The sequence below is a fragment of the Colius striatus genome, chromosome 9 (genome assembly GCF_028858725.1).
Source record: "Colius striatus isolate bColStr4 chromosome 9, bColStr4.1.hap1, whole genome shotgun sequence".
Classification (NCBI taxonomy): domain Eukaryota; kingdom Metazoa; phylum Chordata; class Aves; order Coliiformes; family Coliidae; genus Colius; species Colius striatus.
The window spans coordinates 20,684,379-20,806,274 of record NC_084767.1 but is presented as its reverse complement, the minus strand read 5'-3'; the positions used below and the strand labels follow the sequence as shown (position 1 = coordinate 20,806,274).

At 42.8% G+C, this 121,896-nt stretch overlaps 3 protein-coding genes across 8 annotated transcripts; 1 reads left to right on the top strand and 2 right to left on the bottom strand.

The window, feature by feature from the left end:
• Nucleotides 1-208: 208 nt before the first annotated feature.
• Nucleotides 209-70,433, bottom strand: KDM3B (lysine demethylase 3B). 3 transcript variants are annotated; one of them, XM_062002074.1, is made up of 24 exons: nt 70,159-70,433; nt 41,461-41,628; nt 40,932-41,045; nt 40,383-40,488; nt 38,815-38,939; nt 37,365-37,433; nt 35,930-36,508; nt 32,239-33,484; nt 31,672-31,873; nt 30,161-30,375; nt 29,198-29,350; nt 27,061-27,168; nt 24,034-24,161; nt 23,147-23,426; nt 21,925-22,181; nt 18,915-19,181; nt 10,804-10,975; nt 7,774-7,864; nt 7,556-7,686; nt 5,016-5,135; nt 4,401-4,540; nt 3,887-4,063; nt 3,242-3,376; nt 209-1,552 (listed from the first exon to the last, which is right to left on the bottom strand). In XM_062002074.1, exons 1-24 carry the CDS (start codon nt 70,327-70,329, stop codon nt 1,472-1,474), a joined length of 5,235 nt encoding a protein of 1,744 aa, XP_061858058.1. In that variant the 5' UTR covers nt 70,330-70,433; the 3' UTR covers nt 209-1,471. The 3 variants fall into 3 exon arrangements, 2 of the variants coding, with proteins under 2 accessions (XP_061858058.1, XP_061858059.1); XM_062002075.1 differs by lacking the exon at nt 70,159-70,433 and adding an exon at nt 69,838-70,131; XR_009819237.1 differs by lacking the exons at nt 209-1,552; nt 3,242-3,376; nt 3,887-4,063; ... (1 more) ...; nt 5,016-5,135; nt 10,804-10,975 and having other exon boundaries at nt 7,598-7,686.
• Nucleotides 70,434-72,733: 2,300 nt separating this feature from the next.
• LOC104550783 (C-terminal-binding protein 2) lies at nt 72,734-88,903 on the bottom strand. 3 transcript variants are annotated; one of them, XM_062003061.1, is made up of 10 exons: nt 88,400-88,470; nt 83,412-84,314; nt 82,554-82,708; nt 82,317-82,461; nt 79,729-79,935; nt 78,935-79,149; nt 78,024-78,154; nt 77,735-77,862; nt 77,075-77,195; nt 72,734-76,079 (listed from the first exon to the last, which is right to left on the bottom strand). In XM_062003061.1, the coding sequence occupies exons 2-10, from the start codon at nt 83,458-83,460 to the stop codon at nt 75,908-75,910; spliced, it is 1,323 nt and encodes a 440-aa protein (XP_061859045.1). In that variant the 5' UTR covers nt 83,461-84,314; nt 88,400-88,470; the 3' UTR covers nt 72,734-75,907. The 3 variants fall into 3 exon arrangements, with proteins under 3 accessions (XP_061859045.1, XP_061859043.1, XP_061859044.1); XM_062003059.1 differs by lacking the exon at nt 83,412-84,314 and having other exon boundaries at nt 88,400-88,903; XM_062003060.1 differs by lacking the exon at nt 88,400-88,470 and having other exon boundaries at nt 83,412-85,380.
• Nucleotides 88,904-100,055: 11,152 nt separating this feature from the next.
• Nucleotides 100,056-112,481, top strand: GFRA3 (GDNF family receptor alpha 3). Of its 2 annotated transcripts, XR_009819310.1 has the most exons (9): nt 100,056-100,179; nt 104,330-104,605; nt 105,305-105,397; nt 105,979-106,324; nt 106,403-106,512; nt 107,328-107,462; nt 108,443-108,573; nt 108,872-111,005; nt 111,180-112,481. XR_009819310.1 is itself a non-coding variant. In XM_062002930.1 (8 exons), the coding sequence occupies exons 1-8, from the start codon at nt 100,137-100,139 to the stop codon at nt 109,004-109,006; spliced, it is 1,269 nt and encodes a 422-aa protein (XP_061858914.1). In that variant the 5' UTR covers nt 100,056-100,136; the 3' UTR covers nt 109,007-112,481. The 2 variants fall into 2 exon arrangements, 1 of the variants encoding a protein (XP_061858914.1); XM_062002930.1 differs by having other exon boundaries at nt 108,872-112,481.
• The last annotated feature ends 9,415 nt before the right edge of the window (nt 112,482-121,896 follow it).

Here is a 121,896-nt window from a genome sequence, read left to right as displayed (position 1 = left end):
AACCACCTCTGAGCATCAAGAGCCTGCAGGTAGCTTGGTATACTCCCAGCATGTACTTGGGAAGCCAGGCTGTATAACAAACGTCCAAGCCAACTGGTCAGATACAGGGTAAGAAATCAACAGGTAGCCTATGCTACCACAGGCAGAAGCTGAGACATTTCAAAGTGGGAAAGCCAGTGCACAAGTCTGAAAAAAAATGCCCAGGCTGTTACAGTAAATGACTTTTATTTTTAAAAAAATGAAATAACCGTGAACATATTAACAGGCCTGCAGGTGGCACTACAGTACAGCTGGATATAAGGTAGATACATTTCCCCATGTACCCAGACAATGAAATCCATTGCATCAATGCTGACATTAGTAAATTCTGAATACAGTTCTATCAAGCAGGAATATTTTACTTAAAATAGTTCTGGACAAAGTTGACACTGAAAGTTAACTTTTCCTTCACTTTGGAAAGGATAGATGTTTTCAGCTAGCACTGGTATTGGGTGAACTATTGCCTGCAGTCACCAGTGCAGGGAGAGATGTACAACATCTCCACATGAGAACAGAGTTCTCTTTTCACTTCTCATTCTGAGGAAGCTGGGTGGTGTAGGGAGAAGGAGGAAGATGGGTGAGGAATATGGGCAAGGGAGGTGGGGTGTCAATTTCTATTCACTCTCCTTTGGCTGTTTTTGTGCTATTTTGGACTGCTTTCTAAAAATCTCTTCTTGATTTAATAGAAAGGAAGACTAAACGTAATGTGCCCTTCCTTGAAAATCCAGGAACAGTTGTGGTACTTCAAAAATACTAAAAATATCTACTTTCATGAAATATTAAACTGTTTCACTACAAACCTAGTTTTTCACTAAATACACAAATCTCCTATTTCTTGACTCTCCTGGAGGAAAAAAAGTGGGTTCTCCCTTTATTTCTGCAACTCTACAGTGTATAGAGAAACGGCTACGAGAAGGGGAGTGCAGAGAATAGTTTTATTCTTTTCCTTGGCCTGTATCTCACATGGGAAGTTTGCTCAAATTTCTGCAGTTGGGCTACTGTTGGTCACTCTCCTTCAGCACCTTTAACTAAGTCTGCAGTAGGACAACCCACCTCCACCACATTCCTTCTAACTTCGTGGAGACTAACTAGGCATGAGGAAAAAAAACCATCCACACTCTTGATACCATTTCTAATCATAATATGCAGGAACGCCAAGTGGTTTCCACGTTCTTCCAATTTGCAAAAGGCCACAGGAAAGGGACACGGCACCTTTCGTTAGGATCTGGAATTCTGCATGTAACAGTGCGACCTTCCATTAGACCTTCGGTGTTGAGGCAGCGTAGAAAACAGTGGCTGAAGAGTGTGTGTAATACTGACCACACCAGCTCTTAGTGAGAAGCCTCTGCTCCTGCAGAGGCAGTCATGTGCAGTCCCTGTGTATACTGTGAGCAAAAGGCTTACTTCACAGGGCATTTGGAATTAGCAATTCCTACGACCTAGCTAGTTTGGATTCATGAGCTTTCAGTGTGCCAACAGCGTCTTTCACTGCATGGTATATAATGTTCTTCACCTGTAACAGGAAAAAAAATAAATCAACTTCTACAGACTAAGAAGGAGAACTTTACATACTCATGCAATCAACTCTGACAAATGAATCAATTATTATTGGCAAGCATATACGAAGTATATACTATCACTGCTTCAGGATATCGACAGCACAAACTTTAACTGTCACAATTAGATGACAGATGTTTTACAGACCTGCACTGATTTATTAACTAATTTTCTGGTCACCCAGCAACATATGTTTACTCATTTTAAGATGGAAGAGGTACACCATTAAGTCATGTTTATACTTTATTTTGAAAAAGTCCTCGTGACCCGAAGCCACCCACGGATTCACATGAATCAAATCCAGAAGGAATAAGAAAATCATATGGTTTAACCCTATTTAAATGAAAACAATGCAACAAATCATCCTGTTGTCTTTGTATGAAGGCCAGAAATTCTTCTAATTTGTGCATTTTCCAGAAAGGCAAGCAAGACTGGAGAGGAAAAATCCACTAGTGTTTACAGCAATCTGTTCCACACTTAACTATTTAACAATTAAAGCTCCATCGTGTTTCTGACCTGTTTATGTGAATTTGGTATCTAGGTATTGAATGGAACAGTTCTACTTCTAAGTGAGCAGCTTAACTGCACTTGCTCAACTGTCAAGCATCATCATGCTTTCTTGATGTACATACGATGTCAGTCTTTTGTGTCATTCATGCAACAGTTACTGTCTCTGTGTATTTTTTAATGTATATAAAAATGCAGAGATGGATGTTTATATAAAAATACTACAAAAACATATTAAAAATGTCTGTAAGGCACAAATATGACCAGTATTTCTTTTCACAGGAGTATTAAGTTCCACTTTGCCAGCAGTTACTTTTTTCCTTTTTTAAAACAATAAGCATTATTCATTTGCAATCTGTTCATTTACAGAAACATTTCTGTGTATGTACCACTAAAGCTGAAGAGGTACAGTGTTAGAAGCTGGATCCCCACAGCGACAGTTGACCCTACTTCAGCTTTCTTTGAAGATCCCGTGCAAATCCAGATTGAATTTTACACTCATTTTTTCACTGAGTTCTTTGAGAGAATTAACGTGGTAAGTTCAGACATTCTTGAGTGACACACTGAAGAATTGCAATATATATTGAGTAACTTTTGTAAGAATACTCATTCTGCAGATTTCCACCCTCCTTCATTTTACATGCATGAGATTACTACTACACAAAAAACGCTGACAACAAAAGTTGGAAACTAAACAGATACTAACTCTTCAGAAGCATACATAGATGAAATTAAAAGAAGTCCCCTACATTCTTCTCTCTGTGGAACTTACTGTCTTATATACAATGTACGACTTTCGTGCATAATTATTAAATAGTCACACTTCTTCAAACCAAAACACCTTTAATTTCCCTATTCGGGACTAATTTAGAATAACAAAATTGTTGAGGTTGGAAAAGACCTTTAAGATCATTAAGCCCAACCATAAACCTAATGCTGCCATGTCCACTACTAAACTATGTCCTCAATTTAGATGAGCAAGCCTTCACTTTATTGCCTCAAGGAATAGATACTTACCACATGACAACCTCAAACAAATTGTTACTTTTTCTTAAATTACTAGCCACACATTTCTAGTACTGAACAAAGCTGGCAAAATATACAATATAGTTAGTTACTACTGTCATAAAATGGTTACCTGCAGTTTATCCTCATGATTTGTATGAGTATTAGACAGATGCCTGAACTCCTGCGTCAGACGGAAGCAGTGCTTCACATGTTCTGGAGATACAAAATCTTCTGCCACCTTAATGCAGCTGTACAAATTATGGACCTAAAAAAACACCCATATCAAATGGAATTCCATATCAAGATGGAATGAACCATACAAAACTGAAAAAACCCCACCATGACGTATGTTATGTTCTTTCACCTTTATTTGTCAGAAACCGGAACTGGAACCTACTTGATCTCACACAGAATTATGCTTAATAGTAAAACCAGAACAAATGTTCCCTATTCTCACATGTAACTAGTGTTCTCTAAAGCAAGTTCTCTACACTTTCTTAGAATTCTGTTCCCATGACTGAAGTTTCACTACACAGATGTTTTCCCACCATCCACCCTAATATTTTTCCTTTAATTAATTCACAGTACTCTACACATTACTTTTACTAACGTAATGACTAAGAGCCAGTTCAAACAGTTCCTGTAAGACCTGCATACTCAGAAAAAAAGGAACCTATGTTGGCAATATTAATTAACAGTTATTTTGAAATCTCAGGTCTGTTGTGTCTCAAATTCAATCCTATTTGTCTGTAAGGCCTAGAGTTGGCATACTTACCTGATGGGGAGCACCTGCAGGAATGAACACAGCATCTCCAAGGAACTGCACTATTGCCCAGCCTTGTACACCATACTCATCATAGAGCCGCTTACGTAAGGTCTGGTCCAAGTACCAGCTTTGGTCATGAATAGGGTCATGATCTGGGGGATTTTCTTGGCCTTGTTCTTCTCCAACCTAGGGCCAAGAAAAGGGATGGAGTGGAGGGGGGAAACCATGACACATCGGACACATCACCTTGATACTGCTGGCTCAAAAAACCCCTCTGTACCAAAAACCAAACTATTTCAATTTAGGACTTTCACTAAACTCATTTAGGTCTTGTGACATATGCATTAGTATGAAGACTCTAGACCAGGCTGAAAACCTGTTAAGACAGTAACTATTGATATTGTCAAAGACTGCATTAGAAGACTTATACACTTGATGTTGATGGCAATTTGTATCCTTCAGTTGCTCTAAGTATACAGTCAAGGAATCTTGTAGGCTCAAGTCTCCTTTGTAACCAACGTACCTTCCGGAGAAGTTCCCGTATCTTCTCAGCATCTTTGGCAGCATAGATGTGCCATAATGCTCCAGGTTTTTCTCTTCCTTCATGGATTCGCTGCTTTGTTACATCATCAGCATCTCCCTCATCAATTGTTTTCAGAACCTCTGAAAGGGTAATTCAGATAGAAACAATATGATTACAAAGCTTCTGATTTTTGACATAGAGATGAGGCAGGAGCATTTTGAGCTCCGAAATCCAGTGACACTGCTGCTGCAACTGCTGCATCATACAGCACCCTTTCTAAGCATATCAAGCTTCATCTTAACAAAATTCAGGAAAGGTGTCAATTGACAGCTAATCACAAAGCTCAATCATGAATTTAAACTAAACTAATTATGATTATTCAGATACAAAGGCAAAAGAGTAACATCATTCTTTCTCCAGGGAGATACCTAAGTTCTAGCAAAACTCTACTGCTTCCACAGGTGGGAAGTAACGAGGCACTACTGCACTTTTAAGTATGTGCTACAGACATAACAAACTGCCTTGTATATCTCTGATACGTATCACAGATATGATTAGCTTAACCACACACAAAAGGTTTTTAATGGACAGAAAACAGCTTTCTTCAAACATTACCATCATCATGGGTCCCTTCCCCAACGGGAATCCCAACATACACCATGACATTAACAGCATCAGACACATCCAAGTGCAGGTTTGTGGTACCAACTCGTCTGTCTTCTGCAGTAATTAAGCCTGTAACAGCATAAAATAAAAACAAATTCTATTTAAGCTCTTACAGAAATAACCTGCCTGAAAGATCTTTCTAGAATGCTAACTTTACACAGCGATGAGAGCAGAAACCAATATCATGTGTGGCCTAAGTAAAAAGTTTACTGAGAACTAGAATTTTTATTTTACAGGAAAAATAAGTAGCAAATAAAGTTCATTCCAGTAATGAGAAAACAAGCATTTTAAAAATAAAGCCTGAACTTGTACAAAACAATTTTGTCTCCCAGGATCATTTATACAGTCTGTCGTAGGGAACTTAGCTTTCATAATACAAAGTTGGTACGCCTTCTTTGGCACCGTTTTCCTTTGCTTGGAGGTAAAAGAGAAACCCCAACTGCTGCATGTGGCATTAGCATCATCTTTTTTGCAGCAAGTCATTGGACTGTACAACTACAAGCCTCCAAAGGTTCGATATTTTCTTACGCTCAACTGTGAAATACATATGACCAGTTGAATTCACAGCAGTTAGTGTCCAACTCATCAATAACAATTCTGATAACAACCGAGTAAGGAAAACCACTTGCAGACTCTCATTTATACATTGGATATTAGATGATCTTACACCTCTCATGTGACTATGAGAACTGAGAAAGAGATTTCAAATGTTTGCGGCTTTATTCTTTCATCTTCTCATGTAACACATTCTTCTCTCTTCCCCTGACCCTTCAATAGCACTCTCTCATCTCCTCTAGCAAGCAATATGGGGGAAAATAGAATGTTTTTTAAAAAAATATTTGTACCAGCAAACACTAACCTAAGTATGACCACAAAACTACTTGTTATATTTTAGGGTCATCATTATCTTTAGCTTTTCTAACTAAAATATAAGCTTCTGGGGACAGGAACTCACCTCACTGTATAGTAGCTATCGTTACAGACCAGAAACAGGAGCTAATTTAGACAGTTTGCAACATGAATTTTTAAAAAAAACCCTGAAATACAAACCTGAGGAACCAAGCTTCACTCACAATTTTTCTGTCTTAATGCTTTAAAGCGCTTAGCACATGAAAGACTTTATCACACTACTGACAACTTTTTTCTGCCACATATTCAGAAAACAAAACCATATATTTACAACCAGAATACATTTACTGCAATAGAAGAGTTACTCTTATTCACCATAATGCTCCACCTTTTAATTTACCTGTAAAGCAGCAACCAGCATAAAGATACAGAACTGTTTCTGAAAACAGATCTAGCTATTTTTTTTTTCTTTTAAATTGAAATTAACTCTGACATTTTCCAGGAAGTGTAATACTTTCTTTATTGGGACCAAGACCTATCCAGGTTAACCTGCTTTAGCAGCAGGGATGGACTAGATCTGGAGAGGTCTCTTCCAGTCTCTACTATTCTGCATGATTCTGTGATCTAAGGAGGACTAAATAGTTGAGGGTTACATTCCATGCTCAAAAAAATACCATCAACCCTTCCCCCACAAACTCTGAGACAAAGAAAAAGAAAGATAAATTCAACAATGTGAATCCATTCTTTCCATTGTCAGCATAGCAATACAAAAGGACAAGTTAGCTGTCACTAATTACCTTGCTTCCTGCTGCACTCCTGAAAAAATATATGTATCTACAGCTTGATTATAAGATCTTTGGTGTACAGCCTTCTTCACTCAACGTGTCAAATAATATGTAAACCAAACACTGAACACTGATGAACACTGAATAAACTCAATTTACTGAAGTTCACAAACTGTTATTTTTTTTAACTTGCATTTGTGATGTCATACTGCTAAAAAACCCTCAGAATAACTCCACAAACACTTTCTCAGAACCACAGTACATTGGTTTACTCCACATTTGGTTACTGAGCTGAAACATTTTTTTAAAAAAGACAAAACAAAAAAACTTTCATGTTAACTGGTCAGTTGTTGCTGCAAGTGTATGATGATTGGAATGCAAAACCATAAAAAACCCTGCATCCCATTGTGTCAGCATTCAAAGAGAACTACAAAAGTTAAGTTAGTGAGTATATTCAGGAAATTAAATAATTCAAGCTGATATGACACACATTAATTGTTTATATATCTTCCACACGCTGCTATAATGACAGTCCTTTGAAAGTTTAATGCTGTACAGCCCCATTCAGGGTCTGAGTTCAGACAAAAGTTTCCTCCATTTGTGTGCTACTTACATGTTATATAACTACAGTATTAAGAGGACAAAACTACGCATTTCAGGTACATGTGCCCGAAATGCCTGTTTGCCTGTGGTGTTAGACATGGATGAAGAAAATGACAACTCTGGTCAGAAAAATGGAAAAAGACAGTGCTCTCAGATAAGCACCGAGTTTTGATTAATGTCACAACCTTGCATATGTCCTAAGTATAATCAACAGTCACAAAAATCAACATCTGTACAACTCTTCTCACATACCATAGGCATTGTACATTTTTGGACCCAAGTCAGGACGGACAAAGTAGCTTGGCAGCCTAGAAGCCAAATTCAGTCTGCCATCCCTCTTGGTATATTCAGGAAGAGGAAGATTTTCCATCAAGTCCTCAAACCTAGAGAGCAAAAACAGAACAAAGGCTTGTCTTCCTCCTGTAGTGCCTACATCAGTCCTGTAGGCATTGATAGTAAGGCTTCCTCACCTTGTAGGCATCATATCTCTGAAGTCCTCCCCTGGAGGCCAGTCTTTTAACTTCAATACCATTGGCTGACCATCTTCTGACCTGAGCCGTTCTGCAAGAAACAAATTAAGATTTCTCCATGTAATATCTCTTTACCACATCCTATCACCTTGTTTAAACTGCAAGTCTTCTGTAACAAGACCTCTTAATATTTTGTAACAAGACCTCTTCACCTGGCACAGCAAAATTAATCCTGATTTTCCTTTGGGCTTCCAAATACTATCATGATATGATCAAACAACAGTTGAACAATTAGAGACAGAGAGACCTCATTACCTACAGCAGAAGTTTGACAGATGTTGCACACTTGCTAAGTTTTAGAATAGCTTTTATTCAACTCTGAAAACAAGCCCTTCCAAAGCATTTTACCTTACCACTTTTATCTTTCAAGAGGAGTGGTGATTCTATAAAATTAAACACTAACCTGCATATAAAGCAAGGTACCATGGTACACCACACTCAAAAAAAGCTAAATGGCAGGATGCTACTGAAGACAACAGCCTTTAGTTCTTTTAATTCTTCTTTGCTAAAAGCACTCAAATTAGCAGGGTACCAAATTCAAACATTTGTTCTTCAAGAGTAGTATGTGAGTTGTAACTGGAGAGGGCTAGAAAGATGACATTACATACACAACAGTGGATGTACGATATGACAGCACTAACCACATCAACTGCCGTTTTACCTCGTTTCAATGGCTGAGAGTGTATATCTAGAAGTGGTTATGTGGGACAGCTTACAATATTCAGCATAACCTAGCATAATTTAGAGAGAAACAAAGTTCACCCTTCTAGCAGATTCCTCACAACTATACATGAAGCCATCAGTTGGAAACCAGGGTGTACTGCAAATCTGCCACCTTCACATCCCCTTTTCCCCAGAAAGTAACACCCTTCATGACTTTCTACCTTACCAAGGACTGTCAGCCAAACAAAAAGCAACTGGTCTTACACAAACCTAGCAGAGTTGCTGACAGCACCAAGAGAGAAAACATATCTAAGAAACTAGGGCTTGGAGATCTGTGGATCACATATGTGTTATGTATCAACAGGCTACAGAAGACAGCCTTAGTTTACAACACAAAAAAATGTTACTGAAATTAAGAGTGATTTAAAGAAAACAAATTTTGATGAGCTACAGACTTTAGAGAGTCAAGTGGACTGAAAAGCTCAAGAACTTGAATTTAAAAAGATGTTTCAGAACTTCCCATATTCAAGACTTTGAACTCATCATGGATCTTTGTTCCAAACAAGGAGAAGAAACTTGCAGGAAGGCTATTCAGAAAGGACAGAGTGAAGAGCTACCTGGAGGAAAACATACAGATCTGACAACACAAAACTAACAAAATCCAGAAAACATCTATCAGCAAAGTCAGTCTAAGAGTGAACAAAATGAAAAAACTGAAACCTGTCTAAAGTCCACTTAGAACTCAAGCTATTGAGTAAGCAGCAAAAGACTAAAATTAACTACAGTATCACACAGATTATCTCAATACTACCTCCAAATTCCGTGGCTGATACTCATCTATTCAATAACTTAATGCAAGGGGAGAGGGGGAGCCAGTCACATATTTGATAAATCTAAAACTCATGTAATGCAAGGTCAGAGTCATTATATAATTTGCAAATAATTTTTATATGAGTTAATGTGTGAAATCACCTACACTGGGGACTGCACATGGCCACAAAACATTAAATAAAACGTATTTAAAACAAGCTACCAAAAGTGACCAGCTCTTACAACCCAGATCATTAACATTTCTCATATGAAGTGTGGTAAAGGCATTGCCTAAAAAAAAAGGCAGCAGTTGATTTTGCTCAAAGAAGCACATCTGTCTGGAGAGAAACTGCAAATAATATTTCTCAAAGATAAAACTTGTTCCATAGAAATTTATTATTGTCATGAATGACCCTAGCATAAAAGTGAACAGTTTTTGTGGCGTTTCCGAATTATCATTAATATACAGAAAGACCACACCATTTTATCCTCCAGGCCATTTATTTCTAAGTAATAACAGAACTAGTATGAAATTTAACAGTATAAAATACAAGACTCTGTACTTGGAACCATATAAAATTAAGGCAAAAGTTGTGAGCTTTTTGACTGGAAAATGACTAGGGAATCTATAATTTTGTCAGCTGTTGAGCAAACATTCCATTCAGTCAACCAGTAGTGCACCATTTCTGCTCTGTGCATACAGCAATAAAATAACAGAAAACATTTTTCACGCAATACTAAAATCAGCAACATTGCAATGAACCATTACAACTCTAACAACTCTAAGTATAAGACCACTCTGATCTAGGTATATACAAGCTGAAACAGAGAACTTTGCTTTTCAGAAGGTCTTTAATCTGACCAGGTACATCCCCAGGATTTTTAACTGGTTAGCTTCTATATCCCCTCTTGATAGAAGGTTCTCAAAGAACTCAAGCATTAACGTGTTATCACATGGGCTGTGCATACAGCACTGCTATTCATAATACATAAACTTGAATTTGTACTCACAGATGACCTGCCATAATAATAATTTGCAATGTCAAGTTTACTTTGCTGATGTATTCCACCAAGTCTGAGTTTTACCACCAAAAGTCTCAGTTTCTTTCAGCTCTGTAGGTTCCCTTCAGTTTTACAACAAAAGTTGAGGTTGGAAGGAGAGTAAGGGTAGTCAGATTACTTACTGTCTTAATAAGGGTAACTGGTTATTAATTTAACTGAGGAAATTTCAAAGAAAAGTAGTTTCTTTTGACACATGAAAGTAACACACACCAACATGCTGTAGTACAGATGAAGTGTTATTGGGCAGTCCTGCCCTAATCTTCACCCATGAAGTATTTTCTAAGGTGTGCTACATCTAAGGAGTAACAGTTTCCTTGGATGGGACTGAGAGCTAATTGGATTTTTTTTTTTTTGAGGAAATAGTTGGAAAAAGAGGAGTTGAAGGTAGCAAGACAGACTGCTCAGTTAAACTAGTCAGCCATACATATTACTTACTAGATATTATCTCAAAGCCATCCCAGAAGTCACGCACTTTCACGTCTGAAATTATGGCACAGTTCCTGCAGTTCACCAAATCTACATCTTGATCTCCAAATTCCAGGCTGAAAGCTTCTGGTTTCCAAAGCTCTGACTTCAACTTCTTATGGACACCAGATACCAGCACGGGCTGAGAATACAAAGATGAATGCTTACTCCACCATAACCAAATTTCTTACACATGCAGCCAAACCTTAAGAGCTGAGACTCCTGGCTATCATCACACAAAAAGATACCACAAATCTATTTGCATCCATGTCTGGTTTTTGTGCACCAAACAAATAACCAGAGCCAAAGCAAGCTTCAGTTCCAGGCCACGTGCAGTTACCTTAGAAGTGGTATTGTATTAGACTTACTAAGGCAAGTGTGTTAGGGCTATGTGGCAAGGTGTTGGCAGCAGAGGTTGGCTGGGATGAGGCTGGGAGCTGCCCCATGCTGGACATAGTTGGTTCCTCTTGGCTCCAAGAGACCCATCACTGAAAGCAGAGCCCATAACTGATGCTGGTGGCACCTCTGGGATAATAAGATAGGGTAAAAAAGAGCTCCAACAACTGCTGGGGTATTGGGGGACATGGGTGTATGAGGATGGGTGTATGGATGAGGGTTGGGATGGAAAGGAAGCAGGGAAGGAAGTGAGAGAAGCAACACTGCAGAAGCAACTGCAGATACCAAGGTCAGTGAAGGGGAAGGAGGAGGAGCTCCAGAGATTCCCTTGCAGCTTGTGGAAGAGACCAAGGTGAAAGCCAGTTGCCCCCTGCAGTCTGTGGAGAGCCCCACACTGCAGCAAAGGGAGATGCCCTGAAGGAGGCAGCAGCCCATGGAGCCTGTGCTGCCGCAGGCTCCGAGCAGGAACTGCAGCCCTTGGAGAGAAGCCCATGCAGGAGAGTTTTATGGAAGAAACTGCGGCCCACTGGGGACTCATGCTGGAGCAGCATGTTCCTGAGGTACTACAGTCCATGGAGAGGGCCCACACTGGAGCAGTTTGTGACAGATGGTATCCTGTGAGAGGATTCCACACTGAGGCAGTAGAAAAGCATGAGGAGAAAGGAGCAGCAGAGATGAACTGTTATCAACTGACCACTACTCTCATTATTTTCCATCTCCTCAGTGCTGCTCCAGGGGGCAAGGAGTTGGAAGAGTCAGGAACGAAGGAGTGAAGTTGAACCTTTAGGAAGGAGAAGTGGGTGGGAATGAGGCCTTTTTAGCTTTGCTCTCCACCATCCTGCTTTAATTTATTGTCAGTTAAAAATAAATTGCTTTTTCATAAGCTGAATCTGTTTTACCCATGACAGCAATTTCTAGCGATCTTTCTGTTTTTACCTTGACCCTCTTCCACCTTATTTTCTCCCCTGTCCTGGTAAGAAGGGGGAATGAGAGAGTGGTTGTGTAGAGATCTGGTCAATCTGCTTGTGGAAGCAGAGAGGGTATCGAGTCTCACTACGTCTCTTTTTTTAAGTCCAAATACAACTAACCACTAGAAACAGCATTTGCAGTAAAACCTTCTCATATGAAATTTTCATATTCTAATATGATTTTTTTAACTATTTCACACATTCTTTATGCATAATTGTGGATAATCATAAATTCCCTATTACAAACTAAGCAGCAGAAAGGTCACTGTTTTTTAAGATGTTCAGGCTCACCGTGTCTACATTCCACACTGAGATCTGAGCAGCCTCTCCTCATAAATGCTCAAGACATTTGCTCAGCTAACAATACTAAGAAAAGGTATACCTGACCATCTTTCCAACACTGGTCAGGACCCTGTCAGTTCAGCTCACCCTGCAATCTCTAGAGAGAGTTACAAGACTTGAAAGAAAAGTAAAACAGGGTATGAAATGAACTTGCACATGGACCATTCCAACCAAAGAACTCAGTTTAGTAACTTCTACCTATGTTCTCATGACAGTTCACATATCTGCAAGTTTGAATCATTTCCAAGCTGTGCCCTATACATTAATGATCTGAAGGTGGATCTTGGGTTTATTTACATTAAGAGCTCAGTACTACCCTGAGAAGCACAGATGCCCCTAGATGTTCTATCAGTACCAGCACGTTAGGCAAAGATACCTACAGAGCTATAGACAAGGAACTCTAAAGCTACATTGCTTAAAAACACTTCAGTAACTAATCACTGCTTCACCTGGATTGCCCAATAACCTCTATCAGGTCTAGTGTCCATTTTAGTTCCTGAGGAAAACCATTCAGAAAAGAATGGAAGAAAAAAATGACAATTTTGGGGATAACCAAAACAGCCTTGGTTTTCAAATATAAAGGAACATAACCTTTAAGTTCTATAAGGCAGCAATGAAACTTCAACTCCAGAAGAATGAGGTTTAAAAAACCAAAAAGGAGTTGTTTCTTTACTCCTGTCAACTCACAGGGAAAAAAAAAAACAGGGCAAAACCCCCCTCCAAACAGACAGAAACATTTAGATTAAAGGGGACCATCATCACACACATACACAAAAAAAACTTTTCTTGCTTTCAGGCTGAACTTCCTGGATTTCAGTTTGTGCCCATTGCCTCTTGTCCTGTCAGCAGGCATAGTTGAGAAGAGTCTATCTCTCTCTTTTCCTCATTCCTTCTCATCAGGTGTTTATACACATTGATAAGACTTCCTTCCCACACTCTCCTGAGCCTTCTCTAGGATCAACAGTCTCAGCCCTTTTAGCCTCTCTTCATATGAAAGATGTTCCACCAGTCCCTTAAACATCTTTGTGGCCCTCTGCTGGACTTGCTCCAGTAAGTCCGCATCTTTCCTGTACTGGGAAGCTCAGAATTGGATACAGTGTTCCAGGTGAGGCCTCTACCAGTGATGAGTAGAGAGGAAGGATCACCTCCCTTGGCCTGCTGACAATGCTTGTCCTAATGCAGCCCAGCATGCTGCTCTTGCCCTCCTTTTCTGTGAAGACACATTCTTGGTTCATGCTCACCTCCTTGTCCACTGGGACCCCAAGGTCCTTCCAGGCAAAACTACTTTCCAGCCAGTTGCCCCCTGCATATACTGCTGCAGGGTTATTCCTCCTGAGGTGCAGGACTTTATGTTTTCCCTTGCCTGAACATCACAAGATTCCTCTTGGTCCAATTCTCCAGCCTGTCCAGGTCCCTCAGAATAGCAGCACCATCATCTGATGTATCAGCCATTCCTCCTGGTTTTGTACCATCTGTAAACTTGCTGAGGGTGTATGAACCCTGCTGCATCTAAGTCATTATTGGGGATGTTAAATGGTACTCAATACAATACCGATCCTCTAGGGTACACCACTACTGACTGTAATCACAACCCTCTCAATATGGCATTTCAGTCAGTGTTAAATCCACTTATCTAGTTTATACTTCATTTGTCTGATGACATTAGGACAGTGTCAAAAGGTAAAACAAAAAACATCCAGTGACCTGCCATTATTGAAGCCAGTTACCTCATCACAGAAGGCTATGAGGCAGGTTAAGCATGATTCAACCAGCATTCCTGAGACCTTCTTCAGTACCATATTCCATAGGATTCTTCCAAGCAGACATCTGAAAAGGTGAAAGTCTGCACTCTCGAAACCCACGCTTGTGATCTTGCTTTTTCACTTTGCTCCCTCCTCAGGATCTTGAGATGAACCCCATCATCTGATAGCCACAGCAAAGCTGCCCCTTACCTTATCATCAACGACCAGCTCTCCCTGCCTGTAAGCCTGAGGTTCATCAGAGTGCCCTTGCCTAGCTGGCTCCTTGATCAGCTGTGTCAGCACACTGTTATCAATGCACTCCAGAAAGCTTCATGAGTGCTTGTAACCTGTTGTGTTGTTGTTCCAGCAGCTACTGAGGTGGCCCCATAAGACTCAGCAAATGTGAATATAGGGCATCCTATAGTTGCCTGAAGGACTCACCACTTTTTATTACCAGGAGGTTTGTAGCAGGTTATGTGCCACAATGTTGTCCACATTAGTCTACTTGCTAATCCTCTACCATAAACTCTCAAATGACTCATCATCCATTCCTGTGCTATTTTATGCATCCAAGATGCTCTGTCACATGAACAGCAATACTCCCTCATCTTCCTGGCCTGTTAATTTTCACCTGTCCTTCTTGAACAGTCTGTACCTATCCCTTGTCATGCTACAGTTGCATGAACTACCCCATCACTTCTCCATTACACCAGTGAGATTGTGGCCATGCAACTGCACACTAACTATTTCTGTTTGTTCCTTGAGTTGTATGCATTGATACAGACACTTCAGAAAGACATCTAGTCATGCTTATTTCCCAGAAATGTAGGTGAGCTTTCCTCACAATACTGTGATGTACACAGTTCCTTACTTACACTTATATGCCTGAGGTGGACATTTTTCATCCCTGTCTTCTTAAGAATGAGATTTGCCCCCCTCATATCACCACACATTGCTTGCTTGCCAGTCAAATCTACTAATTCCTTTCTTGATCTCTGGTCATAAGTCTCCCTTCCTCATCATTCCTGGCTTACAGCTCTTATAATCAGGTTGGCCATCCTGTTGGCAAAGATGCTTCCCCCCCGCCTTGGATCATATCTCTTCCAAGCAGTCTTCAATCCTCAAAAACATTTCCATGACTATGAACACCTATTGTCAAAACCAGCTGCACAAACAGTAGTTGATGTGCAGGTTCAGTCCAATCTTCCACCTCTCATCAGCAGGTTTAAGAAAACCACCTGGGCCCCACGGCCTTGACCACTTCTCCAAGAGATATATAGTCATTCTTGATACTGCCCAGGTCTCCCCAGTAGTATCATTTGTGCCAATACAGAAGAGGAGGAGAGGGGAAGCATTTAAGGGACTGAAAAGTCTTGGCAGTCCTCCTAGTATGCCTGAAATGTGAGGCTATGATAATCATCAAACCTCTACAAGATGATAGAGCAGATGCACTGATCTCAGGTTTAAATTTATTCCCTGATCCCAGCAGGAATTGTAACATTAAGGCTATGGAAAGACTTTAAATATACTCTAGAAAAATCTAGGGATCATGTATGAGAAGTAAAATAACAGTACCTTTCACAGGATGAACAGAAACTGCTGCCAGGTAGACCTTAACCTTAGGTAAACCAGTCATCTTCAGTCCAGGAAAATGGTAAACTTTGATTCCTGTTGTATTCACTCGACTAATTGAACATAATAATTTTAATAACCAAGCAAAAAAATCCCCCAAAAACAACCAACCAAAGAAAGAAAGAAAAAAATCTACTTAGCCTAGCAGAACTCTTCCAGGTATTAAGTATTTGTCATGGGAGAAAGAAAATGTTCTCTTTAGTGAAGAGCGCAGCTAGGGTTGCAAGGTAAAAGGATAGCAGACTTGGTTGGCAGACATTTCCTGACATGACTGCTCTCAGATTACAGGCAAAAAAACAAACAGAAACCTCTGACACCACTCCATATCTTCAGTATCTCAAAAAAAAAAAGAGAAAGCCTAGCATGAACATTCAGAAATAGAACAATTTGCTGTAGAATGAAAATCCTGACAGTTTCCCCAGATGAGAAACAATCATGTTCAGGAGAATAAAATGCTCTTGACGAACAGCTTCAGAAAGAAAGAATCCTATGGTCTTCAGTGAATTCTGGGATAAGACAGAGTTTAACTTATTTCTGACAATTTCTAAGACAAAAGAGTTGAAAAATAGTTTTTTCTGCATGATGCTGAAAGAGTGCCATTAGTTATCCAAACATTAGGAAAAAAGAATTTTCTCTTTTTACTATTTGGAAATCTACCATGGCCAAGATCTTCATAGGGCTCAGATCTGGTGTCCAGTGTGCATTTATTGTGCTGAGGAGCAGAGCCAAAAGGTTTACTACATCTAACCTTTTCCAGTTCACAAAATGGGAAGGTGGTTTGGGTGATTTTGGTTCAATGTTCTTTGACTTCACTTTTAAAAGTATTGCTGGGATGTACAGGAGTAAGTCAGCCAAGGGATAACTGTGACAGAGTACAATTCATTGATAGAATCTCTGAAGAATTCTGTTTAGAACAGCTTTGTCACCTGCTGGCGACACCCGCCTGGGTCATCTGCTCTTTCTTGAGCAGAAGTGAGAGAGGTTCAGTTAGATTGCTTCCCATATTTCAGCAGGAAAGTCGTGCAATGCCATTGGAAAATTCTTGAATGAGAAAAGGACTTGCCTAAGCCTGCTGCTATACAAGGGGTCCTCTGAATGACAAAGTCAGCCAAAAGTGTCAATAGCACATCTTGGAGCAAAGCCTAAAATAAGAGGGTCACAAACACTGTATGAGCATGATAGCTGTAGTCAGAGCCTCAACATGTGCACCAACCTGGGAGGCAATGCACACTGCAAGCTACACATCTGACAGAAGATCAGTAATGATATCTCTAGACTCTGTAAGGAGTCTCTCAGGATTCAAGACCAATCAAGAACCATGTAGCCACATGCAGCATCTTGCATCTGGTGATTAACTAGTCTCATTTGCAGAGAAACTGACAAGTACATCTTTTTTAAGGGTTCTCAAAATATTTACGAACCTCCTCAGAGACACAGTATTATTTGCTGACTGAGAGGGTTGAGAAAACTATCAGAGTATCCTAACAAGAAACTAAGGATTTCTTTGCTGAGTCAGGTATATGATTGACACCACAGGACTGCAAAAGAATCATCTGAAATCCTCCAATCAGAAGGGTTCAAAAAAAACCCAAACCAACCTCAAAAACAAAACAAAACAAAACCCCTCTACTCCAAAAAAAATCAGGACAAGAAGATAAGTGTAATTAGGGGAAAAGTTATCAACACAAACAGCAAGCTAAGTTTCTAGTCAGATAAGTGTGGGTGCACTGCACAATAGCCTCTTCCACCTATTAAGAGGTGGTGAGGAGAGTCAGAAACAGGAACTGCTAAACTCTGTGGTTGCTGCTGCCACAATCCTCTCCACAGTTCTCATGGCTACGTGCTAGTTATGCTTGTGCTCAGGTAGCCCACAGAACGTGCAGTCCCAGGGGACACACTAAACTTAACTGAAAAGTGCTCTGCTTTTGGTAGAAACAGATTCTGAGTATCAAAAGAGGAACATGCAGCCTGATCTGTTCCTTCACCACAGCTCAGCAGTCCACATACCTTTTGAGTAACCACAAAGTATGGAATGTGAGTGCCAAGGGCATTAGAACAATTACAGAACAGCTGTCAACAAGGACTTCTCCAGAAACTATGAGGGACAGAACTGTCTAGCAACAATGGTCTCAATTCTGAGTACTCAGTGAAAGTAATTAAGTCAGGAGTATTTGCAGAACCAAGTGCCAAGAACATAGTTTGAACACTGATGGACATCCTATTCTGTTAGAGCTATGGGTGCACTTACTCTGCAGCAGTAGCTACTCACTAGTTTTTTAAGATTCACCTTGTTTGATCAGGCCAACCTTAATAACTCACTGGAGAAGCCTACAGTGTAGGACTATGAATCAAGATCTGAAGAAGTGGCTATGCTGGCAGCAGATCTAAAGTCCAGTCTCCTGACTGGAGACCCAACTGGTGTATGATCGCTCAGACAATCCAGGACAGTGCTCAATACATGAGATGCTAAGTTCAAAATGATACTTGTGTTCACACAGGCTGCAGACTCAGAATGAGACACTGCACCAAGTACACCCAAATCTTCAGCAGAAAATCAGAAGTTACTGCATGCAGCACTTCAATCTTGTACATGCTGCAGCTAGAAGGAATGGACCTTTTACCAAAGCTATAAAGCATCAAGAATGGGGCAGATGCTAGTAAAAATGCATGCAGGAAATCATAGTGGATTCACTACTAGGCTGTAGTAAAGCAGATTCAGCACAAGCCACGCAACTAAAAAGGCTGTCACAGCAATCACCTTCATACTGGTAAGATGAGAAGAGCTCAGTGTGCAAGAGCACACAGACTCAAGTCAGTACAGCATGGAGTCAACAGGGCCACCGTGTCGCCTTTTTACAATGCTACAGTTGAAATCTTCATTATTCATACTCACTCATGAACAAGTGGCCAAAGTTTGAACAGACTCGTCAACAATCAAGATACAGGTTAAAATTTCAGGATCGTCATAAGCAGCAAGGGTTGGCTATTTGTCATCACCCACCTGGCCTTGTTTCCAGCACTCCCTGAAGATCTTCCAGTTGTTTTTGTTGCTAGGATCATGAAGGCAAAGGAGTCTACCATCACACAGCCAAGAGTGGGAGGTGTGTGGATCCAGCACATTTAAGCCCATTACCATTTCCTTCACCTCTCTCTGTGTATCAGCTAAATTAGTAGCTCGTTTTGTAGTATCAGACGTTTTCTTATTTTCCACCACAGAAGCAATGATATGGTCTAAGAAGTTAGGCAGGCTGGCTTTACCTTTGGCCCCCTAGAAGATAAAAATCCAGAGGTAAGTTTAGTCCTGCAACAGCATACATATTAATGCATATGTGCTCTCATTCAAATTTTAGTCACTGGCATCTTGCTTTCAGGAAAACACGCAACAGTAAACAAATCAGCTCAGAGACAGGCATGTATCTGGTTAGAACAGAAACAGCTATGGGACTGTTTTGTAACAGTAAAACTTCAAATAACCTGCTACAGGCTATCTAGAAAAATATTACAACAAATAACCATGGAACAGAAAACTTAAGTGATGTAAACTCTGCTACTTTAATGGCAAGATTGGTTCCTATTTGTCTTAATATCTGAATTCTATGTCCCCATTTTCCTCATTCTGTTAATAAGAAAATGACTTCAACTCTGGCACAGGTAACAAACACAGGAATACTAAGTAAACACTGACAGACAGAGAGGAGAAAGCACTTCCTGTCTGGACAGTGATAACAGAACCATTAGCAGACAGCCTCTCTGGCTTTGGCATCCATGCTCCTCAGGCAATGTTTAAAACTCCTCGAGGGATATTTAGAATTCAGAAGAGGTTAACAGCATAACCTTAAACTGTGTTTTTAACTTTTTCTTTTTTTAAAAAAGCCTGCCTATAGGCCTTGCCTATGGCAAGACACTAAATATATTACATGTGCTCAACAGAAGATAAACACTAACTGTATCAGCATGAACTGCAATGACAGCTATGTGAGGGAGCAGGAGTGTGACAAATTTCTGGTAGCAAAGAGCTTCTCATTCCAGCCAAAACAACCAATCATCACCCTCATCATCACCATCCTCCAAAAAAAAGAAACAAAACGAAACAATTCAAACTGAAACAAAACACCCTAAACCTACAAACCCACAACAAAAAAGGGCAATACAAGCTGAGTGAACAGTAATCACACGAAAAAAATATTACTGGTATAATTTTGCCATCTTCTTTAAAATTAAAATTCAGTAAGACTGACAATTATTTACCATATGCAGAACTCTCCATCTAAAACATAACACTACTCATAACTGAAGATATAAATTAAACAAAAAATATTCATGGTATGATAGAAGAGTCTAGGTCAGATGGAAGAAACAGAGATCATTTTGTATAAGTTTCTGTTGAAAACAAATAGAGTTACCCTGGGCTAAGTTGAACCAAACCTTAATTTCTCAGAGAAGGAGGTTACATCACTTCTCTGGGTAGCCTATTTAATTGCTTGAATGTAAAGTGAGAATACTGTCTTCTGTCTGGATAGAAATTCCCCTGAATTGCCTCTTGCCCTGTTACCATGCATCCTTGTATTCCCTTCTCTAGGATGAAGAAAATGAGTTTCTTCAACTTTTATTCACGTGTCAAGCTCTCCAATGTTTTAATGGCTCTCCACCAGATCCTCTCCAATTTTTCAATATCATTCTTCACATGGGGAAACCAAAATTGAAAACAGTGTTCAAGGTGGGGCATGTGCTCCAGCTGTATGCTTCCTGATGCAGCCCAGGACAGTTTGCCTTTGCAGCTGTAAGTGCACAATGCTGACTCGTGTCCTCCAGGACCCTGGGCTCTTTTCAGAAGGACTACACTCCTGCTAAATCAGACCCCAGCTGTACTGCTGGTTGGGATTCTATTAGTTTTCTACAGCTTGTCTTATGCAAGTAAAACTAGATGAGAGATATATTTTGTTCACACACATTCCATATGAAGCATCCAGGCATTCAAGTGGGGAGTTGGACCAAAGTTTCAAGTTCTTTAAAATCTAAGTTACTTTGTGAACACCAGAAATCAAGAAATACAAATAAAAGACATTATACAATAGATCTGACTCAATGTGGTGAGAGAATGCGTAGAGTTGCAGGGACAGGGATACAAGTTGAGACAGGTCCTCTCAAGCCTTGAAGGAACCAGTGATCACAATTTCTTCACCTGTACTCAGTAATGGGGAGTGGGGTGGGTTGTGTCATTGCATTCACTTTCCTGCAGAAGCAACATAATTGCCTGTACAGCCATATTACTCCCTCTACCAAAACCAAACCAACATGATTATTAATGTTCCATCCTTCCACACTCACACAGAAGAAAAAAAGTTCTGCTATAAGACAAGCTACTTCATTGTCTTCCTCACCCTACCTGCCTAAGCTTTTTGAGAAAAGTTTTCTCCAAGAAGAACTAAGATTTGATAAATTTGACAGAATCTAGCCTTCTCTTGAATGAAGTCCTTTTAAACTATTTCAAATATCACTGATTTGTTCAGGGTTTTTTAAGGTTATTTCCTCCAACAGATTAAAGAGAAGTAAAGTATCCTTATTCCAGAAAAAACATACAGAAATAGCAACTACACTTTAAATTCTTTAATTTGTATTGTATCTTTAATGCCTTTCAAGTATATATAATTTTTTTAAAGGACATGGTTATGCTTTTGCAATATTTTTAAAGATGTGGAAGTTAAAGCAAGTTTTTATAGGGATCCTGATTATCAATTGAAAAATTTAAAGGCTCTAATTAACTCACAATCTTGGTCTCTTGCAAAGAATAGCTCCTCCACAGCAGTAGTAAACCAAGCTACAAACTAACAATTAGCATCAAAATTCTCTATAATGAGAATGGTGGTGAATTTTCATGAGATATTGCCTTTATTTCAACATTTAAGAATAAGGTACTATAAAAATTATAAAACCATTTAGATAAAACTGTTAGATCATCATTAAATTCTTCTCTAGAAAAGATATCATTGAAGGAATACAAAATTATTTACCGTAGAAGCTGCAGAGAACACCGGAGGAAAAGGGATTCCTGTGTCTAATGGGACCTGAGGAAGCTTTCCTGGCCCTGCGTGTAACAGATCTCTGAGGCTGGAGCCTTCAGCTTTGTTGCTAGATGTCACTGGGCCCAACAAGAGGCTATTAAACAGCTTTGGGGTTAGTGGGGAAACCTTTGTACTGGAGTTGAAGGAATCCAATCCAAAGGGTGAATGAGATTCTTTATTAAGCACTGACCTCAGTGATCCTGATTCTGCAAGATAAATATCAACATTGGGAAAGAAAAAGAAAGAAGAAAAAAAAAGGCAAAGTTCAGATGATCACAAAGTTCTCTTAAATTATTTGCACTTGCATTAAATCGGATATTGACAGAATCTTGTGGTAAAGGTATATTATCACTGCATGTGTGATAACTCACAGTGAATGGGGCACCTCAACGAGAATCAAAGACATACACTTTGTGTGCTGTTAAGGTTTTGAATAGCACAGTATATCTGATCTGAAAGTGTTTGATAAACAAGAAACAACAGCTTTGTAATAGACTCGATTAAACACATTTTCTTCACTTTATGAATTAATGTTTCAATATTAAATATTTCAAATTTTAACTGTAGTTAAAATATTACTGTGACTCAGCCCTGCAAAACTAGTGAGAGTCGTGATCATTTAACAGTGACACAAAGTAGTTCCCGCTAGACATATGGACAGCAATAAATCTTGTGTTAGTCACGCTACCTCTGACAACTGGGAGGTGTATTCTGTAACCAGTTATTTCATATTGAGAATCACACTCAAATTACTGAGTATTAAGTTCTAAGCTTTTATCTGATCGTCCTCTTTCAAAATGGACTCTTCACATAACACACAAACCAGCTTTATTTACCTCAATAGTTATAAAGTGACAAAGCTGTATCTGAAATTAATTACTATCGTTTTCACATCAGGACATCAGCCATTTATTATTTAGAAAAAATATAAGAACCATCAATGAAATAAAATAGGAGTGAAAGGACAGCACTTTTATCTTCAGCTGTATAATCGTCTTTCCAGCTCTGCACATTCCTAAGCCAATAAAAGAGACTGGTTCTAAGAGGCAAAAGAAGAAAAATTATCACGTTCTTTATTTAGGCCTAGGTACTCTCACAAAGAATAGCAACCAAGCAGTACATTATCATTTATCTTTTAATTCCAACTCCAGAGGGAATATCTTCTGCTCACCTTTTGTTTCTTCCTTTGCTTTTTGCGTTGCTAAATCTGCAAGCCAGTGTAAGGCTGACGACGGAGCTGTTTCTGGACAAAGTGGTCTATTAGTTTTTATTTCAGCAGTGTTATTGTTTGGTAATGTCTCTGATTTTGTAGATTCTTCTGTCCTACTATCAGTTGCTTCAGATTTAGGAACAGTGTCCATTTCTAGTTGCCCCACTCCTGTTGTCCCTCCTCCAGTGGAAAAGGTGCTCTCATTTCCAGAGACCGATGCACTAGGATTTACAGTTGGAAGCTAAAACAAAAATACAAATAACTTCTAAATGTTGAAAAAAGGGGAGAGTTCAATGTGGGAGACATTTTAGTTATCCAATGCATTGGGTTTTGGTTGTTGGTTTTGCTTGTTCATTTAAGTGCACAGCAGAGTTACTTTATGTTGATGTAGCAAGCAGAATACAGGAGCTCTTCTCCATGTACATTGGTACCTTGCATTGTGGTGTGAATTTGTACCATGTCATCATTCAACACAACCCCAGGCTTTTTTATTTCTTTTTTTTTTTAAAGAAGGATTTTTTTGTGCCAACATTCAGGAACCATAGTAAAATGCAAACACTTGTAACAAGCTACTCATCGTGGTTTGTTTTACCACATAACATTAATATGATTGGCTTCCTACCTAACTTCTACGTAAGAGAATTAGCCCAAATATCTACTTGGTAAGTAACAGTCGGGGTACACAGCCCTGAAAAGAGTCTCAGAAGATTTTTGCTAGGCTAAAACACCTGGATTACGTATGGAGAAAATAAAGTTTGTGTTACACAACAGATTAGTCTAAAGAATGTAACATTTTAATAGATCTTAAAAAAGTAATGCCAAGGTAATTTCAGCCTCAAATCACATACCTGTGCTATTCCATTAGTGACAGCTGGTCTCAAGACAGATTTGTTCTGCCGGTTAATACAGGGACAGTTGGCTTTAATACCCCACTTGCCTCGTGCTGCATGAACCATGTCGCCAATATTGTAAAGCGCTGGAAATAGAAGTTTAAATCCTTAATATTACAGGTAAACAAATCTAAAAAGTTTTAACTACAATATATAACCAGAGGGGTGGGTTTTGTTATTTTTTTGTAGCATTGCTGTCAATTGTCTTAAAAATCATATGTTATAACAAGACACTTGTCCCTGAACAGCATGGAGAACTACGCTGACACTAGCTTCACAACATCGTTGAGAGACTGGCAAGGCTGGCAAATTCTACAGATCCTACAACTACTTCTACTATTCCACATTTGATCAAATCATACTGCAATAAGAGGCAATTTTGAACAGCCAAAAAAGATACTATATAACTCTTGGAGCAATGTTAAAAGGATCTGGAACGCATGTGGTGTTCTCCATCCTCCCAGTAAGAACAAGGTGTTGACAAACTGAAAAGGTGAATGCCTGGCTGCATGGCTGATAACATAGTCAAGACTTTGGTTTCCATGATCACAAATCTACTTTTGAGAAGCCAGGTCTCTTGGAAAGGTGAATCCTATCAGCTTCCAAGTGGGGCAAAAGAATCTTTGTCAACAAGCTGACCAGACTTACATGGAGAGCTTTAAACTAGATTTAGTGAGGGAAGGAGATTTGGAACCAACAGGGAAAAACTTGGGAAATGCATCAAAGAAATTTTGCGAGTTTCTCTCAAGAGATAACAAGGTTTAATGTCCCTCTACCTACCAGTATATACCTGCAGCTCAAACTAAAATATAAGAAGGAAATGCATAACCAGTAGAATCAAAGACACGTATCCTCAGAAGAATATAGGGACAACTGTTCGTATATGTAGGCATGGGATTTGGAAAGCTAAGATAAAGCTGGAGCTGAATTTGGCAAGGGATGCAACTAATAAGGGCTTTGACAGGTATGTTGTCCAGAAAAAGAAGATTGATGAATATGTACATGATACCCTCTCTCATTAAATTAGACAGGACAGAGAGAGACCTGGGAGTCCTGGTTGATAATAAACCAAAACATGAGCAGCAATGTGCCCTTGTGGCCAAGAAGGGCAATGGCATCCTGGGTTGCATCAAGAAGAATGTGGGCAGCAGTTCAAGGGAGGTTCTCCTTCCCCTCTATCCTGGTGAGGCCTCGTCTGGAGTCCTGGGCTCCCCAGCTCAAGAGGGACAGGGAATTTCTGGAGACAGTCCAGTGCAGAGCCACTAAGATGATTGGGAGACTGGAAAATCTTCCCGATGAGGAAAGGCTGCAGGAACTGGGGCTGTTTAGTCTGGAGAAGAGGAGACTGAGGGGCAATTTAATTAATGCATTCCTGTGTGACCTAGGTAGACCTGCTTTGGCAGGGGGGTTGGACTAGGTGACCTCTAAATGTCCCTTCCAACCCCTACCACTCTATGATTCTATGACAGCTGGTGACAGCTAAGATGGAAAAGGATAAGCTACTCAACAATTCCCACTCCTGCCTAGTTTTCAGTGGTATTCTTTCTTCCTACCTCACTCAAGCCTCTGAACTTAAAGCAGGGACTGGGAGACCAAAGTTTCTGCCATCATAGGAGAATCACAGAAGCACAGAATATTTCAAGTTGGAAGGGACTCATAAAGATCATGAAGTCCAACTCCCTGCTCCTCACAGGAGCAGCTAAATCTGAACTGTATGACTAAGCATTGTCCAGATGCTCCTTTAACTCTGACAAGCTTGGTGCTGTAACAGCTTCCCCGGGAAGCCTGTTCCACTGACTGACCACCCTCACTATCAGCGAAGAATCCTTTCCTGATGTCCACATTTGAAGAGCCACATCAACATCTCATGTCTAAACAGAAATCAGTAATAGGTGGTGTCTCTCTTACTGAGACCAATACTACTGAATATTTTCATCAATGACATAAGACAGTGGGATTGAGTGCACCTTCAGCAGCTTGCAAATGAAACCAAGCTGAGTGGTGCAGGTGATTCACTAGAGGGAAGGGATGCCACCCAGAGGGACTTTGTGAGGTTTGAAGAGCGGGCCTATGTGAACCTCATTGAGTTCAACAAGGCCAAGTCCCACATCTGGGTTGGCACAATCCCCAGTATCAATGCAGACTAGGGGACGAATGAATTGAGAGTAGCCCTGCAGAAAAGGCCTTGAGGGACACAAAACTAATGAGAGGGCTGAACCGTGTCTCCTGTGAAGAAGGTCTGAGACAGTTGGTGTGGTTCGGCCTGGAGAAGAGAAGGGTCTGAGGAGACTTTATTGTGGCCTTTCAATATATATAGAGGGATCATAAGACAGAAAGACACTTTTTACCAGGGCTTGTAGTGACAGGACAAGGGGCATCCACCTTAAACTGAAGGAGGGTAAGTTTAGATTGGACATAAGGAAGAAATTCTTTAAAATGAGGGTGGTGAGATACTGGAACAAGTTGCCCAAGCAAGTTGTGAATGCCCCCTTGCTGGAAATGTTCAAGGCCAGGTTGGTTGAGGCTTTGAGCAACCTGATCTAGCAAAAGATGTCCATCCCTATCCATGGTAGTGGGATTGGATCAGTTAATATTTAAAGGTCCCTTCCAGCCCAAATCATTCCATGATTATTACTTTTAGGATGAGTTATATAAACAGTCAAGTAAGTGGTCAGCACTGATCATTTACTTTCCCTCCTCCCAGCATAAAAAGATCTTTCTTGTAAATTAACCAAATTTACTGATACAACTAAAACCAGCTGAGCACAAGAGGTCACAGCTAGTATCAGAACAGTGTTCACTTCAAATCCACAACTTAATCTTTCTTGAATTACCTTCCCTTTGACCATTCTGCTGTAGCAAGTGGAAATCTCTTAAATCCATGTTAGGAAAAGGTATCAGCTAGAATAACAACTAGCTTAGCATTTCTCCCACTTGCTCAGAATTGAGATAAAATTTGTATTGTCTCCTTTTGGGTTTAATTACCTGTCCCAGGAATGATCTGTGTTGGCATAAGATTCTCTGGTTCATGAGACTGACCCTTCGCACACTTCAGCCATGAGAAGACTTCCTCGTCACCAATCTCCTCTGTCTCTGGAATAAAGACACAGAAAAGTAAAATTTTGTACAAAGGTCACTAAAACTTCACAACACAGACTATTTTTGCATCAGTATTGTTTCTTTAGAATCTTTAGGAGATCACTAGGAGATTAACCTAGTGGTTTCAGAAACAAAATATAAATGCAGACCATTAGAACAGGATCTACAGGAACTTATTTACCTCTTCAGATTTTAAAACTACCAGGCATTTTCCCTTTATCTCTCCTAGCTTATTATTTTCAATCACCTAAAAAACTTGGCTTCTAGTCTCAACTGTTCTCATTATGCTTTCTTACGTTGTTAAATTAATTCTGTCTTTTCTTGCCATCATCTCCCAAGCTCTTTCAACAAAAAGTATCTGCAGATCAGTGCCAGGAAGAGGAAACTAAGCTCTTCTGCCAGTTTATCTACTTATAAAACTAACAAGTGGTAAATTAATAGTTTGAAAAGTAGTCTGACAAATTTCTAATTCTTCAGATTTGAAACCAAGCTAGACCTATAAATACATAGCTGCATGAAGTGTATCCCATTCTCTTCCTTTACAAGGAAGGTGGGGGGAAGGGTGAGTGGGGTAGAATATGATCCTTCTCATATGAAACTTCATTTCAGGGTCCTTTAAATCTGGTATCTACACAGGTTGTTTCTACAGGACAAAGCTCAGAAGCCTCTTGAGGCATGTAATTATATTCAAGTGATGCCTTGGTTCTACATTTTGTCCCATTTCCAAATTTCAGACTTGATCAATAAACCATAATTACAATACTGTTTTCAGGAAGGCATCATTGATAAGTATTATGGTTTAACCTCACCCAGCAACTAAGCAGCATACAGCTGCTTAAAATCCCATTGCTTTTGCAATTCTCTGGGGACTGGAAGGGACTGGAACATCTTTCATAGAAGGAAAGGCTGCGGGAACTGAGGCTGCTTAGTCTAGAAAAGAGAAGACCGAGGGGAGATCTTATTAATATTTACAAATATCTAAAGGGTGGGTGTCAGGAGGTTGGGGCATACCCTTTTTCTGTTGTAGCTAGCAACAGGACAAGGGGTAATGGGATGCAGCTGGAACCCAAAAAGTTCCATTTAAATACAAGAAACTAGTATTTTACTGTGAGGGTGAGGAGTCCTGGCACAGGCTGCCCAGAGGGATTGTGGAGTCTCCTTCCTTTTATGTCTTCAAGACCCGTCTGGACGTGTTCCTGTGTGACCTGATCTAGCTGAACCTGCTTCTGCAGGGGGCTTGGACTAGATGATCTCTAAAGGTCCCTTCCAACCCTACCATTCTATGATTCTGTGAATTCATTCAATGCTCAATGACACCTTTACCATAATCAACACACAGCAGTATTCACACTTATTATCATCCAGTATTTTGTACATCATCTGCTCCATATAATGATGTGACTGTCAATAATAGCCTTATACTTATTAAATCATCCACTGGCAGCATCCATGCTATCAAAGGAATCTCAGTACAGTAAAAGGAAAAAAGCAACCAGGTTTCAATTTTGAACACACAGCGTACTTCTATTTGTTAGAAATTGAACTTTTTCCTGAAATCCTTATGCATCAAGGAATCAAAAAAGAAGAAAACTTTCAAATCTAACTCCTTCTTATAGAAAGTAGCTCTCTGCAACATCTGCTTACTAGTTCATCTTGTGATGGTTCTGAACTGTTAAGATATTAATTTTTCTTTTATGATCTCTGAGAAAAAGAGAATTACACAGTGGTTTCTCAGTACACAGCCTATGTGTGCTGATGTTGTAATTTTAATAGCCAAATTCTAACCAAATAGATAAAACAAAAGTATCTAAAGGAGACAAAAGAATAGAAGAGCAGCATATAAGACAGTAGCACCAAAGTTCCGAAACTCCGGCTCCCCAAGCTGATACTCACTGTCCCACAAAACATTCAGCAACTTCTTCCAACCCCTACCATTCTATGATTCTATGATTCCCAGGAGCTGTATCCACTGAAAGCCATTCAGTTCAGATGTTACAGTGGAAGAAAAAAATCCAGTACTTACCACTACGTGGACGATTCTTCCTCAGTCGGTAACAGTCCAGACAGACCCCAAAACCACACTTGCGACAAACCCAATGAATATTGAACAGTGTTGTCTCACATACATCACACATTTCCCTCACGCCACGTACTGCTCGCTTCCATGCCACTTTCTCTATATAGAGAAAGAACATCAGGAATTATTGCTTTGACATGTTGCATTTCTCCCACCTGATTTGAGAATATCACAGTAACATTGATAAAGAAACAACTGCTGGAAATATGACTTGAAAGCAGAGTATAGAAACATATACTTTTTACATCCAGAGATATGTTTGTTGAATTGCAAGTTTTGTGACATTATTAAAATTCCCATCTCTTAAGAGTGGGTAACATCAAGTCCCAAAATGTGCAGCTGCAAGGAAATGGAGCACCTTACAGAGTTCTGTAGAAACTGAATTTAAAGCAGCGCTTATGGAACTTACAGCAAAATTATAAAACTTCTTATAGCTTTATGAAGTCATCAACTAATAAAAGTCTTAAGAATGTATATTTAAGTTTACTAATCAATGCCTGACAACTCTTCAGATTCTAAACCAACACACTCACTGAGGAAGGGGAAGTCAGCTCCAAATGGCTGCCCTTAAGCTGAAGGGAAAAATCAGATAGAGCTATCCACATGATAAGTCTGTACTGGATAGCTTTAGAGTTTTTTCCTAAACCCGCTTCCCTTGTAGTGGCGATAATGGCACATAGTTGCTCAGCTGAGTCCTTGCAGGCTGAATGCAGGTGCCGCTCTGTCCCTAGAAAACCCTGAGCTTTTGCACAATGTCCCTGGAGACACACCCCAAAGTAGTGAATGGAGTCTTTTCTTTGGAAGAAAAGGAATGCGTTTCAGCAGTAAATAACATTGGACTTTAAACTCTGTTCCACACACATTTCACAGAGAAGACAGACAAAAAATCACGTCAAAAGCACAGCTTACGATGTGGCTCCACCATCATCATTGCCTCCTTCTCTGACATAACAAGCTGGCAGAACTGGTCCCCAACATTTGCCAGGATATATTTGGAAGTTTCCAGATCAATCCCCTCTGCAGGGGAGGAAGAAGGAATCCATAGGCTCATGGCATCAGGGTCACTCTGTTGTGGGTTCAAGAAACCCTCTACTCGTAGAATACCTTTCCGGGTAAATATCAGCCTGTGAAAAACAGGATGGAGGAATTGAGAAGCTTCTCAACCAAATTTGACTTATAATACCACCTATGTCAGAATATAAACTCAGAAAAGTTAAAAAAGACTTGGTTTAGAGTGCCATACTCTACAGCTAGTACAATTATTATGCAAATCCAAATAACACAGAGAATAAGTTACACAAAGGCAATGGCTGCAAAACCCATTAGAATGAATCCCTAGCTCCCAGTAAGTGTTAGTGGGAAATTCCACATATAGGAAATGATTGCAGGTTGGCAAGCAACATTTCTCTATATTATTAACAGAAAAGGATGACAAAATCCAACTTGCATGGTTCTCATTTTCTATTTCCCAACTTTTGGGAAGCCAATGCTCCAGTCCTGGCTAGGATGACTAGCACTTGGCAACTGTTCTGACAACTCACATTACAAGACATGCAAAAATCCTTATTGTACCTACTATTCTTGCCACTGCTCTCCACAAAGATGAGTCACAATTGTTTCATAGGTAGCTGTTGACCTTCCTAGTCTTTGTGTACTAAAAGGTGTTATAACATATGTTATAGAACCCCGAACATCTCCTGCTGATATTGAAGGTAACTATTTTTGAGCAAAAACAATCTTCTCTTTATCCTCAAAGTTGGATTAATTTTTAACAACTTCAGGAAGAGAACTAGCTATAAGCCTTACTGGATGGGTGGCGCATACTGAAAATTCACTTAATCCTTTATATGCCAGAATGTGAAGAAACATCTCTTTGGAAAAAGATGCATAGCACTTACCAGAATAGGCAGTAAAGGAAGATGAAGAAAAGCGTGACAGTTCAAAGAAATGTAAGATGTGTAAACAGCACAGAGAGAAAACACAGAGAGTGTTCTACTGCTTAAAATCGGTTTGCTTCTGTACTCAACAAAGCTTAGTCAAACATTAACCTCATGCTGGCAATGCTTAGTTACTTGTTAAAGTATTATCTCTGTTCCAAACTCCTTACAAAAAAGGAAGAGAATAGTTATTGCATACAAACTGCTACCCAGCAGTAAAATCCTTCCCAGTAAAGCAAATTTAATCTCCTGAGGTGGGATCTGGAGGCTTACTTAATACCATATAGCTGTATCTCCCAACAGCAGCTCTTCCCACCTCAGTGAGGGAATTCCAGCCAGGTGGTGAAGGGAAATGCAAGACATTCAAAATCTTCATTATTGTACCCAAACACATTTAATACATAAAACATAATTACTTTATGCTTGGACATGGTCCAAGCTCTGCACATAGACTACATATGAAGGAAGGAAGGATTTGAGCACCTCCGGAAATGGAAGAAGCGACATGCCACAGTTGAATCATCCTGCTCTTGCTCCTTAAACTTGCGGTACCGCTCCAGTCGGCACTCCCGGCACTTGTGCAGATGTGGAGCTACATTGATGCAAGAGCCATCCTGGAGAAAAGGCTCACCTGACTGCTTCAGCTTCCTCACTTTACTCATGTCTTTCAGCACAGACTGGCCAACTGGGTGAGGGAAAGTAGAAGTGAAAATCCACTAGTTAACTCCAATAGGAAGAGGATCCAGGCCCAAATAAACATTTTCAGAGATCTGTATGCTCATACCCATCCAAAACCAATAAGACTGCTCAAGTCCGCAGCATATCGCACTTCTGTCCTGACAAATATATGCTTAAACATTTCTCAAAGTGAACATGTGAACTGACATACAAGAAGTGTTAAGCTCTAGCCTTGTAAATATCCTGTGCGCTGCCTACTGAGCATAAGTGACATTTACACCTCTAGTTAGTTCACATAGCTCATCACACAGGAGACAACCCAGTATCCTACCATCCTTGTGCTTCCAAGACACCCTGCATTCAAGTCATCACCTTTTAGGGGAGCTGTCCGAGGCCGTCCCTTTGGGGCTTGCTTCCCTTTCCCTTTCCCCAACAGCAATTCAGCATTGTGCTCTGCATTGGGGCCTAGCTTTGCCATCAAGTGGTCTGGAATTCCCTTCATACAAGCCTTGGCCTGCAACTGGTCTTCAGAATCACTCAAATCTGACAGGTCACTATTGGTACTGGAGTCAGAGTCCTGTTTGGATGTCAAGCTCCGCTCATCTAGAGAGAATCTTTTCACAGCTTCAAAAGGGGCTTTGTTCTCCTGTGGAAACTCTGCCTGTAAAGAAAAAAAGCCAGGTGGATGTCTGCCAAACACATTAGAAAAAGTTTTCAGAAGAGGATTGTCCTGCTGCCCAGGCCCAACTGCTGGTTTTTCTTCTGTTGGGCTGGAGGAAAGTGTGGGCATCTCAATAGGCTGTGTCAGGTTACTGCTCGGTGAGCTGGAACGACCATTCCCTACAGTGGAAGGGCTCTGAACACCAGCAGCAACTGTTGAACCAGGAGTACTGGACATCATCTTTGAGGAGTCAGTTGTTATAAACAAGGTTTTCTTCTTAGCTAGAGAAGAGTCTGTAGAGGTGAGTGATTCCGGCCAGCCAGAAGTGGCCTTATGACCCACAGGTGTAGAGGGAGTAGAAACTCCTGTCTGAGATGAAGATGCAAAGCCACTGAAAGGACTAAGTTCTGCTTTCTCTGCAAATGCCAGGAAAGGGTTTGAGGGTTCTTCCCTGGATAGCTTTGGGGGCTGTAAAAATAGGTTTTCATGACTATCTGGGGGACGAGTATTCAAGAGACTTCGTGAAAAGGCTGGAGTAAGGGTAGGCATAGATTCCACAGGCAGCTTCCGCTCCACAGAACTGCCAGACTGGGCTCCTGGCTTAGTGTCCGCTGAAAGAATTTTACCTTTACAGATCCCAGCACCCACACTCTCTGTACACTGCTTGAATGAGTCCCGACTAGAGGCATCTTCAGTCAAGCTCTCTGAAATGACCGTGAAGTAGTTACTGGAAGGTAGATTTTGGGACATGCATTGAAAAAACAAGTTCTTGGACAGATCAGTGTCTTTCTGAGCCTCTTGTCCAGTACTACAGCCAAAAGGAAATCCAGAAGGCTTGCTTTCTGGAGTCACCACTCCATTTGATTGGCTCCTTCCACCCCCAAATACCAAGGACTGGGAAGCACTTGGTAGAGAGACTCCAAATCCAGAAGAAGCCAAAAGTGAATTTCTGGAATTCTGAAACAAAGTTTAAAAGCATTAGCCTTTTAAAGGATTCTTGTTTGATCCAGCAATACTTTGACTCAGCTAATTGTACAATTAGCACTCTACTTGCACATCTATAATAGAATCTTCCAGTAGAATTATTTACAATAAAAACCTTCTTAAAACATTCTGATAGACTCATTTTTCCTACCTACAAGCTTTTGAAACTAATCAGCAACAGTATCTATTACATACTAAAGACATAGAAAAAATGAATACTTAATGTTTGTCATGTTCCAGAACAGAAGTGAGACACAACATAAGGCAAACTAATTCAAAGAAAAGCAAGTTATTTAAAGTGTTAATTGTTTAATTGAAAACAGTGAAAGGAATCTTAATTGAAATTTCTTTTCAATAATCTCCCATATTTCACCCTCCCACAAGATCATCCTGATAATCTTCTCCTACACCACCACCCTTGAAATAATTAACTTAGATTGCAAAGTTAATTAAACAAAGAAAGCCCTCTAGCAGCTAGTGGACAAACTATTATTGGTCACAGCAAGCCTGCTGACAGGTATATAAGACGCCTATGACATGGTACCTTCCAGGGGATTACTCAGCAGAGCTCAAGCACAAAGGGCTTAATTTTTATGATCTTCAAATATCAGAAAGTTTTCTCACTTGCAGATTTCTATGAGACCTATAACTGTGATATGGAATGTTCATTTGCTCTCAATTTGTACCTATTCAGACTGGACAATACTCACAATCCTAGTCACAGTCCTACTGTAATATTATACTCAGTTATATTAGTTCTGAGTTTCCACTTAGAAATCTTCTCATGAGGAATACTTGTGACTAACACATTTTTATTCCAGGGAGTAGAGGAAGGAGTGAGTAGGTGGCTGGTGGTGTTTAGTTACCAGCTGGGGTTAAATAACAGCCTTGGTGTCATGGCTTAGCAAGGAGCTGCTTTTGCTTGGTAACAGGAGGAAGGGGTTGCAGTGAAGATCTGGTAAAGAGTTTTTGGACTCTCCTCCCACCCCCTTTCTGGGTTCAGACCCACCACTGGCCCGGCTGGGCCAATCTGGCACCTCTGCCATCACTGTTTAGGGACAGGAATTTGAAGTGCTGGCAGAAGGTGTAAGAGTGGTACAAGATGGAGGCGACCAAACGCAATCCATGGAGGGCCATGGCAGGACTGAGAGCCACCAGCAGCTCCGGGTGAGTGCACCTGGACGGGTGAGAGACTGTGTGAGGAGGTGGCCATGGCGCAGGCCGTGCTGGAGCCTGCGGGCTGCAGAGCAGCCCCACACGAGAGGCAGAGAGGAGCTGCAGCCTTTGGGATGAACGCATGTGGGAGCAGCCCGTGCAGAGCTGCCGTGTGTGTGAGGTACCCCATGGAGGAGCAGGGAGGACTGGTGCGGGAGCCCACCTGCCCTGAGGAGAGACAAACGGCAGAAGCCATCAGGAATAGACTTGACTGAAACCCCCACTCCCTGCCTCTCTGAGCCGTTTAGTGGGGGAGGAGGTAAAACACTGGGATCAGAGCTCTGAGGCCAGGAAGAGGGGAGGGATGGGGAAAAGGTGGTCTTAAAGGGCTGGTCAGACTCTTCATCATTGTACCACTCTGTGTTGCTGTTTGTTATGTTTTGGGGTTTTATGGTTATGCTTTAGTTGGTGTTGGATTACATTATTTTCTGTTTTCTTCCCCAAGCCCAGTAGCCTGCTCTGTTTTGTCCTGGACCATAAGCAGCAATTAAGCTCTCCCTGCCCTTCAGCAATTCTCAGGTCTTTGGTACTTGAGGCTAATCGTGGTCTTTTGTTCCCTGATGGGCCTAAACCAGGACACTTGGTTATTTAAAAAGTCATCTATTCTGTTTTTAACAGGGTTTCCCTGTTAAAAGAGACTAGACCTCTCCTCTTGAAAATAGAGACATAACTAAAAGATCTTCAAGCTGTTTCAAGGCTCTTCATTAAAATATACCCTAAAGGTAAGTCAATGTTTCAATTACTTGTTTTCAGCCTTAGACAGTAGCTAATGTGTCTGTCTCATTTTTATACTACAGAGCTATCCTAGCTGTCATGGACAAAATGAGCCTTTAAATGTAGCCTCATTGTTTTTCTGTGTTCAAGGCGCTTTTTTTTTATATGCAGGCAAGAAGTAGGTTATTTTCCCTATGACACAACAAAAATTAATTATATTGAGTACACTGCTTAAAGTGCTTTTAAGTTGGCCTTTCTCATATTAAGGTTGAATAAAGACACAGTGCTAAAAGGTTGTCTCTTAGAACTCCTCCACCAAGCATCTTCATTTTCTTTTGAGTTCTCTTAAATCAGATAACTGAAAAGTTTCCTTTGAGGAGAGATTTATCAGAGAAAAAGTATTTTTCCCAGTTCCACAGACACGCTTTGTAACAGGAATATGTTGCAGAACATCTGTTTCAAACACATACATCTTCATGAGCCACTTACCTCTCCTGGGGCTTGTGATCGGGTTGTTTTCAGTTTCTCTTGTCCAGTAACAGCTGGTAAACTGGTATCAGAGATTCTCACAGTTGTTGGTGTCAAAGCAGTTGTAGTCACTGCAGCTGCAGAAGCCACTGTGCCTTGGCCAACCTGTTCCAGTGATTTTCCTGCCTCTTTACATCCAGATCCAACCAGTAATGCTTGTCCAGCCACAGGGGAAAACGGAGTGAAGGGTAATTGCGTGTCACCACCAACTGGCTCATCTTGGACTACTAGTGTTCGGCCATTCTCTTTGGTGTAAGTGGCAAAGCGAATATTGCGATTAATCTGAGGAATGAATGAAGGCAACTGTTTGGGCCTTGGATCCAGTCCTGCTTCACTACTGGAGCCTCCTTTCCAAGGACCTCTGCTTGCCTCACCTCCATCACTACCATTGCTATCCACCTCACCCTTCTCCTTTAGCTTTTTTGTTGCAGGATCACAACCAGAATCTGAAGCATTTTTCCTCCTCCGTCCATCCTTTCCCTCAAAACTTTCTTTCTTCTTTTTCCCTTTAGATGATTTAGCTGCTTTTAGGCCCCCTCCCTGTAACAGATAAAATCATGCAATCACTAAATACAACAATCAGGATACCTGTTCAAAGAACACCTGCTTCAAAGAACAGAAAGCATGACACTGCTTTTAAGCTGAGGAACATTTAATCACGAACAGAGATATCTAAGGAAACAAGCTACACTAGCATAAATATAGTCTTGTTTTGTTTGTATTAGAATAGGATCTTCACAACAAGATTCTATGATTTTTAGCTCAGCTACTTTGCTGTAGCACATACCACACCATAGCAGATTAGGGAAAATACACAACACAGCTGTACTCCAATATAGTTCTTGCTAAGGTAAAAATATTCTTTACAAACTAATTTTTGCTACAAGTGTAACCCTCACAGTTCTTTTGAATCTAACACTTTCTATCTACTACCCAAACCCTACAGTATTTAACTACAGGAATTAGTTTGCTCTTCAGTCTAGCTTTTGCAACTAAAGCATACAAGCTTGCTTAAAAAAAAAGCCAGATAAAATTTTTGTAAGGGCCTAAAAAGGTCTGTAAAGAAGCACAGAGTGATACTATCAGAAAATGGCAGTAAGCACATTCTTTATCACAGCATCACCCCTTAACATGGAGCCCAACCACACTTGACTAAGATGCATGCTGAACTAAGTAAAACAGGTCTGGACAAAAGAGAAGATTGTTCAAAGAAAGTTATGACCTAAGTGGTAAGGAAAACCTTTCCTTTTCAATTTCTTTCCCTTTCAATTACATTATCAAAAGCCCACATGAGCACAGCATTGGTTTTGAGTTGTTTCTATGTTTTAGATGGTTTATATCTAAATCTTTAAGAAGGTTCACACTATATATACAGAAGACCTGACTGTCATAGTACCTCACTTGCAGAAGTGTTATCCATCACCACATGAATCAGTCGAGGATCCACCGACTTTATTTCACCACTCTAATTTTTATGCAGGTAGATATTGACGAAGCAGGAGGAAGAAAAGAGAAGGTTAGCTTATAATTCAGATTATATAGCATCAACATAAGACCGTAAACACACAGTTATTCTGCAGCCCCTCCCCCATTTGCCTTGTTTCCTTTAGTAATAGTACAGACTTCCAGTTTACCTTCTATTCTTTTGTTCCTTCTCTATTTCAAAGAGCTTTCAGATTTGATTCCTGACACTGTTTTCGTATATATTTGTTCTACTGAGCATCTCTAGAGGCATTCATTGCATTAAACACAGCTCTTCTGAAATCTGATTTAGCATTGTTCTAGTCTTCTGACAGTCACTATACCAGTCGTAGAAAAGACTACCAAAAGTAAGCACATTAATTTACGCTAACTATACTCATTAGCATCTCCCCAAAAGGAGCAATGACTATCCAGTCTCTACAACTGCTCTTGGAGGTTATCTTTTTGTTTCACAGTAGATAGGCAGTAAAGTCGGCCATTCCTGGCCTGTATCTGCTGAAAGCATACACTCCACAATTTCAACGTCTCTCCAAATTACTATACTTTCATACATAGTGCACTTTTTTCCTATGCACCAGCAACAGATCTAGTAGTAAGACTGTAGTATTACTGCATGGGTACACAAGACTTACTAGGCACATCCACTGCACTCATTCTGCACCCATATTTTACTACACATGGAAAAGACTATGGTGGGCCAGGTGGCGTGGGACATAAGATATGACCTAAACAAACGAGAAGAGTACTGCTGCTACACACAGCACAACAGGCCTGTTCCTAGTTGCTCCTGAAAAACAAAGCCATTAGGAGCAGGCTGCTGGTAAAACTGAACTGCCACACCACACATATGTGTGTAAAAGTCAGATGACTCTAGTAGTATACAGATTTTCTGTGCTGTTTACAACATTTACCAGGTTTACTGATAGGAACAGGATAAAAGTAAACAGCCTAAACTAAAATACATCAATCAATTCTGTTTAGACTAAGACTTCATTTTCTGTGCTACTTGTTTCAAAACACTTGTACAGTCTGTCAGAGAGATGTGGAAAAACAGCATAGGAAGACTACTGCAGAAGAGACACAAAAGATAGCTTTCTGTACACTCTCCCCATCTCCCCATCCAGAAAGCGCCTTGCAGTATTTTTTCGGATAGTGTTCATTTCCAAAGAAATTCTTATCACTTTTATTATTTTATAGAAGTTGTCTGTGTATCATCATCTATAGTGGAAAGTCATCATCACAGCAAACTGTGATGCAACATTAATAATTACTCAACTTTGAAAACAAATAAGAAAAAAACCCAAAAGTACAAGTTCTGGTGAAGTTATCATTCTCCATAAGATATTTAGGAATGGTATTTTTACCTCAGTCACAGACACCTCCATAAGACGAGTTATTGGGTCTTGATGACTCACAACACCACAGAGCCAGCTATTTTCATCCTCTGGTTGGTAAACCTTAACTCTTTGGCCTTGGACACTGTAAGGACCTGGAAAAGAAGAATATTTTCCAGACAAGTCTTGTGTCATACTAGTTAAGAGTAACACAACAAAAAAAAAAAGAGTTCTGTGCACGTAAGTGGGACTGGAAGTGTCATCTTTCAGGTGAAAAGAAAGTAAAATGCTAAGTCTTCTGCTACTAATTCTGTATAAGCCAAGTATTCCATTGTAAAAAGTCAACAAGCCATCACTGCTGTAACTCAAAGCTATTGTAAAGACAAAATAAAAGTTTACAAGTTTTTTTAAAAGAGCAAAATATAAAATAAACTCAATCCTTTGACAAAATCAAGGTAGATGGCTCCTTGCTAACTAAACTCTTTTGCTTTCTACCCTGCAGGTCAGTAATTGTGAAAGCATCCTTCCAATGGACGGTCACAGCACTTGACCCAGTCCAGATGCACCAAATCCCAGTATAAACTGCATGCAGTTCAGAATAAAAACATATGTTTACAATTTTATTAAATAAATTTGTGGAAAATGTAATTGCATAAATATCCAACGTCTCTAAACCAATCAGTCTAAGTTCTTTGACACAGGTAACAGATCGTCTACAGAATGGTTTCACTCCAATCCTCACTCTCCACATCACCATATAGAGTTTTCCTCCTACCCTAAGGAAAGACAAAGAAAACCCCCAACTTTGTTAGATCATCAAAATCCACATGATCCGAAGCCTGTATCTGATACAATCAGAACTAGGCACTTCAGAAGGCAGATCCAAAGTGGATAAATTTGAAGCTATTTGCTGATGTAAGCAGTATTGCCCTCATAGCACTTCTGGTTAAATTGTTTATTGATAACATGCACCCAACGCCTGTTAAGAAATACATCATACTTCAAATGTAGTACAGTGGCCTACCTCTAAGATGAACTCAAACTCTTGATCGAAAATAGCATTCAAACTAGAAGACCTTAATCTGACAACAAAAGCTGCAATTAAGCTCAACTTTGATATACGATCTGGACCACAGCTATTAACTCTGCTGAGCAGCCACAGCTACACTGTATTTTCAACTTATCAAAATGCCAAAATTTGAATTTGGCATTTTTTTTTTAAAAGATTCACAAGTACAGAGTACCTTCATTTCTAAATTTACAGAATTATAGAACAGAACCAAAACTTTAAAAATTCACAACTAAAACTTAAAATAAGGGAAGTTTTAAAAACTGGACATTATCAATCTTAAGCTGCCCTATTTTAACTACATCTTCAGTGATCATTTCCAGTAGGTATTTCTGGTTTTATTTCAGCAACTGCTTACCTGTATCTATGAGAAAATAATGCTTCTTTGTAAAGAACTTGCAAAACAATACATAAAATTGAGCTTCCAATTCAAACAGTAACAGATACTATTACTATTCACCTTCAGAAATCCCAGCATAATCTAACTGTTCCACAACAAAGTAGCTCTGAGATAAAAAACCAGTCTCACCTCTACTAAATATCTCCTGAAGCTTCTGGTCACTGATCAATGTATTGACAGATTCTCTTAGAGAAGGCTGTTCCTGCAGAATCTGATTTTGACTCTCTGTTCCCATCTGCCAACAACAAACAGTTTTAACATTAAAGTATGGTCTTTCAAAGCAATAGAATCATTGGTTTTTAAGAGGCAGTTTTTCTTGGACTGTTTTCAGAGAACAACAAACCATCCAAAAAGTAAAATTAACAAAAACATTGCTGAACATGCCAAGAAGGGAAAAAAAAAAAAAAAGGACTAGCTACACAAAAGCTGTTGTGAAACCTCAATTGTAATTATCAGCTACCCAATGCTTGAGAGCTGGCTCTCCATTATATAGAGAGGAACTAGTACTTTCTGAATGCAGATGGAGGTTAGTGTAAGCACCTGGAAAACCAAGGAAACAAACGCAAGTACATGATAAGGCAGTGAAATGAGGAAGAAAGGAACAGGTAAGTGGAACATTAAAAAAAGAAGCACAGCACAAAGTTACACTTGCACCTCAACTTAAAACAGCTGAAATACCTGAAACAAACGCAGTCCACTGGCATCAGACAGGAAACGTAAATGCCTGTCCAGAAGAAATTCCACTGGAACCACAGAACCTAAACCCAGCTTATCTACTAGAGGAGTAAAGGTCTGTGATGAACAAAAAACAAAGGTTATAAAAATGAATAAGCATACATACAGGCCAACAAGAGCTGTTTTCACATGCTATTTAAGTATCACAAAGAATAAAAGTTTCATTTTTCGGCTTGATCTGCCCAAAGACTAACATTTAATGCAAATCCACTGATTCTCACAATATCTCATTTCTGTGAGGTAACAGCTTTTCATTTCTGGGACAAGGACTGGAAGTATACTGCCTCTCAAACGCCTTTCTAGAGACCCTGTAAGCCCCAGTTTGCTGCTTTCCTATTTAACATCTTAAAAAAAAAAAACAAACACAACCCCAAGGAATTTTTGGTATCTGCAAAATGGTGCCCTGTATTATATCCAAGCCTTGTGTTTCCCAAACCTCTAAGGATATGAGAGCTTTTGACCAAATACTCACCAGTGCAGGCCACTGTGCCAGTGAGACTCGAGTCCCTTGAAGCATAACTGGATCACTTCGAGGTGCCCAAACCAATGATCCTTCTAGCAACAGCACTATAACTTCTTCGGCATGGACTTTGACCCAGGCATGTTGCTTCCAGTTACAGCCATCAAATTCCACAAAGATCTAATTAAAAAAAAAATAAAAAAGATCAGGTATTTCAGCTCTTTTCAGACACTGAATAGAAAAAAAAAAAACCCTACAATCCCAGTGGATAACGAGATTACAGCTTCAATAAAAAAAAAAATAAGGGTAAGTATTGTAGCGACGATACTGAGAACATCACATCTACATAGCTATCAATCATTACAAAACAAACAGGAATCAAATTCACAGCAATTACTAACCTACAAAAATTATTTATCCTCACACACACATCCCTGGCTCCAAATGCTGCATTTCCCCATACAAAAATAAAGACGTAAACACGGTTCATTCCAAAACACAGCTGGTGGCCCAATGCAAGTCTCATATCAGGATTTTAAGTAGAATTCAGATGTTTTTACATGGCACTTGAGCAGACAGTCTGTATCAGCATGGTTGACTAGCACTCACAGAACTAAATTCTTCAGTCAGGAAATTTTGTGTTTCTGAAATCCACTCTACATCAGAAGTTTTGTGCTGGCTTGTACATTACTAAACTCCAGGAACCAAATGCAAATATTTTAGATAGTACAAGACTACCTAGGAATACCTACTCCACCAGATTTTTCATTACCTTATTTACAGGTATGACAACATAAGCCACATTACAATTCTAAATCTCTACTTTGAGATATCCCCCTTTTTTTTTTTTCTATCACAGAAGACAAATGTTAAAGCCATATGAAATTACATAGCAAAAATGCTAGGAACAAGAACACAGGTTACAAGTCTCATTTCATGTCCTAACAACTGGAGTTACCAAATGTTAAAACACAGCTGCATCAACAGAACTTACATACTACTCAAACGTAGTCAAGTATGACAGATGAACAGCAAGAAACTCCTAATCAGTTAAGGAACACCTTAAGCTGGACAGTCAAAACAGAGTTTCATAATAATTACAAAAATCACTCGGGGTAACAAGGCACCAACGGGAGATCAAAAACTCTGCTTTACCACAAATCCTTATTAGAACAGATATTGGAGACCTCTCGTACACCTCTCTTCCTCACACTCAAAAGCTCAGACTCCAAGGGTGGAGTTTGAAAAAATATTAAGCAACTCTCCTGATAAAACTCCTGAACTCCATTACTGCTTCAGCTTAAGTTGCTCTGTTGGGAAGGAAGACTGGACCTTTCAGGGCATCCTTCAATTCAACAAATTTCAGCAATAGTGGAAATAGTGGAAATTGGAGTGAATGCATTTTCAGTTTCAGTGGGCTTGTACCTTCCTTTACATTTGTGCTACTTTGGCAGTAGCATGTGACAGAGTGGACCACCACACAAGAACAATAAAATAGAATTATTTGTTTCTACGTACAGTACTAGTGAGGTAATCAGCTTGTTCTGATTCTCTTATCATAAAGGTTATATGAAAAAATGGTTTTATAAAATAAACAACGTTAATAAATAATGTTAAAATAAAGGTGACTTTGGAATAGACACCTTTTTGCAATATGTTAAATAATTTGACGACAAGGGAAGATTTTACAAGTAACTACACAGACAAGACTTCTCACCAGTACATCTCCTCAAACTAGTTGGTGAGGATCATTAACATCAGACAAAATCAAACAAGTAATAAAGTGCAGATTGCCTCCCTGATGCAAATAAATAAAGATACTTTTTAGTTTTATATTTAATTTATTAGTTCACACAAGATTTAAGCAACTCAATTTACCTCATGACACACATGAAGACTATAAGAAGGTTTCTTCCAGTCTTAACCTATAAGACACCTCATACTCCTATGAACCATCATAAATCAATAAAGTGGAACAACTATACTTTAATCTGCAAATTTAACATGTTAGTCCCTGTTTTGTTTTGTTTGTTTTTTAAAGAAAAAATACAAGAAATAGTCTGTGATTATCTTTAAAATAGGTATTCCACATTTCTTTAAGAGGATCACTAAATATTCTGACAAACACTGTGTACTCATCATACACAAAGCAGTAGCAAAGGCACCTGTAACATCCTAGCATATGTTACAGTAAGATCCTGCTAACAAATGTCCTGAGAGTCTGGAGAGGTCCCCACTGACTGGAAGCTGGATGTTACTGCAGTTTAAAAGAAAGGTATGAAGACCTGGGGAACTGTAGACCTATTAGTCTAACTCCAGTATCTGGAAAAATTATGAGTCACCTAGGCTGCCATTGAAAGACATTTAAAGGATGACGCAATTATCATGCACAGTCAACACCTTTGTTATCGGTCAGTCCTTTGTTTACAGGACAGTCCTATTTAATGAATTTGATCTTTGTTTCCTGTTCCCGGAGCCAGGGGAAGCCCAGAAGCAGCAGAGGGACATGCCAGGAGCTGACAGCTCTTGCAAGGGAGAAGACTGAAGGTCCCAGGGAGTGCTGTGAATGGGGTGGGCACACAGGATCTGGTGCGGCAGCTCCTGCAGCGAAGGCCCTGCAACTTTTTCGGAGAACCACCACCTGAAGGAGTGCTCTAGGTCTTGCTCTGCTAAAACTCGCCTGGGAGCTAAAGCCAAAGTCTATTAGAAGAAATCCCTAAGAAGTTTGATGCATCCAACCAGATGAAGCTAGATAGCAAGGATGCCTCAGTACAGGTAGGCTACAGTGGGTGTCCAAGCATACGTCCACCTGTAAAATTAAATATCTGTGAAAGGTCTACACAGGTCCAGGAACTACAACATCAAGTTGATGAGTTGTAAGAAACAGTTAAAAGGCTCCACAGTATTAGAGGAGCTGAGATGGAGGCTGATAAGTGGTTTCAAAATCACACACCTGGACCCCGGTGACCTGAAAAAGCTGGACTCTGCTTCATAACCCACTCTCCAGTGTCACTACCAAAACCAAATATGAAGCATTAAAACCTCCTGACACACACAAGACAGAACTAAGAGGAAACTTCATTAACAACTTCATCACCAACAGATAGTAAACACCATAAAAAGAAGCGATACGTGCTCATAGCGGGTGACTCCGTGTTAAAAGGCACTGAGAGATCAATTTGTCAACCAAACAAGGAGTTATGAGAGATGGGCCATAAGCCAACATCTGGGATGTTGCTTGTGACAGTACCGAGACTTTTCCAGAATGCAGGCTGCTATCCACTGCTGCCACAATTGACACAAAATCAAAGAGGACTATGAAGCCCCGAGTGACAAGTGGAAAATAGTGGGGTCCAAGTTATTTTCTCATCCATTTTAGCAGTCAAAGTGCAAACTGGAGCCATCCCATCCAACAGGGAAATATGTCTGGGCATTAAAAGCAATGATCAACACTCCTCAACTGCATGCCAAAGATAGGGCATAACCATGGAGGTCCATCTAGTAATGTAGTGGTTTAGGCTCATCCAGGAACAAAGGATCACAATTAGCTGTAAGCACCAAGGGCCTTTGGAACTCCTAAAGATAGAGAGGGCTCACTCATCACTTATGGTCCCAGGCAAAACTACTCAGCTTGGGGAAGAAAATGAAACTTAATTTAATCCGCCATCAACCAAAACCATAGCAAACAGAAAAACCCAATAAAAGACAATACAGAGTAGGGAGATGATGAGAAGTGCAACCAGTCCCTTTAAGATTCTCTTCACATAACACTCCCTCACACCTCTTCCTGGTGTTTCTATCTCCTTCCACCTCAAGTGGCACAGGAGAGCAGGGAATGAGGGTTTCAGTCAGTCCTTTCCCAATGGCTCCTGCTGTTTGTCTCTCCTCAGGGCAGCTAGGCTCCTCGTCAGCCCTCCCTGCTCCAGCACGAGGTTCCTCCCTGCATGGGCTGCTCCGATGTGTATTCATCCCAAGGGCTGCCGCTTCTCTCCATTTCCTCTAGGTTAGGGTCCAAAACATTCATCCACTCTGGCACAAGGTCTAAAGCAGTCCTCCCCCTGGCACAGGGTCTTCCCTGAGCTGTTGATGGCTCTCATTCCTACTATTGCCTCCCATGGGACACAGGGGCACACCTGCTCTCTTGCTGCAGACTGCAGGGGGGGGTCTCTGGTCCAGTGCTCCTCCTCCCTTCCTTCTCTGACTGCTGATTCCACATGGTTGCCTCCAACTTTTCCTACTCTTCCACCTCCTCTTATGCACTACAAATTCCTGTTCTCAAATAGTGATGGCAGAGGTGCCAGATGGGCCTGGCTGGGCTGGAGGTGAGTTGGGGGAAGTTTCAGGAACCGTTTATGGGGTAGCACTGGAGCCCACTCCTCCTGTTACCAAGCATAAGTGGCTCCACACAAATCCATCACACATACCCATCCAGAGAAATCTGCATGTTCAAGCAAGTCCCTGTGTAGCCCGTACACCAAAGCATGCAGCTTAGGGAATAAGCACGAGGAATTGGAGATGTGGGTGTGGTTCCAGGGCCATGACCTCACTGCAGTTACAGAGACACGGTAGATCGGTTTGCATGGCTGAAGGACAGTTATGAATGGCTATGTACTATTTAGCAAAGACAGACAAATGAGACAAATGGAACTGCTCTTTATATAAGAACAGCTGGAACATATTGAGCTCTGCTTAGACAGGGATGGTGAGTCAAAAGTTTATGGGTGGCCAAGCATGCACAGTCCAGGTGGTTTCTGCAGTGTGTTGATCATACCTTCCTGACACAAGTGGTTGATGAGCCAACAAAGAGAAGTGTGCTGATGGACCCTGTACTAACAAGTATAGAAGGTCTGGTCAGTGATGTGAAGGTTGGGGACAGTCTTAGTTGCAGTGACCATGAAACTGTGGAGTTCAAGATCCTATATGGAAGAAGCAGTGTAGTAAGCAGGACTGCGACCCACAGGACTTCAGGAGGGCCAACTCTGGTGTCTTCAAAGACCTGCTTGGAAGAATCTCATAGGCTAGGACCCTAGAAGGCAGGGGTGCCCAAGAAAGCTGGTCAGTCTCCAAGCATGATTTCTTCCACGCTCAAGATTGGTGTATCACCATGAGTAAAAAAATCTGTTAAAGAAGGTAAGAGGCCTGCATTGATGAAAAAAGAGCTTCTGGAAGAACTCACACAGAAGAAGGAAGTGTATGGAATGTGGAAAAAGGACCTGGCCACTTTTGAGGAGTAAAGGCAGAAGTGAAACAAGGAAGGTTAGTGGAATTAAAGCTGACAAGGGATGTAAAGGAAAACAAGAAGGGCTTCTTCAGGTACCTCTGCAGCAAAAGGAAAACTAGGGAGAACATGAGCTCACTGCTGAATAGGAGGGTGCCCTGGTGATGGAGATTACAGAGAAGGCAGAGCAACTATTTGCTTCAGTTTTTACTGACAAGGCCAGCCCTCAGGATTCCCAGTTCTTGGAATACAGAAAGACATTTCCTTGGTTGAGGAGGATAGGGTTAGGGATCTACTAGGCAAGCTGGATAACCACAAATCCATGGGTATTCACCTGATGGGATGCGCTCACAAGTGCTGAGGAAGATGGCTGATGTGGTTGCACAGGGGAAGTGCCTGAGGACTCCAGGAAGGCCAATGCCACTCCAGTCTTCAAAAAGGGCGGGAAGGATGAGCCAGGAAACTACAGGCCAGTCAGCTTCACCTCCATCCCTGCAAAGGTGACGGAACAGCTCATGCTTGATGTCATCTCTAAACACATGAAGGAAAAGATGGTTACCAAGGAGAGTCAAGATGGATTCACCAAGGGGAAATCCTGCTTGACTAACCTGATAGTCTTCTACGAGGGCATAACTGGCTGGCTAGATGACGGGAGAGTAGTAGATGTCACCTGTCTTGACTTCAGCAAGACTTTTGTCACTGTCTCCCACAACATTCTTATTGGAAAGTTCAGCAAGTGTGGGTTGGATGAGTGGACGGTGAGGTGGTTCTAGAACTCGCTGAATGACAGAACCCAGAGAGTGGTGATCAATGGTGCTGAGTCCAGTTGGAGGCCTGTGGCCATTTGGGTTCCACAGACATTGTTTCTGGGGCCAATATTGTTCAACATCTTCATCAACAACCTGGATGGGGGGACAGAGTGTACCCTCAGCAAGCTCCCTGATGACACCAAACTGGGAGGACTGGCTGATACCCCAGAAGGCTGTGCTGCCATTCAGTGGGATCTCAACTGGCAGAGAGGAACCTCATGAAGTTCAACAAGGGCAAGTGCAAGCACTCAATGCTAGGGACAGTGGTGTTCCATATTTCTATTAGTGGTCTGGATGCAGGACCTGAATGCATCTTTAGTAAGTTTGCTGATGGTGCCAAACTGGCAGGTGCTGTTGAGTCTCTCAAGCCACAAGAGGGCTTGCAGAAGGATCTACATAGATTGGAGCACTGGGTAATCATCAACAGCATGAAATTAACAGGAACAAATGCAGGATCCTGCACCAGAGGTGTAATTCTGGACGCAAATATAAACTGGGAGAGGAGTGGCTGGAGAGCAGCCCTGCAGAATAGGACCTGGGGGGAGGGGGTGGGGCTGTGCTGGTCAGCAGCAGGCTCAACAGGAGCCAACACTGTACCCAGCCAGCCAAGAGGGAAAACTGCACCCTGGGGTGCATCAAACACAGCAAAATCAGACTGTCAAGAGAGGGGATTATTCCACTGTGCTCAATGTTGGTGCGGCCTCACCTCAAGTACTGTGTGCAGTACTGGGCCCTACCATTTGAGAATGATGTCATGGTCTTCAAATGCATTCAGAGGAGGACAACAAAGCTGGTGACAAGGCTGGAAGGTATGTCCTCTTAGAACCAGCTGAGAACTTCGGGTTTGTCTAGTTTTGAGAGGAGGAGACTGAGAGGCAACCTCATCGCTATTTGCAGCTTTCTGAGGAATGGACATGGAAAAGGTGGTCCTATATTCTTCTCCCTGGGACTGAGTGATAGACCACAAGGGCATGGCTCAAAGTTGCACCAGAGGAGGTTCAGACCTGGTATCAGGAAGCATTTCTTTACCAAGAGCGTGGTCAAACACTGGAATAGGCTTCCTAGAGAAGTGGTCAATGCCCTACGTTTGAGACATTTGCTTTAATTTTTGGTCATCCTTGAAGTGGTCAGGCAGTTGGACTAGATGACTGGTGTAGGTCCCTTCCAACTGAACTATTTTATTCCATTATTTAACTCAGAAAACAGATTATGTAGTTTTCCTTTCTAAAATCCCAGATCCACAAACTGGCTCAAAAGGAGTGAAAAGATTTCCAACATTATCATATTAAGAGCATCTCTCCACTGCAAAACTAAGAGAAGTCATGGTGGATTTATTTCACACACTTCACATTCAATATTCAGTTCTCTTCCATCTTTGTATAAGCAACATAAGCAATGGGGGTCCAGAACGCTTAGGAATTAATAACACCTTTTTTAATGGTTCTAAGTCAAAGTCAATACCCGTCAGAGTATTTTCCTACATTTTCCTGTTCCAGATTCATGCAACACCACACACAATATTGTCAATAGTTTCCAATAGATCTAACAGCAACAAAAAGAATGAAAGCCTCAATATAAACAGCTATGTTCTCAGTTTCTGTTTGCAAAATCTAAAATAGAAATCACTTTGTGCACTTGGTGCATATACCACTTCATATTACTAAAGAAAATAACTAGAGCATATTCATGAACAGATACCAAATATGCTTAGATTCTATGAGAAAAACACTTAAGGGAATGCTGAAAGAGATGACTTAAGCAAGGGAAGTAAGAACAGATAAGAGATTAGAGAGAAGAAATGTATTTCCTTTTGATATTTAAAGCGGTAAAACAGAAATAGTCTACCTTTGTTGAAAAACCCAGAAACCTTAAGCAAAGTGTCTGCATAATAATTGAGAATTTCCTGTTTTTTTCCTCATCTTGATTTGAATATGGTGTACTTCTGAGTCAAGAGGGAAATATCTGTATGCTAAAGCCCTAGCTTCATCAGAATAAATTACTTCTCAAATGTACCAATGGCCCTACAATTCACAGAATCACATCTACCAACAGTATGCTCTACCAAACTTTCTAAATCTGCTCACAATCACTTTAGACAAGAACAATGATAAAAACAGCAATGGTACTTTGTTAACACCAATGTTGTTAAACAGCATGATGACAGATGACAACTAGACATGCAACTAGTGAAGAGGTATCACAAAAAAACCTGATCCTTAGACAGAAATGCACATGCAGGACTTCCCAAGTTCTCCTAGAGAAAAAAACCCCACACAAACAAAAAGATGTCTTTCCTAATCAGTAGAGCTGTTGCTCTGCTTTATTTGGTCTACAAAGACAATCTAAAGCACTTTTTCCAGAAGACACATTCTTGTCTAGCCACTACTGTAACATGCAGGCCTTAGTACGCTACTGACAACTATATTCTGGTTCATATTGATTTTTCCCCAAAGTTTTCCAACAGCAGTTTCACTATACAAGCAGCAACAATAGGAAGACCAGAGTATTAATTAGATATATTGGTCTTTTTCATCCTGTGACACACAGGCTTTAAACAGGACTTATAATGGAAAAAATACTCTAGTTTATTGCATTGGAACTCGCACAAAGGTCTAATGTAGGTGCCATCTACAAAAAACAGAAAATCTTTAAGTTTTAAGGTTTTATATATTATAAAAAGCAGAAGATGGCAAAAAAAGAATCCAAGTTCAAAAACATCCCTTAAAATGGTCTTAAATTTTACCTAGTTTTGAAAGGGAGGATGGTCCATCAGTTGTTAGAGAGCAGCCAGAGACCCAGGTTCAATTCCCTGCTTCATCAGAGGCTTCCTGCATGACCTTGATCAAGCCATTTAGTCTCACTGGCTGAGTTTCCCCATCTGTAAATTGGAATAATAGTACTTATGCCCAGAAAGGTGGCACTGGTAGGAATCTGTTGCAGACTACCAAGTAAAACTGAGCAACAAGCTGGTCCACAACCTCTTACTCATGATATAGAAAGAACTATGTTGTCAACATGTAGGAAACAAAAGGAAGGTAGATAGTGAGATTTCAACTCAGGAGAAACACTTCAGATCTCATGCAGCTAGTACCACCATTAAATGAGATTTCAAATTTAAACTACAATAGTTTTCTAATGCAAGTATTTTGGAATCCATTATGCGAGACAAAGGTTATGCACACACCAATACTTAGAAAACTGAGCTTCCAACCCAGTAATCACGCTTCAAAACAAAAGGAAAAAAATCTGATCTGAAATACATTTCTACACACACAACTAGCAGCTGATACCCAGAGCCAGAAAAATTCAGGAAAAAAAAAAAAAAGACAAAAAAATTCGCCTCCGAAATTATTTGTATTGAGCCAGGTAAAAACTAGATTTCATCACATAACCAAGAAACCAGTTATTAGAACAATTATGCATAAAGGCTAACACCGATTAAAGCACTATATGTCTATCTAGTGAAGACACTAAATATATTACTACAATTAAAAAATATACATGGTTTCCTATTTCCTTGGCACTTTCCTAAGCTTATAACTCATAATGATAATTAAGCAAAACAAACAAAAATGCCTTTAACAGAATGTAGGGCAGAACTAGTATTACAACAGCAGGAGCTAGAGAAAGCATAACTCTACTAAACCCACTATCTTATGGAGTAGTGAGCTGGTAATAAATAGCCACAAATATTTATCATAAGTCTTTCTGTTTTGTGATAGAAGATGAATATTGGTACCATGTGAGTCAACAATTAACATGCACAGTAATCTACAACAGTACTTAACTTCTAGTAAGGATGAATACATTTGTGAATCAATGGGTTCCATGTAGCAGTATTTTTTTTGCAAGAGCTTAAAGTACCTGGCCTTCAGGTGCTAGGGAGTTTTTAAAAATCCCATTCTTTCAACAATTTGAACAGTTAAGAAGTCAGTTATAAAAACGATGAGGAATTAATTTGGTTACTAGCCTCATGCAGCTCTAGTCATAACAGAGAGGACAGCATGAAAATGAAAACAAAACTATAAAAAATGTGTCTATCTCAAAACTGATTTGATAAGATTATTTTGTTGAACAATCAAACTTTTCTAATTTTTTTACTCCTGTAAAATATTACTGATATTCTTATATGTATTTAGTACAGTGTATTAGCGAAATACATAAACTGTGAACAATGAAAAAGAGTACTTCAAGTGAATTTCAGACACTGGTATTTGGCCCAATGTTACCTAGTTTTGATGCACTGATGACTGAGAAACACAGTCATCAGTGGGCAGTCTCTTTAAAAATTTCCAAAGGAAACAAGGATGACAGTACAGCCCTACCTCTTTTTTTTTTTTCCTGGTAGGCTCACAGCACCACAAATACATTTTTAGAACTGCCAGTCAGAAATCAGAAGGCTATTTCTTTGTTATATGATGTTGGACATACAGTCAGAACAAAGTGTTACATCCTGAGAAGCAACACACCTCGAGTACTCAACACATCTTCAGTTGCATACAATACAAATCACAGAATGGTAGGGGTTGGAAGGGACCTTTAGAGATCATCTAGTCCAATCCCACTGCTGAAGCAGGTCCACCTGAATCCGGTCACACAGGAATGTGTCAAAGTGGGTCTTGAAGATCTCCAGAAAAGGAGACTCCACACCCTCTCTGGGCAGCCTGTGCCAGGGCTCCCTCACCTGAACAGTGAAATAGGTTTTTCTTACGTTTAAATGGAACTTTCTGTGTTCCAGCTTCTTTCCATAACCCCTTGTCCTGTCACTAGATAGAACAGAAAGAAGCGATGTCTCAACCTCCTGACATCCACCATTTAGATATTTGTAAGTATTAATGACAGCCCCCTGCAGTCTCCTCTCAACAGCCCCAGTTCCCACAGCCTTTCCTCATAAGAAAGATGTTTCAGTCCCCTGATCACCTTGGCCCTACGCTGGACTCTCTCCAGAAGTTCGCTGTGCCTCCAGGGCTGAAAGTCTTCACAGGGATCTGTTCTCATTCCAAAAATGAAAGTGTTTGAGAACATTCATTGAAAGTTGTAACTGACACTAGAATTGCAAAGTTCAATAGAAAGATCATGTTGGAAAACTCTTCAAGCATACCTGAAGACAGAATTCAAAATTATCTTGACAAACTTGAGAAACTGTCTCAGATCAGAACATAACAAAATCAACAAAAATAACCACAAAATTCTAAAGGAAAGCAGAAACTACTAGTGACAAGACATCTATCAGTTGTATAGGAAGAAAAGCGAGCAGGTTGTGCTGGATCACAAGGTGGTATATGTAGAGATATCTCATGCTGTTTCAAAAAAGGACACACATAAACAAACCGGTGTATAGTGCACAATACACCTAAAGTGACCAACTCTATTCAATCTCACTAAGCCCTCTTCTAAAATACTTATGTCCAGTTTGGGTTAGAACAACAGGAGACAGCAGAAGAAAGCAAACAAGAATGATCAAAGGTCTAGAAAATGTCAGCTTTGGAGTGTTCAAATTAGGCTGCTCTATCAAGAAAGAAGGAGACCAAAAGAGGAATTAATAACACACTCTTAATGAAAGCCAGACAAAAAGAGAGTAAATAATCCTATTTGATATGTCCACTATAGAGATGAGGCAATACTGAGATTAAGATTCAACTAGAAATACTTGGGTAAGAAAGTTTTCTTACAGATTACAGGAACAGAATCAATGAAGAGACTAAACAGGGACAGTGTAAAGACCTCTATATAGCAGAGATGAAAAAAAAAGAGAAACGTATTGGGAACAGCACTGGTAGAATTAATTATGGTTTAATGCATAGGAGGGAATGACAAAGAGAGATGGAGGGTGCACATATTGTTATCACTCAGAAGGTGTCATTTATATCAATAAGATCAAAAAGTAACAGAATACAATACGATATGGAGAATCAAATCAATGCTGTTCTGGGACACTCCACATGCTACTCGGGCCAATACAGAAATGTCTAGTTGTGTAGCCATTTCAAACAGCTACTGAGTCAAAATAGCTTCCTAGAATTTAAATCTCTCATGGCTAGCATTATGATTATTACATCTGAAATGTGAATAATGGTCTGGTACCACAGTAATATGTGGCAAACTCTACAGTAAAATTTAAAGTACCCAAATAGAGAGTATTTGAAAAATGAGTTTAGTTTGCTTATTCCGTTCATTTGATACTAAAGTGATTATTAAGTTTCCCTTTCTGGGTTGTTTGTGTTTTTTTTTAACTTTAGATTAACAAAGGAGGAAAAAGAAATGCTTCAGGATTAATAAGTAACAGAATTATGGCGGGAATCAGAAGCAACTGCAAAACAAGAACATTGTACTCAAATTCCGTATTTATCCTAATATCCCAGACAGTTCCAGGCAGAATGTGGTTTAGTAAACTCTTTTAAAAGAAGGAAAAAAACAAAACAAACCAACAAACCACCACCAAAACAAAACAAACAATCTATAAATCATATTTCAGAAAAATAGTGGAGAAAAGTATTCCTGAAAATACTGGCCTTCCAGTATCTCTTTATGTGGCTTAGAAAGCTATATATTTAGATGAGCTGGGTTAAGTAGGTAGGAAATAAAGAATTACCAAGTGCCAAAAACCAGACTCTACCACAGTGCTTTCAGTATTTCCAGCTTGAGCATCACTATTGAGTCGCATACTGGTCACACTTATGCATAAAAGTGTCAAGTAATGTGAATATCAGAGCTCAAAAATCAATGCTGGAAACTACACACAAACCACAAAATCCAAAAGTCTCATCTTCAGAACGGCTCTACCTCACTCTGTACCAACTTTAGTTCACAGTCATTTTAGAGAACAATGCAACTGAACTCTCCCATTGTAACAAAAATGAGCACCACTTAGAACTTGGTACAATTGGACTTGTCTGTGCCTCTGTGACACAGTCCACAGCCTGAATTATCACACATATGAATGTCAGAGTAATCCAGTTTGGCCTCATGCTACCTCATCCTTCTGACAAGACGCTACTCAAAATAGATCTACCATTTCATTTACAACACAAGGTGAAGTACAAGGAGATTTACATTGAGTCTGGAACTCCAAAGACTCCACTTAATACAATCCAAATGCAAAAGGCAGATTGAGAGTGGCCTTAATACTTCTGCCTCCCCTCTGTGAGATTTAGCCACCATGAAAACCAGATCATTAGTAGAAGAAAACTAGTTGTACAAAATTCTAAATTTTAAGTCTTCGGGTAGCACACTGCTACTGATACACAGCAAGTAAGAAATATATGCATTTATAATTCTGTATACAAAGTACCTTTAGGATGTTACTTTCAAAAGTGCGTTTTGAGAAAATGCTGGAGGTCCTTTGTAGACAGTCTATGTAGTTACAGTGTTTTAGAAATTCATATGGGTAGATCTCCTTAGATCAGCTTAGATGAAGATCAAACCACACTCTAACAGCTTGCTGTTACTGAAAGTGACAGGACATTGCCTCACTGTTGTCACTACATAGTCCCACTCTTTCCCTTTGAACAAGGAACCCAGTTCACCTCAGGATGGGTATATGTTTAGTGAACATATGGCCTAGAAACTAAAGGAATACAAGGAATTAATTTCCTGCAATCTTCATCCATGTTGTTTGCTTAAGGGTCAAATGAAGTATTATGCACAACAGATAGGAAGGGCAATTACTCTTTTTATATATATAGTAGCTAGCTACTATATTGACTTAATAACAACAGCCCGAACTCTTTCACTCAAGTCTTCATGACAAGTTTTTTCAGCCACATTAAGAGCAGGAACATAAAGTAGTGGACTATTGTCTCCCATACATACTGCAGTTTTTTTTTTTTTTTTTTCCACTTTATCCAGTAAGTCTGTCATGGGTTTGTGTGGAGCAATTTCCAATAACAGGGAAAGGGTTGTAACAGTGGCTCCTGTAACAAGTTGCTCAAAACTTTCCCTGGTTCTGAGTCAGACTCACCTCTGGGACTGAGCCAATTGAGTGTCTCCACAATCACTTTTTAGGAAGAAGTCAGAAGAAGAGAGTTTTTCCCTCTCTGGGAGGTGGTGGAAGGAGCTGGATGAGAGAGAAGTGACTGTGTAGACCCTGAGATCAGTAAGGGAAAAAGAGTAGGAGGTGTGCAGGAGCAGAGGCCCCTCTGCATCTCATGGTGAGATGGCAGCTGTTCCCCTGCATGCCGTGGAGAGGAGTGGTAAAGTTGAGATTTGTTGGCAGCTTGTGGAGGACCCCACGCCATGGGTGACTGTGCCTGAAGAAGGCCATGAATTTGTGGGAAAATGACATTGCAGCAGAATTGGTGTGGCATTCTGCTGCCATGGAAGAGTCTCATGTTTGGGGAGTTTGTGAAGAGCTGAAGCCCTTGGGAAGGACTCATGGCAAAGGGGTTCGTGTTAGGGACTGTATCCCGCGGGACAGACCCCATGTTGGAGCAGGAGAAGAATGTGAGAAGTCCTCCTCTAAGAAGAACGAAACATCAGAGACCATCTGTGAGGGACTGACAGCATTCCCCATTCCCTGCCTCCCTGCACCACTTAGGAGGAGGAGGTAGAGATATTGGGAGCAGAGAGCTGAGCCCAGGAAGAAGAGAAGGGTGAGGGAAGGAGTTCTTAAAAGTGCTGGTTGTTGCTGTTTTTCTTATCATCATCCTGTTCTGGTTTTGCTTCTGTCTGCTCCGTTTCCAGTTGTTAGTAGAATAAACTGTTCTTATTTTCTTTCCTAAGTTGAACAGTCAAGTCTGTTTTGCCAGAGCCATAATTGGCAGTGAGCCTGCCCTTGTCTCAATCTACAAGGCCCTTGGTTATCTTTTCTCCTCCCATATCACTGGGGCCTCCACAATCCTACAGCAGGTGGGGCAGGGGGTGCAGTGAGTAAAAGGCTGCACAGTGGTTTTTTTTGCCAGCTGGGCCTGAACCATGACAGACTCACAACAATTGTCAAGCAGCTGTCCAGATATGAGCAGATTTGACAGTTTTCGTTTACATAAAACAAGAAAATTGCTGTGCCAGGTATGTCTTTTGGATAACAAATGCTATCCAAATAAAATTTGGGATCTAACAGTAACCTCGTAGCCCTGTGGCGTCATGGTCAACATAAATCTATCAAATCAAGTGAACAAAAAACTGCAATACCATGCACATTAGACACAGTACACCACTTTATGCAAGCCATATCTCAAGTCAGTTCTTAATATCCTTCATGCTCTGAAATGAGTCCAGGAACTATTGTGTATTTTATACCAGGAAAAGCCAAATATGTTAATCATTATGCTTTGCTTTTTAAGAGGAACTTTATTTTGGAAAATGTTTGCATTCCTACAGAAATCTCCTGCCATGGGAGACCTGCTTGCTGCACAGTCAGAGACAGAGTGCCTTTTGAAGCTGCACCAGCTCATTTTGTACACTAAGAACGCATTCACCACCCCCCAGGCTAATCCTTTAAATGTGACACTTTTTCCCCCCCTAATTTATACTAAAATTAACAGTTCCAAATTTTCCCTGCTGTTAGTAACTTGAAAAACATAAGCTACTAGAAAGTATATAAGGAATTTCTTTTGGAAACGCAGACATATTTTTGTCAAATACTGTGCTTTTTGTTGCTATTTCTTCTCGAATGCATCATTACCCCATGTCTGTCTGTATTACAATCACAGTATCATAAAACTGACTCCAGTGAAATAATAGCAAGACAATCTTTTTTTACTACGCTTATTTCTGTAGATATTTGGATTGTAGAGACAATGATAGAGAATCACAGAATCACTTCAGTTGTTAACCGTTAACCCAGCATTGCTGACCCATCCATCACTAAACCATGTCCCCAGGTGCCATATCTACATGTCTTTTACGTATCTCCAGGGATGGCATTTACTCAACTACTTCCCTGTGCAGCCCATTCCAGTATCTTCTGTTTTGCAAAACAACAACTTAGAAATCCAAGTAGGCTGTGTCTAATCCCAAGTATTCTACAACCCAGTTTTCAGCAAAAAAAAGGACGGGGACCTCCAGTCTTGAACTCGGAAGGAAAAGCAATACCTTAAATTGCAGGTTTGATACCCTGACTTTTTAAACAATTTAAAATTGGTACCTGTGTAATTGGCCAGTGGCAAATATAAGACCTGCATTTAGAAATAAGAAAAAAAGAATCTGATAACAATTAGTCTGTTAGGACAATGTCAGTGGTTTGCCAGATAGCAGAACAAGTTCCAGGTGAGGGAGGTGGTTGCCAAAAAAAAAAAAAACCAAAACCAAACCAAAAGAGGTTTGAAAGACTTTTACTGCACCTAATCTGAACTTGGATATCCAAAGTGCTGCACTGAAAACGAAGAAGGTTGTGACTTACAAAAGTCTAAAAGGAATGGTAAAAGCAAGATGAAAATTACTAGTTTTCAAATGCAAGTATTGAAACAACAGAATTATTACTGCAACATATAAAATAAAGTCTATAAAGCTGGCATAAAAAGTATCCGTGTTGTTTAGATACATTCCTGGTCTTAAGTCTAACAGTACCTTATGCAGGCCAGAGAAGACTATGAAGAGGTTTTGGATGTTCTTAAAATCACAGCCTCTGAAAATTTGCTATTCCAATTGCCAATTCTGGTTTACCCCAGTCTTTTTCCTTTACTTTTCAAGTTTGGCATCTTCCTTGAAAAAACACTACTGATAGTGTATTAGTACATCTATTTTTTAATGAATTTTATAGATTAAATTGGATAAAGTGAAAGATTAATTTTAGGTTATTAGATGATAGATCACACGACAATAGTTAAAAGAAACCCAATCTCAAATAAAAGCTTAATGCTTTTAATAAAAGCTTCTCAACAACCTGAAATATGAACCCAAGCTATTCTTTTTAAGAAGATTATGCAATTCTTTAGAAGAATGTCTAAGAACTTGTCAGGCCCTCTCCAGAATCACTCACCTCAATGTTATTTAGCAGCTCTAACAAATGAAACTCATCTCTGAATAGAGTTATTAATGTTAAAATGAACAACATGGACATAACAAACCATGGCTTTTCAGAGGAAATACAGAAAGACAGCAAAAGTCTGCCAAGAGTGCAAAAAATGAGAAGAAATGTTGACTATACAAGAAAACATCCTTGTCTTTCTTTGTGTTTTGCAAACAAACCATCACAATTTAGAGTAGGTGAGATAATAAGAAGAGACTCCCAACAGCGGTACTGGCAACAAGACTGTCACTAGCAAGCAGCACTACCATCTCAGATGATCCATTAATCAATGATAACAAGATAGAAGTAATAATTTTTTTCAACTGCAGAGAAGCCTGAAACAAGAACAGTTTCAAAATAAAACGTACTTAGAAAACTACAGAAGAAAATAAACCCGCCACTGACTGAAAATTTGGATGCCTTGATTACACTGAGCATTTAATCAAAAGGAGGTAAGACAAATTACTAGATGAAAACACCAGCAGCTTCACAGAGAAAGCGTAAGGCACTGTGCAAGTAACTGGAGTCACAAGCACAGTGACCTGTCATGGTTTGATATGACAGCCTTTTCTGGTAAGGGGGAAAGAGCTGTAAAGATGACTCCTGTAAGTAGCTGCTCACAACTCTCCCCAGCTCTGAGCCAGACCCACTTCTGGGGTAGAGTCAATTAGACGCCTCCACGATCACTTTTTAAGAACAGGCTGGAAGAGGAGGCTTCTTCCTCCATCTTCTTCCCGATTCTTCCTTCTTCTGTCCCTTCTTTTTCTTCTGGCTGGTGGTGGTGCAAGGAGTAGGAACAGCGAGAGAAACAACCATGCGGACTCCAAGGTCAGTGATGAAAGAGAGGACGAGGTGTGCTGGGGCAGAGACTCCCCTGCATTCTACAGAGAGGACTGATGTAGCTGAGATTTATTTTCATTTCTTTAAAGACCCCGCATCAGCGGTAGAGACTCATTTTGCTAAAGCTGACCCCGTACTAGGGGCAGTGATTCACTTCATTAAAGGCCCTGAGCCAGGGACAGTGACTATGGCTGGAAGAGGCTGTGTCCTGTGGGAGGGACCCAATCACTTCACTGCAGACCCCGAGACAGGGGCAGTGATTTTCTTCTTTAAAACTATGGCCAGAGCAGGTCGTGTCCTGAAGGAGGGACCCTTTATCACTATGGCCGGAGCAGGCCGTGTCCTGAGGAAGGGACCCAATATCCACAGCTGTAACTGTGGGGAGGAACTCATGACAAAGCAGATCATTAAACTTATGCCCAGAAGAGGCCTTGTCCCGAGAGAGGGACCCTGTAACTGCAGAAACTGCAACCGTGGCAAAGAATCCACACCAGAGATATTCACCATGAACTGCGTCCTGTGTGAGGGACCCTGTATCGGCAGAAGTTGCAGCTGCTGGGAACAACCCATACTAGGGAAGTTTAAGGACTGTGTCCTGGGGGAGGAACCCCGTGTTGGAGCAGGGGAAGAATGCCAGGAGTTGTCCTCATCTGAGAAGACAGAAGCGGCAGAGCCCATCTGTGAGAGACTGACCACATCCCCTGCCCCTCTGAGCCATTGAGGGGGGAGGAGGTAGAGATTATCAGGAACAGTGAGCTTGGCCCAGGAAGAAGGCAGGGATAGGGGAGGGAGATCTTAAAGTGCCGGTTGTAATTTTCTCATCATCCTACTCCCTTTTTGCTTTTATTCTGTTCTGTTTCTTGTAGAATAAACTTTCCTACTTTCCTCTCTAAGTCAAGTACTGGAGTCTGTTTTGCCCGGAACTGTAATTGGCAGTGAGCCCTCCCTGCCCTTGTCTTAATACACAACAACCTTGCTTATCTTTTTACTCCCATTTCGCTGGGGCCTCTGCCATCCTAACAAGGGTGGGGTTGAATAGGGGCACCAAGGGAGAGACTGTCGTGGTGCTGCTGTGCTAGCTGGGCCGAACCACGACATGACCTCAGGACAATAAGTACGCGGAGGTAAAACTGAGTTTTGTTTTGGTGCTGTAACCACCCATTAAACTGGAAGCACTAAGACTATTTAGAGAGCACTAACAATACCGAGAGAAGTTACTATGTGAGCAACTGTATTTTAAGACCACATTGAAAAGCTATTCACAACGAAATGCAAAGATGATACATAAAGTTTGATTACACTAGCTAAGTCTTCTTGGAAAGACATTTCTCCAAACACTTCTATAAAAACATTCTGTGGCTATACAGAAATATTTTTAAGCCACTGTAATCTGGGAAGTTGGTTAAAACAAGTGAGAACTCTGTAAAAATGTCAAGCACATAGTGGAAACACAGAAAAGCCACAACACATCTACAGAAAAACCTTGGAAATGTGAACAATCCCAAGACAGATCTTGAAGGAAAAAAAAAAAAAAGAATAGTCAGTCTAATTAGTAATTAAGGGATCCACCGAAGTACAGAACAAGATCAGTCAAAACAAAAGAGCTACTCAGGAGACAGAACTTGACCAAAAAAACAGAGAATAAAAATACTACATGCAGAAGATTGCTTTCCTACTGGAAAAAAAAAAATCTGACTTGTACCTTAAGAAGTTAAATGCATGAAACACATTTCTTGAAGCAATTATTTGACTAAAACACTTGCCTAGCTTTTTCATCCAGAATGTTTTGAAAATAGGTAACTCAGTAATAACTCAAGACAAAAAATCCAAACAACTTTCTCATAATCACTTGAATTTCAAGCAGAAGTTGCTCCATATTCAATAGTATGTGTTTTCATCTCCTATGAAATAATGTTTTCCACTTGACACAAATAAAAGTTCACAACTACTAGTATTCCACAGAAATTCCTGCAACAGGCAGGGCCCTGCAGTCACACCTAGAAGCATAAACAAACAAAAGAAAGCTTTTAAACTTCTAATATCTCCATCAATAACTTCTCCATTGAAAACTGAAATAACATCTTAGTGTGAATATTACAAAAACCTGACTTTCTGTAAGCATTTGAATGACAAAATGTACTCCCAGCTCCCCACTTGTAACTCAAAGATGCTGTCAGTAACAGTGATGAACTGCTGTCCTTACCAACACCTGACTCAATCTCCTGGTTTTAAGCATGACATATACAACCACCCTAGAGAAAAACATGTCAATCAGTGTGTCACGACAAAGATCTAAATTATGACATAAACTAGTATTCAACCTGCTAAATTTTACTCTATTCGCACAGCTCTTACTAAGTTTACTGTTTTCTGTAGCCACAACTAAAAATTCAGCTAAATTAAGTGACTACATATTTGCCAAACATATCATAAAACATAAGGTTTCTGCTTTCCTAGCTTATGGCACTTCATTCAGCAAAAAGCAACTCCTGTCCATACCGTGTCAACATTGTCCATCCAATAAAATAAAGCACCAAAAGCAAAATATGCTATGTTTTGACAATGATGGGAAAAAAATATGAGGTCTTGCCAAAGGTGTTTTTTTCCTTAGCCTTTTCTTCTTGTTTCTGATGTTATACTTCAACAATGCAAAACAATATTAAAAAAGGTCAAACCAAATAATTCGCTTCTGCCTCTAATTGGAACTCTCACTTCTTCAAAAGCAGAATGATCTACAAATGCAAACACAGGAGCAGGAGCTTCCTGCATATAGCTTTTGTCAATAACAGTAACTTTTGAGGTTTCACATACAAAAACTGGACCTGAACAGTCTTATTAACATGCAAGAACACCACAATTTTTCAAACAAATTAAACTTGTAAATGCAACTACCACTAAATATAAAGCAGATGGGTTAACTCTAGTAAAAGATTTCTTTAATACACATTTATAAGTCAGTGAACTCTACAGAGCATTCACTATCAGATGGGCAAAAGTATTATAGCTCTTCACTGATGCAAATACAGAGCAGTAATGCAGGGTGTTGTTTTACAGCTAAGAATCATTTCAGAAAACTCCCATCTAGCAGACCACTGGTGGAAGGTTTAACAATTTTGATTCCTTCCACAGCTTATGCACTGAGTAGCACAAGACTGGACGGGGCAGAGGGAGGGGAGACCTCTGACCTTGTACAGTACAGCTGTTCTTTCATTGACACAAATGTAAAATACTAAGACAGAGAAATGCTGAGTCTGAGAAGCTTACCTTTTCAATCAAAAGCTTCCGTTCTTCTACTTAGACATTAACACCCCTAAACATTATTTTGTTTAAGTACAATAGGTTTTAAGATGTACTGAAATTACTGCACCCACGTTGATCAGCATAGCACCTGTTCAGTAGTGTGACACTCCTTAAAATATCGTAAACTCCACATAAAAACCAGGGCAGGCACAGTGAACACTCAAAGTGTGCATTTCCATAATCCTCAGGAATAAAGCAATTCAACCAGAACTCCTGCAAATATACAGTAATTGCTACCAGGTGTCAAATTATATCCTCAAATAAGGAAAAGGGGAGGGAAAAAAAGATAGAAACTTGGGAATGTCTTGGTTATCGGATGGAAGATGGCAGAGTGAGAAGATATCCAGTGGACATGGAATCAGTGTTGTGTAAGGACAACTCTGCAAAGAGTTTAGTCAAATACATGCAGGCTACTAAGACTCTCTGGCACACAGTCACACAACTTTTGTTACTGTTGCTTCTCCAAGACCTGTATTTTGGAAGAACAGTCCTTCACCTACAAATCTCACTGCCAGCCCTGCTAACACCACCATCAAGAACGGTCCTACTAATTCCTTCCACAGCGACCACCTGCCCTGCCCCATACCATTTGGTGAGTATGACACAGAGACAACAGATATGACACAAGTCTTAACCCTATCCTCATCTATAATGTAACAACAAATTCATGTCTGTCAAGACCCTTTTGAGAATTTTGCAAGTCACGCTGAGCTTCCTCTACTGCAGTTACACTGCCAAAGAAAGAAGCAAAGACTATTTTTCTTTCTTTTTTTTCCCCCCCACAGAATCACAGACTGGTGGGGATTGGATGAGACATCCAGATATCATCCAATCCAATGCCCTGCTAAAGCAGGTTCACCACTATAAAGGTGCACAGTAACATATCCAGGCAGGTTTGGAAACCTCCAGAGAAGACTACAAAACCTCTCTGGGCAGTCTGTGCCCAGTTTTTCCTTATGTTAAAGCAGAACTTCTAGTGTCCTGTCACAGGAAAAAGATTGGCCTCATCCTCTCAACATCCACCCTTTAGGTACTTATCATTGTTAATGAGGTCCTCCCTCAGTCTTCTCCAGGCTACACAGAGTCCCAAATCTCACAGCCTTTCCTCTTAAGGAAGATGCTCCAGTCCCCTGATAATCTTGGTCACCCTCCATGGGACTCTCCCCAAGAGTTCCCTGTCATCCTTGAGCTGTGGTGCCCAGAAATGGACACAGGACTCCAGATGTGGCCTCAGCAGGGCAGAGTAGAAGGGAAGGAGAATTTCCTTTGACCTGCTAGCCTCACTCTTAATATCCCCCAGAATGCCATTGGCCTTCCTGGCCATGAAGGCACATTGCTGGCTCATGGTTAGTTTGCTATCAAGCCAAACTCCCAGGTCTTCTTCTGCAGAGCTGCTCTCCAGCAGGTCAACACCTAGCCTGTACTGGTGCATGGGGTTGTTCCTCCCCAGATGCAGGACTCTGCACTTGTCCTTGTTGAATGTCATGAGGTTCCTCTCTGCCCAAATCTCAAGCTGGATGAGATCCCACTGAATGGCAGCACAGCCTTGTGGGGAATCAGCCAGTCCTCCCAGTTTGGTGTCATCAGCCAACTTGCTGAGGGTACACTCTGTCCCCTCATCCAGACTGTTGAAGAAGATGTTGAACAAGACTGGCCCTAGAACTGACCTCAGTGGAACTCCACTGGCCACAGGCCTCCAATTGGACTCAGCACCATTGATCACCACCCTCTGGGCTCTGTCATTCAGCCAGCTCTCAATCCACCTCACCATCCACTCATCCAAGCCACACTTGATGAGCTTTCCAATGAGGATGTTATGGGAGACAGTGACAAAAGTCTTGCTTAAGTCAAGGCAGATGACATCCACTGCTTTCCCCTCATCTGGTCAGCCAGTTATACCATCACAGAAGGCTATCAGGTTGGTCACACAGGATTTCCCCTTGGTGAATTCATCTTGACTCTCCTTGATAACCACCTTGTCCTTCTTCCATTTGAGTTTTTTCCAGAAGCTCTTTGTTCATCGATGAAGGCCTCTTACCTTCTTTAACGGATTTTTTCACTCATGGTGATATATCAATCTTGTGCTTGAAAGAATTGATACTGGAAGATTGACCAGCTTTCTTGGACACCCCTATCTTCTAGAGTCCTAGCCCATGAGATTCTTCCAAGCAGGTCTTTGAAGAGACCAAAGCTAGCCCTCCTAAAGTCTAAATCAGCTTAAAAAAAAAAAAACAAAAAACCAAAAACACGCATACTTACATAAGCTACAAATGCAGAGGTATCCCATATCCCTCATATCATCCCTGCTCCTTTCATTTCAATACTATAAAAGGTTATAGAATCCGCCATTAACCTATTAGCCCTGAGAAAAGTAATCACTGGACTTGCAAAAGACAACGTTCACTATATGAATACAAATTTTTCAGCACAGATGTCTTTCACATGTGGGCAGATAGAAAAGTGTAGTGGGTCTGGGATGTTAGTGATTTTCCACAGCAGCTCTTGCAGTGCTGTGCTTACTGTTGATATCAATATTATGACTACTGCGCACACAGCATCAGGGCTGTCCCTCCAGCATTCCTTCCCCCACCTTCACCAATAGCTGTGGGTGGGCACTGTAATAAATAATATAGAGTGTGTATTGATCATAATATAAAGTGTGTATTGATCATAATATAGAGTGTTTATTGATCATAATAAATATAGTATAAAGTAGGAAGAAATTAAAATAATAAGAGTTTAAGAAAAATATGTGTTAGGTGTGACAAACTTAACATGGAGTGTTTTAGAGAGATATGTGTCTGAATGGTCAGCTCTCAGTTCTGTTTCTTTATAGATATCTAAGGGTGGGCCGTGAAAATGGGCTATGGCGACACTGTGATAGTGCTTAAAAATAAGTAATCGAGAGGGAACAGAAGTACTGCTGGACCCCAAAAATGTCCAAATTAGGAATATCGGGACATCCGATCTACAGCAAATGCAGAGGAATAAGGACCAAATTGGGAATATCGGGACATCCGATCTACAGCAAATGCACAGGAATAAGAACTTTAAATCCTAAGGATGACCAATGAAGATTTCCGATGTAAAAGCTGGACATTTCGGAACCCAATCATGAACTATGTTCAGGCGTGTGGACAGCATTGAGATCCTATATAAGGCGGGTAATAGAAGGCCAAAGTGTGCCGTGGCGGAACTACCATGTTTCCCCGGTCACCCAGCGCTGTTTTGCTCATTTACCGCTTGCTAAATGTTTTTTTGTGTCAAGCTTTGATTAATAAATCTCTTAACAGAAGGAAACGGATGTGACAACTTTTTCGTCTATAACAGGCACAATCCTGGGAGAAATCATGGCCAGAACAGCTGACCCAGGCTGACCAAGGAGATATTCCATACCATATGACGTCAGCTCAGTAATATAAACTGGCAGAGAGGAGCAGGAAGGGGAGGCGAGATTCATTTTTGGCCTTCCAAAAGCAACAGCTACACGTACCGAAATCCTGCCTCTCAGAAGGTGGCCGGACATCGCTGCTGATGGGAAGTAGAGAGTAACAGCTTTACTTGCTTTTGCTTCGCTTCCTGCACGCGGCTTTGCTGTTTCTTTATTAAACTGCTTTTATCTCAACCCACGAGATTCTCATCTTATTTTCTCCCCTTCCCTGGCTTGCTGAGGAGGTGGGGGATGAGCAGTGTGGTGGACACCTGGCATCTAGCCAGGGTCAAACTACCACAAAAGGCTACCAGAAAAAAAAACCAACCAAACAAAAAACCCCAACAAAACTGTGGCATAACAGGCCCTCATAGTGCTGTACTTAGGACACCAATTAAGTATCAGAGAGTAAGTAGACAAAACATACATCACTAGTTTTGCACTCAACTCTCCTTTCAGGAATTGGTTTTTTATTCACAAAGCAAGTAAAAAACTATTAAAATGTTCAACACACTCTTTGTTCTTAAACATCTCTTTTACATCAAGATGCATTAAAGACATGCCCACTTGTCTTACCAACACAGTATTTTGCCTCCAACAGCAGCAATAGGAGAAATTATTCAGGGAATGAAACAACACCTAAACCACTTCCTGTGGTCCATTCTCCCCCTATACTCTTTCAAGAAGCAAATGCATACAGAATATTCAAAGAATACAATCATCTTTGCAGCAGAGAGAGAAATGATGATGATTAGTGTCACAGAAAGAAATCTAGATATCCCATACTTCTACAACCACAGCTTGTTGTGAACCTTCCCATCAATTCCATGGAGTCCCTAACTGCAAACTCCTCTTTCCACAACAATTGCTGTTTGAAAGCCTCTGCAAACTCCCTACTCGTTCATAAATGGAGAGAACTGAAATTCTGCAGCATACACATATGCACAGCTGGCAAGAATCTCTGCACACTCCATCCACAACCGATAGCAAATGCACATTTTCCCACACTCTTCTCTACTGTCAAGACAACTTTCAAGTAGCATCCGAAAATGGCTTGAGAGTATATACATCTAAATCCAGTCTTGAAAGCTTCCAGTATCCCTCAACAACAGCATAGCCTTCAGATAGGAAGATATTCTTTTCAAATGTGACTTAGTCAGAAAAACTAGTTGAAATGTCCTGATATTTATGGTTAACTCAAACAGTTTTAATACTTGCCAGGCAAATTAAGTTCATTCTGCTGATTTTTAAATATCACCTTTATTCAGTGAAATCCCTTATGAATAACATACTTTAGATTACTCTATATTTTCATTGAGCTGTATCATCTACATATTATCTACAAGTGAAAATCTCATCGGAATACATTCAATTATATGTGCATATTACTGTAGGAAACACACATAAAAAAACTTGTGGGTAACAAAACTTAACTATCCATAAAGGGGGGGAAAAAACCCATTCAATTCTTTCTCTACCATCTACCATAAGTATCACATGGGGATTATTCCAAAGCAATCCTAGGGCCCCCTAACTTGTACAGTGCTCGTATCGCTTGCCTATGCTTTAAAATAGCCATCCCACACACTTCCATCCACAGCAGCAGCAGTACTGTCCTGCATACAGCACATTGAATTACTTTGCCGTTAACACCTAACATGTCCTTTGACAATATTAGGACAACACTGAGCTTGGCAGGTATTTCGTGAGTCTGTCCTAATAGATATTTTGATAAAAAGGCTAAGATCTGTTTCTAGTTAGAAAAGGCAAAACTGTTTTCTCAATGCAGCACAGTTTTTTCCTCAGGATTTCTTCTAGGTGCTCTGAAAATGGCACAACTAGGATCAACAATGACACATGATTTTTGTGGACTAACTATAATTAGATTATTCTACATTTTATTAAAATAAGAGTATTTAAGAGCTACTCTCTATAATCAAATTTATACAGGAAAAAAAAAAACAGTCAAACAACCAGCCTTTCCAGAGGCTTTATCCCACCAGAAAAAGTATGTTTCCTAAAATTCCACTATCAAAACAAAAAGTGTACTATTTCATCTGCGTTCTGAAAACCTTTTATATTCTATACTTCTTGTCTATTTCCGAGTTTCCTGCCTTAGAAAGGTGTAGACTGCAGTGTTGTATTTCTAAAAGTTCCACATCAGACTGTGGGCTAGTAAATGAAATCACCCTTATAGGACACCAGGGAAAAGTATAGACTTAAGTAACCTAAAGAGCAGAATAGATTTTTTCCTGGTCTTTTTCAGATCCAGTCAACATTATTACCTTAGAGAAGCATTTCCTAAACTGTGCTTGACTGCTTGGTGCCAACTCATCATTTTTTCTGGCAGAATGAGTTTAAAAGGACTTATTTTTGTGATAGTACATCACTGTCGTTAACAAAGCAGTGTTCATTATGCATGGAAGGTTCCATGACAACACTAAATATTCCACACTACAGAACTCTGAAGAATCAGCTTTGAGTATTTTACACAGTTTGCATTATTCCATTCTTGTACAGATGTGGATAACATACTGTTTAATGACAGTTGCATCACTGAAACTGGTAGCTGGAAGGTTACTGATGGAAGGTAATGTGTGAGAACTGCAATACTGAATGAAAGTGATGAACTCACATACCAAAAATTCCTATTCTTCCCATACTATCGAGCACAGAAGCTGATTTTTACTTTGTCAGGGTAATCTAACAGCTGTCACAGGGTTCGACATCAATGACTAACTAGGAAATAAGTGACAGCCTTTTGCTGGACCAAGATTTGAAAAAAAAAAACAAAGCCATACCACTCCACCAAAGCCATACCACTTCCACCAAGACCATAATAAGATCACATACACCAAAAATTCATTACATCACACTAATAATTGGGATGGATGACTCCATAATGCAAGAGTACTGATGATATACACATCAAATGCAATCTGCTACAAGAGTAGCCCTCCAGACCAGGTCTTATTTGGCCCCAACACATTTCCACATTTCAGACAGAGCCTTGAACACTTGTTGCACTTTCCTTTTGAAGATCCCTTCCTGCATGGGTTCACTGTTGTTTTGGTTTATTTCTTGCCCCTCCTCCTTAAACAAATAAAGGAGCAGCTAGAGTGCATCGCCACAGCTTTCAAACACAGACACATGATGACAGGCCACCTGGCTTTGCAAAGCTAAAACCAGCTTACTACTTGCTACTGGTAACCTGCTTGCAGTTCCAAAACAAGGTCAAAGAAAGCAGCACCACTGTTGAGCAGTTTCCCTCACTTTCTAAGTTGGAATTCTGCAAAGAAGCCCAAAGAACTTATAATACCAACATTAAAAAAATTTTTGAGAAACCAATCATACAGAGAATTAACAAAATTTTTCACAGAGAACCTCATTCCCTCTACTATGGGTCATTTTAACAGCACAGTTCTCAGAAGCATGCTATGAGTTCTCCAAATCATGCAATCACTTATAGCAAATACTTGCAAACAAGTATCTCTTAAGGACTCTTTTTCAGATCTCCACCCAAACGTCTCACTGAACTATACTAGAAATAAACCAAACAAGTACTAAAGTTGCTAAAGTGTGTTTAAACGCAAAGCTCAAATTCCTACAGTCATAACCAAAACCTATGAGAGAAAGAAAAAGAAAATCCTCACTCATGATTATGTCTTCAAACAAGAAACATCACGTAGGTGAATCAAAAATACTTAACATCTTTCCCAGAAAAAAACAAAAAACCAAAAACTCCAAGAATCTACAACACTTAGAAGTTGCATACAGACGTATCAGAATCAGAAACGTCCCAGATGCATTTCTATTACAGGTAAGTTACTTCCAGCCATCACACCTGAAGCTACCGGACCCTCTCCACCCTGAAGTGTCCCATGCCCCGGGAGCTCGCAGGGCCGCTCCGCCGCCGCATTCGCTGCAGGCCGGGCTCGCCACTCCTCGGGCCGGAGCGCGTCCCGGCGGCCCAGGGCGGAGCCGCAGGTCACCGACACCGTCCGGCGGCGACTCAGGGCCCCGGCGCCACCGCCTCGCCCGTCCCGGAGCCCTGCGCGGCAGCGGGAGGCCGCGGCCCACGCGGAAGGCCCGACCCGCGGTGTCCCTGTGCGCAAGCTTCCCGTCGCCCCGGCTCCCTCCGCCCCGTTCGCCGCTGGGGCCTCACCGCCAGGTCCTGAGGCACGGCTCCACTCATGGCCCGCACCGTGCCGCTCCGCCAGGCCCGGGAGGGCAGCGCAGGCCCCGGCTCCGGCCCCACCGCCTCGCCCTCGCCCGGCCCCGCCGCCAGCAGCAGCAGGAGCCGCTTCCCCACGGGGGAGGCCGTCGCGTCCGCCATCCCCGCCGGGCAGAAGCCTCCTCCGCCGTCGGCCCGAGCCCACCAGCCGCCGCCCCGAGACACCGAGCAGGCGACAGCCCCGCGCTGGGCCTCCGAGCGCCGCCCGCCCCGATCCCGGCATGCACCTCGCTCGCACAGTCTCCCCCCCCTTCCTCTGCCCCACCATGCTCCGCGCGGCCCCGCGCGTCCGGCGGCCGTGAGGCAGAGCGGCGGCGCGGCCCAGCGCTGCGGCGCGGGCCCGGCACGGACGCGGCCCCGGCAAGAGGCTCTGCCTGCGGCGGCCGCGGAAGGGCGGCGGAGCCGTCTCGCGGCTGAGGGGGCGCAGGGAAGGTCGGGCCCGCGGCGAGGCAGGGTAGCCGGTCGGCGGGGAGGAGCCGTGGCAGGAGGCCCGTCTTTAACGCTACGTTCAAAATCTGAAGCTAGCACAGAAATTACGGAGTTTTTACCTAAATTTCGAGGTAAACACAAACCTCAGTGTAACAGAGCTGTAGACGTGGGGTCTGACTTGCGGTTTTGAGTATTTCAGGTTGGCTCGAGTAAATACTGTTGGCCACAGAACAGCAGCAGCATGTCACAGGTTGGGCACTATTCAGTGAGGCGCTTTTGGAAAAGGCATTTATTTTGGTGGTACATAAGACACAAAGTCATTACCTTAATTGGATGCATGTGCCATGGTTAGCCAATACATTTCATAGAATTGCAAAATAGTTTGGGTTAGAAAGGACCTTAAAAGATAATCCAATTCCACTCCCATGCCATGGACAGGGTCACCTTCTATCAGACCAGGGTGCTCCAAGGCACATCGAACCTGCCCTTGGAACACTTCAGTGATGAGGCAGAGATGGCCTTTCTGAGCAACCTCTTATAGCACCACACCACTCTCACAAAGGAGAGCTTCCTACTATCTATATTTACCCTCTTTCAGTTTGAAGCCATTTAAACAGTTCTCATGTAGAATACTGCAATGCTCTACACCTGCACCTTTTCAACATACTTGAAACAAACACAGCATACTTGAGAATCCTACAGTTCAGTGAAACACAACTTTCTATTTTCTTCTGCTTGTGCAATACAGACACAGTAGCAATGATAGAAATTGGAATGAGGAGCAGGTTAGATACTTAATACAAGAATACATACTTGTTTTCTTCATGTAGTGTTTACTTACTCTACTAGTCACATTTGCTACCAAATTAGCAGCAAAAAAGGCAAGCTGCTTGCTCTTACTTCAATTTATTCAAAATGATTGTGCCATGTTGCTTTAAGTAGATGAAGCATTTAGTCTTTGTTACTTTGTGGTTAGAGGGGTATAATTTACTGTTCCGAGATAAGAGTAAGGCAATGCCTGATACTAGTTTGGACAATGTGCCTGTCCTCAGAGGCGTATTTCATGATTTCATACAGATAATCATATCTGTACTCTTTACGGTGTAAGTTTAGTCCTGATGTGGCATGTGGATAAAATACTGAACAGATTCTAAGACAGATGATTACATCAACAGACAGTTAAAAAGACTATTTGTGAAAGGGGGTCTGCATTTAGTGTCTTGAACTACATAGAACTTAAGAGCAAACAGTGGCATCAGAACGCTGCTTTACCCTCCTCTGCTGTCCCCTTTCCATTCCACCAACTCAAAGACTGAAATTACCATGATACGCATGCCAATATTTCCCATATTCCACCTCCTGAGCATGGTGCTGCATACTCCAAAGGTGCACAGCACCACCTAGATATATTCCACCAAGAATAGGAAGGAGTTTCCTAACTTCCACTAATGATCAACACATGGAGTATAGGCTATAAAACATGAATTACCATCCATTTATGAAATACCTAACCACTTTCCTATGGTAATTCTGTTGCACCAACTTTTATCATGTTAGAAAAACTAGTTTAATGGTCTAATTTTGTGTCTACATTTCAAGTAGCATTTTACAGCAAAAGGGTGAAGACACAGCTACCTGCTGTTTAGACGTGTGTATTTAAACTACACATTTAAAAGTCTGCAAAACCAGTTCCCACAATTTCAGTTTGTGAGAAGTTACACAAGAAACCACCAGGCTACATCCCAAGCTGTCCCTTAGCCACTGAAGATGGCCTCTTCTCCAGTCTGCCACCTTCACAGCCTCCATCAATGGTCAGTGCTCCAGAATCCAAGGTCATTTGCCCGAGTGGCACATCCAACTTACCTAATTTGAGAAATGCAGGACTGATGCAGACACTCGCCTCTACAGGTTTTCAACCCTCCCTTTCAATATCGTATTTGAGGCCACCCCTTCCACAGACAGCAGCCATGTCCTTTGGAGAACTTTATTAAAATATATCCAAGAAGTAATCAAACATTTTCTAATGAGTCAGGAGAGAACTGAAGTGTGAAAAACATCTGTACAGAGGACAGTGCTGTAAGTTTTCATTTACATGCTTTATTTCAATGTTTCACAGTTTAGTCATTGTCTACAAAAATATATTTCTGAAACTCTGAGTCCTCTATAAAAAAGCTGGTCAGCAGCAGTGACCCTGATGAACAGAATGTACCTTGGGACAGTGTGAGCACCTCCTGTAAGCAGATTAGTGCAGCTAGGGCACTCCTGCCTCACCCTGGGAGACTTCTGTTCTTTGGGATTAAAGCTTTGCGCTAGTTCTGAAAGAAGGCATTAAAAAAAACCCCAAATCCTTCTACTTCTGTACACTGCAGTAAGCTTGGGAGGGGAAGCTACAAGTCAGTGTATCACACAGGAGACAGTGCTAACAAAGGACTTGGCACTCAGCGGATGGAGAAGACCACAGGGTACTTTAGTACTGGTCAATTTTTCTTTGAGCTATCTGCTCAGAACAGTCTTTGTCTGGTGATAATAGATTCAGTCTATACAAGGAGAGTGATCAGATATGCAGAGAGTCCTTTTTTGAGGCCACAATAAGGGTTCAGTCCATTTTTACCTCAACGTTTTCTGCTGTGGCTTTAATCAAGGGGAAAACTGCCTTCACATCCAAGAAGCCTTACATAGTGCTGGATAGAAACAGAGCCACCATCAATGCTGTCAGCTTCAACTCCTTAGTATCCATAACTGGAACTATTTCTTATGACATCAGTTATTTAATTCCTAAACTTACTAGTCACCAGTATATCTAGGCACAAAAGTAAGAACTGAGAAACTCAAGTGCCCCCCAAGTGAGGTCTTTCCACTCTTCCTCTGCTCAGTTGACTGGTCTATAGAGATACTTGCAGTTAAGAAGACAAAAAAAAAAATCTGCCTCTAAAAAAAAAAATTAAAAAAAAATCCTTCTTGCATTGTGCTCTGGAAGGAGACAAGGTCAATGTACTCTGACCCTCTGTATTCACAAGGCCCATAGCTAGAAGCCCCTTACCACAAAATATTCTGAGGCCTGAACCTCTAAGCAGGGCAGGAATTTTCAGCAGCAAAGAGTAGTTACTGACAGATTGCGTCCCTAATGTGGTAATAACTAGACAGAAAAGTCTGTCAGAAAAACAGTTTTCTTAGCTAGTAGCTTGTAAAATGTAGATTTCCTAAAGAGGAGAGAACTCAGGAGAGTGCTGCTGGCTATTTTAGGTACAGCTGCAAGCAACATGTTTCTGAGCTCTAGGCTTCTACTCAGAAAAACTTCTCCTAAAACTTTTTCTGCCACCTATCCTACCACCAGTCCCAGTCTCATGTGCTAAACCTGAGCAGAAAAGGAGGTATATGAATTTTAAGTAGAATCAGCATCATCCATGAAAACACAGCAGCTGAGAACCTTCACCGAGACAAACACTCAGCACTAGAGAACCAGTATCATCTCACTAATGCTAAACAGTTAAAGTGTAAAAATCTGTGAGCAAACACATTAGGTGTTTTCTTGTCTATTCTCCGTTCTTGATTGCAGGAGTGGAGGTGGAGGAAAAAGGAATGAATCATTTTACTGTATCAGCAGTAAGCCATTATACAAAGGCAGTATTGGAGAAAAATTAAAACCTGGAAAAAAAAAATTCTGAACATTTAAGTGACTGGAAACTTCCCCCTCAGCTTCCCAAACTGTAAACAGCCCAACAGAGGATACTGTCCATACCTCAAGGTGTATTTCCAGTCTGTTCGCAGCTGTTCAGCTTCCAGTCACAGATACAGAACAGAAGGAAGAATCAAGAGAGGCAGACAAACCCACACATAGGGTTATGCCTCCAATATAGAGCCGACTTTAATATACCCACCAACACAAACAAATCAATTGGGAATTGTTATATCTTGTGCATGGAAAAGCTGTAACTGAAGCATAATGAGGTGAAGTTAAAGGAAAATTTAGAATTAAGAAAAATCTCCAGTGGAAACTGTTTTGCTGAAAACTCCATACCCCTCAAAGAAATGATTCATATTAAATCATTTGAGAAATGGGGAAAGACTTGAGAGCAACAATCCTTCCTTGGCTTCAGGTGACAAGCAAGAGTTTTCTTTCTCCTTTAGTTTCACAAAGCTTATTCATGTAAAAAAACACTGTCTTGCCCCGTTTACTATTAGCAATGCAGTGTGTGCTAGCAGAGCTAAAGTAATTTGGCAAACTGTTCAAAGCTGCTTTCTCCATCAGCACAGAGACCAGTGGTATGTTACTTCTACTTGATGCAGGTATGCCAAAAAAAAAATAGAGAAAGAAATCAGTAGTGCAAAGCTTAGAATTCTAACATGACAGTTACCTCATGGATAAACACTGCCCTTAGACTGTGAGGTACAAGTGTCTGAGGAACCAGCAACTAAAGCTGCAAGTTACTGCTCCTTGCTGTCTCTCAGTGCAAGGTTTTCCCACTTCTGTGTTCTCTTGTCTTCTCCGAGTAACACAGACTCCAAGGTGAACTATTCTGAAGCCTCACAAACACAGTGGCCCCCAAAACACATTTGATGACATTTTAATCCTTTCCAAATTATTTACAAGGCTGGCTTTGAGATTGTTATTTTTAACTTCAGGCCTAGTACTGCATAGACAAAACTTTGTATAATCAGGAACTAGCAATGCCTGCACTATGTCCATTTTCACAGGAAACCTTAATTAAAACAAGCAAAATAATACACAGAGCTGAGCCTAGGCTGCATTCTACCAAGGGCATAATAAAGACAGTAATCACAACTTCTCCAATTCACTAATATTTTTCTAATATTCCCCATGGCTACACTTACAAGAGGATCAGCCAAATTAAACTGTAAGTCACAACTGAAAAGTGTGCACTGAAGTCTGATGTTAAAGAAGACTGAGGGTCATCCCTGATCAGGCAGCTCCACTTCTATTTTCAAGTGCACAAGGACAGTTCACTCACAGACAATCGAGGCAGATATATGGGAAAACTCACTCATTAAATGAAGTATTACTGAGGAGAGGCAAGGTCACTGCTGCCCTGCCCCAGAGGAGAAAGATTCATTGAGAGATTAAAACTAAAGGGTTACAAAATAAAGGCAAGAGCTAAAGTTTGCCAGTAATGAAATGCATTCTCCTGTCCTGTAGGAACAGGAAACAGTCTCTGTAGGGTGTTAAAGAAGGTCCTAGGAGAAGATGCACTCCTACTTTTTTCTGCTGCCAGAGAAGAGGAAAAAGATGCTGCTATTGGTCAGCAGGAATCTCTCTGTCTGCATCCAGTTTGCTTGTCTCTCCCGGGGAAGGGGTTCGCGGTGCAGAGTGAGGAACAGGAGGGATCCCATGAGCTGCAATCCCTTCCACTACTGGTGGTTCTGGTAGCCCAGGGGTGGGTACTCCCACTACTCCTGGAGGAAACCTAAACCCAACAGAAACATAGAAATTACGAGCTTGTCCAACAGTCATGCAAAGGGAAAGGAGCTGTGCCCTGCTGAATACAACAGCAATGCTGCGAGACACAACACAGGAATCCAGAGCTGAAGAGCAGCAGTTGTATCCTAATATCAAATGACACCTGTTCTCAGACAGGTATAGATAGCCTCAGGTCACATACTATGCACTTGCAGAGCAGATACAAGGTATATCTCCAGTGGAAAACAGTGTGAGGCACTGTATGAAGGTGCCCTTAAGGCCTGGAAATTCCCTTTCCATCAGCAGGAGTAGTGCAGGCTGCCAGTTATCCTTCACTGGGCTCTAAGATTGAAAAAAAAATGAGCTGAACTAATAGAACAGCTAGATGTGAGATGAAAAATAGGAGAGCAATACTCACAAACTGCTAATGAACCATTCTTCCATTACTGCCAACCTGCAGCCCTGTACCTTCTCCATAAATATACCTAAACTTCTGTAGATCTCTCAGAGAAGGGAACAGAATGTATTTCCTACTTTGCTGATGGGAGAAAACCAGAAGGGAAACAACCTACCTGTAATCACTTGGCAGGCCCTGTTTAGGACACTGCCCAAAACCACTGGACAATGTCTCTTTAATTGTTCATATTTAAGCTAGAGATAAGAACTGTGCTTTGTCAATACAGACCTAATGATATGCACAGCTTCTGAATGCTAAGATCCAGATCTCTTTTTGGGCATCCTGCGGGCTTTCTTTTATTAAGATATCTCTTGGGCAGGTCTTGCAAGGACTTAGAAAAATGAACCAGTATGCAGCTGGAGCTAAATATGAACAAGTAAATGTTACACATTTACAGAAGAAGCACTGCTGTTAAGTTTCTTGAAAGATGTATAGAGTATACAGGACGAGAAACTTACCCGCTTGCAGTTTTTAAACCAAAAGAGGCACGTTGGCATACTTCAGTAGGAATATATGCTTGGAAGCAGTTACCTTGGACAACCTACCTGTAAGCTGCAGCTCCATTAAGTTCTGGGTGCACAGTTGCAGGATCAATACTAGACCACTGAGCTGCTAACAGCAAGTACTCCTTATTAACACAGTTCCTCAATGCATCAGGTATGTGACCTGCAAGAGTGACAAGAACGACCAAAATAACCAGGACACAAGTAGAAGGGGCTTGTTCCCCGAAGGATTTACAAATGAAAGTAGAAAGGAAACATGCAACAGCTTTTCCATCTACCTCCATAGGATAACACTGGGCAAGGGAGACTCTGTTCTGAACAACTGGTCTCTGGAGAAGACAAAAAACTTATCCTTCGTCCCCACTTCTGTGATCTTGTGAAAATTACTAGCCACAAACTGCAACTGGCATGTCTCACCTTCCACAACAGACAATATATGCTATGCCAGAAAAACGGTATAAGGTATAGCTGTCAACAGAATTATTGCAAAGGATTTGGAAGATGTACTGGGTAAAAGACTTTCCCACAGAGGGAAAGTGACACTTCAGCACTAGTTACAAGATTCTCAGAAGGCACAATTATCAACTTACATTACAGTTACTGACTCCAAGTTTTCAGAACAATCACCATAATCCCTGCAGTGAACCCATTAACTGACACTAATTCAGGAGCGGTTGTGAAGTGCATGGTCTTCCTTATTACCTGTAATCGCTCTGCGGATCTCTTTAGCTGCATCTTCTCTGGATTCAATGGAAGCCTGCTCACTGTACCAGGCAGTGTGAGGGGTGCAGATCACATTGGGTGCATCTTTTAAGGGCCCTTGTGCAAAGCTGTGTGGGGTAGGGGGGAAAAAAAAAAAAAGTGTTTTCTCTCCAGAAGTGATAAAGCCCATCTGCCCTCTTGGGATCACTGTAAGTCACATAACATACAACTGAAAGAATCAGCACAGCTGAGCCACAGGGTAGCAGCAGGCATGCAGGTGCAACATTACCTGAAAGGCTCAGACTCATGCACATCCAATGCTGTTCCTCTGATTCTCCCCTCTTTCAAGGCTTGTGCTAAGGCTTTCTCATCTACCAGCCCTCCCCGGGCTGTGTTCACTAAGAAGCAGCCTTGGCGCATCTGTAAGAATAAAAATATTAAGTGGATTGAGAATGAGACTATTCATGGAAGCTAAGTGGATCTTGGGAAGTCTACTGGAAATAAGCAGGAGCCTGCAGTGATTAGATGAGGCCTGGACGAACTAGGAGTGCTCTCACTGCAAAGCTAACCAGAGGGGAAATGCCTGCAAGCAATGCTTGAGAAATTTGCTTTAAAAATGAACAAACAAAAACCACAAGACAACAAGGGCAAAAGTGGAACTCTCAAGTTATGCACTCCATATTCATCCTACTATATTAAAAAAAGAAAGAGGACATGAATCAAGTATCCAGCTACACACAACTGGACTGCAATGTCCAGATGTCTCTCATGAAAGCACTGAAAAGCATTAATAGACTAGTGGAGTGAGTAGAGCCCGAGACTGACTGCGCAGTGGGCTTGGGCAGAGAGGCTTTGGTAGAGCTATGTAAAGAAACTTACAGTCCCAGCCACACCACATCCAGCTCTAACCAGCAGAGTCAATTATGCACTTTAAAGGTAATTTGAAATTATTAAATCATTTCAAACACTCTTTATAATTAAAGCTACTTGGCAAAATCCTATTCTGCTCTTAACATGAAATTCTATACAGCACAAAGCACAGGCACCCGGATCCACACGCTCCCAGCCTCCAAAGGCAGAGCAGGAGGCACACGACAGAGGCAGCAGGATTCACACGCTCTCAGCCTCTGTGAAAGCAGCAGTTTCTGTTTGCATTCATTTCCACAGTGCTCTGTGGGGGAAATCAAGCTCCTGCTGCACCTGTTTAATAGTGAAGTCATTGATGAGGTGATGGTTATGTTCATTCAGGCTGCAGTGCAATGTGATGCAATCGCTGTGCATTAGTAGATCCTGCAGGGTTCCTACTCGTTGTAAACCCAAGGATCGCTCCACTCCATCCGGCAGATAGGGATCATAGAAAATCACGTTGAAGCCAAAGGACTTGGCTCGCAGAGCCACTGCCTGTCCAACTCGGCCTTCACAAAAGAAAACCCACAATCATCAAGGAAAGGTAAAACAAACTTTAAAGACAAGATACTGGGGTAGACTGGGAGCCTACACTGGAGGTTACTTCCAGGGCCCAACGTACTGCAGCCCTGAAAACCCCTAGAATTGCCTTAGGGATCCAAGGAGGTAATTCAGAGCTGATCCCATGTAGCTAATTCTACTCCTTCCCCATGCAATAGCCAGAGCTTACACCCCGAGTCAGAGGCAGTAATGATATGATTACAAGAACTTGGAGAAGGAATTGGTAGCTTTCAGGTAGCTTTGTTATGGATACAGAGCCTAGCACACAGGGAAACAGTCACCAAGAAGAGCTGTCTGAATGTTCCAATTCTTCTAGCCATTTGAATGTGAAAAAAATCCCCAGTCCCGTAACATACACCCAACTCTTGAAGATATCCAGCATCACAGAATAGAGCACTAGCATTCCTTAGGAGTCGGTGTGTTTCACAATGAACAGCTGTAAAATTATCATTTTTTTCAGTCTGTGACTCTTAGGTTCCCAAAAACTTTCAAGCTCACTTTTCAAGCTAACAATTCCCATCACTTACCTAGTCCAATGATGCCCAAAGTCTCCCCACGGATACGCACAGCGCCTCCAGCCACCTCTCGAATCTGTTCTACACTCGAGGCTCGATTCCCTTCCCGCATAGCCTGATGTAACCAAGTAACACGGCGATAGAGGTTCAAGATGTGGCAGAGGGTAGAGTCAGCAGTCTCCTCTACCGAGGAGGAAGGGATGTTGCAAACTGCAATGCCTACAAAGCCACAGAGGTCATATAAGATTTTAAGCATCGCAACACTAAACCAATATAGAGCTTTTCAGGCATTAGTGCTGAAAGAGAATTCAGTATTCCAGAATACTGTCAAGAAACATAGGATTAATTTCAGAAGCTTATTCTACAGCACCATAAATGGGACCAGCCAGCTTTTTAACACCAAGGAAATACTATTCCTTTGTTATAAATATCCATTTGATTGACATACCAGGAGAAAAAAACCCACAACAGGCTGAAATGAGAAAACTGGGTCATACAAGTGATGCAAGAAACTGACTGGTTTAGAAAATCTGCATCCAAAAAGATGCACTCATTCCAGAGATATTCCTGACAGATTAACTACCAGACTGTACAAAGAATTAAGACAGATGGTTGAGCTCTTTCATGCCTCACAGTCCAGATGTTCGCTGCAAGCATTAGCTTCCCCAGGAGCAACAATAAGTAACTAAGTCATTAAATGCTGAGAGAAGCCACAAGCGCCTCTCTAAAATCCATCTGAACTCACACTTAAAAATAACAACACATAACACTCGCACTCTAGAATAACATAGAGCCACAAGAGACCATAAAACCCATGGCTAAGGCCATCAGGGAAATTACTAACAAAAAACATTAAACTCCTGGAAGCACAAATTACTGTTTTCACCATTCCTGTGCATCCTAGTAATTTATTTTTTTAAAAGGCAAGAAGTGCTGTCAATGTTCAACTTCACTGTCCTTATCCCACATTCAACAAACAGGCCAAGAATTAAAAATAACTACATGAAAAAGTGGTATCTTACCTAAAGTAATTCTAGACAGTTGCAAACCAAGGAAACTCTTCCCTCCCTAAACTCCACTGCCTATCTGAAAACTAGGAATGAGATCTAGGCAATGGCTGACGGCACAAAAACTTCTGCAACGCATCAGTCTTCCATAAGCCTATTACAGAGGAGACATTCGACAAAACTCAGACCACAGTCTCTCAGTAGAGCTATCAGAGCAATGACCGCACACAATCCCAGTTATCAGACTGCCACATAGATGCCTGGGAGGACATGAGGAGGGGAGACAGGGAAACCTAACGTCTTTTAATCTCACTAGTTACCCTCTCATTCAACCTCAGACAAGCCACAGGTATTCATCTCACACAGGTAGACACTAATTTGTGTTTACATGCAACATTATGCCTAAATATAAGAAAATGCAAACATACACAACAGCCCTTTGGTCTGATTTGAAGATTCAGAACACAGAAGGAACAGTATCTTACCTCAGAATGAATTAAAGGACCTGGCTAAGCATGAAAATAATCATTAACTGCCCCAGAAAAAGCAAATGTGGACATGTGTAAGGGTCATTATACTATCACTCCAAAGCAAAAGTTGCAAGTAGCAGTCTGATGGTGAAAGAACTTTGATCCATTTCTCCTTGGGTTAGTGAGTGTGGAGTGGGGTGAAAGGGAAAGCTTTGAACCTGAACAAATCAAAGATATGGGTGGTGACTTGAAATAAAGAATCCTAAGAGTAGATTAGGTTCCAAACTCAGTCTAAAAATGTACTGGCTGGATAAGTGCCAAAGACCTTGACAAGAGCTCTTGAGACTATTCTGTAGAATCACTCAGCTGAGAAGACTCTTTAGACCTAATTCAAACAGTAGACAAATATGCACTCTTCATTTATTTGCAACTCACCTTTCCTTACAGATCTGGAAATTGTAATGTCTATTTCAATTTTATATGTAATCACTTGCATTCGATTTAAGCATAATCTGATCCATGTTACATTAAGAAACTTTTCAAACCACTGACACAACCCTAAAAGAGAAGGAGCAGGGTACTTAGATAATCTACCTCACCTAGGAGACTACAAGGTCCAAAAGCCACACTGCCATACATTTAATAAATAGCAGCTTTTTGTCACTTGATCCAAAAAGTTTCCCCATGACACAGTCTCTAACAGGATCAAAAATATATTGATTTAGAACATACCTGCATATAAAAAAACAAGAAGAAACCTCACCTGTCAAGCATTTACAGTGAGTTTATCCTGTATCAGTATTTGCAGGCTGCTTTCAGAAGAACAACTCAAAGCCACCTCACCAAAAGTGACCTAGACATCACATTCAGGTTTCTGAATCCCAAACAATATATTCTGACATCTATAGCGGAGCAATCTGAGAACCGAGAATCTCACTTTCAAGCCACCTACCAGCTCCAGTATTGGTTCAGCTTCCTAAAGACACTTGATAACTAAGCAGCTTGAAGTCTTTGTAGTTAGAAAGTTTTGAATATACTCAGCTATATAACAGAAAAACATGGGCAGTGTTCCACTTCACATTCAGTTCTGATGGCAAACAGAACCCTCATGGTATCATCATACCTAATTCTGCAGCGGATTTGATGTCAACATTGTCATAGCCGCTGCCAATACGCACAATGACCCTGAGGGCTTTGAATTTCTCCAGATCCTGACGAGAAAGGGTAATGGTGTGATACATCAGAGCTCCCACTGCCTCATTCAGCACCTGTAACAAAAAACAGTTCAAATCAGTCTCTGCTTTGGTTACTCCAAGAGGCAGAGCTCTGTGTCAAATCACTTGGATGTTTTCTTGCCTACCTTTTCGTGGATTTCCTGAGTAGATTGAGCATCACAAAATGCCACTGTAGCAACATCCTTCAAGATGGGCATCTCCACCGTGCAATCTCGTCCATCCAGCAGTGCAACCAGTGGCCGCGCTGGCATTGGGCCATTCACAATAGGAGGCCGTATGCCTGTTGAGAAAGTCAGTGATCACATATACGACAAGAATTCTGGAACTGTCATTTGCAAGTCACTAGTCCTGTTTGAGTTCTGTAGCATTTAGAAAGGGATTAGTCAAAGCACAAGAAATAAACAACAACCTAACACAGAGAAATCAAGCTAGAAAACAAATAAGTCACCTCACATCTGTCACCACTATATAAAGAAAACACTATCTATTCTATCAGTAATTATAGAAGTGGCCTACTCAAAAGCAAGCCGTCTTACTCTAGGCTCCTGAAACCAGTTATAAAGCCCCTTCAGGCCTACTCCCCGTTATCCTGACCCCATCACCCCTTCTGCCCGCAACGACATTATGCCTACTTCCTTCACAAGTGAGCAAAAGAACTTGGCCACTCCTGGAGCCTCCGACAGTCAATGGCAGCCGCCCTTCTCTGGAAGGACGAGGCACCGGCGCCAGGCCCGCGGGCAGCGCACTGCACATCAAGGGGGCGGAAGCCCACCCGCTGGCAGTAGGGCACGATCAAGCCGCCGGCCGGGTGAGCACCGCGGCTCGGCAGGGCGAGCTCCGCGCGGGACCGTGCCCGGGTCCCCGCCGCACAAAGGGCACGCCGCCGCGGCCAGCGCCGGGACCCGCCGCCCGGGCGCTGGGCCGCTGTCGGGCGTGGCCCCGCGCGTCGCCGCCGCTGCCGAGGGGCGCCCGCGCCTCCTCACCTTCGCAGATCCGGTCCAGCCTCTGCCGCTTCACTTTGTGCCGGTCCATGGGCCGCGCCGCCCCTCAGCGCTGCGCAGGGACGCCCGTCACTCGCCGCCGCCGGTTCCCGGGAGGAAGCGGAAGGGACGGGCCGCAGCCCCCCGCCGAGCGGCCCAGCCAACAGGGGAGGGACACCCGCTTCCGCTTCCGGGCCGCGCCCGCCGACGCCGCGACCCTCCTCACAAACCTTCACGACGAGGCGGCAAGAGAGGCGCGGCGGCCCTCGCCGGCACGGCCCAGCCCAGGCCCAGCCGGGCGCTACCGCCGCTCGGGAGCCTCCGGTCCACTAGTTCTCCTTGGCCATGGCTGGTCTTGGGCCGTCCGAATCCTGCGTGTGCCTGCGGGCCAAGAACCGGCCGAGCCGCGCGCCTCCTGAGGCCGGGCTGCGGGGAAACGGCACGGGGCCGAGCGCACCGGCCGCCCGCCTTCCCCGCCGGGGCGGGACCTGCTCGGCCTTCGGGACACCGCCCGCGAGGAGGAGCCGCGCGGCCCCAGCTGGCCCCGCGTCCGGGCCTGCTGCGGCCCACGCACCGGGTCGGGGCTCGGAGACCCCTTCAGGAGCCTTCGGGCTGCGCCAGTGCTGGGCGAGGAGGGAGTCGTCGCTGTAAACAGATCGCTCTGAGACCTGGCCGCTAGAGAAATGGATCACGATGGTCTTCAACACCAAAGAGCTTTAGGAACAACCAGAACACTCACGAAAGTGGGAGAAGGTACATGGCTTCTTCTGTCTTCCTCCAGAACGTGGCTTCAGCAGTGACCAGGCTAGCAAGCATCAGATACATGGCACCTAGCCTGCTCTTTGTCTGAGGCATATTTTTTTATGCCTTTGCTGTACTTAAGATGCAGGAGCTCAAGTCCTTCACCTGAGAAAACAATATGCAGCTGAATACTCTGTTGCTTCTGCCTTTTTATCCCTACACCACCACCTCATGTCGATCATCTTATATAAATCGAGTGGGGGGCCTGTGAAGCATTCTAGTATGCCCCTTGAGGTTACTGGCATTGCAGCACTTCTGGAATGGGGACGTTAATTTTCTTGGAAGGGCAAGAACAAAAAGCAACACGGAGAAGCAGCACTGCAGTCTTTATAAAGATCCAAGATGTCTCCAATTCTCAGAAACTTGCCTGCTGACATCACCAAACCCTCAGCTGAGCAAATACAGGCAAGCAGCAGCTTGGGTGACAAATGAGAACATTGGACATGAATGCCTGTGCTGTGGAACAACAGGAGCAACCTTAGAATTGTCACATAGCAAATAGTCCAGCTGCTAAGTTTGGTGCCACAGAGAAGCCAAAATCGTGCATGGTAGGTTAAGGAGACTTAAGACTAGACACAGGGTGAAACACAGTCTTGAGACAAAACAAACAAGAGGAAATTCTCAGTCTTGTGCTTTCTAGAGCCAAAAAAGGGTCTAAACATTTCTCCTTATTCCATGAATTTAAACATCCACTTTGCAAACTGACCTCTTACCAAACCCATTCTGTTTGTATTGACCTCATCTCTGATAACTATTTAAACCAGTAAAAAAACCCAAAGAAATAAAACAAAGACCACCACAAAAACAACAAACCACCATCAACCACAAAAAACACCACAAAGGAGCACTATTCTGAGCACTGCTGCTTCAGCTACTGCTGATAGGAACAGTTTAGCAAAATCTAGTCCTTTTTGTATCCTCTACACACATCATCCCCTAATGCCCAGGGACCCATCTTTGCATGTCATGACTGTACTTTCCACAAATCCCCGACCACGTACCTTTCCTCAGAAAAGCACAGCAAGCACAAGCAAGAGTAAATTCAGACAGTGAGAAAATTTGAATCCAGAGAAACAGCATGGTCAGCACTGAGTAAAGTGTCTGCCCCTGCCTCCCTTATAGCGCTTACTATTTGCCATGATCCCTGGAAACTCCCTGGAGTCTCTGAGAGAGCCTGCTCAAAAGAGGCACATCCCTTGCTGTGCCTGACCACAATGTAAGACAATGTACACATTTGCTGACTACAGCCAGGTTCAACACAAGATCCAGCCTTGCCTTTCTAAAAGCCTCAAAACCATGAGTTACTTTTCCCTCCTTCCCAGCCAACATAGAGGAAAAACCTTAATCAACTAAACAGATCCTGTACCACATCCTAGAATCTGTTTACTTTAGGATCAGTCCAGGCAAGGCAGAAAAAAAATTGCACATGCTGAGACTGTTACCATAAAAGTCAGCGATTTAAAGAACCCTCTAACACTTTGCTGTTAAGTTTTACAAGGCAGCATTCTTTATTGCAGTGCTGGGTGCACAGAGGATCACTCCACCTAACGTGCATGCAGTGTTTTGTATCAGTGAAGTTTACATTAGCATTACATACATAGATATTAAATTTCCCAGGATGGTTATACATATTCATTCTATTTCCTGGAACTTATTATCATATTTACATAGTCATTACATGTGCACATTGCATTGGTAAGGGGCTCTTTCCATGGTGGTTGGTGGTCGTAGAGACCCCTGCCAGTATTTTCGTGGTTGAACTCTTAGTTTTCATTCCTTTCTGAGCAACTTCTTGTAGGTCCAGAAATCTGCATCACTCACGCTTCAAGTTTCTCAGTGTTCCTACCTTAACAGCATGATTGTTTCAGGCGTAGCTTTATTGTTTCAGGCATTTCACAATTACTTCATTGTATATCAGCTAATAATTAACTTTGGCATTAAAAAAATAAAGTTTATATCCTAAGGTATCAAGAATCCACTACACAATTAGGACCAGCACAGGGGAAGTGCTGTACAGTTCACTGAAGAACAAATTCAAGTCATTTGTTACACAAACATTCCTGGTGCCTGATCTGATGCCCAAAAAACTGATCTACTTTAACGATTGTCTTTTGTTCAATAGCTCCTCAGCTCTGTTCAAATACAGCACTGTGTGCTTTAACAAATCCATGTGCCTTTCTCCTGCTGTGCATTGAGGTTTGGTGACCAAATGGACCGTGGTGATAACGAGACCTGTGAGCTGGTGATGAGGGTAGTAAGAATGTTTGGAAGAGGTATATGTGACCAAAGTGTAGAAAGTGCTTAGCAAAATGCTTTATTTTCAAGCTCACTGGATATCTCAGGATATTTCTCACTGAAATATCTCAGGATATTTAATAAACTGGCTGAAATAATGAGAGATTCACAAAGGGTGAGTCAGATACGAGGACTGTGAAAGAGGTCAAAACCTGCCTGAGTGGAAAGAGACAAGAAGACAGGTTGAGGATCATGAACCAATGAATTTGCTTGTAATTAAAAACATAATAATCTGGTGGATGTAAATAATTTGTGGAAATCAATAAGACTATTATCTCCAACACAGTTTGTCAAGAATTAATCTATTTTCTAAGTAACAGCCCTTATCTATACGGGAGAAGCAGAAAAGATTGCCTGTCTAACTCTAGTGAGCTTTCTGAAGCTGCTTCGTGTGATATAGTAGTCAAGCTGGGGAATCATGACCTAGATCAAAGTACTATAAAGGTCTTTGTAATTAATACTACTCAGTGGCAAGCTGCTGGATAGTGTTTTAGGGTAGTTTCATTACATACTCTACCTTTTACACTTCCCAAGGCAACCACTGCTAAATATAGGGATGAACTACAGTCAATGCTTAAAACGTGAGCTATCCAGAGATATTTGGAGCGCACATAAACTTCAGAGAATTCAAATATTACATGTTAAACAAAACCAATAAAATGCTGAGAATGAAAACTATTTTACAAGTGGCTTCAGAAACAGCATACTGGTTAAAAAGAGTTTCTAACCAGTGGAAGGGAGCAGAGTGGAACAGCCGCGGCACACTGGGCGGAGAAACGGCAGTGGCAGAACGCTGCGAGAGCGCGGTCGCTGCAGACGGGGAGTGCGGAGACCAGGCCGGGAGGGAGAGCGGCCGTGTCCTCCGCGCGGTGCGGCGCTTCACACCGGGACGTGCCGAGGGCGCTCCCGGGGAGCCACGGCGACGTGGGGCCCGGAGGCATCTGCTTGAGCTGCATCGTCCACCTGCCTCAGCACCGTTGGCTACCAGGGCGAGGACATGCTGGTCCTTCCAGGGACTTGTCCTGCCTGGTGAGTTTCTTGAGGTGGTAGGTCACTGGAGCACGCTGCTGCAGATCCCAAGGCAGCGGCCAGCCCCTGCCTTCCCAACAGCCAGCCATCTTATTCGTCAAGCTCCCGTGACAAGCAGGGCTTTTTCTTTGAAAGGAGGTTAAGTGATCAGGTCCCCTCCCTGTATGCCACAGCTGTACACTTGTTAGGTGGACATCAGGTTAATAGATGTCTACAGCCTAGATCTGTGTGTCCCCGAGTATGTCAGACTCCAGTCCCTACAGCACTGATGAGACAGATACTAGCTAGCTGTGTGAGCACAGAAGACTCTGCACTTTATTCTTCTTAAGAGCTGCTTAAGAGGTGTCTGAGAAGAGTCAACTGAGAGCTCAGAAGAGGATTCTCAGGTTTGGAGGGGTCTAAGATTAGGATGATCACACTCCCCATGTTCTCCCTCCCTCAAAGGGCATCTTCCTTTTTTATCATTAATAGGTGTCTAGGATGATGGACAGAGGTGTCTTCCAGAAGTCCGTGTTTATCTTGAGTAGAAAACATGTTCGAAGGGTCTCAGGCACACAGAGCTCATTGACACAACTTGATTTGCATGTCCCAAAGACTGGCAGATATATTTTTTGAGTATGAGAATGAATCCCTGTCTGACAAGTGGCCCTAAAAGCACAGCATTCATTAAGTGACTAGAAACCTTAAACCCCTCTTGTCTTCCCCCTTCCAGGAAGATATGAAAGGGCAGCAAAGCTGCTTTTAGCTCATTCAAAGGAAAAGGGGATGCCTCAAGTGACATTTTCAGTACTTCTCCCCAGTAATATCTGCAACCAGCTAGAAACAGAAGAGTTGTAGGAAAATTAATAGACCCAGAACTGACTCACCTGGGGACTTGTTGAAGGAAGAGCTAGTAGCCCACAGTGTTCTTTCCACAGTCAATCCGCTTCTGCCTCCTCTGCTGGACGACCTTATCCCTCTCAACATCTGACCTGGGAGTGGAGCTGCCAGCACTAAGACACACCGGGACAGATGCTGCAGGTACAGCCTCCAACCACCAGCCTGAACATTAAGCAGGACCCCCTTGGGATGCCTGTCCTTGTACCAAAACTCATTGCGTTCGCACCACAGGAAAAGGGCCCCAACAACAAGGCCTGTCCGAAGTAAGAGGAAAGCTGTTCAGAGGCTCTGCAAAGTGAGTGGCTCCCTACCGGAAGTGCTGTAGGAACCGCACACATCCCACGAACAGAACCACGACTGTCCCACACACCGCCAATCGGGAGCTCTCTGACTCTTACAACCGCTCTAGAAGCCATGGAACGGGCGGGCAGAGAGCCAGGCCCAGCTCGGCACAGACCGTGCCCCGCACGCTCCCGCAGCCGGCACCGCCCGCCGACGTTCGCCCCTCAGGCCCCGCCCCCTGCAGCTAGGGCGGCGATTGGCTCGCCGAGCACGTCAAGCGTCCCGCTGACCGCGGCGATTGGCTCGCCGAGCACGTCAAGCGTGCCGCTGACCGCGGCGATTGGCTGGCCGAGCACGTCAAGCGTCCCGCTAACCGCGGCGATTGGTTGGCCGAGCACGTCAAGCGTCCCGGTAGCCGCACGCCCTGCCCGTGGGACCAACGGCCTCGCGAGGGGCTCGCCGTGCTCGAGTCACGTGGCCGCGCCCCAATGGGAGCGCTCCGCTCCGCTCGTGCCCCGCGGGCGCCGACGGCCGCGTTGGGCGGCGCTGGTGGCGCGGTGGAGTCCGCAGCGCGTCACGTTCAAGCGCGGCGGCGGCGGCCAGAGATGCAGCTGGGGCAGGGGAAGCGGCGGCGGGACACAGCCGGGCACAGCGGGCCAGGGCTGGGGGGCCACGCCACGCCCTCCGGGGCCGGCCGTTCGCTGCGCGGCTGAGCGGGAGATAAGCCGTTAGCTGCCCAGCAGCCCCCAGGAGCTCCGCGCGCCCTTCGCCCGCCGGGCGCACCGGGCGCGAGTGAGAGCTCGGGGCCGAGGCCGGCAGGTTCCGGGCCGTGCTGCCGCTGCCGCGCCTCGCAGGGCCTCCCGCACGCACCGCCTGCAGCGCTCAGGCCCCGGCTCTGAGGAGCGCCCGCCGCCGGTGTCGCCGGGATGCCCATCGGCCGCAGCGCGGAGCCCGGCGGCGCGGTCCTGCCTGGCGGCTCCGCTCTCTCCCGGCAGACTGAGCCGCCTGTCCAGCGGGCTGGGCCGGCTCATAAGTCGAGGGGACGGAGAGGGATGCAGCGTGCCCCGTGCTGCTGTCCCAGCTCTTGCCTTAAGGCTTCTCTGGCACCGGGGCAGCTGGGCTGTAGCTCTGCGCGCTGCCTCCAGCCCGTCGTGCTGACTGGATCGGTTAGCTTTAGGAGCCTGACACTGAATGACAGCATCGCCCTCTTCTGGTTAATTGCGTCTGAGCCTGCTGGGTTGAGCCGGCTGGCAGATGGGTTTCCTCTCCTTCGCTTTTAAAAACGGAGCGACGATGTGCCAGAGTGAAATGAATTGCAGTCTACCAGCCGCGTATGTTTTAACTTTCTCCCGCCCTATGAAGGAATGCTTTTGACGGCCATGATTCTCACAAGATGTGCCCATATTCATTTATCAGCTTTTACCTAACAAAACGCACCCGAGAGCCTGAAGATCACGCTTGCTAGGAAAAGGACGTCACCTTTTCTGCCCGTCCTCTGGAGACGGCAGATATAAACACAGCACTCCCGCTGGCAGGGTTTGCTGGCCAGCCCCTGCCGTCGCCGCCGGCCCCGCACGCTGCCCGCGCCCCGCGAGGCTCGCTCCGGGGCGGTGGCCGGGCCCAGCAGGGGGCGCTGCGGCGGCACCGCCCGCACACGCCGCCGCTCGGCGCGGGGAGCGCCACCGGCCCCTCCGAGGGACGGCGCAGACGGGAACTGCGGAGCCCTGCAAAGCACATCCTGTGCCTGAGCCGCCTTACACCTGCCTCAGGGCATTCTCTTTTTCGCCCCAGAGCATTAGGTGGGCTACAGACTCCAGTACCGCAGCCCCTGTGTGTGTGTGTGTTCATCAAGAAGAGACGGTGTTGTACCATCATTGGGGTAGAAGAGGTGCATGAGTATACAGGCAATGGTGTTGCAGCTATTGGCACAACTTCCTTGAGCATGAGTTAGTTAGAATAAAAAACACCACCACAACAGTGTCTATATACTGCCACTACAAAAAAAACCAAAACAAAACAAACCCAAACCCAAAACTTGACAGCTTTTACCTATTAGGCTTACATGCAAAATCTCAGAGATAAGCCTTGCCTTCTCACCTGTGAGCCAAACAGCTTTAGTGGTCTAGAGCACAATTGCACATGGCACATGGAGTGTCCCTTTACTTTTATGCTGGCTGACCTTCACCTTTGTATAGAAACTCAGTTAGAGCCTCTCTGAGCACAGTGAGGTATCCTCATGGAGTGCTCTTAAGGTAAATACTTTGTTGGATGCTTAAAAAGAACAGGAGGGATAGGAGTGGTGAGAGAGTTTTTCTGAGGACAAGGAAATTCGAAATCCTAGAAACCTTGTTGCCAGGGGAAGAACGAGTAGAGAAAGCCTAGCCCATCTGGACACAGCAGATCTATGTTGTGGTCCAAAGTCCTGCCATGTGGGAGCGGCTCGTACCTGGGTCTTTCCTGGTAGTCTGTAAAGCACCTAATGCTGCTGATAAGATGTAAAGTAAACAGCCCCTGCACTGCTGACAGGCCATGTGCCCATCTCTTTTACAAGCAAAGAGGAGAAAATGTACATGTGTGATTAAAATAAAAACCTACTGCAAGCAGTAGGAGCCTGCTACCTCCAATTCTGTTTTCCATGGCACGGAAAGGTAGTGAAGATAGCAGCAGGGTGGGACCACTGATCTTTGCTGCTTAATGTGCCTTGGAGTTCCCTGTCTCTTGATTTGAATGAATGGGATTCCACTTCATTTTACTGCAGAAAGCAGCTGTAGGGCTGCTACTGAATCAAGGATAAATAATCTAATAGTAACTTCATTGCTCTCTTACTTGTTTAAGTACCTTCCCAACCTACAGAAACAGTAAATTCTTGGGTTTGGTTCCATTATTTCTCAATCTGTTCGATACAGATTGAGAAATGTTCAATGCAGTACCTGCCGCTGACCAGCTGCTACCCCTGCAGCCTGGGTCTGTCTTGCCATTGCCAGATCCACTGCCTGCATGATAATGTAGCTTCACTTGAGACATGGAAAGAGCAAGTAGCTGGTCTGACAATATGCATTGTGGTTATACCAGGATCAGAGTAAGGGGCTCACAGTGTATCACTTAAATGTGCACACCAACCATCGCATTTACTAGCTGTTGGGAAGAAACTTACAGTGTCTCCAATCCAAAATGGGCAGTATGACCACCATCACAAAAGCAAGTCAGCTGTGGCTTTTTCTACCTTGGATATGGACTCCAGCTTGTCTCTGGATAACCTATTCTAGCACTGCATCAACTTCTTAGTGAATAGTTTTTTATAGTATCCAGCCTGAACAACCCAAGCTAGAAATTATGACCAACATCACTTCTCCTGCCATTGTCAACATGCCTTTGAGTTTGTCTCCTTTGCAACTCGCCTTCAAGTAGCTGTAGACTGACAGTGTGTCACCTCTGAAACTTCTCTTTTCCAAGCAAACAAGCCCAGCTCTGTTAACCACTTTGTAGGTCACATGCTACCAGCTCTAGTTCCTCCACATCCCTCTTGAACTTCAAGGGTAAGGAAGTGCACACAGAAGTCCAGGTGTGGCTACACCACTGCTAATTAGGCATGAATAATTTCCTTCAGCCTCTGGCCATGTTCTCCTGAATACAGTGTGGTGTGTGGGTTGTCTTATTCTGGATCAGAGCTTACTGGTATCCATGGCAACTTCTATATCCTTTCAGTAGGACTGCTCCTCAACCAGAACAGATGCATGGGGTCACTTCATCCTGTTACAGAAATTCACTTTCATTCCTAAACTTCACAGGGTGCCCATTGTCCCAGTCCTCTCATTTCCCAACTCACTATAGATTGAAGCTCTGCTGTTCAGCATGTCAATTGCTCACCCTAAATTACTAACACTTTGAATTTCTTTTTTTACTGTAGGATGACTTACAGACAGTTACTCTCACCAAAGATACAGTATATCCTTTAAGTTATATGACTTTGCACCTATCCAGACAGACACCTATATGTATATGATCTTCCTGCTATGAGCCACACTGAGGCTAAAATACAAGAGCAATGTGCAGCCAAAGCTGTTTAGGGCACTAGCAGTCATGCTAGGAAATAAAAGAGGTTTTTGTTTAGTTTTCTGTGAATACAGACATTAACTTCTGTTCAGCTGTTTGCATTAGGTTAATATTTCTGTAGTGTACAGGTGTTAATATGAACTGTGAGTGTCTGCTGTCTGTTTCTAGCCCTTTAAAGAGCAGAGAGAGGCGCTGTAAATATTAGCCCAGGCAGAGAAGTGTTTGCACAGCCCTCCTCTGTGCTGCCTCCTGCAGTAGTACTCTGATAGTACTCCTCACATATGACCCAGGCTCAGCTGTCAAAGCCTAGCACCTTCTGGGTTGCACAGTAACATACTCTGGCTTTGACTCAAGAAGGTTGCAGTGATTAAATCCTGAAAATAAACTCCAGCAGAAGCACCAGTGTGTGATAATCTTCATAAGATTAGTAGTAGACAAAATAAAGAATCATAGAATCACAGAATCATTGAAAGACATAGGTTGGAAGGGACCTTTAGAGATCATCTAGTCCAACCCCCCTGCCAAAGCAGGTCCACCTGAATCAGGTCACAAAGGAACATGTCGAGGTGAGTCTTGGAGATCCCAAGGAAAGAGACTCCACACCCTCCCTGGGCAGCCTGTGCCAGGGCTCCCTCACCCTCACAGTGAAATAGGTTTTTCTTATGTTTAAATGGAACTTTTTGTGTTCCAGCTTCAACCCATTACCCCTTGATCTGTTGTTAGATACAACAGAAAAAAAGGATGCCTCAATCTCCTGACATCCACCATTTCGATACTTGTAAATATTAATGAGATCCCCGCTCAGTCTTCTCCAGACTAAACAGCCCCAGTTCCCGCAGCCTTTCCTCATAAGGAAGATGATCCAGGCCCCTGATAATCTTGGTGGCCCTGTGCTGGACTCTCTCCAGCACTTCCCTGTCCCTCTTGAGCTGAGGAGCCCAGAACTGGACACAGGACTCCAGATGAGGCCTCAGCAGGGCAGAGTAGAGGGGGAGAAGAACCTCCCTCGACCTGCTGGCCACACTCTTCTTGATGCATCCCAGGATGCCATTGGTCTTCTCGGCCACGAGGGCACATTGCTGGCTCATGGTTAGTTTATTATCAGCCAGGACTCCCAGGTCTCTCTCTGCAGAGCTGCTCTTCAGCAGTTCGACCCCCAGCAGGGGGTTGTTCCTTCTCAGGTGCAGGACTCTGCACTTGTCCTTGTTGAACCTCATGAGGTTCCTCTCTGCCCAACTCTCAAGCCAGTCAAGATCCTGCTGAATGGCAGCACAGCCTTCTGGGGAATCAGCCAGTCCTCACAGTTTGGTGTCATCAGACAACTTGCTGAGGGCACACTCTGTCCTCTCATCCAGACTGTTGAAGAAGATGTTGAACAAGACTGGCCCCAGAACCCATCCCTGTGGAACTCCACTGGCCACAGGCCTCCAACTCGATTCTGTGCCACTGATCACCACCCTCTGGGCTCTGTCATTCAGCCAGCTCTCCATCCACCTCACCAAAGAACTAAATAACATAACACATAATAAAACCAAAACACTTGCTTGGTCAAATCCACTCTTCACTGCTTGTGGCAGTCACAGATGTAGAGAAGAAATGCTTAGCACATCTCTGGAACTGCTACTTGCTCCGATACAGAGATAGTCATTTCAGAAGGAAACGATTGAATTTCCTTCTCTCAGTTTGTTCAAGAGGGCTTCCTAGTAATGGAAGGATAGTCCATTGCTGTTGATTTGAACAGAAGGGGAAACTGAAACTCTCCTCCTGCAGAAGCTGTAGGGATCTCATTTTCATCAGAGAGGAATGACTAATGAGGAAACAACACCAGCATGGTGAATGGATTTCTTGTTTCAAGTAGGACCCGGTGTGCACTTCACAAAGAGTCAATGATAAGACAGCATAGATATGGCTTGCTATGTGCCCAAAGATTCTGAAGGAGTTCTTAATGCATTAGGAGGAAAAACTTTCATGCACTGAATCAAGTCTTTCATAGCCTGAAAGCACTATGAACAGGAACTGCAATGGCTCTAATGAATTTTAAGAACATGAGGTTTGGTGATAATATTTTCCATCAGAAACAGTTGGATTGCAATTTGCACTGCAAGGACCAGTGTATCCAGGGCCATAAAACACAAATGAAAAGCAAAGTAAGGCTGCATTCTGGAGGGTGGAGGTGGGGCGGTGAGGGGAAAAAATGTACAAACCTATACTGGTCAGGCTACCTGTAATGTACTGAGAGGGAGAGACAGTTTCTAGGACTGTTGTAAAGGCAGTTACTCCTTTCAGCTGATGACTTTCAGTGTAACAGCCAAAACCACACAACCTCCATGAGGATGAAATAATGATGAAACGGGCAACACAAACCCGATGCCTGACCCCCTTGCCTACAGCTGTCCTCTTCAATTTCAGTGCACATCAGGCAGAGCAGCATTTACCTCCAGGTATAAAAGGAATTTAGTTCACAGTGGAGACAGAGTGCAAGTTCTGTCTTCACAGGATTCAGTAGAAAGGAACTCCAGTTCTGTAACAATGTTGTCTCTGGTTCTGTAAGGTAAATCATTGCCTACTTGACCATGACAGACTACTTTACTGAATGTTTCCCTTACCTCTTTCAAAGTAACAGCCCATCATATATATTCAGCGATGACACCCTACGACCAGTTGCGGAGAAGCAAGCTCTCTTGAGACACTAGGAAAAAAGTGTGATCACAAGTGTGACTACATATCTCTGGACTCAAAAGAATTTGCATGCAAATGCACTTCCCTGATGAGTTTTGACAACGCTGTGTCTCAAAGATCCATGTTTGAATGGTAACAATTCTCACAAGCCTGTGTTGTAAGTGAATGCATTTAAATACTTACTGCCCAGGTACTTCTTAGCCTTATGAATAGTATGGTGCTTATTGCAGTAGGTGTTGACAAGTTGCTGTGGACAAATCTGCTAGAGCAAGAAGGAAGGGAACAAAGTGTCCAATTTTGGCATATATTTCATCCCCATGCAACCATGTTAACCATGCAAAAGGTTAACACTTGAATTTTGTGTAAAACAAAATACTGGCAAAGACCTAAGAAGAATTAACTTACCGTGAGCCTTAGTCACATGTCTATTTCACAGAATCATAGCATCATTTTGGTTGGAAAAGACCTTTAAGAACATCGGGTCCAACCACTAACCTAACACTGCAAAGGCCACCACTAAAACGTGTCCCTGAGCACTACAGCTGCACACCTTTTAAATATCTCCAGGGATAGTAACTCAACCATTGCCCTGGGCTGCTGGTTCTGGTGCCTGACAACATTTTCCATCCATTTTTTTCCCTAATAACTAGACCTCCTGTGCCACAACTTAAGGCTGCTTCCTCTTGTCTTATCAGTAGCTACTTGGGAGAAGAAACTGATCTCCACCTTACTACAACCTCCTGGCAGGGAGTTGCAGAGAATGAGAAGGTCTCCCCTCAGTCTCTTTCTCTCCAGACTAAACACTGCCAGGTCCCTCAGTCGCACCTCAAGAACTGTGGTCTCTAGGCCTTTCACCAGCTTTGTTGCCCATCTCTGGACACACACCAGCACCTCAATATCTCTCTTGTAGTGAAGAGCCCAACACCGAACACAGCACTCAAGGTGCAGCCTCACCAGCCCTGAGTATAGGGAAATGGTTGCTTCACTTATCCTGCTGGCCACACTGTTTCTGATAGAAACCAGAATACTATTAGCCTTGGCCACCTAGGCACGGTGCTAGCTCATATTCAGATGGCTGTTGACCAACACCTGCAGGGTCTTTTCCTCTGGTTGGCTTTCCAGCCACTTTTCCCGAGGCCTGTAGCATTGCCTGGGATTGGTGTGACCCAGGTGCAGGACCTGGACCTGTATCTTGTTGAATCTATGCAATTGTCCTCATCCCATCAATCCAGCATGTCCAGATCCCTCTGAAGAGCCTTTCCACCCTCAAATAGATCAGCATCCACTCATCACTGGACCTGCTGACCTCACTAATGCCAAATCAGCCAGGACCTGTATGAACCTGTGAAGAGCAACAAGGTAACATAAACCATGGAACTGGTGCTAAAAGCTGTGGAAATCATATCAGAGTTGATGACTCTTTCTGTCGCTGGTTGCGAAGGTCAAAGGCCTGGACCTTGCATGGAATTAGAGAAACTGATTCCTGAGATATTACACATAACACTGGTGGATGACCTCTATAGGTCAAATCTGGCCTATACAATTTCAAATGGAAAGAGCAAAAAAAGCTCTGGTAGTGAGAGACTGGTAATTATCCAGCTCTCTGAGACCTGTAACGATGTCACAGTGCTGCTCTGCATGTTTGTAGGGAGAGAGGAATAACCAAATAACCTCGGATGTCATGGGTCCCAGGCAAAGATATAAGTATGCAAAAATCTAGAGTGGGACCATAAGCTGTGCTGAGCAGTGAAGTGTAATGAACTGGCCAACTCTTCACTAGATATTCTTAGGATTCCTCTACTTAGCCACTTGCCAAGGCAACCTGACAGCATTCAGCTTTGACATGGAAGGAAGAATTTTCCCTTCCTCTTTTAACTGCTGCACAACACAATTCAAAACCGAGTTAAATATTTTCAGTGGGCTTTGGGTGAAGATTTCTAATCAAAGAATCATAAAAATAGTCTGGAAAGGAAGGATCCTCTAAACTTATATCAAGCTGGACTGGTCTGCCTAGAGCTGTTCTTAAATATTCCCAGTACATATGATTTATTCCCACAAAAGTTACCTTGCTGTAGAAGAAATTGTAGTCAAGACAAGGACAGGGAGGGCTCACTGCCAATTATGATTCTAGTCAAAATAGACTTGACTACTACACTTAGGGAAGAAAAGATCAGTTTATTCCACTACCTGCTAGAAACAGAACAAACAGAAAGCAAAAACAGGGCAGGATGATGAAAAAAACACAACCAGTACTCCTTCAAGATCTCCTTCCTTCATCTCTCCTTTCTTTGCAGGCTCAGCTCCCTGCTCTTGGTATCTCTACCTCCTCCCCTTCAGCAGCTCAAGGGGACAGGGAATGAGGTCAGTCATTACAAACAGTCTTCACTGCTTTTTTCTCCTCAGAGGAAGACTCCTCACATCCGTCCCCTCCTCCAACACAGGTTCTCTCCCACAGCATACAGTCCTTAAAAAACTTCTCCAATGTGAATCCTTCCCATGGAAGTAGTAATCCTGCAAACAGGGCTCTCCTATTCCACTGTTATAATTTGGATCATGATTAAAAACATTCATATCCACTCATTTACTCATAATTTCTCATGAAAACATAGAGAAGTTCACAGGACCAAGCCAGCTCTTGTTTTTTCATGTTGTCATTGTAAGTAAACCTTTTAGTTTTTCATCACTGTGACTACTCTGTTTCCTGAATGGTACTGCAAACAATTCACTACAAAGTTAAAAAGGGCCAGTCCCATCCACCATTTTCATTGAGCTCCTCCAGCTATTAGACTTGGATTAAATTTCAAGCCATGTTGAGAATGTTTTTTGTCTCCTCAAGCATGAAGTAAGAGCCTAAAAGTGCTTATGGACAACTTGATCACATTCAGAAGAATGCTCTCACTATAGCTCCCTGCAGCAAGCAGAAAGATTAATTTTCTACAAAGGCCAAGAAAAGGAGGGCACTGCTGAATTGAATTGTAGAATACTTAAAGTGTTTGCATAATTACTACCTTTTCCTCTATTGGAGCAGATGGGGTAGGTCTCTCTACTTGTGGAAACAATCAACCTACAAAAGGTTTGCCTCATTTTCATATACTAATGTTTCAAGTGCTTGTTGGACTGTTACTTTTTTTGCATTGGTTAATTTGACCTTAAGATGCAAACTAAAAAGAAGTCTCTCTTCCAAAAGAAGGACGGCTGCCTAAAATTCTCAGGAATGCCATCCTTAGTGTAGATATGCTGCCAAAGATACAAAGAATGGAAGAGCAGACCAGCTTTGACAGGTAAGATAAATCTTCATGAGAAACAGACCCCCTTTGCTTGGTTACTAAACCGAGAAAGGAAGGAGATGCCCCTTGGTGTAAACTTTGCACAAACAAGATAAGCCAGTCTGTGTGCTAACGGGCAAGTTGTGTGCCAGTCACTACTGAGCATCCTGGTTCTGATGGCTAAGTTATAAAAGCAGAAACTGCAGAAGTGAGTTGTGACAATATTATGGACAAACTGAGTTAAAGTCTACCTCAGACGACCACCAGAGACCACTGCCCAAAGGCAATACCCTTGCATGGAGGTAACTTTGTGATGTATCAACACGTTTCTGTGAATATTCCTTTTTTTCATGTGTATAATGGGTGTGCTTTTGTTCCTCGGTGTGCATGTTAGGAGGAGAGATCCCCCGTGCACCTAGTGCTGCAATAAACAAACGTCAGCCTTCTGAGCAATCATTTGGTGTGGAGAGTTGTCTTGGTTACGATTTTCAGTAACTGATACAGACAAACAGCTCAATCAAGGCAGAGCAAGCAACAGGTAAGATATGGAAACAAAACTCTTTGCAACAGGGCCAATAGGAAGAAGCCAGAAGCTCAGAAGACTAAACAAGCACCAAGGGAATTTATTCAAAAGCCAGTCAGTATCTGTCCTCTCCAAGTACACACTCTCTAAGACTTAATTCCTTTTGCCAAAGCACGCCCCTGTGGGTGCTCCTCTCTGAGCAATCGAAGCTTGGCTCCCGGTGCTAGGATGAGCACACAAAAGGCTCTCCCAGCCCCTCTCAAAACGCCCGTGCAAAACGCTATATTTACCCCTTTTAGAAACGTCCTTCTTTGCCGAGCAGCGTGTCCCTGCACTGCCTGCACGGCGGAACCCGTCCGGGCACCCCGGGGCCGCCCCGCCGCCATACCCCCATCCCGCCGCCATACCCCCATCCCGCCGCCATGCCCCCATCCCGCCATGCCCCCATCCCGCCATGCCCCCATCCCGCCGCCATGCCCCCATCCCGCCATGCCCCCATCCCGCCGCCATGCCCCCATCCCGCCGCCATGCCCCCATCCCGCCATGCCCCCATCCCGCCGCCATACCCCCATCCCGCCGCCATGCCCCCATCCCGCCATACCCCCATCCCGCCATACCCCCATCCCGCCGCCATACCCCCCTGCCGCCGCCATACCCCCATCCCGACACCGCCCCGACGACCGAGCGCTCCGCGCCCCCGAGCCCCGCCGCGGCGCCGCAGGTGGTGCGCCCCCCCGAAGGCCGTGCCGGGCCGCGGGGCGGCGCTCGCCGCGAGCACTTGCCGTGCGATGCCGGGCCGTGCCGCGCCGGGCCGGGCCGCGGAGGGGCGGGGCGGCCGTTCGCACGCCCGCGGGCTGCGCGCAGCATGTGAGCTGCGGCCCCAGAGCTGGGAGCGACGGAACGCCGGCGCCGGGTGCCAGCATGGGGCTCGCTCTGCTCCTGGGACTGCTCCTTTCCCGAGCCGGTAACAGCGCGCGGAGCGGTGCACGGGGCGGGCGCCGGGCTCAGGGTGGGCTGGGGAGAGCGGCGGCGCGGGGCGGCGGGGCAGGGCGGCGCGTCCCCGGTCCCTCTCCGGCGGGCAGTGAGCGAGACCCGTGCCACCTTCTCGCGGGGGCCACCCGCGCTCCGCGCCCGCCGTCAGGAGGCTGCGGGCGGCAGAGGCGGCGCGGGTGTCGCGGGCCGGAGCCCCTCGGCGCTGGCGTTCGGGCGGCCGGCGCTCCCCAGTGCCAGGCGAGCCCGCGGCGCGTCCCGAGCTCGGGGCTCACGGCCGCTGCCCGCCTCTCGCTTTCCCAGGCGCTCGCGGCGGGCGGGAACCCTCTCTTTAGACTGGGACGGGCGCGCTGCTGCTTTGGCCCGAAACGTGAATCGCGAACGTGTCTGTGACCAAGCCGGAGGGACGCTGCGGGGTGGGGAAACGCTCGTTCTGAAGGCGAGGCTGGAGGAGGCGGCGGACTCCCCGGCTGCCCTCGCTCGCAGCGGGGTGAGCGGCGGGACTCATCCCTCAGCGCGTCTGAAAAGGCACAAAGCGAGCACCTGCTCTAGCTGGAGCTGCCTTAACGGATCTTGCTGGACCTCTTTCACACCGACTTTGCAGAGAGCTTTGTTTTGATAAATACCCGCTCAGCGTTCCTCCTTTGAAATGCTTCAGGCTGACAATTTTCTCGGATGAGGCTCAGTTTGCAAAAACCAACCCAAGGAGCTGCAGCGGGGATACAGCTGTTTGTTTGACTGTGCTTTCTACTACTGCCATGTCACGGGCGTTAAGGATAAAAAACAAGTTCTTTTTCCAGTTCGTCTCTTGGGCAGTCTTCATGGCTGATGTCACTAGAAATACCAGAAATGCTCTGAGGCATTGCTAGACCTGGCCATGACATGTCAGTGCTTTACATAGAAAAAGCTGCAGTTGCTATAAAAATGGACTATTGCACCAAGACCTCAGTACATAATTTTCTATGTCTGAATATTAATGCTCTTTGATAACTGTGCTTAATTCAGGAAAGGATTCACTTCTGCAATTGTCCTCTCTTTCAGTAGCATGCTGCACCGTGATCATAAAAATAATAGATATATATGACAGGACATGGAGTGAAAAGGGAGAATAGAGGGATATAGTATTACCTATCCCTTTTTTCTAAGGTGTTAATAATCAAGATCTAGGAATTATTACTTTTGACCTTTTTAATTTAAACTGCAGAAGGGACTCACGTGCACATGAGTCTTTAGCGTGTTCTGCAACCTAGACCGTAGCTTGAGACTCTTTCTCATTCTTCTGAGTTATCTGGAATACTAAGTCAAGTTTTTTAAAACTTGACATGCCAAGTATTAGGGCTTAAGACAATGCATAGCTATTAAATGATGTCTATCGAGGAAGACTTTTACATTTGAGGTTTACAGCAGCTTCATCTTGAAGCGTCTAGTAGAGGTCTGTGGTAGAAACTCAGTCTATTCACTTAGACCCAGCTCTGCTCTACCTGGGCAATTACCGTATCACTTTAAATTTTTTAAATGTCCCGTCGAGCTCAGGTGCTTGCTGAGCAGAATTCTTAAGGCTAGGAAAGGACATCCTGTCCTTTTATGAATTTGCTACAGCAGCCTCTGCAAGCCACAGTTGGAGATGAGATCCGGGGGCAGATCGTTCTTTGTTTCTGACCTGGGGAGGCAGATCAGTTTGCTCAGTTTGGGGCTCCAAAAGCCACTGGAGAGAATGGACCAATTTGCTGTAGGGAAATTGCACTGATTGCAACTTTACAGCATGTATTCATACTTGGAATGTTCATTAAGGTTGTACCTAGTTGTAATGCCTAACCAAAACCCACTGTGTTGGGTACAGGATATTTCTGATTTGTTTTTCAGGGAGCTTACTAAGACAGTCTCTACCTAACAGCCAGATGAACGACAGAATCCCAGAATGGTGGGGGTTGGAAGGGACCGCTAGAGTCCAAACACCTGCTAAAGTAGGGTCATATCAATCAGGGTGCACAGAAATGCATCCAGGCAGGTTTGGAAACCTCCAGAGAAGGAGATTCCACAGCCTCCCTGGGCAGCCTGTGCCAGGGCTCCTTCACCTTCAGCGTCAAGAAGCTTCCCCATGTGTTTTAAGTGGAACTTTTGTGTTCATTACCCCTTGTCTTGTTGCTGGACAGTGCAGAAAAAAGTGTTGCTCCCATCCTCCTGACATACACCCTTTAGGTACTTGTAAGTGTTGATGAGGTCACCCCTCAGTCTTCTCTTCCTCAGGCTTAACAGACCCAAGTCTTGCAGCCTTTCATAGAATGGTAGGGGCTGGAAGGGACCTCTAGAGACCATGTAGTCCAGCCCCCCTGCAGAAGCAAGTGCACCTAAATCAGGTTGCACAGGAACAGTTTCAGACCCCTGATCATTCTGGTGGCTCTGCACTGGACTCTTTTAATCAATTCCCTGTCTCTCTTGGGCTGGGGAGCCCAGAGCTGGACACAGGACTCCAGGTGAGGCCTCACTAGGGCAAAGTAAAGGGGGAAAAGAACCTCCCTCGACCTGCTGGCCACAACAGGTGTACACTCTGTCCCCTCATACAGGTTGTTGATGAAGACCACAGAATCTCAAGGGCTGGAATAAGACTGACCCCAGTGGAACCTCACTGGCCACAGGCCCCAACTTGACTCAGTGCCATACAAAGTACACTAAGTTGCCAGAAAAGCAAAGAAATTTGTTCAAGTGAGACACAGACACCAAGTCAGTATTACTGGGATACAGGAAAAGTAGAAACTTTAAGAAGCAGACTAGCATAGGATTATGCAGCCTACTATTTACTTACAGCAAATAAACTGGAGCCAGCAAGTGAAGGAGGTGAGAGAACAAATTAGATGAAGATGGTATATCAGGTAATTTGAGCTGTAACAAGGTTTTTTTCTAACCTGTAATGAAGGCAGACTGAAGATACATCTGCATCTGCAGAATAACAAAATGATAGGTAAGATCATGTACCCAAAGAACATTAAGGGTAGGTATTAGGGTCAGCACAGTGATTTCTTGTAACTCTCCACTCAATATTGTCCTGAAGGGAAGAAACATTCTAGCCTATATATAAATTTTATTAGCAAACAGGTTTGTTCCAAGTCTTCATTGTACTCACACTGTAAATAACGATTCGTGTTGTACAGAAATGAAAAGAGATTATGGATTGAATTCACCTACCTGGGACAACATAATCCTAGATATCACCACTGTATTAACCTAGATATCACCACCTTAGGAGACAACAGTCCATATACAAAATCTTAAAAGCTTAAAAATAGTATGGTGGCACTGTGTGTGTGTATATATATATATATACACACACACGCACACACACACAATGATCAATGCATGTGTTACATAAATATGCAGACACACAAATACAGTTAGAGTTCACAATCAAACAATAGATGAAAGCTGTCAGGCCAAGCCTGCATCCCAGCATTTTTGGCAGGGATTTCAGAGACTGGGTTCTATATAGTTAAATTTCAGCATTTCTGCACTTCTGTATGAAGCTACTTGCATCTTACATTAAGCACTTATTCTATTATGCAAAACCCCCACATTCTTACTCTTCAGATTCCAAGCTCGGTAAAGTAGTTGTTTTTACATCCTACAAATGGCTTTCTCAGTACATCTTGTAATGACCAGAGTATTCTTTAGCAATGGCTGCAGCACTGACTCACACCACACAGTGTGGTGTTACTATGTTCTTATTGCACTGTGGTTTTCATCACCCAGAGAAAAGCATTTTCAGAGCAGGCCTCAGCAACCTCAGGGTTTTCACAGGGATTTACTACTCCATAAGTTACAGAGCCATCTCTGATCATGGCCGGATTGACAGAGTTTAAGGTGACCAAAAAAGGGGGTTTTATTAAACAAAATTATTTTTGAGACTTTTCTTTAACCTTTTGTTCCCTCTTTCCTGCATTAGTACTTATACTTTTGTTTCTAAATGGAGATAGCTCTTGCTTCTTATTACTCCTGACGAAAGACCCCAACCAGTTCTGCCTCTTGAGAGGAGTTACTATGAAATAGAGATGCCTACAGAAATATGACAAGGTGCTTGTGTGGCTTTCATCGTGATTGCCATCCTAACAGTCTTTTCCCTACTTGACCAGGAGACCCCCTGGCTCTGCCACGGAGCGACTGCCTTGTGGCAGAACAGCTGTGCCTGTCAGACTCCAGCTGCAATGCAACCTACAGAATCCTGGAAAACTGTGCCCTGGCCAAGGCTCGCTCCCTTCCACTGGATCATAGTAGCAGGGTCAGGTGTCTGAACGCAGAACTAGACCTCGGAAACAGCTCCTTGCTGCACTGCAAGTGCCACCGGCGCATGAAGAGACAGGAGCACTGTTTACGTGTTTTCTGGACCGTTCACTCTAGTGTGACAGATGGTGAGATGAAATAATATGAATTTACAAGGTACTAGTAAGGCTCACCCCTGCCCCCCATCTGAAAACAACTTGAAAGGCTATGTCCTAACACTGCAGGGTGTCACTTTTGAACCACATCTCCTAGTGAAAAGAAAGCGTTACTGCTCTGTTTGATAAGCAGAGAAAGCTGATCCGGTCTGAGACCAGCCCTTCAAATACACCAGGGACCAAAAGAGACAAAGATAGCGACTCTGAAGCAGTTAGATTTGGTGCTATGAGGAGACACTGCTGTGAGAATCACCTCAAAATGATCATTTCTTGTCCATCACTGAGAACAGATGTGTGATTACGACACATACTGTAACAGCATCCTTGAGCATGCTGCTGCTTTCCAGCTTTAGTGAGATGCTGCTGCTTGGCCTTCCACTAAAGACAGCCTGTGCTGCACATCTCTGCACTAGCACTGAGGCTGAGAAAACCCAAATGACAACATAGACCAAATAATCAGCCAGAGGAAATCAGATGACAAAATGTATTGCTGTTTTCACTCAGTAATACTTTTGCAAAACCATTCTTGGCATTTGTCTTTGAGCAAGACAGAGCACATTTTTTTTCCAGCCTGAGGAAACAGCCAGGCACAAATAAGTAAAAAGAAAAAGAAAAGAAAGCCAGTCACAAAGCATTTCTCCCACTGCATAAACTGTCTTGTATCTTGCATAGGTTATTTCAATTTGGAAACCTCTCCCTATGAGAATCCAGCAAATGAAGAACACTGGAAAACAGATTATAATAAACTGGCAGCTCTGTTGTCAGGTAAGGATTGTAATGGTTACAAGATATAATGTTGCCCTTTCTTACCTTTAAAGGGGCTGAAAATTAAGATTAAGAACTCTTTGGAATAATAGTCCTTTTAGGCAGAGAAACATCTGTTCTGTATACTTACCTAAATTTGTCTCCCCCACCAAGTGTAAATACAGCCACAGATCCAGGCCCATGAAAAAGGGAATAACCCACAATGATGCATTCTCTGAAACAAACACTCTGACATGAACAAATAAAAAATACGGTTGCATAACTACTTGTTAAGCTTTGCTGCTTCTTTATTAAACTGCTTTTATCTCAACCCATAAAACTCTCATCTTATTTTCTCGCCTCCTTGGCTTGCTGAGGAGGTGGATGATAGAGTGTTGTGGTGGGCACCTGGCATCTAGCCAGGGTCAAACCACCACACTACTGTAACTGCAATGTCACATAGCAGGCACATAGCAGGACTAATTTGCATTGTTCTTTTTCATGTTTCAAGTCTGACCATCAAGTAAGTGCTACCCCTATTCCACATAGAATCTCTTCTGGAGATTTGCTTCATTGTTTCTGGGGTTCTTTTGGCTTTATAGGCTCACAGATAGCAGGAGATAAAACAAATCCGTGCCTGAAAGCAACTCACGTCTGTAATCTGAGCAAAAAGTGTGTTCGCCTGCGCACCGACTACGCCTCTATCTGCACCAGGGGAGCAGGAAGTGAGGACACATGCGACCGCCGCAAATGCCACAGAGGACTAAGGAATTTCTTTGAGAAAGTCCCTGAGGATTTCACCAAAAGGATCCTATTCTGTCCCTGTCAAGATGAACTTTGTGGAGAACGACGCCGGAAAACTATCGTTCCTGATTGTTCCTTCCAATATAACACCAAACCAAATTGCCTCTGGCTTCTGGACTCCTGCTTAGAAGACCATATCTGCAAGTAGGTCTGGCAGCAGTGGACATTAGTCAAGAGACGACAACAGCGTAGACACTCATAGTCTCATTTTCCTTCCTACAGATCCCGACTGGCTGACTTCCAACAAAATTGTCAACCTGCAGACATGACTCCAGATGGTTGCTCTCAACACAACCATGCTGCATGCCTGGAGGCTTACATGGGGATGATAGGTAAGTGACATCACCAGGAAGATATAAGGTGGATGCTTTCAGGCCACAAACTTGCAGACACATTCTGATGCTATGAAGGACTATCTTGCTCTCTCACAGAAGCAAGTGCTTAGTACACCAATGAATATAACTGATATAACTATATAATATAACTATATATATATATATATATATAATATAACTAACTGATCCTAGTGCTCCCTCTTGCTTCTGAGGTAAATGCAACACATAGAGAGCTCTTCCATGGCATTTATCTCTCTACTTTGTCCCAGTGGCTCAAAGGAGGAGCTGTAAACAGCAGCAATAGCTTGGGAGCTGTAAATCTAGGCTATACCTTCTGATTTTCCAGACATTGCTGGTGGTTTTGTGCTAAATGAACTCTGGCTGAATGGCACACTACAGGTCTGCAGCCTTTGTCTGGCAAAAGGCATTTGGCCACTCCACGTTGCCAGGTACACAAGAAGTAATGGCACCTTTTGCTGTCATATGCCAGTACTGCAGTTGAGTCCCTGCAGATGCTTCACATACTTCAATCTAATGCTGCACCAGCTTCAGTCATCAGTATATCCCACCATCAGATTGCCTGAGTCAGGGGTAGCAATGCCCACACTTTCTCACAGCTCATCAGACTTCATGTAGATTCACCAGGCTTGGGTCATCTCGCAGGGGCTCCTGATCTCTCCTGGGTAACATGAACATCACAATAGAAGGTTTCTGTCTCCAGGGAGGTATCCCCTTTAGCGTAACAGGACTCAGTGTGCTCCTTTCATTTGGTTAAGTAAATCTTGATTCCATTTTCTGGGGTTTTGGGACAGGCACACCCATGACACCCAACTATGTCAGTAACTCCAGCGTGGAGGTATCCCTGTGGTGTACGTGTGAGAGCAGCGGCAACCAGAAGGAGAAGTGTGACCAGATACTTGGCATGTTTGAGAGCAACAAATGCCTTGGTAAGCATCAGTTGAATCACGGAGTCAGAGAAACAACTTGGCACAGGGAAACTCAAATCCTGTTGATCTCAAGATCCTATGATGCATTGCTGTTGTGTATAGTTCTGTCTTCTTCTGCAGTATCTCCATGATCCCCTATCCAACCTATGGGACCAGCCTGGATCTGCTCTCAGAAGCATTTCTGTATCTTTTGGCAACTCTTCTGTTCATCTCAAACACCATGAAGCTATTTCCAACCCATATTCAAATGAAGCGGTAGCAAAAAAATCACCAGGGGAGGTCAGACATGCTGTGTCCATAGGTTGCTAAGTAACCACATTGGTGCACCAGGATTATGGGGTTTGAGTTTTCCCTCCTCTCCCTTCTTTCCTATGCTCACCTTTGGGCCTCACTTACTGGGTCACAGGAAAAGTAGCTCCTGATATGGCCCCTGTTATTAGGTTCAGCACCAGTATAGCAATTACAAAAATCCTATTACATGGAACTGTGTCTTCCTAAATTTGTATTTCTTTTGTCTCCCCAGCATTTCAGCAACAGACCTTAATAAGATCTAAATATTTTATGTTTGTAAAAGCTTCCAAAGGACAGAAAATAAATGAGCATCATTAGATAAATAATTAATATTTAAACCTACCTTCTTCTGTATAGAAAAGCCTTACACCCAGCACTATAGATACACCTACAACCTCACTATCCCATCTGAGATACCTACATACCTGCCTTTTACAAAATAGACAGCTGGGAAAGTGACCCAAAGGTCCTCAGGTACAGTGAAAATTGGCTTTTCAGTCTTCTCAGTCTCACAAGTAAACCCACAAACTAACAGGCCACTCACTGAACAGAGAATATGTATTTTCTAAGTCAATGTCACACAGCCTGAGTGCATTTCCTAAATTAGCTTTCCTAGGCTTCTGTTCACTAGACTCCAAGGTGTGCACAAGAAAAGCACAATAAGACTCTTGATTTACTTCTGTTTGCAGAAAATACCATTTGGTCTCAAATGAACCTGAAGCAGACAGCTCTAGAAAGACAGGAAGACTCGTTTTATTCATCTTCCCTAAGCTTCCAAGGAGACAGTGCCAGCACATCTCTTGCTTCAGAGATGTCCCAGGTATGCAATGCTCTGTTGCCTTCACAAAGGTTGAGAGGCCAAGAGACAGTAGTAGAGAAACCTTGGATCTGGAAATGTGTGATTTTTGGACATCAAAGCAAGGGATGCCACATACATGGAGAACCCTGCACCACTTTACCTCAAGTTATTCCTTCCACAGACAAGCAGAAATAGGAGTCTGTACTGCCTGGCCACAGGAGTTTCCTATAGTCTCATGTTAGCTGTTCTGATGGAGGCTTTGCAGCCAAATGTTTGAGCATAAATGTGTCTAACTAGGATTCATTCCTCCTTTTCCTAGGTGGCTGAAGGGAAGACACAGCGAGACATCTCTGAACACAGCAGTATGCCTATGGCCTCCTCTGTGTATTCTGGAGCCTCTATTTGTTGGCCTTCTCTTTCTCCGTTCCTGCCCCTGTTGCTAAGCCCACGTTAACTTGGCATAAATGGCATCTTTCCTTCCCATATTATTAAATATTATTCCACATGCAGGCACTTACCCCTACTGATTTATCTTTGGGAAAAGGAAGGCTTCCAGAAAAGAGGAATGGAACAGCCTTAACCCAGAATGGCAGTCACTGAAAACCTCTGCTCAACCTGTACCCCGCATTCCCTCAAGCAATTTGCACTGAACTCTGCAGATATGGTGCCTGCCATTGCTTCTGCCATGTTAGCATTATGAGCAGCAATTAGGCTAATATTCCACTGCAGTATTTTAAAACAAAGGTCTGAGTTTTGTCAGATCTTGTGCAGGGTATGGTTTCTCACTGCAGGGAGGGACCTGACACAGCATGCCCTACCACTCCACCTTTGGGAGCTCTTCCTCAGGCATACAACTGTAGAATGGTTTGGGTTGGAAGGGACCTTTAAAGGTCATCTAGTCCACTCCCCCTACCATGAGAGACATTTTTTGCTAGATCAGGTTGCACAAAGCTCCATCCCATCTGGCCTTGAATACTTTCAGGGAGGGGGCATCTGCAGCTTTTCTGGGAAACCTGTTCAGTGTCTCACCACGCATACAAAATTTCTTCCTTACACTCCATCTAAATCTACTCTCTTTCAGTTTAAAACCATTGCCCCCTGTCCTGTTACAACAGGCACTGGTTAAAAGTTTCTCATGATCACCTTTATACGTTGAAAGGCCACAAAAAGGTCTTCTCAGAGCCTCCTCTTTTCCAGGCTGAACACACCCAAATATCTTAGCCTTCCTTCATAGGAGCCCTCTCATCACATTTTTGTGTCCCTCCTCTGGACCTCCTCAAACAGGTACATGTCTGTCTTGTTCTGGGCACCCCCAGACATGGGACTCCACACAGGGCAGCATGGAGTAGAGGAGAGGAGGAATACATCTCTTGATCTGCTGGCCATGCTTTCTTTTATGCACTCCAGTATATGAAATGGTTTTCTGGGCTGCAATGGACGTTACTGGCTCATACCTATTTTTACATCCACTGGTATCCACAGGTCCTTTTCTACAGGGCTATTCTCAATCCATTCATCACCCAGTCTGTACTGATATTAGGGATTGTCACAGTCCAGGTGCAGGATCTTGCACTTGGCCCTGTTGAATTTCATGAGGTTCATGTGGGTCCACTCCTCAAGTCTGTCAAGGCATAGAGTACTATACCATCCTAAAGACAAGAAATCCATGCTCCAGAGTGGGTTTCAGGTAAAGCTCAATAAATGTACACATAAAATCCCTGGTAAACACCAATTTTGTATTACTTTCAATTCCCTTTTCAAATCCATTCTTATAAGAAAAATACCATCCAAGATCAAGGACACTATGTTTTATATTCTTTTTCCTTTCTGTTTTGTACCTTGCAACACAGATATGTGTCATCCATTATCATGGCTAGCAACAGACTTGGGTTTTGTGGCTTTCTGTGCTCAACCCCAGTAAATTCAGTCATATCTAGCAAAGGATGACCTTCCCTGGCATGAGGAAGAACCTTTTTAGTAATGTGTAGAGAATGTATATAGCTCACTGAAGCTGTATTGACCACAAAACCCCTGGGACATTCAGTTGCAACTGGAAGCTGCAACTACCTTCTCCCTCTCCACATATTCAAGTTGTCAATATCACTCTCCACACTGGCTGCCCAGTCTCTTTGTCCTCTGCCAAACTCAATTTCATGACCTGTTTATTCTGAATGTAAATGTGTGCACTGTGTAACTGCTGTTATTTTGTACTGCATTTGCCTGTTAAAATGTGGTGTTAAGTGAATATTGATTTCCGAGCATAGGTTAATCGTCCACAATCAATTGTGTGCATGAGTTGCCTCATCAGCCAGCCTACGCTTTCATGATAGCTAGAAACTCAGCTCCTCTGTGCATGCATCGAGTGCCCATTGCTCATCCTATGAGGTACAACAGCTCTGAACAGTATTATACACAGACAAACAGTATTACAATCCTTAACAGATGCCAAACAGGTGGGTATTTCCTTTTACCCCATGCTTTATCTGTTGTGAGGGAAGCAGCTGCTAGGTTGTATGCTGTGGTTCCCGGTTACTATCAGACACTTTCTTATTACAGAATCTTATATTGTCATGTGTATCAGAGTAACTGTCCTTCTGCAGTGGTAATATTTATATTTTAAATTCCAGCCTGCTTCCTGGGCAGATAGGACAAGGAAATCACTGCATGGAGCAGAACCATCTCCTCTGGCACAATGAAAGCAACATCTTGTTTCTATGCAGTAGGAACAAATATGTCTTCTTAATAAACAGGAGCATGAATGCTGGTATTTATGATTATGCACTGAAATATAGGTATTTGGATCAAGACACAGCACTGTTTCCACATGTTTGCTACCATTCTTTAATGGAAACAGAGCCCATGGTACCATATTCTAATATCTATGAGACTGTCCTCCACATGGTGCAACAAGAAACATTTGAAGACTCTTGACTGTAATGTAATAGTGTTTGTCATTTCCAGAATTTAATGGAGTGTGTGAAGAAGAAATTGTTTTTCTTTCCAGTATTCCACAAATTGGTGAGGATATGTGTGAGAATAATTGAGTAAATTTCCCTGAGCTGTCTGTACCACACACAGAGTATACTGCATTTATCTTCTACTTGCCTACTCTGTAATCTTTCCTCTTTCCTTGCTTCAGTGCTCTAAGACAGGCTGATATGGAAAAGATATTATCATTTTGTTGATCATATTCAGGGCACTGCAGACCTTTACCCCCTTACTGCTACCAAGAAGGTTATTGCAATTGCAGCTTTCTATTGTGTCCTGGATTACATAGGAAAATGTGGACAGCTCCTGCTCTAGACTGAAGTTAAAGCAAAACATGTCAGTTTGGGTTTTTCTCCAAGTGTCCAATGTCTCTTTTGCATGGATGTATGCAGTTCTAGATACATGATGTCCTCTTAGGCTTGTTGATCAACAACTGCAAGCAAAATTCACCTCTAAATACACCTGCATTCACAGGTATTTACATTGGTATGAGTATAAACTCCTTTTCATTTAGACTTTTGTAGCACCTGTCTCCAAATATCAGTCAACTACACAGCATACATGCATGGACAAGTATAACTACTACTAGAAACATGCCAATATCAGTATCGGTTCAGTTTTGTTTGTACTACCAATGTTCAAAGATGGATACAGTTACCTCTACCCACTCAGAACAGCTCTTACTTAACCATACGACAGGACAATTTACAAAAACCCCTCAGTTTCTATTCTCCAGAACTGGAACTACAACATCTGTGAGTAACTTTGGTCTAAATAAGAAAATAATCTAATAAACTTTCTCTGTCCCAACAGTCTTAACATTGAGCTGCCAGCAAGTGTACACAAGGATGGAACCTTCTAATTGTTGTAATGTAGATTATTTTTAAAAGTGTAAAATAATGCCAAATATCACTAATAAAATTTATCTTGCAACTCTTGAAGTCCCCTGCCTTCCTTCACATTTAATAGAAGCTATACCCTCTCTCCTACTGCTAGAGGCGTTATGGGAAAGAAACAGAGAATATTTTACAAAGCAGTCTTACCAGTGACTTTTACTGTCAGGTACTTCAAAAGTGGTTTCTAGAACTGTGACACATCTTTAGATCTCTTATCATGGTCTAATGTAGCATTTACAAAGGGCATTCATACAGTCCTCACATACAGTGATAGTTGGCTCTTGTGTGAAAACTGGGAGCAGCAACACAAATCTCTTGCCTGAGGTCATAAGAACAGTGACATCAGAGATAAGCCTTGAATTTGGAAGTCCAAAATTATTGTGTCCATGCCTCATTAAAACCATCCCCACTGCCTCCAACAAATGTGTACATTTCAGTAAGAATCAAGTGACTGCATTTTTCCTTTTAAAGGAGGGGCACAACATGTAAGGCAGATAAGGAAAAGCTATGCTTTATTTCAAACAGTAATTCCTGGCTACAGATCCCTGGTGTGCCTCCTAAAGTCTGCTGACAAAAGACAAGTTCGACTTGACAAGACAACACTGCAGATTCAGCGCCTATAAAGGATTAAAGTACCTTTTCCAATACACCAGTCATTCTATTTGCTAAAATGGTGGGCAACTTTACACAAGAACAAGGAGAACTTTCAAGGTAATCTTTAAGACTGTCCATGAATCAGACAAAGCTTTTGGGGAAAACAGTGGAGAAGCAGGACACCAACCAGCACCGTTCAGCTCAACAGGATCATTCAGCACTGCTAAGGAATCAAAACCAGCTGCTGTTCTACAGTTGCTTCCCACATCGAAACAGATACTGGTAAATATGTTCAGAGGCTAATCACTTCTGCCTCAGGGATTTTGTGGCTGAACCTTTTTTCAGATGAGGGAGGGTGGGTTGTAGCTGAGCTTGGTTTAGTCTGTAATGGAAGCTCTTCTTATAGACGATTAGCTCTCCTCCAGGAAGTGTCTCAGTGTTTGGGTTTCTTGCAAACCCCAGGGTTAGCAAAGGTCAGGGGAGGCAGCACTTTCTCTAAGTGCCTACATGAAAATAGCCCTACATGCTTTCCATTTACAGCTGATCACCTCCATTATCCCCAGGCTAGGAGAAGATGATCAGCAATTGTTAAGTGCTTGAATCAGACTAATAGCCCACTGCTAATTCCCCCAGTAATGTGAATCTAAATTCCTGGTAAACAACCTGACTGCTTTTCACACACAGGGATGAATGCCAAAAGCCTAATATTAAAGCTCTGGAGCTAAAGCTTTTAGAGCAATCCTGTCCACTCAAAGATGTTTAATGACATTATATTATGTACTAAATAATTAGAAAATGAAGGCCCGCTTAGAATCAATGGGTTACTGTCTAATTAAGATGAAAAAGGGGCTCTACCTGGTTTTAAACAAGTTTATACTAAAATGGTGTACCTGATAAATGGTGCTGATAACTATGTTTTTACCTTTGGGCAGAACAAGGCAGCCATTAAGCTAGCACAAAATAATTGTGTGACTTGGCTCATCTTTCCTCTTATTGGTCCCACCTGATTTCCTGTAAGGCATGAGAGTCAGCTGTTCTTACCCTCGCACCATCAGATGACAAAGTTTATTAAGCAATATTCAAATAACTTATCCTGATGGAAGGAAAATCATCTTTGCCTTTGTTTTATTACACAGGCAGAATCACAGAGTTCCTATCAGTAGATGCTGAAGAGCTAAGGGATGTAGACTGGAGGCCCTAGAAGTGTTGCGCAAGAAGAGTTACTGGTGAGCTTGAGAATGCAGAAGATTACAGTTATTGCTGTGTGCAAATGAAAAGACTGAGAAACATTCTACTGATTATATAACTGAATTATAATTAATTAGTGAAGTAGTCTTTAACTGAATTATATCTAGGCAACCTCTGATCAGAGCAGAGACAAATTTTAGAAAAGCACTAAATAGAACTAGAGCAACTGGAACTATGTCTCTAACAATTTTACTTCACTTTCATTGCACAGCACACATACGCATATACTCTGTTGCATGTATCATCCCCTTGAAGACAGTGCAATAATGAAACAGGTGCATAAGACTTTGGTTTTCTTTCTCCTTCCACAACCATCTATAGTTCCACATTCACATCCAAAACTAGATTAAACATTTTGATCTTTATATTCCTGTATCTGTCCTTCCAGTATACTATTCAGGTAAGGGAAACAGAAGTGTTTCCCCATCATGATGCTGCTTCTTCTAAACTCTGTTCCTACTCTTTAACTTTTTGGTGTTTGTTCAGGGAGGAACATCACATGGAAACACCTGCATTGCAACACATACAGAGAGTTAAAATTGTGTTTTACAGTGGCATATTCAGCCAGAAAAGGCTGTAAGCTTTTTTATAATGTTGGAATTGCTGTTGTAGATCATTTCCCCTGGCATTCACAAGTGACTAATTTAAACTCCATTGAAATAAAAACATTTATTCCACTATTGTGAGACCTATAAATCACAACACATTTACTCTGAAGAAAACCAAGTATTGTGTGACAGGTTACATGTATTAACTTGCGACTGCAGTAATAGGAAATTGGACCTGATGACATAGGAAGTTCCTTGCACTCCTAAGTCCCTAATTAAAGCAAATGGAAGTTTTTCAAACCTATTTTTCACAACATTTATCCCACTGTAGTTATTCTGGCTTTGTTCTTATAATATCAGACATTCCAATAAACTATAGAAAGAGTGATTCTCCCCAGATTTCTCTTAAAACATCTAAGCACTCAACAGTTATAAACAGAACATAATAAAGTATTTTCTTCTAAGGAAACAACACTATTAAAACCAAGCTGACTTCAAACCTACATACCAATATAGAATCCCACATCAGAGATTTTACCATACGTTCTTTGAAAAAATACCAAGGACTTTCAAGAACTGTGAGGTATCAGTTATAATTCTATGCTCCCTGTTACCTAGAAATAGAGGAAAATGGTACATCAGTCAGAAGAATGGCAAGCATTTCTTCATAAGGCATATTAATACTCTAGATCATGCACACTGGATAGTTCTGTTCTACATGAACTACATGCTGTAGTCTCTTATGTACTTGCAAATTCATACACAACTGGCTCAAGAAATGTTTTAATGAAGAGTGAGCAAAGTGCCACTGTGCTCTCCTCCCTTCCACTATTTTCTCCACCAGTTTAGCACTTAATTTTTTTGCCTTCTATTTAAGCTTGCCTATTAGATCACAAAATCACAAATGGCTTGGGTTGGACAGGATCTTTAGAGATTATTGAGCCCAACCCCCTGTTAAAGCAGGTTCCTCTCAATCAAGTCACATGGGAACATGTCCAGGTGGGTTTGGAAACCTGCAGAAGAAGAGATGCCACACCCTCTCTGGACAGCTTGTGCCAGGGCTCCCTCATCCTCACAGCAAAGAAGCTTTTCGTCGTGTTCCAGCGTAACTTCCTGTGTTCCAGCTTGTGTCCATCACCTCTTGTCCTGTCACTGGCTACTGCAGAAAAAAGAGTCACCCCATCCTCTCACTGGACTCTCTCCAGCAGTTCCCTGTCCATTTTGAGCTGGAGAGCCCAGAACTGGACACTGGACCCCAGATATGTCCTCATCCAGTCAGAGTAGAGGGGGAGGAGAATCTCCCTTGGCCTGCTGGACACATTCCTCTTAATGCCCCTCAGAATGCCACCAGCCTTCTTGGCTACGAGGGCACATTGCTGGCTCATGGTTAGTTTATTATCAGTCAGGACTCCTATGTTGCTCTCTACAGAGCTGCTCTCCAGCAGGTCATGCCCAGTTTGTGTTGGTGCATGGGGTTGTTCATCCTCCAGGGGCAGGACTCTGTACCTGTCCTCATGAGATTCCTCTCTGCCCAGCTCTGAAGCCTGACTAGATCATACTGAAAGGCAGCACAGTCTTCTGCTGTATCAGTCAATTCTCCTCGTTTGGTGTCATCAGCAAATTTGATGAGGGTACACTCTGTCCCTTCATCCTGCCATCATAGGTCACTGAGCCCCACTGCAAGGAACTGAAATTTCTTTAAACATCTACACATGGTTATTTGTTCTGCAGCTTTCCAAACCAGCAGCTTTTTTGTTTTTTCACTCTCCCTAAAGAATCTTTTGATTAACTGAAGTCAATTTTGCTAAGTGCTAGTAGCAATCAGAAGCTTGTGCCAGTGATCCCCAGGGCTCCATTATGTTTTCAAGGCTATAAAATAGGAATTGCTCAGTCTTTTTGTAGGAATGGCCAGCTCATTCTTCCAGCCTCAAGCTATTTGGATTTGACTCTCATCATTCCAAATCAGAGTATGTGTGTCTATTATGACGGTTCCAGCACAAATTAGTTAAGAGATTTCTCATCTTTTAGTTTCTCAATTTCAATCCAGCCTTGTGCGAAATTTTTAATGCATAAGTAGTCTAAGTCCTCAAATACAATGCACAACTGATTGTTATTTTACTTCCAACTCTGAACTGCAGTGGTGTCCTAGATGTACATTTTTAGTGCACTGTGAACACTTAATTCTTAATACACAAATATAAACCATACTACAAACGGAACTAACATGGAACTGCAAATCATAGTGCAAGTGCAAATTTTATATGTATTTTCAACACAGAATGGCTCTTAGAGATTGTGACTTGTCATGAAGATAATTACTGAAAAGTTTGGAGTAAAATCTCCGCTGCTTTATTCATTTATAGGACATACATTCCCTCTAGAGGGCTGAAAAGCTAACATTAGAAGCTTAAGGTTGGCCTTCATTCTCAAGTATCACCAAGGTATATCTTCCATCTGGTAAGTTAGGCACAATAAAATGAAAGGAAAAAGATGATGACTTAATCAGTTTAGTACATCATTATTAATTTCTTTTTTAATCATATCAGCTTAGTTAGATCTCAACAGAAATCCTATTATTACTCCTGATAGCACAGTATTACTCAGGTATCAAGCCAAGTCTATGTTTTAATTTTCAAGCATGAACTTTTCAATTCAGAATCCAGTTGCCTATGTTAAGGCACAACATTTCCAAGACTTCACCCAACACCCTGCTCTAAGAAGCAAATAATTTCTCTTCTTCAGACGTCTGATTATGTGCTCAATCAGCAATGCCACATAGACACAAATATAAACAGACTGCACATTTACTAATCTAATAATAGAATCACAGAATCATAGAATGGTAGGGGTTGGAAGGGACCTTTACAGATCATCCAGCCCAACCACCCTGCAGAAGCAGTTCCCATCTAGATCAGGTCACACAGGAACCAGTCCAGGCAGGTTTTGAAGACCTCCAAGGAAGGAGACTCCACAACCCCTCTGGGCAGCCTGTGCCAGGGTTCCCTCATTGGGGAGCCATATGTCCAGTTCTGCAGGACACACAGTGGAGGCAATGCTCATTTATTCGCTGTGGCTGATTGAGGTAATCCAGGGGTTCCTGGAGCATGGGGGGTGGAGGAGAAGCAGGGAGAGCCTCCAGGACCAGGCAGCTCTCTCGAGGGGGACAGTCTTGCTGGGAGGCAGAGCCGCAGCAACCACGGGGGATTTAAACGTTCCCCAGGGAGCGCGAGCGACCAGGGAGTGACGCAGCACCTAGATGTGGGGCGGCAGCTTTTGCAGCAGTTCAAGCAGGGAGGACAGGCAGGGAACAACCCCACAGCCCACTTAGAGAAACAGAAGTCAGAGAAGTGCCCCAACTTCAACCTAGCAAGATGGTGAGCACTAGTCCAAGGGCCAAAGCCAAAGCTCAGGTGGACAAAACCCAGGTGAAGGTCGATGCATCCACTCAGACAGAGCCGGATAGTAGAGATGCTTCAGTCCAGGTGGAGTGCAGGGAGTGTTTAGGATGCTTCGGGACCTATGCTTCTGAGGCAACCATGTGTCACAGGTGCCCTCAAGTTCAGCAACTACAGCGCCTGGTGAAAGAGCTGCAGGAAACTGTGAGTAGACTCTGTAGTATTAGAAGGGCAGAGGTGGAGAAAGACAGAGGCTTCTACAATCAGGTGCAAGCCTCCAGTGAATCTAACAAGCCTTGGACCCTGGTAACAAAGAAAAATGACGAAGGCTCATCTTCAAAGCCCTCCTTCCAGAGTGCCCACTACAAATAAGTACGAGGCACTGGCAACAAGGGACTTTGAGCAAGCTCCAAAAGGGCAAAACCCAGCAAACAACCCACCGAACAACCTATCAGCTGCTCCACCTGCAACAGGTAATGGACACTGTAGGAAGAAGCAATGGGTGCTTGGTGTGGGTGACTCACTGCTGAGGGGCACTGAGAGACCCATCTGTGGAGCAGGTAGGGTTCACAAGAGGTGCTGCCTGCCAGGAGCCAAGGACAGCGATGCAGCTGCACGAGTGCCATGGCTCGTCAGGGATGTGGGCTGCTACCCCTTACTTGTGTTCCATGTAGGTATGAGTGATGTCACAAGGCATGATATCTCTAGAATCCAGAAGGATTTTAAAACCTTGGGGGAGCAAGTAAAAGGTAGAGAAGCTCAGATTATTTTCTCCTCCATCCTGTTCACTAGAGATAAAGTGGGAGTCTGCAATGGAAAAATCAGCCAAGTGAACTCCTGGCTGAGAGGCTGGTGCCGGCAGGAAGGTTTTGGGTTCTTTGACAACGGATCCTTCCTTGGGGACTACAGCTTGATAGGATAGGATGGGATTCATCTCTCCCATAAGGGCACTGCAATATTTGGGAGTAGGCTAGCAAACTTAATAAAGAGGTCTTTAAACTAAGGGACTTGGGGGGTGGGGGGAGAAGCAAAACAGAACAAGCTGTCCCCTCTAGCTGGGAAACGGGGCAGGACAGGAAATGCAATGATAAGTGCCCTTCATCTGCACACTGGGCTGAGATCCAGAAGGCTGACCACCCTGAGGAAGAGCCAAACCAGGGAGGATGCTCCTGCACCCGTTCAGGGAAACCCGTGTGTTTGAGTAAGCCCCTGTGCTGCCTCTACACCAATGCACGCAGCCTGGGGAATAAGCAGGAGGAACTGGAGATGTGGGTGTGGATGTGGGGCTACGACCTCATTGCGGTCACAGACATGTGGTGGGACAGCTGCCATGACTGGAGCACAGCCATGGAGGGCTGTGTGTTGTTTAGGAAGGACAGGCTGACAAGGTGTGGAGGTGGAGTTGCTCTCTATGTGAGGGAGCAACTATTGTGTATTGAGCTCTGCCTGGGTGGGGATGGGAGGCAGGTTGAGTGCTTGTGGGTAAAAATTAATGGGCAGGGCAAGGCAGGTGATATTGTTGTAGGAGATTGCTACAGGCCACCTGATCAAGAGGATGTGGACGAGGCCTTCTACAAACAGCTGAGAGCTGCCTCACGATCACAGTCCCTGGTCTTCATGGGGGACTTCAACCTCCTTGATATTTGCTGGGATAGCCACACAGCCAAGCACACACAGTCCAGGAGGTTCCTACAGATTGGTGACAACAACTTCCTGTCACTGGTGACTGAGGAACCAATGAGGAGGGGTGTGCTGCTGGACCTGGTGCTGACAAATAAGGAGGGTCTGGTTGGGGATGTGAAGGTTGGAGGCAACCTTGGCTGCAGTGACGATGAGATGGTAGAATTCAAGATCCTGTGTGGAAGAGGCAGGCCACAAAGAAGGACCATGACCCTGGATTTCAGGCGAGCTGATTTTGGCCTCTTCAAAGATCTACTTGGACGGATCTCATGGGATGCCCATCAGAGCTGGTCAATCTTCAAGCACCACTTCCTCCAAACCCAGGATCAGTGTGTCCCAATGCGCAAGAAAGGAGGAAAAGGAGGTAGGAGGCCTCCATGGATGAACAAACATCTCCTGGGACAACTCAGAAAGCAGCCATCTATGAGAGGTGGAAACAGGGGCTGGCTTCTTGCAAAGAGTATAAGAACATTGCCAGGGCATGCAGGGGTGCAACTAGGAAGGCTAGAGCCCTTCTAGAATTAAATTTAGCCAAGGATGTTAAGGACAGCAATAAGGCGTTTTTGAAGTGAATCACCGGCAAAAGGATGACGAGGGGTAATGTGGGCCCGCTGCTAAACACAGAGGGTGCCCTGGTGACCAAGGATGCAGAGAAGGCCGAAGCACTGAATGCTTTCTTTGCTTCAGTCTTTATGGCCATGGCTGGCCCTCGGGAAGCCTAGTCCAGCAAGAATAGTAGGATGGCCAGGATGGCAGAGCAGGTGGATGAGGAAGAGGTTAAAGACTTGTTGGCCAAGCTTAAGGCTCATAAGTCAATGGGTCCTGATGGGATGCATCCTAGAGTGCTGAGGGAGCTGGCTGATGTGATTGCTAAGCATCTCTCCATTTTTGAACAATCATGGAGGACAGGTGAGGTGCCTGAGGAGTGGAGAAAGGCCAATGTCACTCCAGTCTTCAAAAAGGGCAGGAAGGATGACCCAGGAAACTACAGGCCAGTCAGCCTCACCTCTATCCCTGGAAAGGTGATGGAACAACTCATCCTGAATGTTACCACTAAACATATGAAGGAAAAGGTGGTTATCAGGGGGAATCAACATGGATTCACCAAGGGGAGATCCTGTGTGACCAACCTGATGGCCTTCTATGAGGACATAACCGGCTGGCTAGATGAGGGGAGAGCAGCGGATGTCATCTACCTTGACTTTAGCAAGGCTTTTGACACTGTCTCCCACAACATAGAAGGTTATGTCACTCAGAAGGCTATCAGATTGGTCACACAGGATCTCCCCTTGGTGAATCCATGTTGATCAATTAGCAATCACATCATCCAGCTCCCTCAACACTCTAGGATGCATCCTTTCAGGACCCACTGATTTATGACATTAAGTTTGCCCACCAAGTCTTTAACCTCTTCCTCATCCACCTAGGGCAAGTGCTCCGCCATCCAGGCCATCCTACTATCCTTGCTGGGCTTCCCAAGGGCCAGCCTTGGTTGTAAAGATTGAATCAAAGAAGGCATTCAGCAGTTCAGCCTTCTCTGCATCCTCTGTCACCAGGGCACCCTCTGTGTTCAGCAGCAGGCCCACGTTCCCCTTAATCTTCCTTTTGCTGCTGATGTACCTAAAAATACCCTTCTTGTTTTTCTTTACTTTACTAGCCAGGCTTAATACTAAAAGGGCTTTAGCCTTCCTGGTTGCACCCCTGCATTTGTTGCACCATTGCTCACTGAGCAGAAGCCTTTATTGTCTTGGTCGTAATGACACCTGGATCTTTTTAAATGGTTATAAGCAATACAGAATCCCACAAGCACGAGTATTCCAATCATTCCTTCTTGTATGTATTCTCTAACATCTGCTAACAATTAATTTGGTTGCCTGCTCCTTCAGCTTCATTAGATCCCTTTGATGGCCATGGATCTCAAGCACCCTATCTAATTTTGGACATTGTTCATATCCTTGCCAATTATCTTATGATAAACTCACTCATGTTAACCTT

What these genes read in the sequence shown, in the direction of transcription:
- GFRA3 (XM_062002930.1), top strand. Translation starts at nt 100,137, where the DNA reads ATGGGGCTCGCTCTGCTCCTGGGACTGCTCCTTTCCCGAGCCG. An exon ending in GGCTTACATGGGGATGATAG is followed by an intron (nt 106,513 to 107,327) that starts GTAAGTGACATC and finishes GTTTTGGGACAG; the next exon opens with GCACACCCATGACACCCAAC. An exon ending in TTGCTTCAGAGATGTCCCAG is followed by an intron (nt 108,574 to 108,871) that starts GTATGCAATGCT and finishes TCCTTTTCCTAG; the next exon opens with GTGGCTGAAGGGAAGACACA.
- LOC104550783 (XM_062003059.1), bottom strand. Translation starts at nt 88,499, where the DNA reads ATGTTGAGAGGGATAAGGTCGTCCAGCAGAGGAGGCAGAAGCGGATTG. An exon ending in ATGACTTCACTATTAAACAG is followed by an intron (nt 78,155 to 78,934) that starts GTGCAGCAGGAG and finishes TTATTCTTACAG; the next exon opens with ATGCGCCAAGGCTGCTTCTT. An exon ending in GATCCGCAGAGCGATTACAG is followed by an intron (nt 77,196 to 77,734) that starts GTAATAAGGAAG and finishes TCACTCTTGCAG; the next exon opens with GTCACATACCTGATGCATTG.
- KDM3B (XM_062002074.1), bottom strand. Translation starts at nt 70,329, where the DNA reads ATGGCGGACGCGACGGCCTCCCCCGTGGGGAAGCGGCTCCTGCTGCTG. An exon ending in ATAACACTTCTGCAAGTGAG is followed by an intron (nt 36,509 to 37,364) that starts GTACTATGACAG and finishes TATCTGTTACAG; the next exon opens with GGAGGGGGCCTAAAAGCAGC. An exon ending in TGGCTTTGAGATAATATCTA is followed by an intron (nt 7,865 to 10,803) that starts GTAAGTAATATG and finishes TGTTTCTTGCAG; the next exon opens with AACGGCTCAGGTCAGAAGAT.